Below are 144,179 nucleotides of genomic sequence, written 5' to 3' on the forward strand. Positions count from 1 at the left end.
AGAGTGACATCGTCGAAGTGTTCCTTGTGACTGTGGGCAAAAGCCTATCCAAAAGGAAAGCTTAAGAAAGGAAAATTTTATATCGTCAGCAATGTTTCCCTCAATAAGCGGGAAGATTGTACGTACCTAAGACTGCCTGCAGACAAGGCCAAGGTGATTGTTTTCTACATATGATTACAGCAACTTATGATTGATCATTGCCTTGTCAAAGGCCTTGACTAATGCCTCAAAATAGGCATGTCATCGATAGTTTCTAGCGGAGAAGGGCATTTTGGCAAATAGGAATCAGAGAAAGGGCATCATGGCTTCTTTCGTCTATGCAATACTGCCTCATTTGAGATTTAATAGTTCTATTTGGAAGAAGAAAATGTACCACATTAAGTACCTAAGAAACCTTGTGGGTCGAATTTATTAAATTTTAATGGCAAGATATCAATAATATTAAATGAGGTGTACTTGATGTGATCACAATATGTCAACTATACTGAATGATATGCGCCTTTTTGCATCGACATGCTTTTCAAAATATCAATAATATTCTTACAAATAGCCTTCAATCACATAATCAAATCATTACAGATTTCATTAAAACCTCAGAGATATTTATCATGTTGATATAATTAATAATAAGTCATCTTAAGAATATGAATCTTTTGAAGAATTTTATAGCATTCACACAGTTCCTTGTCTATTTATTTCAGGTTTTTCAAACATCGAAAAGTTTCGATTTACCGAAGGAGAAATTAAAAGAATTTTTCATGGCTACGAAATGCACAATACCAGGTGCCTTGGCTTCCCCGAAAAACAGAAGGCTAACAACTGAAGGAACGGTGGACAAGGTAAACTATCCTCATTGAAAAGGAATCATTGAAGTTTTTAATTACAGACCCTCCAAACACAAGTCTTGACATAAGCTTCAAAAATCAGTAGATCCTAGTGGAGAATGGCATCATGTCAAATAGCATTTTTCGTCTCACAATACTGCGTCCTTGGGAGCAAAGTGTGATGGCGCATCGATGGCAAAACACAAAGGAACGATGGTCAATTTTTGACATCAGTTGGATGTTATTTTCAGAGCATCGTGACACATTGAATGACAAAGTGGTTACCCACCCATTATGGTCAAGCCCCTGCAATCAATCATCAATGAACGAGAAGAATTTGTCATCGGTTACACAACCATTCGCTTTAGAAAGGTCATATGATTTGAGTCCTGAAAATGTTCATAATTATTAGCCGGATTGACAAAGAAGAGCATCGTTACAAAAAATAGGAAATTTGAATACTGTGTGACCTTATTTAGTAAATTTGATGTTTTGTAAGTAATTACTTCTTCATAACATTAAATTGTTTTTTCGATTTCTTAAAAATAGGTGTACGAGCTTAAAGAAGGGGCAACATGAAGAGGAGGGACGTTATTTTGTCAGATATGTCAACAAAAAAGAAGATATGCTGCAAGCTGTGGGGCCAACACGCAGAATCTGTTGCGGGTGTGAGTCAAGGCTCCACTGTTGAAATAACAAATGTAGAGGTCGACATATTCAATGAAAGACACCAATTAAAAACAGCCTCGCTCTCTGCAGTAAAGGTATGCATTATGCTCATATGCAATTGTGCCCAAGCCTTCAACATGAAAGGTTAGCTCTGTGTTTCATACTTCTTCTTCGTATAAATGATTTTCTTTTCTGTAATGAAAAATTGATTCCAACCGGATATATTGGCTGAATTTCATGTACTATCCAACAAAATCTGGTTCTCACCGTCCAAAAAATTGGATACATGCATCCCTAGTAGTTTGTCTTATAATTAGTGACCTTAAAATCTCCTAATTCTCATTTCATATTTTTAAGGAGATTGCATTAATAAAAAGACCAACTCAAAAGATACCTACACCTACCCTTCCCAATAATAATGTAGACACCTTTATTACCTTCTCCAAACACTAGCCCTCTATATAGTCTCACATCATTTTCGCCATTTTCTTACAGATACTAACCAACCAACAGAGAAGATCTGGGGATTTTGAAATTGTAGGGGTGGACTTAGAAGAGTAAGTTATGCTAACAATTTTTTAAGTTCATTAACAGTTAACGTTCTTTACAGTGTCGCTCCATATCATACTTAAGAGGGTATTTGTGACGACCTACTTGTAAACAAATATCTCAAGAAGTGAGACTTGGACAGTCAACAGGTATGAATAATTTATGCCATACTTGGAGGGTGGGTGTCCCATAATGAGTAAATGAATCATACAGATTATATTGCTGATGTGATGGATATTAATGAGGTGTTAGGATAAGCCAAACTCAACATTGCAATTACATGTCGTCCACAAGGTGATTTATTAACACCTATTTTGTTTTTGAAATTGACATGCATATATATGAGGAGGCTGGGCTTAGCCTCATTTTGAAACAGAGCATAGTATGCATGATAACTCAACAAGACAATGATTGATTAATGCCATTCTTGTCAGGTGGGTGGTCCCTTTTCATTGTACTTCTATTATAACGAAGTAAATTGTGGAAACCTTGTAACAAACACTATAGTTCAACAAGAAGGCATGTATTTATTTCATATTTAGTATGAAGGTGGACCAAATTAGGTACAAAATCCTTGTTTTTTTTTATAGTGGAAGACAGTCATATAGGGTCTCCGCCAGTCAAGTAATGAGAATCTGTAAACACAATCCAAAGTAAACCTATAGAGATCTCTTATTTATGATGTGAGTGTACTACATAGACGACACGAAAAATTTTGTTCATGTTATTTTAGAAGTGGACCAAAATTCACAATAAAACTTCAAGGGGAAAATGGTGAATAAAACAACTATGAGAGTAATATGATAACATAACACATTTTTACCTTATTTTTTTTTCATTCTCTTTTTGTCAGAGCCACAAGTTATGTTATAACTGAGTGTGGGAACACGTTTAAGATGTCAAGGTCCATACTGGAGAAATATGACATGCCTCCAGATGACCTACTAAATGTGATGCCAGTTAAGTGTCACTTAACGCTGGAGGGAGAAGATATCATGGAACTGGAACTGAAATAGTGATGTCCTTTTATCTTAAGTTGCACATTTATTTTTGTTACTTTCAGATTTCAATCAACACCATAAGTGTTTTTGATATAAAATATCTTCAAACAAACATGAAATCTATACGATTCACATTTATATTTGTTATCAACTCTCTAATTTTTTTTTATATAACATTTCTATATAAAATTTTTATCTGCACGTTTCATATAATTTTTGTTATTTTCAGATTTTAATCAACTCCATAAAGTTTTTCTTTATATGAAATATATTGAAATATAACATTCAATTTATTTTAAGAGATTAATTAACATTTAAGGACATCTTTGACTTGGCACTTTGTCTGATTTTAGAAAACTTCATTTTTTTGTCATCATTCGATGTCTTGAACGCCACATTTTATTTATTCATTTTTAAGGTTTAATTCACATTTTAAGATATCGTTGCTTTCTAGTCACTTCACCCAACAACAATTTGGCAGTTGGGCAAAATGGTTGTTGGGCGAAGTGACCTTCCATATCATTAATTATAAATTTTGATTCGCCAAATTTTATATCACCTTCTTATCCCTTTTCGTCCTATTAACCAAGGCCATTATCAAGTTTTCATATTTTTTATCATGTTTATGACCACCAATTCCTGTTTTTTTTAAGTAATATAAAACCTGTTTTCTTATTCTCTAATTCATTTCTTTCCTAACTTTTTGTACTTGATAATTGAATTCGCTACTTTTAAATTCATTTCATTCTTTGTCTTGAGTAAATAAACTTCGATAAACCTTGAAAAAGACATTCCTATTATATTTGCGTCTATTAGTAAAATTTCATGGTACGATGTTGATGGTTTGTCACGATGGTACTATGTAAGTTTTACCTTCAGGGTGTTCATAAATTCGAGATCGAAGCTCAACTAGGTGTCTTTTGTGGCCCAGGCCGCGGCCCTATATTCTCAAATTACTTACCGTTTTCAGTGTATGGAAAGTTAAATGAAACTTGGTCACATCGTTCCTCGGATGAAGGTTGTTCAGAAAATTTAGGTCAAATGTCATTTAGGGGGTTATCGGGGTCAATCTTTGTAATATTTTGAAATATCTCTCCGCTCAAAAATTTGTTGGAATCATATTCAAAGTTGAACTGAAGATTGTTAGATTGTGTATGAATAAGGTGATACATAATAATTGTCAAAAGTTAATTACAATTAATCCCTATTGCTTAAAACAATCTGGGCCCTCACCTTTTTCCAAAATCCTTAAATTTGTCTCCCAGACTCTGCAGTGTTGTTTAAATTTGTGGTTTAAGCTCTGCAAAGGCTGTTAGTGGAATTGAAGAAAATTATGAGTTGTTATTAACTGTTGAACTGTAAGCATGAGAGCCCTATGGTCAATCAGCACTTGCCGATTCTTAGTCTTTGAGCCTGAGGTATGTAGGCAGTCAGTCCAAATTTTGGGAAGGAGTACTTGTGCTGTGATGTCTGCTCAGGTAAACGGGGAAAGTTAAAGCAGGTCAGTGGTATTGATGGAGAGAATGGGTAATATAGGATTTAAAGGAGGAAAATAGGAATTATAGCCAGTGGTGTGGCCAGGATTACGTTAACGAAGGGGGAGAGGGGGTATCCCTCATGGGCCCATAAGTTTTGTGGGTCCTACATTTTTAGGCTTGAAAAGGTATGAGCTTCTGTACCATTGGTGCTTTAGTTTTTCTAAATTGCACATCCATATCCACCTATGAAGATATGTTAACAAGAAGGCCCTACACAAAATATACATTTCACGTATCAGAAATACTTTTCAAATAAACACAAAATTAAGCTGATTGATGTCTGGACCTGATACATCATAAACTATATGACCAAAATGTCCAATAGAGACTGACCAAGATGAATATGCCATAAATAAGAACGTTCTGAATTCTATGACATTACTAAACCTTTCTTGGCAACAGGCAATAACGTTAATGGCAAGACTCTCAGGTTAAAGTGTAACCCGCAGACACTATTCGTGGCAAACGTAAGTTCCCTATGTGATTTACCATAACTGATAATTGTATAAACAAGGCAAAGATATGATATTAATAATCGAAATAAGAAATTCCAGTATTGAGATACTGCATCATTCATGCTCTTGTTGGTATTTGTACACGTTTTGATGCGCCACCTGTAACGTACGTCGAGTGTACGTAATAGGTGTCATATACAAATGCACGTAACTGTTGAAACAGTCACTTATGCATACTTTTCAACAAGTCAAAGTCTTCTTTCCATGTCCATCTTTGTATAATAACACGTGATAAAATTTCTGAATATTTTGGTGATCAAACAACATTATATTCTATGGAAGAAGTCAACTACCAACATGCTCTTTAACCAATACTTGTTTTTGGTTCCTTGCTTTAGCAAAAGGAACCTATGCAGTCAGGTGTGTGTGTGTGTGTATGTGTGTGTGTGTGTGTGTCTGTGACACTTGCTTGGGTACGCTCTATCTCAATAAGGGAATGTTGGATTGAGGCCAAACTTGGACCATAGATCCGCCATATGGAGAAGGTGTGCCCTATTGTTTTTGGTGCTCACAAAGGTCACCAAAGGTCAGTTACGGTACAAAAACCGAAAATATTAAAACTGCAATAACTCCCAGTGCCAATGTGCGACAAGGTTGATATTTTGGGACAAGTTGTGAACTGGTTAGGGGAACATTTTCAAACTTAACGCTCATGTGATCCGAGGTCACCAAAGGTCAATTAATGATAAAAAACTAGTATTTTTGCGATAACTTGAGAACAAATTGTCCGTTAGGGTTGGGAGTTGCTTCAATGTTATCCAATTGTCGACCCGCATCTGGGTGACCCTTGACCTCAATTTGACCTCCGGTGACCTTTACGTGTTTTTGGGGATTTTTACAGTTTTGATGCTATTTTCAGATGTCAAAGGTACCTTCTGATCATAAATGTCAATAGGTTGACCCCGTGTGACCTTCGTGTGCGAAGTTATATGGGGTCAAAGTTTTTCGGTCGGAGTTAGGATGGTTGTACAGACTTTTCGTTTTGTTTTTTGGAATCAGGAGATTAAACTACATCTGAAACCAAGGTCAAAAGGTCAAAGGTCACATAAGAAAAAATGTGCTTATTTTGGGAGGAAACGAGCAAAAAAGGAAATGTTTGGTTTTTATGCTAGATTTGGATATCAAAGGTACCTTCCGATCAAAAATGTCAATTGGTTGACACCTGTGTGACCTTCGTGTGCGAAGTTATACGAGGTCAAAGTTAATTTTCAGACATTTAATGCAACAACTCCCAGTGCCAAGGTGTGACATGGTTGATATTTTTGGACAAGTTGCAAATGGTATAAGGAAATATTTTCAAACTTAACGGTCATGTGATCCGAGGTCACCAAAGGTCAATTAATGATAATAAACTAGTATTTTGGGGGCAGAAAATGGGCAAAGAAAAAATGTTTGAATTTGTATAGTTTGCTCTAATTTAGGTCTCATCAATCAAAAATGTCGATAAGGTGACCCAAGGTGACCTTTGTGTGTTAAGTTATATGAGGTCAAAGTTAATTTTCAGACATTTAGTATAATAACTCCCAGTGCCAAGGTGTTACGCAGTTGATATTTTGAGACAAGTAGCAAATGGTGTAGGGGAATATTTTCAAACTTAAGGGTCATGTGATCACATTTTGTGATCACAAAAGTGTTGGCTATAGTGTTGGTTACTTTATGCGTACATGTAGGACCACAATTACTTGGACTATTTGAGCCCAATCTTGCTTGATAATATTATGTGTATTGTCATATACCCCAAGCAAGGAACCACAGTGCCCTTGGGCTCTTGTTCTAATTTTGATACACGTTTTCATGTAACACCATTGAAATACACATACAGTTGTATGGATACATGCATCGCGGATGTCATCACACTAGGCAAATTATAATAACTTTTGAATTGAAAGTAGGTTTATTACGAACTTACACGTGATCATGTTTTTTTGGGTTCACTTCCTACATAGCTCACCCTTTCTTTGTACCAACGTTCGTCTTTCTCTAGAATAGATTTATACTAAAGGTGTTATATCCTAATCATAGCTTAAAGGAATTTGGGTTTTCGTTAATCAGGATATATGAAATTTATTTCAATAAACACCATTGACTCAATAAAGATATGATTTAAGCACAATCGTTAAAATCATTTTAAGTTAATAGGTCACGGGGGGGGGTTAAAGGTAAACAATTGTTGGCAAAAATTACTTATCTAATTCGGAATACAAACATGTAAAACATGTAAATTTTAGATCGTACATTTGTTCAGTTTTCCTTTTTTTGTCAATTCAAATCCATATAACAATACAGAAGCGAAAGGAAGAACATCTGTTAAAGATTTGTTATTTCTTCCAACACCACTTCTCCATGGCTTCCATTCTTTATGCCAAGATCCACGTAACCACTCTAGCGTGAAGGTGTCTGTGTCCCTTTCCAAGACTCTTCCTATATATGGTGTACTGGTAGTGTCTTGTAAGTGCACTGCTGCCAGCTTTCCGGGCGTTAATCCTGAGAGGTCGTCAACCCGTTCTATCACTTTGTTTGTTTTCCCTTGTCCAGCTATCGTTATCTTGAACAAGTAAATAAGTTATAACTGTTTTATTGACATTTGAAAAGAAAAAATTTTGGCTTTTGTAACACTGGGGAGGGCAAAGTTCACTTAAAAAAGGGGGGGGGGCAAACAACATACAATATGGAGACATAATGAATGTAGCATGGCGTCTTAAGCTCTAACAGACGTTTCTTGTGAATAGGATTGGCAGAGCGGGGGGTTCGGAAATGTCAGTGGTACATTTTCCCCTCAAAATGATGACTTTTTTTTGGACTATTTTTGCCCTTCGATCATGTTAAAGTAGGTAGGCGACCCCCCCCCCCCCTAAAAGAAACTTCTTTCTGTGGGTTTAAGAACAAAACAGTGATTGTTGGTTGCCATATGCCGCCATTAGGACGCGCGAGAAAAAAGTAAACAAATACATACTGAATGAGAAAAATAAATGAAAACCAAAATAAATGAAAAAAGATAATGAAATGATTAATAACAAAACCTTTAAGCAACTTCATTGAAGTGGAAATTAAGTTTTCAACCATGCATAGATAATAGAAAACAAATTACATGTGAACATTCAATGCGCGCGAAGCTAATGTGACCAGCAAAAATAAATAAAAGTTTTATGAAAAAAGAAAGAATAAGTCAGACAATTCGAAAATATAGAAGCTTTCGAAAATGAATATATGCTACCCAAATGCTATCCTCCAAACTGAAAGTTTTCCCCAAACAACTTGTTTTCCGAAACGACTTTATTTTAAGAGAAAGACAATGTGCGAAATATATAGAAAGCGTTTTCCTCCAGCAAGCCCCCTTCAGAACGGTGCATACATCCACCCCTGTCCATGTCGATTTTCCATGTAAAATATACCAACATTACGTGTCGTGGTTTACCAATAGGGCTAGTATATTGTGTGATACATATGAGGTGTTTTTTTCCCTTAAAATTATGAAATCCCGAAGAAATGACTGCACAAGGTACAAAATTAGAAAAGGTGTGTCAATGAGTTATATGTAATATTTAGTTAGAATAAATCGCACGTTGCTGTCAGTACATCGTCTGAAAGTAATGATCGAAAGGTGTATAACAAAACACGGAAACGATCGTGAGAAATACGATTATAACGTTGGTTTTGTATTAGAGTGTTTTTTTTTAGTAAGGCGGGTGGGGTGAATCCTTGGACTATTATAACAATTGCAATCTCATATAGTAGTTTGGTTTGCGATGAAGTTGAGATCATTAAGCTGTGATATAAGTATAGTTTTTCAATGTTAAGCTTGGGGTCAGTTATAATTTTCTTCGCTGAAATGAAATGCGTTCAGTCCCATAGCCCTCTTCTCAGCCCTCTTTTTATATTAATCGCAGTATCACATGATGTCTTCCTTTCTTTTTGGTTCCTTGCTTTAGCAAAAGGAACCTATGCAGTCAGGTTGGCGTATGTGTGTGTATGTGTGTGTGTGTGCGTCTGTGACACTTGCTTGGGTATATATGCATACAGGCTAGGCCAGTAGTACCAGCCTAGTATGAGTCGCAATAGGCAATGACATTGATAGCACTGGGATTCCCCTGTGATAGTGGTCCAAGTTATCGGATAAGGATGGGAGGGGGACAAGTGGGTATGATTGAATGATAGGGTAGGATTTGGGCTGAGGGGGTGGGAATGGGTCTGGGCGGGTGGTGAGTGGGGGCGTGTTAGACACCTCGTTGGGTCTCAACTTAGTTCACGAACTGAACAGTCTGTTACGCAATGTTACACATACATCCACGAGGTGAAGGGTACCGTAACATGCTAAAGTCGTGTTCAAGGACTAGACTCAAGCACTCCCCCTCTCCCCACCCCTCCCACCCGCCCCACCGTTACCCCACCTTATTACAAAAATAACAGGTACTCTATTATTCTCTATTAATACCGACAAGTGTTTGATCCCACACATAACATTCCTCCCAGAAATGGTATTTTTTTTATTCGGGATTGGTGGACATGGGTCCGGGCAGCATTCGCTGCACTGGTGGTCCCCGACAATTGACAAGGAAAGCCTGACACACTATATCGCGTATTCATTTTCAATGTTTTCCCACAATTTTCCCTGACGAAATAGTATCATTTACCATGACGTAGGTCGTTCCCCCATTGGTGAGGACCCCCCTCCTTGTTGTGGAAAAATGGTGTATAACAGTCCTTCTGAACTAGCTCGATTGAAGAGCAAATTCATAGTAGGCCAGATAAAAAATGGTAGCTTCCTGTCTCAGCCCGCACACTTTTTTCGGCCACATGAATTTCTTAGCGTCAAATTTACTGCAAATGCCGTGTACGGTTATAATGTGTGTAGGCTAGTCCGCTAGTGTATGTTACAAGTGCCTGTGGCCCAGCTATACCATTATAATCAAGGACAACTGCTGTTGAAGTTGGATTTGTGGTTGGTATTTGGAAATTGATATCAAGTTATTATTTAAATTTCAGAAATGGAGAGGCCAAGGAAGCGACAGCACTGTCAAGGAAGCGGGCTATTATAAGAAGCAGTTGGGAAAGCCTAGGTCTACAAAACTATCGTGGAAGGAGATTTGTTTGATATTGAGGTATGTATGTGCCACACTCGGCTACACCAATTTTTAAGTTTTTATACCGATTGCAGAATGCAACGTCCTTTCTGAAATTAAGGAAAATATAATGGAGAGTCTGTTTCTTGTAATGTAGTGAAGTGTAACCCTATTTATGAGAAACGCCGTAACTTGAAATGGCGCATTCTTCAATTGTACCCATAGATGACATAAACGGGGGAAGGGTGTAGATAGGGGGACCCGTCCTGCCGAAAATTGTAAAATTCTCAGTGGGGAACCCAATCCCCCCCCCCATCCCCTAGAAGTGAAAAATAATTTATGCGAAATTTTGAAGCTCGTCGGATTTGAACGAAACTTGGTTGGTGTGGACTACATTGGGTCCCGAGAAAAGTTGAGGTCTCACCGGAGGTCAAATTTGCATGATTTGTGCAATTTTTTAATTTTCATCCGATTTGAAAGGAACATGGTGGGACTACATTCAGACCAGGCAGAAATGGGCTAGGGGTCATTTTGAGGCCTCTGTTCATCATCTGAGATCAGTTTATTCAAATCTTCAGAATGTCATATTCCAACATGACCTTGTGTTATTAAGCAGTAGCCTCTTTCTTAGCACCATGGCCTGGGAGTCTGACAGTAACGCCCTCTGATCGGGGGATATAGTTTTTGCACAGCAAAGACCTGTCTAGTTAGCAACTGGTGTTTTATTATTTATTTCAGATCTTAGAAGAAACAGACGATCAAGTGTACATCACCTATCTTGGATGGGATAAGCAGTTTGATCATTGGCTGCCAAAGACTGATGTAGTAGAGAAGATCCATAATCAAGACACTATATCACTTGGATCATTGCCAGAGAGGTCAGAGCTATTTACCTCCAGACTCAGACTAGATATTAAGCGGCAGCTTGTAGGGAGGCGTTAAGGAAGATCCAAAGATTGTTATAGTACGGGACATCGAGAGAGACATTTACGACACGCTGTTCAGTAGCAAGAAAGTGTGTTTTGCTAAAAACAGCTATTTCAACACCATTCTCGGGGAGTCCTGGATGGAAAGGATAAATGGGAGGGAAGATTGCTGTTATGTAGTCCCTGGAACTGCCACAGTATGACTACATCACCACAGGCACAGGAGTTTGACATTGCAGGTAGAGAGACACTTCTTGACGCTGGCTATTTCCTAAAATTCCAGTGTGTTAGAGGAGATGCCACTGAAGAAGAGGTCAAGTCAAATAACTGTCCATGGAAAGACTGAGACACTGCAACATAGGCCTAGTTACGCTGTATTGCACATTGGTCCTGTGTATCAGTATCACATCTTGGGTTTTTATTGATGTTCCTACAAAACAGGTGACTGACAGCATATCTGCAAAGAAATCACAATTGTCATGTCAGGAGTTGTGAAAGGCTATATTTGATGAAATTTGCTTCAAGCAAAATGTATCCCTATCGTTTACTGAGCGAATAGAGAGCCAGATACGCATAAAATCATGTACATTGTATATATAGCAAAATAAAGCAAAGATGGAAAGGGGGACATCAAAAAAACACGTTTGGATCTTAGCTGCAAAAGAATGACAAGTGGAACTTTAAGGTGAGGAATAATGAATTTGTGCTTTTTACGTGACCCGCCATGCGGGATACAAAACGTCACGGCCAAACGGCACTACCGAACCATCCCATTCTGACAAACGAAACTAAGGTCTAGCGAGCCAAAAAAACATACGCCCGCCGACCTGCAGACAAAACGCCCAACCCCCCCCCACTCAAACATTCAAAAACGTACAGAAGGACGACCCGCACGCAGCGAAACGAAAAACCCCTCCCCAGCACACCAGCGTCCAAAAAAGGCAGCCCCAGATAAACGGCGAAAATCGCCTTCAATCTGAAGGCGAATGTCAGACTTCACCGCCTCCAGGACTGCCTGCCAACTGGCAAATTTCCCCCTAAAAAAACAAATTACATCTATTCCGCCAAACATGTTTTTTTACAATAGAGCAAACAAAAATGATGCGGTGCAACACAGCTACCGAACAAACTGGAGGGTCTACCCCTTATAAAATAAAGCCCTGCCCTACCGACCATGAACGGTCTCCCTTAACACGGTCGGTCCAGGTCTGGAACCACTCCCATAAGTTTACTACAAAGTAACAATGCCAAAAAACATGAGCAGTACTCTCTAAGCTGTCACAGCCGGTCCTAGGGCACAGTCCATCACCCAATCGCCAATGATATCTTTTTAGGTTGGTCACCAAGGCACCGTGTGCAACTCTCCATGCAAGATCACGGAGCCTGCAACCATTCAGCCTCGAATGCACCGAACGCCATACTTCGGCAGAATGACGTCCCTGGACAAAAGTTGCATTCAAGGCCTTATCCCTCAACGAACTGTGAACGAGGGCCGGCTGTGACAGGTCAATTCAATCAGAGCGGAGCAGATGACACGAACCACCCTGTTTGGAGTACTACTATGCGGTTCTCTGTTGCTAAACAGCGCCGGGACCCATCGACGCAGGTGCAAACCGCCCCAAAAACGTACAAAATATGACCAAGGCAACCCTGGGTCAGTTACCGCTACAAACAACTGCTTAAATAAGAAAAAGCTCAATTTACTTCCCAGATGAACCACCCCTAACTCACCCTTCTCCAGTTTTTGGTACATTACCGCCCTTTTGACAAGCTCTGTACCACCCGACCAAATAAATGAAAATATCGCTCTCTCCAACCGCACCAGCACGCGACGCGGAATTGGATACACCGCGCCCGGGTACCACAAGATGGGCGAAACAAAACGATTAATTACCGTGACTTTCCCTAGGATCGAAAGCCAGCGGGTGCCAAAGGCTTCGAGCCTGCTCTCAAATACCTCAGCCCTCTCGTTCCAGGTGACGTCACAAGGTGCATCGTAGCCGAACCATATACCATTAATGTTGATATTCTGATCCGACCACGACGCACCCAATGGTAAGTCTCTGTATCTCCAGCTACCAAGGCGAAGGCCCTTTGTCTTTTCCGGATTCAACTTCGCCCCGGTAGCTCTCTCAAAGATAGATAAATCCTGCGAGAGGGCACGAAAGGAGCCCAGACTCGAAACAACACATGTCACGTCATCTGCATATTGAACGCATTTCACTTTGGCACCCCCTGGCACAACGAATGGAACAAGTTTCGAGTCCCTTTCCAAAAGACGAGAGAGGGACTCGCTAAACAAAACATAAAGTAATGGAGACAGAGGGCACCCCTGGCGCACCCCCCTCTCTACGTTAAAAACCTCCGAACAAAACCCATTTACGATAACAGAACTGAAACTTTCTTGATACAAAACAGAAATCCATTTACGAAAAACCGGGTGCAACTGAAACGTCTCCAATACATTCATTCAAAAACCGCGATCCACCATGTCAAAAGCCTTCTGCTGGTCCAGAGACACCAATGCACATGGCAGATCACGCTCAATAACAAAGTCGGTCAAGTCGCCGCATCAACCACAAGTTCTGCTGGATGCAATGACCCTTCACTGCACAAGTCTGGAGATCACCAACAAGATGCGGCATAGCCAGTGCAAGGCGGCTGCACAAAGCCTTAGCCAGCAACTTGTAGTCCACATTTAAGAAGGTGATCGGACGCTTGTTATGGGGATCCAAGGGGTCCCCAGACTTTGGCAGCAAAGTAATCATGCCCAGACCTTGACTTTGGTTTAACAGTCCGTTTTGGAGGGCGTCCTGTCCTCGAAGATGGCTCTGATGTCGGGTCCTATTATTGCCCAGAAGGTTCGGTAGAACTCCCTCGGAAGCCCGTCCGAACCCGGGGACTTGCCATTCTTCATCTTCGAAAGCGCCCTCCAAAGCTCAACAGTGGTTATTCCGCCCCCTAAAATATCATTGACATCGTGGGGAACGGTTTTTGAGATTCCCCTCAATAAATCAGCCTGTGCAGACAATTCCACGCGTAAACAAACTCGAATAATACTCTTTATATACGCGGACAATGCCGTGAGGGTCACTGACCACGGTCCCATCGGTAGCGCGCACAGACGGGACGCGTCTGTCACCCGCCGATGAGCCAACGGACTGGTAAAACCTCAGTGAAGGGCGCTCCTCGGCTTCCACCGCTTCGACACGGGCCCTGACGCGGGCACCGTGGTACTTTTCATCGAGATAAGTCTGCAAAGCGATGACTGCCGAAGGGTCGCCAAACTTCACCTCCGCGCACAGCTTGGAGAATTTTTCTCTTCGACGCCGTGCGCGGGTCACGCAATACTGAATTGCGTAGCGTTTGATGCGCAACTTGACATCATCCCACCACTGGGATGTAGAAGCAAAGGCCGGCTTCAATGTTTGCCATCCTTTGTACCTGGGTCTCGAAACCCTGGCGGAACTCTGCCTCGCCAAGAATCCGACAGTTAAGCTTCCATAGGCCCCGCCCGATGGGGAAAATGGAAGGCAAAACAAAACGTGCTACTACAGTGTCATGGTCAGAGAGCGGACAGCTGAGCGTCTCGTAACCCGAAAATGTAAAACTTACGGGCGCATACACTCGATCTATCCTGGAGGCATCTTCTCCGTTAGGCCTCACCCACGTATACACCGTACTACACGGGTGCATATGCCTCCAGACATCGGCTAAAAGGTGTGCCGAAGTGAATCTGTCCAATTCTGTGATCCCAGCGTCAGGACTAGCAGACACAGAAGCCCCGAGTCTGGGACACAGTTAAAGTCTCCGACCATGACACAATGGTGCACTACCAGGAACAAAGGAAGGCAGCGTGTTAAAAAATTCTCGTCTAGCAGAAGGCCGATTGGGAGCATACACATTGCAGAGGGAGATGTTACCCTGTGGATACTTGAAAAGAATGCAAACCAATCGGCCCTCGTGATCCGTCTCCACCCTAGTGGCACAACCCGCCTGACGAGGTGACAGAAGGATGACAGTGCCACAGGATGAAGACGAACCAAACGAAGCATGCAGCCCACCACCCCACTCATAAGCCCATAGAGGGACATCTTCTTCCAAAATATGTGTTTCTTGCAGGCAAACGCAGTCGACCTCCATTGAAATACAATATTGGAAAATGCGACTGCGCTTGCGATGATCCCTCATGCCATTGACGTTCAAAGTGGCAACTGAAAATGTTTGGGCCATGAGAGGGCAATGGGGCAAAACTACGCCGACGACGATTCTGTAAGCTTCAAGCGCGCTCTAGACGACATATCGTCGTCCGAGTCGTCACTTGAGGCCGACCTTTTTAGAGAGGGTTCCCCCATCTCGTCGTACCAGCTCGTCCCAGTGGCACGTTTTGGCTCGACGATCACCGAGCCCCCGGAGTCGCTGTCAGACAGAGCCTCCGGAGACCCGATGACCACCGAGTCCCCGGAGTCGCCGTCGGACAGTCTCCGGATCTGGCGATACCGGCGGCGGACTGGGGACGGAACTGGACGAGTTGATAGGGGAAGCTGGTGGAGACTTTCTCGGTGCGGGCACGGGGTTGGGGTCTGCAACTACGGGGGGAGGGTGAACTAGGTGCATCCGGTTCCCCCTCATTGCGTGGAGTTTCCTCCGAGGCAGTAGGTGCGCCAGAACTTGGCGCCTTGAACTTGAAGCCAGAACTTGGCGCCAAGAACTTGGCGCCAGAACTTGGAACTTGGCGCCCACTCTTTGTCATAAAGACATAAGAGGAGGGACAAGCGCGAAAAACATGCCCCTCCTTCCCACAGAGTGAGCACAACTTCGCTTGGGCAAGCAGAGGTATCATGCCCAAGACGAAGGCAGCGCCCACACTTTTTGTTTGGGCAGCCCTTGGCTTCGTGCCCGGTCTCCCCACACCTGAAGCAGGTACGGGGCTGACCGGGGTAACGCACGTGAGCTTTATGCCCGGCAATAAAAAGGAAGGAGGGAATGTCCTTGAGGTCGATCCGAACCTCTCGGTGCCCGTTCAACACCCCAGGGGCCTGTGCGTAGGAGCACATTTTGATGGCCTTCACAGCCCCAAACCGACCTAAAACAGTTGCGACAAGTTCCTGACGCACCTCTAGTCCTACTTGGATGACAGTTACCCATACGGAACGCTCGTATGGAGTAACTGTCAAACCTTCAACCCCACTCAGCAACGTGACACCCTTCTGCCGGGTCACGTCACTTGTAAAACGTACATCATAAGTATTACGACCCTGGAGAGCTTGCAACGCATCAACCTCTCCAGGCACAACAACACCCTTACTCTTTAAAATACTAAAAACTTGCACCGGTGGAACCGCTTGTTCACCGGTGAAGGTTAACTTAACAATTTTGGAATCACGGCGCGATGCCATGATACCGAAGGTGGCTGGGCCACAGAGGAGTAACAAAACAAACTAAAGATAGGTTGGATAAAATACAATATACGATGACTATATACGATAACGATATACGAACTGGCGCACACCCGCCTGGCGGGAAGGAGGACTTGTTGTCTGGTATAGACAAGGTAAAAATGAGAGTAAAAATGATAGCTTGGGCTCGAATCTCTCCGTTGGTGAGCTCTGGACAGCGGTAGAAGCGATGAAGAAGGGAAAGTCCCCCGGTCCCGACGGCCTCCCGGCAGAGTTCTATAGGACCTTCTGGGAGGTCCTCGGTGGGGACTTGAGAGATGTGTTCGCTACCGCTTTCCAGTTGAATTACATGAGCCAAACACAGCGGGTTGCAAATATTGTTCTCCTCCCAAAGTCGAGAGACCCTTTGGACCCTACAAATAGGCGTCCAATAACGCTGTTAAATGTGGACTACAAAATCCTGGCCAAAGCATTAGGAAATCGCTTATCGGACGTGATGCCGGATATTGTAGGTCCTCTCCAGACTTGTGCTGTGCGAGGCAAGTGTATTCAACATAACCTCTGGTTGATGAGAGACTTTCGTCGAGTTTGTTAAAGCTCGTGATTTGCCATGTGCACTGGTCTCATTGGACCTGGAAAAGGCCTTTGACATGGTAGATCACGACTTCCTGTTCGGATTGAACTTCGTATATATTCGTTGGGTGTCGTTACTATATAAGGACGCCACGAGCATTGTCACTGTTAACGGATTAACTTCTGGTCCCTTCCCGGTTCGAAGAGGAGTCTGTCAGGGTTGTCCCCTCTCCCCGTTGTATGTTCTCTTCAGCGAAACGCTCAATACCTCGCTGGACAGATGCTTTGGATTTCGACCCTTCAACGTACCGGGTGGGGCTAGAGTTAAATGCGTGCAGTATGCCGATGACGTCACTTGTATTGCGTCGGACCTCGCCTCCTTCAAGCCTTTAATGGAAGGTTTTGACCACCTTCCAAGAGGCTACTGGTGCCAGACTGAACAAGTCCAAGAGCAAAGGGCTGCGATTTGGAGGTTGGCGCGGCCAATCCCTCCCGTTCGATGCTACTTGGTCAGATGTAATGATCAAGGTAAATGGCATCTGGCTAGGTTATGGTGCCCCGGAGGCCACCACTTGGGCCGAGAAGGCTGATCAGGTGGAGGCAAGGCTCGACACATTCAGTCACAGGTGGCTCTCCCTCCCTGGGAAGGTTACAGTTGTAAATAGGTTTATTGTTCCTCTCCTTTGGTATCCTGGTACGGTGATCGCCGCACCGGATCATGCCTTGGTGCGACTGGAGAGGATCATTTTTAATTTCATTTGGGGAAAGCGCAAACCAAACCTGGTCAGAAGGACCGTTCTGTATAAGACCCCCAGTGGGCTTGGCTTGGTCCACCTACCATCTAAACTGCGCTTTCTCCTCTTGAAAGGTGTTTTTGTTGCTTTTGAAAATCCTTCGTTTCCCTTTGCTTTTTTTGTTAGGTACTGGGGTGGGTTTCTTTTTCGACACCACTGGCCCGGATCCTTTTCCAATAACCGGCCGAAGGCGACACGCCCTTCTGGGGTCTATACTCAGATTGGTGACTCTCTTCGTAGAATCAAAGAAGAGGGTGGGCCACATGTTCTGCTGAACGTGGCCCCCTCTGTGTTATACCCAACATTGTTTCGTTCAATGCTCGCGCCTGTGTGCCCGTCGGCTTGCCGGACCGCCATCTCTCCGGATGTGTGGCGGTCTGTGTGTTGTAAGTCACTAGATAGCCGTCTCGGGGACTTGCGTGGAGGATTGCACATGGGGTCCTCATCACTAACCATTTTCGCCTAGTCAGGTGGCGATTAGGTGATGGGATTTGTCCCCGTGTGGGCTGTAAAGCCATCGAGACTATGCAACACCTTTTGCTGCAGTGTCCCTTTGTCCGGTTGGTGTGGGATTGGTTTCACGCCTTCGTTATTGGTGTTATTGGTTGCACACAGTGGGCCCATTAGTAGTGATTTTGTTTTGTATGGTTTGTTGCCCCCTGTGTGCCCAACCTGGGTGTTAGGGATCTGCTGTTGTTCTTTGCCGCTGTCATCAGGAGACACATCTGGAACAGCAGATGCCGCCTAGTTTTCGATGGGGACGTCTAGAGGGCAGAGGATGTCCCCCTCGTGCAAAGTGACATCAGGTTGCGCATGAAGGCGGACCATGCACGGCTTCCCGACACTGCCTTTCGTAGACGCTGGCGCAAGCCTGTCGTCTACTATCGGGACGGCGTTCCCCGGATGAAATTTGGAGTGAGTTACTTGGTAGGTGTGGGGGTTGTGTGGTCGTTACATAATATAGGTTGGTTTAATTTTCTCTTTGTGGTTTGTGGGTTTCTCTTTGTGGTTTGGCTTTTTGGGGCCTGTTTGTAGTGTTTTATTTCTTTTGCTTCTGTTGGCCTTTGGGTCCGTGTCCTTTTCGCGTCACGTTAAACGATGCGTTAGTGTGAGATTGATGGGTGTCAGTTGTTGTTTTACAGACTGGGTTTGTTTTTGGGTTTGTCGACCTTTGGTCCGTTTTTCTTAGCACGTAAAAAGCGATCCTTATTGCTTTAGCAATAGGAGATCCTGAGGCTGTGGAACTTGGATCGGTCCCTAGTCTACACTGTCATATTGACAACTTCAGTTAGGGGCTTATCTTTTGTCGTATATAGTAATGGTTTGTCTTTGTTGCACCTTGAAATATGACTTCATTTTTAACATAGCAAGGACAAAGCGGGCAACCGAAACTATTTGCAGCAGAGCACGGTTAAAATACAAGTTTACCATGCTACACAATTAACTTGTAACCTATGTTTCCTACAGACTTTTCGATGGCACAGCAGTAGGCCTATCCAATAAGGAAACCATATTTCCAATTCCACGTTAACTGTCAGGGTCTAGGCCTAAGTGAATAAAAGGCCACGCACGCACAGTAGGCTAGTCCGTAACAATGCATAGCCTAACTTCGGATTTCGCTAAATTTACGAACAACAGGACTAACAAGTAACATTTCATCCTACGCCAAACAACATATTGTGGTGTATAGGCCTAGTTCAGTAGATTTTAGTAACATTAACAATGAATGAGGCCAGGAAATAGGCAGAAGGGGACGCTTGTGCCTAGGATAAGCCTAGGATATAAAGGCGAATGATTCATGCTGGATCTTATCAATAGCAGTTACAAATACTTTGCAAGAGGAACAAATCCACTCCTCCAGCGTTTTCTGTGCGCAGTCCACAAGCCTAGCCTTCAGGATACATGTTGTGTGAAACCATATAGTTTGGCAAGTTTCACGGTTGCACCGAAACAAATGCTGTGTCGCTATTGGTGCCATCTTTGGTCTCAGACAACTTCTCAAACTCTTCCCAATCGAAGAATTCCGTTAAATCTAACGATTGTAGTGTTTTGTTGGCGTCCATTTTGGTATGTAAAGATGAATAGTTCTGTGTCGGTACAGGAGTTTCCATAACAAATCCCTGGCTGTACGTACGCGTGTATATATGAGGCTTTTGTTTACAACTCCCTGGTTACCCGAAGTGGCCTTACCGAGGTGACGAACGTTGCCGAGTTATGCAAACTACCCCTGCAGGCGATGTCCACCTGCTGTGCTGCAGTGACGGGTTTTATTTGTATGGCCTTGTCGGCAACTTCATCAGTTCAAATGGATTTGGAAGAAAGAACTCCATTCCATAACAACTCCCTGGTTAAACAAACCACCTGCGGCTGAAGAAACAAAGTCTACACATTGAAGAGTTAGTATGCCCATGGAGCTAAAAACGAGAAGGAGAAAAAGCTGCTTGAGAACGCTCGTAAAATTCAATTATCCCGCCGCGAATCCTTTACCCAATCTCTGTAGGTTTTATGGTCCCCCCCCCCCCCCCCCGCTGTGAGCAGCTTCTTTGATCTTGCCTCATCATTTCCGCGATGTGTGGCAAATTTGATATAAACGACTGGTTCAGCAAGAATAGCCGTAGCTCGACCTACGTCGTTTGCAGGTCAAATGTTATGCGCAGTAGCGTCACAGAGCTTTGTTTACTACGAACCCGTTGCGCAGTTCTTCATATCGTGTCTATTTTCTTCCTAAAAAAAACCGCATTTTGATTGCTTTTTTCGTGTAAAAGTTAGAGCAATATTAGTCCTTTCCTGACGTGTGAAATTCATCAAAATCTTTGCAGAATATTTTGCCTTTTTTGACATTTTTCCTGATCGCTCCTGACACCATCTTTCGAAGTAATTAACGAAGACGGTCCTATTCTTCAGTGTAGGATAGTCCACAACACTGTCCAGGTTTGTACAATTTTACAAAATAACGCTAAAGTTGATAGGTTCAATCGCTTGTTGCAAAGTTTTATTGGCAACGAAAGTCCATTCACGGGTATGTTGCCATGGATATTTCATACACTTTGAAATGAAATGGAATTATTTTGTTCTCTTTCTGAGGAAAATGAATAAAACTTAAAAGTTAAAAAAGCCTTTTGTAGTCGGCCCTAACGTTAGGCACAGAGCCTAGGCCCCTGCCATACAATTGTAATGGACCTGCAACATGGCCATCTTTAAATATTGAAAATTTATCTGATATATTTGCTAATGATATTAAGAATGAATGTTGTTGTTGAAATGTTTTATTTGCTTTTGTATGAGGGTTGCTCTGGGGGTTCTCTGTCCATGAAAATTTTTTCAATTTTTAGGCCTAGGCCTTAGGCCTTAATGTTTGATTCTGGTTGTCCCAACCCATGAAAATTGCACCTCTTTTTTTTTTTTGGTTGCCAACCCATGAAATGGCTGGCGATTAAATTGTTTGAACACAAAAAGTTATTCACCAATGCTGAAAAGATATGTTTTAGGCCTAGGCCTATAGTTGTTTATTTCTACGGCAATAGTTTAAAACTTCAATCGCCATATGAGACATTAAGTATTAATTCGCTGGTGACCAAACTCAATCAGTTCTATACTTTACATTGCCAACAAAGAATTCTTCGTGGCCAACCATGGAGACCGCAGTTGTCCAGGGTTGCCCAGACTGCATAGTTTGTTTCTCGCAGGGAAAGATCTGCTGTTACATTTTAATAGATGCACTTTTAAATTGGAGTAATATTGGCACTAGGCCTCTACTGTACACAGTTTTGTTACAAAATGGAATTACCAGTTAAAATGGAGTCACTTCTTTTGTTAAAAGCTTTTTGTGGAATCTTCAAGGTACAGAAGAAACATAATTTTTGGTGTCGGCCTATATTTCCATTTTAGCTCCATGATTACATGGAGGGATTTATTATTAAAGAAAAAACTGACCTTTAATCAATAGTTTGTCCTCTATTTCTTTTCAGATATGGCGAGCATTCACATGCAAGCTTTACAAAAATTATGCAGATTATGTGGGAGTGCCAAGGCAATTCCTGGGGACAGGCCACCAAAAAGCAAATTGGACTTTCATATATGGACCTTAAAAGCACTCAGTATTGACTTTAAATATGACATTGAAGGTGTACATCCTGAGTTTATTTGTACCTGTTGCATCTTGAAGCTTCAAAGATGGAAGAAAAAGGACAACAAAAAACAGAAATGTGCATTAAATATTTCTGTTGCCACTTATCAACCCCACAGCAATTTGTGTACTTTATGTCCACCAGATGATCGTAGTACTGCAACGAAAGAAACTGAACTTCAGAATTTGATTTTGGAGAATTGCAAGGATTATAGACTTGTGTCTTGGATGAATGGGGATTCTTGTTTTCTCGCTCAAATAAACACTAATGGCACTGCCATTATGAAACGAGTTTGTGTTGGAAGAGACGGCAGGTGGACATTTCATGTAAAGGAGAAGGTTATAGTGAGGCAAGATATTGTTGATTTAGGTTTTAAGATTCTTGACCTATTATCAACTGAGGAAGATGTCCATAGTTTGTTGAAATGTACTAAGGATATGGATATATGTTTTGGAAATAGTGACATCTTCGGTTCCACAGAATATTCAGAACTCCGAAAAGGTTTTCCTGTGGAAGAATTTTTTTTCATGGATGGGACCAAGGGACAAACCCTTCGGCATAGCAGTTGCAGATTCATTGCACATGTGAACAAAAGATGTGAGTTATGCTCACAATATCGATGCAACTTATTTGCAAAACGTTCCCAAATGCGGGCTCTGAAAAAGACAGATATTTCCCTTTCATCTCATCAGCGCAATGATTTAATGTCAAGTGGAGACAAAGACAAGAAATTCAAATTGATGAAAGAAAGGTGCACCAACTTGACTCAAGAAAACGCCATTCTACGTCAGCAAGTTAATAGCATGTTCGTTAAGGAAGCACTCAGCATTGAGAAAGATGAAGGAGAGGTTTTGAAAGAAATTTTTGTTGGTGAAGAAAACTCATTCAAGACATTGCTAAAGCAAGGAAGCCCACAGGAGCTGCTTTGGCAGCAGCAGAAAGAGAATCTGCAAAATCCACCTAGTCGCTGGCGTTGGCACCCAGACATAATAAAATGGTGTGTTGCCTTACATTCAAAGTCACCAGCTGCATACAACTTAATCAGGCAGAGTGGCTTTTTAACATTACCAAGTCTAGTGACATTGAATAAACATATACATTTCACAAAGGCCAAAGTTGGAATCAACGCAGATATAGTCAAGCGTGTAGCAGAAGAAATCAATGCCCAAACAGGAGACATCAACCAAAATGTTACTTTGATTCTTGACGAGATGAAGATTAAGTCTGGATTAGCCTACTCGTGTTCTTCAGGTAAAATAATAGGGTTTTGTGATACAGGGGAAATCAATAACTTATTAAGTGATTTTGGAAGACGGGTGCAAGGAGAAGATGACACCAAGAGTACACCTCTGGCAACACATGTGTTGGTTGTTATGGTGCGGACAATTTTTTCAAATACCAAAGCCCCAATTGCATACTTTGCTACAGGGGATCTGAAAGGTAATGATTTATATCCCATTGTGTGGGACTGCATAAGGCACTTGGAGTTCTTTGGTATTCATGTTCGGGCAATTGTAGCGGACGGTGCATCACAGAACAAGAAATTCTTCAAGCTTCATGAAAAGCACACAACGGATGCCTTGACTTATTTCACCAACAACCCTTACAGGAGTGGGGAACGGATATATTTCTTCTGTGATGTGCCCCATCTCTTGAAAACAACCAGGAATAATTGGGAGAACTCTGGCTATAATTCACGATCAAGAAATCTTAGGGTATGTACTATATGTACAGTACTCATGGAGCTATAAACGAGAGCTCCATGATCTACTGATTATTTTGAGTTATTCTTTATTTCTTTCATAATTTTCTGTTCTAAAAACTGATTCTTGAAGACATTCAGTGTTAATTGCAATATATTCATTATTGTTTATTTACTGTAGATGTGATGTGCAAATTTGCTGACAATGCGGGAATATCCAAATTTCTTTCCATTGCTTCATAAGCTTGCACTGTGTTTTGGTGTCATTATTCAAACCGGTTTCACGAAACCAACGTTTCAGTTGGATTCATAATTTACTAAATACTGAAAAACCGCAAGTACCAAAAATAATCAAATGTTTACTATGTTAGCCTATGTTGCACCTACATGTCCATAGCACTTTATGTATGATTTTTATTTATTTATCGCTTTTTCTTTCTTTACATTTTGCAGTTCAAAGGAAAAGAAATCCGTTGGACACATTTGCTGTCTCTACAGGAATGGGACCAACAGCTCAATGCGCCGTCACCTGGTCTTCGTTTTGTTCATAAACTGACGTACGAACACTTGAATCTGACACCATCATTGCGAATGCGAGTGTACCTAGCAGCACAGGTATTCTACTTGTACTGATTTCACCTTTAGTATTTATTTTTTTTTTTAAATTCAACATCAGCAGTATTTAATGTTTTTTGTTATATAGCTCTATGTTAACCTAGTCCAGTCTGCTGTTATTGAGAATAAATGATATTTGATTTATTGACTCTGATCAGTAATACAGGGGGATAAAACTGCTGCAAATCTACAGTTTAAAAACTGTGACAGGACCAAAATGATATGTAAGTCTATTCGACACAAATGTATACTACTTTTACTGTCCAGTAAAGATTTGTTAAGATGTTTAGAGCAGGGTTTTAATGTTGACCAGGACTACACAATTTTGTGCCTGCATTTGACACTTTGTTTGCAGTTGTCAAACTGAAAAGTCTATCACCTACAGTATCTAGGGAAAGTACAGCTTAATTAAAGTTTGGTTATGTTCTTTTCTTGCTTCTTGCAGGTTCTCAGTAAAACTGTGGCTAATGCACTTGAGTCCATGGGGAAACCTGAACTTTCATCAACCATACTGTTCATCCGTACAATAAATGACTGGTTTGACTGCCTCAACGTTGCCAACACCAAACAACATTTTCAAGGAAGGAATGCTAATCTTGCACCATACAAATCGGTCGATGATGAGAGGTTCAAGGTATGTCCGGAATTGTCTTCATCAGTAATTTGGAGTAAAAAGTAACAAGTGTTGCTAATTTACCTGTTATATAGCAGTGAGTGCAATACAGACATTGCATGTTGGATAATAAAAGTTCAGATCTACCTACTGTACCCACTGGGCTAATATTGCACAACCTTAATTTTTTATATGCTCGAGATGTCTGGGCTGACTATGTTACAAGTACTTGCTTAAAGCTTATCTAATCTTCAAATGGAAGGATTTGGATTTGGCTGGAGTGCTCATAATGACAATGGAAGTTATTTTCATTTTGATTTTTCTTCTTTTTTTACTAGTGGTTGGAGAATAATTTTTTAGGATTTCTGGATGAATGGTACGCTGAATCACAGAGTGCAGAAGATGTGCCGAAGAAAGACAGATACAAGCTTTTTATCAGCAGAGAAACTTACTCTGGAATGCATATAACAGGTAACATATTGTATTGTCGCTATGGGAACTAATAATACCATAGCAAAATTATCTGGCAAAAAAGTCATTTTGAAAACGAGCATAATAACTAGAGGTATATTGGCAGCTAGGTGGCATTGTTGGTCTAGGAAATGGAGACGACCAAAATATAAAATATCAAATTCCTAAAAAGTAAACAAGTAAATTGGTTGGGAATCAAATTAAAAACCTATCCATGTCTGGAATTCCACTTGCAATCAAATGACCTCCATCAGAGAGGGGTCATTGTATTCAGTAGCATAGCCAGGGGCCATCGCCCCCCCCCCCCCCCCGCAATGAGATTCTTTTCCCCCAGACGGAACGCATGTTACATACAAATTGTACATAAGTATATTGACACTCAACAAATTTGCCCCCCAGCAAACAAATTTTGCCCCCCAAATTTGCAATCCTGGCTATGCCAATGATTGTTTTTGTCACCATTTCAAATATTTTACCTGTGGTATAGTACCCTTACTGAGTGCCTCGAGAGAGACATGGATTGAAACGTGTCTTCCTGGAAGTATGGAGTTTATAAAGAAAGGCATGTTGATTAATACATGTATTTCTTGTAAAGGAAAAAAGAGGGACAGCTTTTTGCATGGAAGAGCCCCTTGGTTCAGAAGAACTTCAGTGAATATGGACTTCCATGTGGATGCTTCATCAGTCATAATTTTGCACTCGTGTTTTTTACCAACGTGTTTATGTCTGCTTTATTTTCTTTCATTTCAGTGAAATCATTTGTCAGTCTAGCAAAGGAGCTCCTACAAAATCCATCTGTGGAGTATGTTTTAAGTGAGAAATTTTCACAGGATCCTTTGGAAGAATATTTTTCGAAGCAAAGAGGTTGTGGAGGAAGGAATGACAATCCATCTGTTCAGCAAGTTGGACACAACATGTTATCTCTGATGGTTGCAGGGAGCAGAGCTGTTAGTTCGCTGAGGAGCAATTGCCGCAAGAGACCAAGAGAAGATGAAGATATATAACTCAAATTAAAAATTAATCACCTTCTATTTAATAATTCGAACAGTTGTTTCAAAAATGTTTAAGGCAAGGTATAACATACAATTTATATGACAATGTGTTGCTCGTCTGTCCATGCACGTTTTTCTTATGAAAATATGGACAACTTTTAATCAAATATATAAAAACTTTGAATGAATTTGTCCCTGTGATGTCACTTTTGACCTTTGACCAGCCATTTGCAGGCCATTCTCTCTGAGTTTCAAACTTGCATAACTTCTTGTAGTAATATGTTATCAGATTTTTGTACCAGTTTGTGTTATAAATTTTTCTCTATCATATACAATGTTTCAAAAATCCATGGTTCCTTTAATATTAGCAAATTTTACCCAAGCTACTTGTCTTGATTTGCCAATGTCTTCCTTAATGCCTTTTCTCCTTTTTTACCTGCTTTCTTGTTGTTACGCTTCCTTACTTCCATATACATTCTCACAAAAGCGTTAACCCTTAATTTTACCCAATACCCGACAAATAGCTTCAGAAGATCCTGTTTTACTTTAACATCCAGTTCTGTTGTTACCAGCTCATCCCAGCGTTTTTGTACTTGATTATGTGTATTTAAGACATTCAAGAGTTCACTCTTAATATTAACATCCTTCAATACCATCAATCTCTTCACATTCAGTACTTTCTTAGTATGGAATTCAAGAGTTTTGAAAAATAAATAAGTCAGGTTATTGACCACAAACAATCCACCCCTATTTTGTTTGTTAATCCATTGTTTGGTGTAGTTATAAAATGAAGTTCCTTCAGCAGAAGCCGACTCGACTGACAGAGATTTTACAAAATCCAGAACGGAATTGTCCAAATTCTTTTGTCTCAACAGTCTGCGCTTTAAAGCAAAAGGGATATAACCTGCAACGTACCGAATAATCTGCTCTTCATGCTGACTTATAGGAAAAACTGTGTCAATGTCATCTTTCATGGGCATATCATATTTCTGCTGCTCTGCAATTATTAATTTCATTAGAAATTCCAATATATGTTGCAACATGAATAGTTGAGCAGAACTTAGGGCTATCGTTAAAAGATTTATTCGCGATAAGAGTTCCTTCCAAACTTTCAGTACTTGGGGATCCAGGCGTAAATTGTGGAACCGATTCCACATTCTCCCACGATCACTGCTGGTTATTGGTCTCTTGTTATCAGGATAAATAACATCCCAGAGCTGCTGTACAATAAATTTGGAGAATTCTTTCAGAGGAACACTGCCATTTTCCAGAAGCTGCTTTGCTAGTGTCTGAAGCTCTACAGACAAGCCAGAGTCCATGCAGTATAGTGAGTCTGTAAAAAAAAATATTTAAGCACTGGAGTATGAACACTACAGACATATCCAGGGCATATTGTACCGTGTACACCTGTGGACACTTTGGAGCCGTTTCTGTGAAAAAGATAAAGAAAATTTTAGAAAGGAAAAATGTTTTTTTGTTCAAGATCATAGATCATAGGGGTACAAGCTTGGGGAGGGGGGGGGGGGGGAGGCTACAGCCTCTGACTTGGAAAAATGAGGTGAGCCAGGCAAAAATGGTTGATATAGTAAGGGAAAACAAATGTCAACATATACGGCATAAATAAAGAGGTCATTGATAAAAAATTTAGTATCATGTCAAGCAAAAAAACGTGCAAAAAGAATATTAAGTTGGGGGAACAGCAAAAAAATATTAAGTCTGGTCAAATATTATAGCCTCCCTAATTTAAATGGATTTGTAGGCCCCATAGTTGGAGTAAACCTGCAAGCAGATTTAGTGGATCAGCAAGAAAAGAGAAGTGAAGTTATATTCTGTAGGCCTGTATTTTGAGTTCTTTTACAAGCTCTTGCCTTCGTTTCATTTGTGTGCTTCCCTTTCTTTGCCATAAGGAAGTGCAATGTGGTATTTCAGTCTTCAATTCAGTTTTTGCAAAATAAGTGAACATTTCTGTAAAAAAGTCACAGGGTGCAAGTATTGAAAGAATGATTGAGGAATATATTGACAGGGTGGGCCATACGAACAAGCCAATCCAGGGGACTGCAATAAGAAGAGATTCAACATTTTACTCAACCAAAAGTAAAAAGCAACAACAGAAGTTTCTTACCTTTTGTTTTGTTTCCTTGGGTTGTTTTCTGTTTCCTATCGTCCTTTCTTGAAGCAGATTGCCCTGGGGTCTGATCTTCACCTGGAACGGAAAGCATAGAAAAATAAAATGTTAACATTCACAAGGTTTGCAATTTGCATAATGTTTAACAAGGCCTGTGCTACAGCTCTTCGTGGGGGCAGTCTATTCTGTCAGGAATAGTTTTTGTAATATGTCGAGGAAAAGGAAAAATGTTGGCCTAAAACATGAAATTGTTTTGTATGGTTTTTTTTCAAACAATGGGTTAGGTTAAAAAGGATTAATGAATGAATAGCTCCATGATCTGCACAAGTATATAAGAAAACTGAAATGCACAACAATGTTGAAACTCAAATGAATTAGTATACTGTAATTTGTAAACAAGGATAAACTGAACAGTGAATGTTATTAATAACAAAACATTAACAGAAAAATAACATGCATCGAGGAAAACTAACTAATTAATTGTTTTTAAGATATGAAGCTATGTTTCCAATGGTTTAATATAAACCAGCAGAAATTTCACAAGAAATCAAATCAAGTTAGTTTGCTTTCGAATTTTGATCTTTTTATATGTATGGAAATGGAACTGTTCAACTTAAAACTTGGAACAAACTTAAACGGCACCATCATTCGTCTCAGTTTTATCAATCATTTTCATTTAACCATTCTGAGCAGATTATAGCTCATGGCTCACAGAACTGAAACAAAACACTTACATGCATCATGTTCGTCGGCGTACATTTGCTCCTGACAATTTTCGCAGAACCACTCTTCGGTGTCTGCATCAGTATCGGTAAGACCCGAACAACCGACATAAAAACAATTCAGTTTCACAACTCATCCCGGCGCAGTTAACTAAATCGTCCAGTAGTTCGTTGCCACAAAAACAAACTTTCCCAATTTCAGTTTCTTCGCTTTCAAAATCAAGTTCTAAATCAACATTTAAGTTTTCGCTTGTAGTACTAGAAGTAGACGCCATTTTTGATTGTCGATACTTATGACGCGTTTTACGTATTTGACCTTCGACCATCGAGCTGTGTGACGAACTTTGTTATTGCAATTACGTAATAGGTGCGGAAAGAGCGGCTCGTGTCGTGTCCTCGAGCATGTTATTTCTAGACAGTATATACTGTCGGAAAGGATGATACTTCAAAGGAGGACTAAGGAGCTTTTTCTCCTTCTCGTTTATAGCTCCATGGTATGCCCCAATAATTGAGGCCGGTATGAAGTCATTGAAAATTGGCTCTTTAGCATTTCAACTGGTTTGCATTGTTTACAGGGGTCATTGTGGCCAGTGTGCAGCTGTGATGCCTACAGCTGTAGATGCTGCAGGGAAATAGAAAAAGTAAGGAATGTGATGGATGAAGAAGGTGCTGCATGTATCACCTTACACCCAGGTTTTGAAGCTGTTTGCCTGAACCCATGGGTGCAACAGACAGCCTACTGCGTGTACCGTCAACAGCATGGTGGCCGTGCACAGGAAAATAGCATCCACGAGTAATTAGAGAATACATTATATTTATATATACCTTTATTCATTGCTCTGACCTGCTGTTGAATGATGTAACAATACAGAGGGTGTGCTTGTATTCATAGTTTAGTTTTGTTGTGAAGGGAATTACATTAAGATATAGATTAGATCAAGAAAATGTGTGCACCATGTTCAAAACCTGCTTCTGATTAGGACATTTTGTGCAAAAACAAAAAACTGGTGCAATGTCCTTGAGGTTAACCCTGATCATGCTGACTGACATAGTAGTCATTTACACTGAGCCACGGAACCAAATGCCACACAAAAAATGTCCACCATGCTTTGGGCATGATCCATTTACATATTTTAGTCAAAATTAGATCAATTAGATTCAATGATCAGTTTGTGTAAATTGCATAGCTAGGCATAAAACTTTAGGGGAGGCAGATTTAGGAGTCAATCGAAATTGTGGAAATCATATGGAGATTTATTTGAAAATTTACGTTCCCAGATGCAGTAGGGAGGATTCGATCAGCTTTTCCATCTGAAAAGTATGAAGGGTTTAAATTACCAAGACTGTGAGAATGTGGACTTTGTATGCCAAGTCAAACTATCATTTCTGCAAAGTTTAATGAAACAGGGTTGAGTCCTGTCTGTTTTGTGGCTGAATTGTGAACATTTTGGAATTCCAGCATACGTTTTTCTGGTTCATGGTATTAACTACAATCTTGGATGAAATTTTCAAGTTTGGGAAGTACATAACAGTAATAAATAATAAAAACTCAAGTGAATCTTTTGTATGTATTCTCTCTTGTAACAAAAGCTGTAACTTCTAGTAGCCTGCCAACAAAATCTGGCTGATTGAAATCTCAAATATACTAGGTTAAAATAGAAGAACAGTTTGAATAAAGTAGCCTAAGCCACTATGCCAATGGGATCTGGAGAGCTTAGGCTTTCATTTTAATAAAAGTGTAATGAAAATCAATCTGAAATTGTTCATTAATCCATGGAATATCAAGGTTACTTGATCATAAATGGGAGCAAAAATTCACATTTTATCCCATACGGGAACAAACAGCAAATTTCTGTCAATCAATTTCGATAAAAACCAAAAATTGGCAACATGTTTGAAACACCAAATATTAAGTCAGCATATTTATGAAGTCTGAGCTCTCTAGAGAGGAATACTTGTCATTGGAACTTTTGTTTAAATATGTTATCATTTAGTTAGTTACAATGCAAACCAGATGTCAGTAAAACTTTAATGTAAGACTTTAGCAACTTCCCTAAAGGCTGGTAGCGACCTATTAATTAACACTGCTCTGCAGCTGTGCCAAAACATCATGTGAACAGACAATTCACAGAGTCGATTGCTCCCCACTACAATGAAACAAAATTAGAAATTGGGAGGCCATCAACCACTTCAGCAAAGCTTTGGAAATCTGCTTCGGTGTTGTTTTATGGCATCCTCAATGTTTGGATGAGCATAGGAGCTTGCAAGTGGTGGTGGCTCTTTTCTGACAGGAACAGGACACTCCTCTCCCAGAGTTCCACTTCTGCAGAAGTTGTGCAAGCAGTCAAAAAGTTCCCATACGTAATCTGTACAATGGTAAAGATATGAAGAATAATATAATAATGGTTCATAAAAACATACCATTTAGATAGGCATTCCAATCACTCCATTTCGGTCAATAGTCATGGCACAATGCACAGTTGTCCGTCAAGATTTGGATGCCCAACTAAGGCGACAGTTGTACACCTCGACTGGTGTGGCCGTGTGGATACATGGGTCAGGTTTTACCTGACAACTTGTGCCTAAACAATTCCAATATATTTTTACTCATTACAACAAAAACCCTACACCGGTTTGTGCACCTAATATTATGGATTATGTAACATCCTGTACCATCCCCTTGTAATCCATTTTTATTCAGTAGCAGATATCCAGCCAAGTGAGGATATAATATACTCTGTTAAATCCAACTACTTCTTTGTGCCTTTATTTCTTGCTCACATACCGCTGTGACAACTCTACCAGATACAGCATGTATACGCTAATTGAAGAAAAGACATGGCCTCACCACACATTCCAGACTGCCCCAGTGTTGGTGTCAAAATTAATAATGATCCTCTTCCCAGAAAGTGATAGCACCAACTGATTTGCCAGACTAATCTACTATCAATCTTGAAAATTACCTTCAAGCGTCATCTTTGTGATGGAGTGTAGTCGGGACTACCTGGAGGTTTTTCGGGTATCCCGATGAGGATGCCACAGCAGCAGACGGACCATCATCGCCACTGTGAGATGGCCCTGGTTGCATTGATGGTGTTCTAGGCTCTGTTGGTCCAGTCAGCAACTTCAATGGTGGTAGGGGGACCAGTGAACACTGGACTTCTACATGTGTTCTTCTACACTGGACTTCTACATTCACTGAAAATTAGAGGAGTAACAAAAACAAACTAAGGACAGGTTTAAACTTAAAACGATATACGATAACTATATAAAATATACGCACACACCCGCCTGGCGGGAAGTATAGCACAGTACAGTAAAGTGAAAATTTCGGTGTTATCAGATGTAGAGCGAGAGCGAAAAATCACGTCTGCACTCCACGAAAACCAACTAATAAAGTTGTGGTTATATGTGTTATAGTGATTGCCTGTGTTGTTGTGGTTATATGTGTTATAGTGATTGCATGTGTTGTTAAATTTAGACACTTTTGTTATCAATTGTTTATTCGAAGTTCAGTCTTTAATGTTAGTCAAGATTATGAACACTGGCTGTGACTTTCAATGTTCTAACATGAAGAAGAGAACAATATAATTTTAGTTTTGAGATGAAAGTTCATTGAATGTGACAGATTAGAATTATCTAAATCACTCATTTTTGGGACAAAACATTACCATCAACTCTGTGATAGTGTTAAGTTCAGTACAGTTAAATTTTTACATGTAAGATAGTCATTGCATTCACAAAATGTTCAATTTGGGAGACAATGTATACATACTGCAGTAAACAATTTCAGAAAGTCTGTACCAGTGGCGTTTCCTGTAATAAATTAAATGTTACAGCCAAATTATCTGCCAACGAGGGATATGCGATTTTCTCCATTACTATTTTGATGACTATAGACTAATAGTATGGAACGCGGAAAGGGTCAACATGAGGCGCCGTCCACTCAGAAATGGTCGTTCGCTGAGAAACCGTCCACTTAGAGATCAAATGGCCGTTGACTTAGAAACCGTCGCGACTGACAAATGGTCGTGGTTCAGAGATCGTTCACTCAGAGATCGTCCAATTGAGTGACAGCCAAACTTGCATATTTATATCGTGAACTTTTCAATCACAGAGTCGAGGTGCATCGACCGTTCGCACTCGTACTCGTTCATTGAATTTTCAATCACAAATTAAAATAGATGAAAACGATGATATACAACTCGAGGAATTTGTGAAAATCGGTTTCAACAACAGAAGAACGGCAGATTTGCTTGATTGCAGTGAATCGACTGATATAAAAGGAGGCGTGCTTCTTTAGGCCTCTTGAAAAAAGATGGATTTTTCGCAATATAAACAACGTTAGTATCATGAGTGTATGAGTACGGTGATGGTATTCCTCAGCTTGCGGCCAATCCCTAATAGTAGACTTGACCCTCATACTCGGTTGTTTTGATCCATTTCATTTAGTATCAGTTCGTACTCAATCTTCGGGAGTTTTTGCATGTTGAGACGACGTACAATTAAGCCCATCAGTATTTGTAATGAATAATTCGTGATTACCAGTTGTAATTCTGCCAAAACAACATTGATTTGTTAGTACGAATTAGAATTTTTCTGTAATAAAATACTTGTATGTTTTAATGAAATGTTACTTGTTAAAATGAGTTATTACTTCATAATGATGAATTATTAATTTGTAACAATTAATGTCGTATTAATAAGTACCACACATGAAGAATTTGAACATGCAATTATGTACAAATTATTATTTCATACGAATGGTAAGTTCTTTAAATGATTATTGATTTGTTAATACAATTTATTTGTTTTAATGATATACTGCATTTGTCATGAAACGTTACTTGGTAACACTGAATTTACTAATTCATATTAAGGGATCATTAAGTGTTTACAATGTTTTGTAAATTTGTAACAGCTAGTGGAATTAATATTGTGTAATGCCTATAGTATTTCATAGTTACAATTTATTAATTCATTATTGTAAATTAAAAATTAAATGTTAACATTTGTAGTTAACAGGGTTAACAGTTATGATCATCTATGGTCGTCATGATACACATCACATTTTTCTATTGCCAAGAATATCATATGTAAATTTTAGGCTCGGTTACTGAAGGCATACATGTTAAGCTCATCACTTTCTTTTATTTGGACAAATGCTGAGCACATGGAAGGTAAAATCTCGGTCAGATTGATTAGACCAATGAAGACAAATCTGGGCCTAGCGACGGATGTTACTACTTTCCAAATAAGTTATTCCTGTTCGTCTATGAGTTGCCTGTTCCCTTTCGAGGTTACGGGAAACTTCTTCGGCATTTTCGACACCCAACGTGTGGATTATTTCTTGAATGTTATTTCTTTTGGATTCTGGAAACTTCCATTGCATGTGGTCTTCGGTGTACCGAGACGAAATTACTCTCCTGAAAAAGGGAGGGCGCCGTAGGGACGACTTGAATGAGGCGGGAACAACAGCGTTCTACTGTAACAGCTCGGTGTACGTTACTGGGCGGGAAGTACAGCCGGTAAATAGTCCGCGCCCACTTAATGCATATGTATATAGCCATTGTACAGGGAGGAACAATTCTAAGTAGGCGCGGCTCAGCATCGACCGGCGATTTGTAAGTGGACGATTTCTGAGTCAACGGCCATTTCTGAATGAACGGTTTCTGTACTTCAACGGCAATTTAAAAATGGGCGGCTGTTGCATTTGAGCAGCGATCTCTGAGTGGACGGTCTCTGAGTGAACGACCATCTCTGAGTGGTCGGCGCCTGACGTTAAACGGCAATTTCTAAGTGGGCGGCTGCTTGAATTTGAGCAGCGATCTCTCAGTGAACGGTTTCTGGGTGAACGACCATTTCTAAGTGGACGGCGCCTCACGTTGACCCTTTCCGCGTTCCATATAATAGAGAGTATACTGTAAAGGAAGAATCGAAATAATATTCCAAAATATTCCTAGTGAGAGAGGTACATTGCTCTTTTATTATGCTCCGTTATTATGTTGTTCGCAGAATTGGTACTCTTTGTTGGCTTGTGTTATGCACCTGTATTAAGGTTTAAGTTACGCGATGACAATGCCACCTGAAGTTAATGTGCTTATTTTTAACGGTTGGATTGTTCATGGTCATCGTTGTTACCTGATATGTCTGACTAAGAAGATATACTCCTACATAAAAATCTGTACTTTGTTCATTGTAGTGAACCGTCCAGAGTAAGTCCCGAGTACGTTTAAAGGAGTATGTGTGAAGTCCATACAGTTGGATATGAAGAGTAAGTAAAACGAGATTCACGTACAATTCGTGTTAGTGTAATGATTGCAGTGGGCGCGTTAACGAGCGCTACAACAAATTAACCTTATGTAGTGTTGCGCCTACATAGAAGTTCACGACTGTACAGTTCTGAATTGAGGATATATCGTCAGTATGGGCGATTCTGAAAGCGATAAGAGTTCAGCAAAAGATGCAATAGATGATGCGGCTACCTTGAAACGAACGTGTAGTGGTTATGTTGGTAGGTTAGGCACACATAATGAAAGTTTTAAGGGACTTTTCTGCAAGTACGAAGCAAGGTTTAATGAATATCTGAGTACACTTGAAGGATCCGACGTACAGGCAGCATCAGACCAGTTCAAATTAAATCAAAACAACTATCAAGAATTCCAGAAAAGGGTGAGTGAGTGGCTTGACGCAGCAGTTAAAAAGGCTGACGACAATGCAGGTGATCAACAGGCTCAACAACCTGACGAGGTCTCTATAAGGAGTAGTTCAGGATCCACACGAAGTTGTGCCAGTGTCACTCCTTCGGTGCGACTGAAGGAAGCAAAGATTAAGAGGGATCTAGCAAGGCTGAACAAACAGCAACTAGAGGAAGCACAGCGAATAAAGCGACAGCAACTTGACCTTGAGATGAAGTTAGACGAGCTACAGATACAGCATGACATTTCCAAGGCTGAAGTCGAAGTCCAGTCTTGGGAGGAAGAGTCTGCAGAGTAGCAGATAGGTAAACTACCTCAAGTAAAGGTACACCCAAATGAAAAGGAGTGCACAGTTGTTAATTTGCCTAGAGATGTTAATGAAGGTGAAAAATGTCAGTCATTGCTACATGCTGTCTCTACTTTGACAAGCATGCCTAAGCCAGAGTTGTTAACATTTAGTGGTGACCCCATCACATATTGTGGGTTTATAAATAATTAGGAGGTCAGCATTGGGTCCACGGGGCTTGATAGTAGAACAAAGCTCACTTATTTGATTCAGTTATGTGAGAGTTAGGACAAAGAATTGACTGTGTCCTACTGGACCCAGCGGAAGGCTACCAGAGGGCCAGAAGTTTGCTACAAGAGCAGTTTTTGTCAGCCTCATGTTATTTGTCATTATCTGCTAGATAAGGTTTTCAAATAAAGCCCAACGATGGTGAGTCTCTTAGAGATCTGGGTAGACTGATGAGAACGTGTGTTATCACTATTAGTCAGATGGGATATAGTGCAAACATAGACAGCACTGACACGTTCGGTGTTCAGTCAAGGTTGCCGATATACCTCCAAACAGAGTGGACAAAACTAGCTCACAGGTTGATCATGTCAGGTGGAGAACCAAGATTTGTAGACATGACAGAGTTTATAGAACAGGCAGCTGTGTCTGCAAATAGTATGTATGGAAGAAGCATTGGGAAAAACTTAACATGTAAAAAACAAAATGCTAAAGTTAAGACCTCTGAAAGAGCTTGGTCGTTTGCAACAAAGGTTGAAGAACCTAAAGGTAAAAGGGAGGCAAAGTGTGTTTTGTGCGATGATCCACATGCTTTAAGCCAGTGTGAAAGGTTCAAGGCAATACCTCAATGGGAGAGGTATACATTTGCACGCCGATGAAGGCTTTGTGATAATTGTTTCAATGGATTCCACATAGCCAGTAATTGTAGGTTACAAGAAGTTGTAAGGTAAGTGGTTGCACCAAACGCCACCACACGTTGCTTCACTTCGAACCACTGCAGGGTCCTGGTACCTCAGTAAATGGGACGTGGGATGGTAGGCCTTCCTCCGCCTCAAACGATGCACCCATGGGAGTTAACCTAACAATGACTACGTCACGTCGGGTATGCCTTAGGGTTACCAGTCACAGTAATTGGTTGTAATGGTCAGGAGGTCACAACATGGGCCATGTTAGATTCTGGTAGTGACACTTGTTTGTGTGAAAAAAAGGCTTGTAGCAAAACTAAATGTGCCTGGGAGAACCGTAGACTTCAGTTTCAGTACAATCGCAGGAAAAACGGGAACAAAGGGCATGGAGTTAGCCAGTAACATTAGGAACATAGACACTGGGGACCCGATTGAAATTCCAAGAGTTTGGACAGTTGATAAGCTCCCTGTAAGCTATGAGAGCATATCGAAGCCTAGTGACGTAAATAAATGGCCTTGTAGTGACCGAGCAGTAACAGAACAAACTAAAACACATTCAAGCAACAAAGAATGACACAAGACAAGTTGACAGCTTGGATGCTGGAGGAGCTCTGGTTTGTATTATTATCCTCTTGTAACATCATCTCCAACATACATAACAAATTAACACTCACATAAACCAACACCCTAGTATAATACAATCCTATTGGTAGGTGGAAGACCACTGACCACTCCCACTAGGTCATTCCATCTCTCACAAACATCTACACCTGTATAACATGTGATATCACACCAGAGTCTGTGCACCTGGGTACTCTCCAATTGACCTGGCTATAACAACTTCCAAACATAACTCAACTTAGTGTAAACAATAGACAGAATACCAACAATGCCATAGATGGCTATCCTCAGTGGACTAGAACAAACAGTGACCAGAATAATGTAATAATTGCCAGCAAGTAGAAAAGACTGGCCAAAGATAGGATAAATAAGCTAGGACCCTACAATCTCCCCCTACGAAAAACTTAAGAAACATATCATTTAACTAACTTCAATTGATCAACATGGGCAATCCTTTTTTCATTTACACTACTATCCTCAATTACAAAAGTTACTGGTGATGTTCTAGCAACAACTCTGTAAGGACCTCTCCACTTAGGAGCTAACTTTGCTGAAAACTTTTTCTGCATATTTGACAATGCATGAGACCTCAGCAGAACCATATCATCAACACTAATGCTGACCTTGTTTCTTTTTTCATCATACTCGACTTTGTTCTGCATCGTCCTATGCAACATGTTCTCTCTTGCAACCGTGAACATGCGTTCCGATTCAACCTTATCAATAACATTTAATTGTTCCCTTTGGTGTATCCATTCCCCAGGACCCCTAATCTTCCGGTTCAAGAAGAGTTCCGCTGGGGAGAACCGTGTGGAATCATGTGTAAAAGAGTTTAGGGTAAACATTAATTTCGCAATATGCTCATCCCACTCTGTATGACTCCCCTTAACAAAAGAACACAGCATCGACATCATGTTTCTGTTGACCCGTTCCACCCAATTGGCTTGAGGATGATATGGTGTTGTAAACACTCGCCTTACTCCCCATAATACGCAAATGTCAGCTACAGACTTTGACACCATCTGTGGTCCATTATCAGAGACGAAAGTGGTACATGCCCCCCAGGTATAAAACAACTGTTGCAAAATTTACGTCAAGACCTTTCCAGTTGCCCTTCTGAGTGACATAGTGATCGTGCAGCACCACTGTCTGCGTAAGCGAAGATTTTCTTGGAATCGATAGTTGCTTCAAAATAGGCACCATCAAGTTTACACATCTGTAAAAACCTCTCTATCTTGGCGATCACGCTTCGCAACTTTGCATAATTCCTCATTACGATATGCATCAGATACTCTTACCAGACTGTTTGGGCAATAATAACTGATATGACCCCATTCATTACAAACATAACACTAAATATTTGAATTATCTTGTGTAGGTCTATTGAATCTAGGGGTATCACTCTGTCTGGGAGGATAATTCAATGTTCCTTGCTGCTGACTGTACATTGGGGATGGTCTACGAGGAGGAATACTAGCCGCAGTCTCTGGCTCCACCTGTTGTCTATTCCTTGAAGTTGCCCTTGCTATGAAAAGATCATCTGCCATCTCTGTGAGTGCTTTCAAGGAGGACCATTTTTGCTCTAATAGTTTCATTCGAAGTGATTGGTCTCGCAATGAATGTTTCAGTTCATTAATAACCAATTTGTCCATAATTTGGGAGAACTCGCAATCGGATAATAAACTATCAGATGCATTGAACCAACGCCTAATATAAAGATTTAGGCGACTACCGAACTGTCTGAAGGTTTCAGTGGAAGTTTTACCAGATATACGGAATTTCTCTCTATAAGAATCTTCAATAAGTCTATATGCAGCAAGGATAGCTGCTTTTAACTGTAGTATAATTCTCTTTCTGAGCTTCACACAGAACATAAAAAGCTTGCTGAGCCTTACCCGTGAGAAAAGGTTCCAACAAAATCGGCCATCTAGTATGTACAATGGACTGACTGGTGCAGAGTCTCTCGAAGGTTGACATATAACACTCTAAATCATCTTCCGCAGAGAGCGAGTGAAATCCCTTCAAGATGTGAGCTTCCTGAACTGGCTGACGAGACTTTCTCGGAAAATTGGAAGTTATATCCACGAAATTTGGCATCCTCTGCAAGGCATCAATTCGCTCTTGTTTGGTCTTTAAAACAGTCAAATCCAAACCATTTTCCTCGCAGAGCTCCTTTATATAATCAGCCAGTAAAAATTGCAGATGTGGATATTGTTCCTTACCAGTGGATGAGGTTTACTGAGCAGCAGATGTCATTTTGTTATACACTAGTCCATATACAGAAACTAAAAAGTTTGAAAATCACTACTAATAACATAGGTAACTGCTGGTAATGGACAGCCAGTTTAAACAGACCTGAAAGAAGGGTGGTGGCTATGGACTTCCACAAGGCTAACAGTGCAAGGAACCCTGCCGACTTCGCCATTGTAGTGACCGAGCAGTAACAGAACAAACTAAAACACATGCAACCAACAAAGAATGACACAAGACAAGTTGACAGCTTGGATACTGGAGGAGCTCTGGTTTGTATTATCCTCTTGTAACATCATCTCCAACATACATGAGAAATTAACACTCACATAAACCAACACCCTATTGGTAGGTGGAAGACCACTGACCACTCGGTCATTCCATCTCTCACAAACATCTACACCTGTATAACATGTGATATCACACCAGAGTGTGTGCACCTGGGTACTCTCCAATTGACCAGGCTATAACAACTTCCAAACATAACTCAACTTACAGTGTAAACAATAGACAGAATACCAACAATGGCATAGATGGCTATCCTCAGTGGACTAGAACAAACAGTGACCAGAATAGTCTAATAAATGCCAGCAAGTAGAAAAGACTGGCCAAAGATAGGATAAATAAGCTAGGACCCTACAGCCTCACCTATGAGATATCCATCTTCCGGTGGCGAGGGCAGAAGAGGTACAGTTATTAATTGGAAGTGACATACCAGAAGCCTTCTGGGTTGAGGAACAAAGAAGGGGGTGGGCTGAAGGAGCCATACGGACTACGGACACCGTTAGGATGGACGATCATAGGCCCTGTGTCTGATTCCAGGGGAAGTGGTCGTACGGCCAGAATCCATCATATCAGCACCAATGACCAGCTTCACCAGCAAGTAAAGAAATTCTGGGAATTGGATCACGGAGTTGGTAAGAACGTTGAAGAGGTGGGAGATTCCAGGGAAGATCGTAAGGCACGGGACATAATGGAGACAACGGCTAAGCTTATTAATGGTCATTTTCAAATTAGCTTGCCGTGGAGGCACTATCCACCAGCACTACCCAATAATTGGGACCTGGCATATTCATGAGTCCATGGTCTGAAGAGGAGATTCATGAAAGCTCAGAAGCTTTATACAAGATAGAAACAATCCAAGATTATCCGGACAAGGGATATGCAAGGGAATAAATAATGACGACGAACCTGAAGATGGTACAATGTGGCATCATCCGGTAGTGCATCCCTTCAAACCTGAGAAGGTCAGGGTAGTTTTCGACTGTGCGGCGAAATATAAAGGAGTTTCACTTAACAGCATGAAGTTGCAGGGTCCAGAACATACCAACAGTCCAATAGGAGTTCTGACGCGATTCAGACAGGAAAGGGTGGCATTTGTAGCTGATGTGGAAGCAATGTTCCAGCAGGTAAGGTTCTGGCGAAGGATGCTAACGCGTTGCGATTTCTGTGGTGGGAAGGCGGTGATTGCGACAGTCAGTTAAGGGAATACCAGATGACTGTCCATTTGTTCGGTGCAACATCTTCACCGAGTTGTGCAGGATTTGCACTTCGAAAGACAGCCGAAGACCACAAGAACGCCTTCGATAAGGATACATCAACAGCCGTCTTAGAAAGTTTCTATGTTGACGACTGTTTGAAGTCTGTGCCAGATGCGGAACAAGCAAGACGACTGTCGGTAAAATCTGGTTTTCAAGTCTATGCATCACGATATCGCAGATTTCCGGAGAGGCTTGGCTACCCATGGCGCAACCGATCTTTTGTAGATAGAATTGGTTATGGAACTCGAAACAGTTTCTTGTTAAGATGAGTTCAATTAGTTTGCGCATGGATATGGAAGATATTTATTTATTCCATATTTAGGAATCATCAGAGGAAGAGTGCGTAGCTGGCAAAATGCCAATGCGATTCAGATTTCAACCCTTTTGAATATTCAGATGATCACAAGTCTGACCATGAAGAATGTTCATCCATTCCATTACTTGCTGGAAAATCCAATGTCTGGCCCGATACAGATCCTTCAGCATATGACACAAGCAAAGTTAAATTTGTCACACAAAGTTCCTGGTTTTCAAGAAAGCATTTGAGACCTATTAGGGAGGAAGACATTGTTCCAGATTCCGGGGGTTCAGGAACCGAATATTGCTCTGAGACAAATCGTTTTGTCTACCCACATTTAGGAAGTAGAGGACATTCCACTTCTTATATACCTGTTCAGAATGCAGATATCACTTCTAATCTGACATCTGACACAGAATCTGATGGCTCTTCCTACATTCCATCTGATGATGAGAAAGACAACAGTTCAAGCATTTCTGATGACGAGCCCATACAAACGAGAGATCTGAGGCAATATATTATTGCAGATACCTCTACAAATGGACAGAGTGATGCAGATTCAAATTGTAGTCATACCACTGATGAGCAGTCCAGCAGTGCCAATGACGAACCCACACCAACCACGGATCATGCAGGAAAGAAGAAACGTTTGAAAGGTAAGAAAGTGAGGTCCCACTCAAGTATTCTAATTAAGAAAAGAAGGATGGAAAAGGAAACTTCAGAGGTTTCATCAACTTCTATGACAGTCTTAACATCAAGAAACAGAAAGCATAAGAGAGTTTGGGATAGACACAATTTCTGCATATACTGTAAAAAGAGTTTTGCTAAATTGCCCAGACATTTTGAACGTAAACGTTGAAATGAAAAAGAAGTGGCCATAGCTCTGAGCAAACAGAAGAATTCGGAGGAGCGCAAAATCCTATGGATGTCTACTAACAAACAAAGGAAATCATGCTCATAACAAACAAGTGCTAAGCCAAGGACATGGTACTTTAATTCCAGCAAAACGACAAACCTATACGACAGAAATCACTGACTATTTACCTTGTCAGCATTGCTTGTGGTATTTCATTCGCTCAGATTTGTGGAAACATCAAAAGTGCTGCCACGCATTGAAGTTAAAAGCCTGAAGCAACTAAAGTCACAGGGAGGATCCAGGGACGAGCAGCTATGCTTCTTCCATTGCCAAAGACTGCAGATCAAGCTTTCCATGAAAAGGTGGTAAGCAAAATGAACAATGATGCTATTGGTCTCGCTGTGAGACAAGACGAACTCATTCTCAAATTTGGGTTACAGCTGTTCATGAAATTCACGGAACTGCATCCAAATCAATACTGCTCGCAGAAAATGAGGGAAGTTGGACGTTTGTTGTTGAAGCTGAAGCAAATCTTTGAGGGATGCCATTTGCTCGCAACATTTTAGTGCTGTTGTGCAGGCTGTTCATGAAACTGCTGGCTTTGGTCCTGTCAAGAAGCAGTTTGCTGTACCATCACTGGCCTTATAGTTAGGTCATACTATGAAGGTTATTGCACCAATTGTGAACGGAGAGTCATTAAGAAATGGAGAGAGAAGTCAGCAGGAGCAAATTGAGGCATTTCAAGATCTGTGCAACCTGGAATGGTGTGGGTAGGTGTCAAGCGAAAGTGGAACAAGCCCCAGCTGCTGCTCCTTGGTGAAGATGTTGTGAAACTGAACTGCCATCTTAAAGAAGTTGCAAAGGAATATTCCGCAAAGCTTGACATTTTGCCTTTTGATAGTGACGCATGGTACACTCTTGCCAAAGTCACATTGTGCCAACTGATCTTGTTCAACAGGAGGAGAAGTTGAGAGGTTGCATGTTGATGCCTTTTCAAACACAACTGTTGAACAAAACGAAGAACTCTTAAAATGTCTCAGTAAGTGGGAAGGAAATTCGTGTAAGAAGCTGAAGAGGCTGGAAACCAGAGGAAAGCGAGGACGCAGAGTCCCCATCTCAATGAATGAAAGCTTGTATGCAAACATGGCAAAGCTCTTTGCTACAAGAAAGGAAGTTGATGTTAGAAAATCGAACATTTACTTCTTTGCCAGGTTGTTTCCATCTCAGCACCCTATTCGTGGGCCAGATTGCATTCGAAAATTGTCAGTACATTGCGGTTTATCCCATCCTGAGAATGTAACATCGACAAGACTGAGGAAACAAATTGCTACTATGTCCCAAATCTTAAACCCGCAGAACAATGAGCTACATATTCTAGCAACCTTCATGGGACATGATATTAATGTCCCTACAAACTTCTACAGGCTTCCAGAACAGACACTCCAACTTGTAAAGGTGTGTAGGATTCCTCTTGCTATGGACAGGGGAAGACAATAGACTTCCAAGGAAAAAGCCTCGATGAGTTCGAGGTTAACCTAGATGGTGTGTAGAGAATGAACACGAAGTAACAATTTGGTGTTACAAATGTTTGATTCAACTAACGATGAGTAAATGTATTATAAATAGATTTGAAAAAATCTGAGAGCTCTGAAGTGATATACTTGACAATTTCCTTTGTTTTCACTTCTATGGTTGTTTCCATATGACTAATATCTACTGTCTGGAATCCTTTTGACTCAGCTAGTCATATAGTAGGCTTTATCATGTCAATTGGTATGTAATCATCCATGTCACATGTCTGTGAAATAAAACCGTATTATTCTGGAGTATTAACTGTTGTACTTCATTTTCAGTTCTATTGACTTGTATTTTTTCTGTCAAATTGCAGATGATGATAATGAAGACGACTCATCAGAAGAGGAAAATTCTGAGGGAAGAAGACAACTTTCAACTTTGGTAAATGAGACGCCATATGAAGATGAGACACATGGAGATAAAAGAGAAGCAAATATGGAGGTGAACCAAGTGAGACAGAAACAAAGCAGAAAAAGAAAGCCAAGTATGAAAGGTATAGTAGTTGATAACTGAAATAACATTGAATCATAATGATAAAGCAAGAACTTAGAAGAATAATAGACTCGTATGCCATGATTCATTCTATATCTTTATGCATATTACGATGATTCAGTGTTTCTACAACCCTCATGTATTTGTTATTTAGAATCTGGCCTTGTAATTGGTTTAAAAGGTGTCATGTGACCCTTCCAAGCCATCTGTTATGTGCCAATAATGGATAGTTTACTTCGTCATGAAGAAGTCATTGGTAACACCATTTTTTAATGGACTTGCAAGTCAGTACTTGTAATGCAAGAACAATGTCAAGTTAGGGTCAAGGCAAAGGTGCTGTTATCCACACTGACGGTCAAAGCAATGTTACGTACTTCTGGCCAAAAGTCAAATGCAATTTAATCCAAGCTAATTTTTTTAACATTAACAAAGAGTGCAGAGATCCAAACACTTGAAATCAGCGTTTCCTTACATGTTTGAGGTCAAATTATAACGAGTTCATTCATTGCAAGCTATGTACTGTACATGTCACTATATGAGCGCCACCGTAGCTGTCAGTCATTTGCAGTTTAGCAGCCTACAACTAGTAAGCACAACAATGAAAGAAGTATAGGTTCAGTTCAGTTCAGTTCTCGTGGAGTGCGGACGTGTTTTCGGCTGCTCTCCACCTTTCGTTGACCACACCTTTATTGTGTTTTTTACGTTGGCCCTTCATTAGTTTACAGTTTGTTTTAGTGTAGTTTGTGTGTTTTGGGTTTCTTTCGTTTTGGTTCGTGTATAGGTGCGTGGCTTTGCCACACCCCTAGCTGTCATGGCGGCTCGCCGTGACAGCAAAATCGTATTGTTGAGTTTTTCGGGGGAGGCTAAGGTCGTCCCCGTACAAGTTTTTTCAGTTTTGCGTTCTGTTGGTTTAAAGGTCCCTGGAGAGGTTGACGCGCTTCAGCGCAAACCTCTCCGGGGTATGAATTGTTTTGATGTACGGTTTACCTCGGAGGCTGCCCGCGTCTGAGGCGTCCATGTGTTGGAGGGAGTTGAGGGACTGAAGGTCACACCGTATGACAGTTCGGTGTGGGTGACAGTCCTCCATCTCCCTCTGGACATGTCAGAACAGGTTGTTGTGCGGACACTGCTGGGTCGTTTTGGGAAAGTGACCGGCTACGAGGAGCCGGAATTCCTTGAATGTATGGGTGTCAAGACCGGGACTAGACGAGTTAGAGTTGAACTCAAGTCTGATATCCCCTCTACCTTGTGGGCTAATGGGCACAGGGCCCACATTGCATACCCGGGCCAGCCTCGCACTTGTTGGAGGTGTGGGCTGGAAGGGCATGAGGCCAGGTTGTGCCCGAACAAGCGGTGTAGCCGCTGTTTACAGGTTGGGCATACCCTGGCCGAGTGTAAAGGGGATATCGTTTGCAACTCGTGTGGGAAAACGGGCCATCTCGCCCGTTTATGCCCAGACCGCTCATACGCCGCGAGAGTGGCCACGGGCGTGGTTGAAGCGGTCCCTGTCCCGGCCTCTGACACCGTACCACATGATGCTCCTGTCATCGCCCCAGTGTCCGACACTAGCGCCCCGATGGAGGCTTTGTTCCCCCTTTCGTGTCCGACCTCTCCCCTGATCGAACTTACCGAGACTGCCAGCCTGCCCACTGAGGCAGAGCAGGACAAAACGGCGGAGATGGTACTAGCGGAGTGGCACGCGGCGCAGGATGCCGCTTGTAGTGGTTCACCGGTAGCTACAACCGCGATCGGTGATACTAGTCGGGCCCCGAGTCAACCGGCCCAAGAGACATTAAGTGGCCCAGATTCTGACTCGCCAATGGAGGACTGCACTACAGCCTTATTAGTTGTGGCTAAGGAGTCCTCCGATTGGTTTGATGAGAAAACAGGCCACTGATCTCATTGACTCGAGTGGCCCTTCCACCCTACCCGCAGCCGCTTCCGCTATACCGGACACGATGGTCGCTAGTGGACCTCCTGTTCCTGACAGGGAGGTCCACTCGATCAAGGTTGACGAGGAGTTAAGAACTCTGCTCCCTCGTAAGAAAAGGGGGAATACTGTTAGGGGCTTGAAAAGACCCGTATTGGGAAAATTTCGCAGGTAATGCGCAAGCCTGTCGTCTGCTGTCGGGACGGCGTACCCCGGATGAATTTTGGAGTTAGTTAGTTGTTATGTGTGGGGTGGGGGGTTTGTGTGGTCCTTACATAATATGGGTTGGGGGTTTTCTGTTTGTGGTTTGGTGTTGGCTTTTTGGGGCTGGTTTGTGGAGCTTTATTGTTTTGGTTCTGTTAGCCTTTGGGTCCGTGTCCTTTTCACGTGACGTTAAACGCTATATTTTATACATTTGTGGGTTAGTGAGAGATTTCTGTTTGTGGGTTTTCAGTTGGGTTTTTGGTGGTTGTTAAACAGACTGGGATTGTTTTTGGTTTTGTTGACCTTTGGTCCGTGTCCGTTTCTTTGCACGTAAAAAGCACAAGAAGTATAGGCATACGGTTGAACACAGGCCATAAAACACCAGTGGTTATGTGCAGACATGACAGCAGTCTGGGGCCTAGCTAGGAGCTCAAAATGCACATCAGTGTACGATTATTTTAAATCAACTCAGTCCACTATCCTTCTGTATTGCAATCAGTATGTAGGGTCGATGTTCTACATAGCAGTTATAATTAAGACCAAAGAGCTATTATGTTTGTAAGCACCCTGTTATAGGGATCATAACATAGTAAGCTAGGAGGAGTATTGCAATGAAACAAACCTACCTAAAAAAAAAAACAGAGAAAATTGCTTTGTTAGAGATCTTCCAGTGCTCCTGCCTCCACATACCATAAAGTGTCAAGAACAAATGGTAGTACTAGAAACCATCAAGAACCGTGATCTTTCATTGACTGACAGCACTGCCTGTTATTGTACTTACTAAAAATTGCTGTTATTTTCAAGTATAGTTTCTAGCAAAATCAATTTAGTTTTTACAATTGCATAAGCTTGCCATTCTGTATGTTCATAAACATAATCTCGACCCTAAATGTGGCAAAATAATGGACTCCACTGTGCCACGGCCATTGTTTTAGCATATTTTGGGTGTAGTCGGTTCAACTTCATTCACTGACCAATAAAAGTCAGTCTAAAACAAATGTCCTTTATTTCATTGGTATGAAAAATTTTGCACAATTACAATGAATAATTATTCGAAATTTATTTTATTTATGCATTAAGGCTTTATATTTAAGTACAGTCAATAATTGTATACATAAGGAAAAAAACATGCCTGCTATGCATGAAAATTAGTGGGCAAATATAGATCTAATTCATGAAAAGTTCATGTTGATACTGTGTTAGAACCAGGGCTATAACAGATTCATGCAAATTTTTTCAAAAACAGCATGTTTTAGACAAAAATGCATTGAAGATTACAAATGTGACCTTCAAAGGTGAAGTTAACTTTAAAATGTCAGTTTGTGTGTCATTCTTATTTGAATAATGCTTGTTTCATTCTATTTTACTTTGAAGGTGTACAAAAGGAAGAGAAGAAGCGAGCATGGACAACATCTGAAAATGAAGCAGTGCTTCGACACTTCCAAAATTATGTCCAACTGCATCGAATTCCAAACAAGTAAGAGTGCACCTCCTGTTTAGCTGCATAAGAAGCACTAGCTCAAAGAGACTGGAAAGGACTAAAATACAAAGTATACAATCTAATACAAAAGGGAAAATTGAAGGGAAGATAGCAACCCATTGATAATTAAAAGAGTTATCCAACCCTCCACATTGAAGTGGAGGGCATCTTCATTTTGGTAGTTGAATTTAACCTGTATACAAGCTAATAAAAAAGCAAAATTGAAGGGAAAATAGCAACCCATTGATAATTAAAAGAGTTAACCAACCCTCCACATTGAAGTGGAAATATTCTTCTTTTTTGTAGTTTACACTGTACTTTTCAGATGAAGGACCAGAAATCTTCATAATTGGTAATATTACTATGTATGCATGTAGGTAATACTTAGACCTGCTCTTGAGTTTTAATCCTTGGGAGCTCATACTCATGTTTTAATGTTTGTTTGATCTTTTTCAAGTTATATGTTTGTTTCATCATATATTGTTCCAGGTGTGTTTTACAAAAGAATACGCTGCTGAAATTATGCTACTTTGCAGTATTTGTCTACATCAAAAGAAAACTGCTTTTTTATTATTTACTTGAAAGTAAATGACAAATGATTAATCAATCAATGGCAGTGAACATAAATACACACTATGCATATTGTTCCTTTCTGCAATTGGCAAGCCAACAAGCAGAATTTAGGTGAAAACTGTGGTTCCTAATGAAATTACCCCACCAATTGTTAATTGCTCAATAGTGCTACAGTAAACCAGCTAGCCACATAATACCACTTGGCCTAAGAAAGAATTGCCTAATGCGATCATGGTTTAATTTGTGAAACAAGTCTATAAGCTACATTGATCAGAAAGTATTAGTGACAGACCAAGATGAAGTGCAGATTTTTCTTAAGACACGTTGAAGGCTTTCTCCATTATTTAAATAGTAGTTGTGACATTAAGCTTTGATTTTAGCCCGAACCCCTTCATGCATTGCGTTTTTTTTTCAGAAAGTTTGACGCTTTTTCACAAAGCACCAAACAGTTCACTCTCAGGAAAGAAACATTGAATACCCAAAGTTCACTGATTCCATAAATTTCCACTTCATCCTGGCTATAATCAGTCATTACTGGTGTCTTAATATTGATCTGAAAAGAGTGCAACAAGGATGAGAGAATTGATTGTTTTATGTTAAGTTCCTGTTTTGTTAAATTTAGTTCTTAATGAAAAAACTCAAACGTGATACTGATCTTTGTGTGTTTTATTTCGTGTCAGAGTCAGTCAACTTCACACTTTTGAAGACAGAAAACATCTAATGGCTGCCAATATTACCCACAGAGGTGTTAAACATGCACATGTAAACATGGGTTCATGTCTTGAGAGCCGATGTAATAAAAAATAACTTGTACTGCCCTATAAAAATTTATCTGGTAAAAGAACCTTAATGTGCACAAGTATACTGCAGAAAGTGATTCATCTTGTACAGGCAAAACTGTGAAGTAATGCTCTTGGGTATATTTTTATTATTTGAAATCATCTGACCCAGTGAGAGGCCTGTTCAGTCTGCTTGTATATGGTACAAAGAATTGCATTTTGAATCTTGTGATAGGAACAATTGTACATGGCATGATTTTGAACAGCAAGTCCTTCAGAAGGTCCTATATATATAGATGAGAGATATTAGAAACCAAACACACCCTCAGGAGCTCCCCTGTTGTATATGAATACCTGCAAGTCAAGTGTCCTCAACTGGTAACCTGAAGCAATATTTTTTATTCTTTCTTTTTGATATGAGCCGACAATTCAAAACACTGAAGTAATGTTATAAGTAGTGGTCCTCTTGAGAATGTTTCGGGCCGGTTTCGAAATTGGTCCTCCCAAAGTTATCCAAACCCGTGTGTGTGCGTGCGTGCGTGTATATGAATATATATGTATATATATGTATATATATATGTGTGTATGTATATATATATATATGTGTGTGTATGTGTACATATATGTGTGTGTGTGTATATTTATATATATATATGTATATGTGGGTGTTCTATTTTCTTACCAACATGTTAACACGAAGACGATGAGCATACCTACACACATACATACACCAGGCAACTGCTTCCTTAACGTTCGAGTAGCAGCTCCCTGCATACATGCACATACCCGTATATGGCAAGCCATGTGGGAAAAACACTTCATAATTGATACGGTATTAATTTGAATATATACGCGTATATATTATTAGCCAATCATATTGCTTAAATATATCCGCGTATTTATTCGAATATATACACGTATTAATTCGAATACATACACGTATTAATTCGAATTTAAATAAAATAAATATGGGGATTAAATCTACAAAAATAGTTTTTTAAATGTGACTGAGAATGGGATAAACCAATTGTCTAACCAGTGTGCTGGTTACTTCTTAAGAAATGCTTTCTATAGATATATAACTGCATAACCAGAAATTAACGATATTACTTACATATTTAAGAAAATTGGTGTAAGTGGAATGCAGAATTTACAAATTCACGTTCGAAAGGTTTTAATGTCTTGAAATATATGAAAGCATCATATGCTAACCAACATTTACCCATGTGTTCCTTACTTTTGTGCGCCCTTATTTCATGAATTGTAAACTAATCTTCAAGACATCTGCATGATGATGATGATAAAAAAACTTACAATTACGTTTCCAGAACCTGTGAACCTCGAATGAACGGTGATAACGGAAACCATTCGCCCAAGATCTTTGACCACCGCTAATAAAGTTATACCAGGCAATAACAAATACCAGGCAATAACAAATGATTTAGTAAACAACATTCCACGAGGAATCTGATTGAAACAGCTTTTGTTATATCGATTAAAAAAGTTCCATACGTTCATTTACCTTCGAAACAATAATAATAATATATATATATACATATAGATATAAATATAATATATATATACCACCTTTAACAAACCTGGCAAATCTGAACCATTTGGTATGTAATTGTCCATTAAAAAATCATAGACGGTAACAAATGCTGATAAAGTAAGCAAGATTCCACGAGGAATCTGATTCAAACAACTTCTGTTATATTCATTAAAAATCCCACTGAGTCCACTTACCTTCGAAATATGGGCGAATTGTGCTCCAGGTGTACAATTCACCATTACAGAGGAACCGGAAGTCGCCCGAACCATAACATCGCCTTTCACAAATGGCCGCAGTTGTGAATCACCGAAGATTACAACATGCTAAAATAAAAAATCAGTGAGATTTTAGATAAAACATAGTGACTATGGTGGAATATAAGACAGTTTTAGTACGTTTAGAGGGAAGTCTAAGGAAAGAACTAACTGTTAAAGTCACAGAAGAGTTGAATACATTGGGACGGAACTTACATTATTGTTCGCGTTGCCCTTTAGGGTAGGGATACCCCACTAAGTTTGAATTTCTGTGCCCAGCGATGGTACTCTGAAGTTGCAACATTTAGTACTACATTGTACAATTCAGATGTTTATGGAAATAATTTACGCGGACTGATATGGACTTAACGCGCGTTAAAATGTTGGACATGTCCATCTTTACTGTTGCCCAGGTAGCAATTAGCAGTTGCAACCGTATTGGAGCATTGCATTGAAGCAACTCCGTGATTTTTTTCTACATAATTATGTATATTGTAGCCTGTGTGTGAAGGAAATGTACCTTTGTGGGAAACATGTTAGAAAAAAAAACCTACCAGGGGTTAAGACGAAGCTGCAAATAAACCAATCTCTTTGAGGTTGAGTTCTAGCCGACACTAATCCAGACTTTCACTGGGAACTAAGTATTCAATGTAATATAATCCGATTTACAGTAATTAGCATATTGGAACACACCTTCGCAGACAGCTACAAGTTTTACTAATTGATGCAATTGTCCAATGAATTCTAGAATGGACTGTAGCACTTCAGATTACAATTGAACGTTTACCGTCTACTTTTCGTGTATTGTGACTACTTTAGCATATGTAGCATTTTTTAGTTCCCTTTTACTTCATTCTGACGTACGAAGAGAAGAAATGGGGTGATAAACAGTATTATGCCTTATTGCAAGCCGTAAATTATTGAAGTAATAGGCCTATACAGTTTGAAATAGCTACGTATTGGCATGAAAAGATGCGAGCACGAAGTTATTTACCTTGTTTATCATTTTTTCTTCGGTTTGTGGATTAATTTAAATTGTCGTGATATAAGTGGAAAAGTTCAGGCTGTAAAAGTTAGCCTGTTTACCTCTCAGAGTCTACCAATTGATAATATCAGAAATACATTTAATCAAAGCAGTTACCTGTATACCTTAAGCATTTTCTTCATTTTCTCAATTGATTTGCCACTATATATTACGATGCAACCCCCCCCCCCCTCCCACCCTCCTCAGCAGTGAAGGTACTTTCAGATAATGGACCACCGGATGTGTTCAATGTTAATGTAAAAGAACAAAGAAGACACATAAACCGAAAAATAAAACATAGGCTATGGGGTGGGTCACGGGTGAGGGAGGGAGTTAATGCATTCTTGTGTTTATGTGTGTACAGAGAAATGCTGGAACATTCATTGTTTAATTCTTTTCTTTGTAGTATTTTAACATCCCTAAAAATTTCCCTAAAATTTCGATCAGGGGACACTTAAATAGATGTTAACTTACGTCACTCTTTGCTGGGATGTTGCGAGCAGTAGGGCTAATAATTTACATTGCATTGATCAATTTAATTGATAACAACATCTTAAACGTTCTCTAATAAAGCACGGCATTGAAGCCGCTCGTTAATTACACATTTGCAATTCTTACCATACTATTATGAAGAAGTATTATTACCAAAAAATAAGCACAGAATTTATGTTCATTTGCATAGGCACTGTGACGGGTAAAGTAAAGCTATTCGCTGGACAACGTAAATACTCGGATGGCGTGTGTCTTGTCTACGAGTTTTATTTAGTCCTCGTAACCAGGGGCAAAAACCGGAATTCGGTCACTTCCCGGCTTTTTACACGTATCGGTACGTCCTTTACGATATATGGCAAGATATCTTGCCACGAATTCATCAGCGGGGAACTGAAGTTGCCCCTACATATACTATATTAGAATAGTGAAGTACTGCGGGCTAACGTCGCCCAACGGACATCGTGTCCAACTGCAACAAGTAACTGCTGTGGTGCACCCAGCACCCTTGCACCAAGTATATTATACCAAACACGAATACCACGCCCTGACCTGCTTCCCCGGCCTATTCATACCAACCCTTTACCTGCATTTTATGCAAATTAATCTAAACAAAGACTTGCACAAATTCCATTGATGCCCGTCGAGCAATCAGTGAATTAAACAAAGCATATACTAGAATGTCGTATGTTACTAATTTGAACTTCGTGAGCAAAACAGACGACAAATGAATATTCTTCAGTAAATTTATCCAGCTGCACGATAGTCGTTACACTTGCGTCAAGCATACTCGTGACAGGCACAAAATATAAAATAAATAGTTAAACACGCGCTTTGGTTTTTGTAGGGGGGGGAGGTGGTAAAAAGTTAATGAAAATATCGAAAAAAGAACTAAGTTTTTCGGACATAATGATGGAATGTACCATCGATTTATCCGCCAAACAATATATGACACCTGTCAAATAACTAATCAGAAAGTTAAATTAAATCTCGGTTTATCTCTTAATAGAGAATTGAAGTTCGCCTCGCTTTTAATGACCAAGTATTATAACGATAAAACTGCCTATTCAATTTAAAGTAATAAGTTCGGCATTAAACGTTTTTAAACATAGAAAAATTATAACCGAATACGATTGACAATTATTATTTAAAAAAAGTAACCAGAGACTTTAAGTAGATGTGCATTACATACAAAATAAAGTTCAGGTGGTTGCATGAGGAACACAGTTTGAAAGTAAACAAAATATGGAAAACGTTTTGGCTTTTTGAAATTAGTGTCACCTAATGATGAATTTACCATCAACATGTCCACCATACATGATATCACGCCCGCCCAAGAACCAAACAGGAATTTTACTATATATAATAACTAAGTTAGGCGATTAAACTGTTAGCTCCCACCAAAAGGGTAAGAAATGTAGGGGATTTGGAATGGGAATTACTGAAATGATTCTCCTTAAAAAAAATCATTTTATGATAAATATTCATTACTCACTTGGTCTCCTCTGCCCTTGAACAGCTGTGTTGAATTCTGCTTTTTATTGATACCAATCGGGTATCTGCGAACCCTGCCTCTTGTTCCTGTTACATGCCTCGTGGCATCCTCAATAGACCGCTGGGTGCACCTTCCTGTCGTCGAACCGATCTTCCAAGTACAATGAAACATCTTCTTAGACGTAAGGTTTACTTACACGTAAGGTTTACTAAGGTTTAATCGATTAAACGAGTATGAAGATGCAAAATTTATCTGGGTCCATATTTCTGTCCCACCAAGTATTTATAGTGCAATCCTTTTCTTGTCTAGTGCAGGTTGTTCCTATCAATAAATGATGCACTTGAAGTATGACAACCAATGAAAGATAAGGAAGGACGTCACTTGTTAAAGATGATGTAATCGCCAAACGAAGACATAGGATTGGTCAAATGACAGACTGATAGCAGACTTTACTTGTTTTACTTGCCAAAATTAATAATTCTAAGAAGAATATCCCCAAAATATTTTGCTTTCAGCCTTCTGCAAGGTGGAACAAGAACATTTATTTCACCTTATTTGTTTGTTTTTTAGGTTTATTATGAAACTCAACTTTTAATTTAACTCAACCCAGTCCCTTATATGTCATATAGTTTAGTGTCCTTTACCTGTTTTCATTGTTTCATATGTACCGTTTTTGGAGATATTGATATTTGAAGTTATTGCATTTTCTACCACAAACATGCAGACTTGATGTAAAGCAGGGGTATTTCGTAGGTGCACACTGATTAAAATATCTAATTTTTTGTCAGCCTGTTGTTTTGACCACGATGGGATAGAGCTGATTGTTTATCTGAAGGTGATGTGAACATATTGACAGTGATGAAGTCACAATATTGATGCATCATATTATATAGTGGGAAATAAGGTGCAAATTTGATAGAAAAACAACATTTATTTGTGAATGTATCAGTCTATGACATTGCACCTGTTTGCTCAAAGTTGACTTTTGGATACTGTATCTCGAAAACGAAATATATCATTTGAATAAAGTTTCACATGAATGCTTACAGAATATAATCCTCTTTCGTACATGAAAATTTAAGTTTCATTTCGACTTTCCTTTTCAGGTCTGAAAATTGAACGCATGACCCCCTCGATGACTTACTTAATGTTCCTGAACATCAATCAATGATAACTTTGATCAACTGCAGGGAGCTAACATTTACAACTGAGGTTTGTGTCTCTCAAGCACACGTTACTTTAACTAAAAACAAATAACAAGATAAGTTGAACTCGTTTCTGCGACTAAAACGGGTTGCTTGATCCTCTGGAAAGAGTTGTCATTATTACATTACTCTTTGGTGTAGGGTTTGACGGACCAAACCTAAATATGCTTTTACTTTGATATGAATGATAAATTAAGAGAAGTTTTTGGTCTCGATGAAATCGTAACCTATGCATTCATGCAGGCGGAGAGTGTGTGTATGTGTGTATGTATGGGTGTGTGCGTGTGTGTGTGTGTGTGACGCCTGGCTTGTAAACACGGTATCTCAAGTAGGGAAGCTTGGACCAATCTAATATTTGGTGTATATGAGTACCACATTGAGTAGATGTGCCCTATTTTTTGTGTTGCCTGTCAAGGTCACCAAAGGTCAGTTAGAGGCCAAAAACCAAAATATTAAAACGAGCAATAACTCCCATTGACAGGATCCGACATGGTTGATATTTTGGGACCAGTTGTGAATGGGGTAAGGGATCATTTAAAAACATAACGGTCATGTGATCCAAGGTCAACAAAGGTCAATCAGGGGACAAAAACTAGTATTTTTGCAATAACTTGAGAACCAAATGTCCGTGAAGGTTGGGAGTTACGCTATTGTAATCAGGGAGTCGACCCGCATGTAGGTGACCTTTGACCTCAGGTTGACCTCCGGTGACCTTTATCAGTTTTGTGGGTTATTTGAATTTTTGTGGCCATAATCGGATCTCAAAGGTACCTTCCGATCAAAATGGTCCATAGTTCACCCCTGTGCGACCTTCGTGTGCGAAGTTATCAGAGGTCAATGTTTTTTAATAAGTACAGTTAGGATGGTCGCACAGACTTGTCATGTTGCTTTTTGGAATCAGCGTGTCAAACTACATCTGACCGCGAGGTGAAAAGGTCAAAGGTCAAATCTTAAAAAAATATGCTAATTTTAGGAGATACGGGGCAAAACAAAACAGAACAAAGATAAGTTTAAAAATTTGTTGACATATCATACAGCTTTTTGTGCTGAATATAGGAAACCAACTCCCGCTTCAATCGGACACCCAGTTCTCAAACTATGAGGTGCCAAAGGTTGGTTTTGATACATTTCTAGCAATAACATTATGTGTGTACATTGTAGGTCAAACAAATTTTAGGACAGAGTGCACCTCATCAAGAGGAACATTTTTGATAAAAACCATAAGGTCATCCAAGGTCATTCAAGGTTGATTATGTGCAAAAAACTGCCAGCTTATGCTAATTTTTGCAACAACTTCTAGTCACGAAGTCTGACATGGCTGGTATATTACGACAAGTTGTGAATGGAGAAGGGACACATTTTCCAAAATAACCGTGATGTGATCCAAGGTCACCAAAGGTCATTTATGGGTCAAAATGTGTTTTTTCCCTCAATAACTTGTGAAACTACCACTGACAGGGTCCGACATGGTTGATATTTTGAGACTAGTTGTGAATGGGGTAAAGGATCATTTCAAAACATAACGGTAATATGATCCAAGGTCAACAAAGGTCAATTAGGGGTCAAAAAGTAGAATTTTTGCAATAACGTGAGAACCAAATGTCCATCAAGGATGGGATTTTAGGACAGAGTGCACATCATGAAGGAATATTTTTTGATAAAAACCATTAGGCCATTCAAGGTCATTGAAGGTTGAGTATGTGCCAAAAAATCCCAACTTATGCTAATTTTTGCAACAACTTCTAGTCACGAAGTCTGACATGGCTGGTTTATATATTAGGACGAGTTGTGGATGGAGTAGGGACACATTTTCAAAAATAACCTTGATGTGATCCAAGGTCACAAAGGTCATTTATGGGTCAAAATCTGAACACAGTGCTCTCATCAGTGTTGCCAGCGTTAGCGTTTTTACACTAGATGTACCTTTTTTTTGTGTCTTTTCTGGGGTTCTAGCGTACGCTTCTTCTAATTTTGGTACTTCCAGCGTTTCTGCCTCAAAGTAGTTTAATTTACCAAAACTAGACCATTTTTCAGATTTTGTACACGAAATTCTTACTTGGAGACCCATACAAATTTATTTGAGTATTTTTGCCCAATCTTCGGAATTTCCTACCGAAACTTTCCATATTTTTTCAATTTTTTTTGGTCACACTATCACTTAAATCAACTATTCAAAATCTATTTTGTCATCGGTGACCATTCATCCTACGAATCTGTGCTAATTTGACTCGAAACAATACGAAAGTTATGGAAACTAGCATTTAGCGGTTTCTGGGTTTTATTATGCAAATGTAGCGTTTTTTTCGTCAACTGTCGCTGGTAACGGCTGAGTGCTATCAGTTGATCTTTGTCGATAACTGAATACAACGTTGTATATACAAGCATTGCGCCGGTTGGCAGTTGGCTTTCGTGGAGTGCGGACGTGTTTTTCGCTCTCGCTCTTCATCTGTTACAGCTGTTATTGTACTGTGCTGTGCTATACTTCCCGCCAGGTGGGTGTGATAGCTTGTGTTCGTGTGTTTTCCCCAGTTCGTATATCGTTTGTTGTTTCACTATCCTGTCTTTAGTTTGTTTGTTTTTTGTTACTCCCCTGTGGCCTAGCCACCTTCGGTATCATGGCATCGCGCCGTGATTCTCGGATTGTTAAGTTGTCCTTCACCCGGTGAACAAGCGGTTCCACCGGTGCAAGTTTTTAGTATTTTGAAGAGCAAGGGTGTTGTTGTGCCTGGAGAGGTTGATGCTTTGCAAGCTCTCCAGGGTCGTAATACGTACGATTTACGTTTTACCAGTGACGTGGCCCGTCAGAAAGGTGTCACGTTGCTGAGTAACGTCGAGGGGATGACAGTTACTCCATACGAGCGATCCGTATGGGTAACTATCATCCACGTAGGACTAGAGGTGCGGCAGGAACTTGTAACGGTTTTGGGTCGGTTCGGGGCTGTCAAGGCTGCCAAAATGTGCTCCTATGCAAGCCCCTGGGGTGTTGAACGGGCACCGACAGGTTCGGATCGACCTGAAACAGGACATTCCCTCCTTCCTGTTTATAGCAGGGCATAAAGCCCACGTGCGGTATCCCGGTCAGCCCCGTACCTGCTTCAGGTGTGGGGAGACCGGGCACGAAGCCAAGGGCTGGCCAAACAAGAAATGTGGGCGCTGCCTTCGTCTTGGGCATGATAGCACCGCTTGCCCAAACGAGGTTGTGTGCTCACTATGTGGGAAGGGGGGGACATGTCTTTCGAGCTTGTCCCTCCTCTTATGTCTCTAGGACTAAGAGTGGGGGTAAGTCAAATTCCGACGCACCTACTACTTCACGAGAGGAGGGGGAATCTGGTGGGATTTTACCCTCCCCCGCACCTGGTTTACCCTCCCCAGTCGTTGCAGACCCCAACCCCGTGCCCGCACCGAGAAAGTCTCCACCAGCTTCCCCCATCAACTCGTCCAGTTCCGTCCCCAGTCCGCCGCCGGTATCGCCAGATCCGGAGGCTTTGTCTGACGGAGAATCGGTGGTCATCGATTCTCCGTAGGCTCTGTCTGACAGCGACTCCGGTGAATCGGTGATCGGCGAGCCGAAACGTGCCACTGGGACGAGCTGGTACGACGAAATGGGGGAACCCTCTCTTAAAAGGTCGGCCTCAAGTGACGACTCGGACGACGATATGTCGTCTAGGGCGCGCTTGAAGCTTACGGAATCGTCGTCTTCGTAGTTTTGCCCCACTGCCCTCTCATGGCCCATACACTTTCAGTTGCCACTTTGAACGTGAATGGCATGAGGGATCATCGCAAGCGCAGTCGCATTTTCCAATATTGTAAATCAATGGAGGTCGACTGCGTTTGCCTGCAAGAAACACATATTTTCGAAGAAGATGTCCCTCTATGGGCTTATGAGTGGGGTGGTGAGCTGCATGCTTCGTTTGGTTCGTCTTCATCCTGTGGCACTGTCATCCTTCTGTCACCTCGTCAGGCGGGTTGTGCCACTAGGGTGGAGACGGATCACGAGGGCCGATTGGTTTGCATTCTTTTCAAGTATCCACAGGGTAACATCGCCATTTGCAATGTGTATGCTCCCAATCGGCCTTCTGCTAGACGAGATTTTTTTAACACGCTGCCTTCCTTTGTTCCTGGTAGTGCGCCGTGTGTCATGGTCGGAGACTTTAACTGTGTCCCAGACTCTGGTCTTGACAGACTCGGAACTTCTGTGTCTGCTAGTCCTGACGCTGGAATCACAGAGCTGGACAGATTTACTTCGGCACACCTTTTGGCCGATGTATGGAGGCATATGCACCCGTGTAGTACGGGGTATACGTGGGTGAGGCCTAACGGAGAAGATGCCTCCAGGATAGATCGGGTGTATGCGCCCATGAGTTTTAAATTTTCGGGTTGCGAGACGCTCAGCTGTCCGCTCTCTGACCATGACACTGTAGTAGCACGTTTTGTTTTGCCTTCCGTTTTCCCGATCGGGCGGGGCCTATGGAAGCTTAACTGTCGGATTCTTGGCGAGGCAGAGTTCCGCCAAGGTTTCGAGACCAGGTACAAAGGATGGCAAACATTGAAGCCGGCCTTTGCCTCTACATCCCAGTGGTGGGATGATGTCAAGTTGCGCATCAAACGCTACGCAATTCAGTATTGCGTGACCCGCGCACGGCGTCGAAGAGAAAGATTCTCGAAGCTGTGCGCGGAGGTCAGGTTTGGCGACTCTTCGGCTGTCATCGCTTTGCAGACATATCTAGATGAAACGTACCACGGTGCCCGCGTCAGGGCCCGTGTCGAAGCGGTGGAAGCAGAGGAGCGCCCATCACTGAGGTTTTATCAGTCCGTAAGCTCATCGGCGGGTGACCGACGCGTCCCATCTGTGCGCGCTACTGATGGGACCGTGGTTAGTGACCCTCACGACATTGTCCGCGTATATAAAGATTATTATTCGAGTTTGTTTACGCGTGGCAATGTCGACTTGTCGGCACAGGCCGATTTGTTGCGGGGAATGTTAAAAACCGTTCCCCACGATGTAAATGATATTTTGGGGGGCGGAATAACCACTGTTGAGCTTTGGAAGGCGCTTTCGAAGATGAAGAATGGCAAGTCCCCGGGTTTGGACGGGCTTCCGAGGGAGTTCTACCGGGCCTTCTGGGCAATGATAGGACCCGATATCAGAGCCGTCTTCGAAGACGCCTTCCAAAACGGACTGTTAAACCAAAGTCAACGTCTGGGCATGATTACTTTGCTGCCCAAGTCTGGGGACCCCTTGAATCCTCACAACAAGCGTCCGATCACCTTGTTAAATGTGGACTACAAGTTGCTGGCCAAGGCTTTGTGCAACCGCCTTGCACTGGCTATGCCGCATCTTGTGGGTGACCTCCAGACTTGTGCAGTGAAGGGTCATTGCATCCAGCAGAACTTGTGGTTGATGCGCGACTTGACCGAATTTGTTATTGAGCGTGATCTGCCATGTGCATTGGTGTCTCTTGACCAGCAGAAGGCCTTTGACATGGTGGATCGCGGTTTTTTAATGAAGGTTTTGGAGACGTTTAAGATGCATCCAAATTTTCGTAAATGGATTTCTGTTTTGTATCAGGAAAGTGTCAGTTCTGTAATCGTAAATGGGTTTTGTTCGGAGGTTTTTGACGTAGAGAGGGGGGTGCGCCAAGGGTGCCCTCTGTCTCCATTACTTTGTTTTGTTTAGCGAGTCGCTCTCTCGTCTTTTGGAAAGGGACTCCAGACTTGCCCCATTCGTTGTGCCAGGGGGTGCCAAAGTGAAATGTATTCAATATGCTGATGACGTCACGTGTGTAGTTTCGAGTCTGGGCTCTTTTCATGCCCTCTCGCAGGATTTATCTATCTTTCAGAGAGCTACCGGGGCGAAGTTGAATCCGGGAAAGACAAAGGGCCTTCGTCTTGGTAGCTGGAGATACAGAGATTTACCATTCGGCGTGGTCGGATCAGAATATCAAAATTAATGGTATATGGTTCGGCTACGATGCACCTTGTGATGTCACCTGGAACGAGAGGGCTGAGGTATTTCAGAGCAGGCTCGAAACTTTTGGCACCCGCTGGCTTTCGATCTTGGGGAAAGTCACCGTTATTAATCGTTTTGTTTCGCCAATCTTGTGGTACCCGGGCGCGGTGTACCCAATTCCGCGTCGCGTCCTGGTGCGGTTGGAGAGAGCGATATTTTCATTCATTTGGTCGGGTGGTACAGAGCTTGTCAAGAGGGCGGTATTGTACCAAAAACTGGAGAAGGGGGGGACTAGGGGTGGTTCATCTGGGAAGTAAAATAACCTCTTTGTTACTTAAACAATTGTTTGTAGCGGTGACTGACCCAGGGTTGCCTTGTTCATATTTTGTACGTTTTTGGGGCGGATTGCACCTGCGTCGATGGGTCCCGGCGCTGTTTAGCAACAGAGAACCGCATAGTAGTACTCCAAACAGGGTGGTGCGTGTCATTTGCTCCGCTCTGATTGAGTTGCCCCCTGTTGACCTGTCACAGCCGGCCCTCGTTCACAGTTCGTTGCGGGATAGGGCCTTGAATGCAATTTTTGTACAGGGACGTCATTCTGCCGAAGTATGGCGTTCGGTGCATTCGAGGCTGAATGGTTGCAGGCTCCGTGATCTTGCATGGAGAATTGCACACGGTGCCTTGGTGACCAACCTTAAAGGGTATCATTGGCGATTGGGTGATGGACTGTGCCCAAGGATCGGTCACAGCTTAGAGAGTACCGCTCATGTTTTTTGGCATTGTTGCTTTGTATTAAACTTATGGGAGTGGTTCCAGACCTGGACCGACCGTGTTACGGGAGACCGTTCATGGTCGGTAGGACAGGGCTTTATATTATATGGGGTAGACCCTCCAGTTTGTTCGATTGCTGTATTGCATCGCATTATTTTTGTTTGCTCTATTGTGAAGAAACATGTTTGGCGGAATAGATGCGATGTGGTTTTTAGGGGGAAGGTTGCCAGTTGGCAGGCAGTCCTAGAGGCGGTGAAGTCGGACATTCGCCTTCAGATTGAAGGCGATTTTCGCCGTTTATCTGGGGCTGCCTTTTTTGGACGCTGGTGTGGTGGGGAAGGATTTTTCGTTTCGCTGCGTGCGGGTCGTCCTTTTGTAGCTTTTTGAATGTTTCTGCCGGGGGGGGGGGTGTTGGGCGTTTTTGTCGCTGCAGGTCGGCGGGCGTATTTTTTGGCTCGCTTGACCTGAGTTTCGTTTTTCAGAATCGGATGGTTCGGTAGTGCCGTTTGGCCGTGACGTTTTGTATTCCGCATGGCGGATCACGTAAAAAGCACCTTGGAATTCATGAAGTCACTTGGTCACGTACGCTTGACTATTTGCAATATTGACTCTTGGGCTAAGTGGGTTTGCTTCCGATCCACTTCCGTTGACTTGTAAAGTAGTCTGTGAATCTATTAGCTTCTTGTTTCTGACATCTACCAAAATAGAAAAGTTAGCAAGAAAATCTGCCCCAATGATTGGAGTCCTTATGTCGGCTAATATGAACACCCAGGAAAACATACGACGTAATCCAAGATCTAGTGTCATGGATCTTTCACCATGAGTTGTAATTACAGTGTTGTTAGCTGCGTGTGTGTGTGTTTTCTTTTTGTCGTCTAGTGTTGCTGGGAAAACACTTACTTCCGCCCCAGTATCAACTAGGTACCTGGTCCCAATACGCCTGTCTTTTACATAAAATTTACGACCTAAAAGTCCAACAGACGTCCCTGTCGCCGCTAGGCGCTGGTGTTGTCTTTTGGCGCCTGGTTTGCTTTCCATTTGCAAGGATCTTGGCATTCTTTGCCTCCTTCCCGAATCGCCAGTGGTAATAACACAGACTCCCCTGTTGGTCGAATCGTCGCCTTGAGGATGACCTTTGGCGGTTGCCGGTGTTGAAAACTGATCTATTTGGGGACCTGCTTCTACTTGCCCGCCCATCTGACAATTCTTTGACTTGCGCACTCAAGGTAGATACCATTACCCGGAGTTCTTCAATCACACTGGAGGCAGTTGCGCTTGCCTGGGATTGTACGGGTGATATGGTTGGTGTTTGGTTAACCTCTAAAATTCTATCTGCGATAACCGCAAGCTGCCCAATGTCCAGAGAATCACTGGTCGCCAGTATGGTTTGTGCAGAAATTGGGAGTCGTTGTAAGAATAGGGTTTTCAGTATGCTTTCCTCCAACTTCCTGTCTCCCAACAATTGTTGCTTGCGCCGCAACAGTTGACTGGGCTTGCGGTCTCCCAATTCCTCTGCGTTAATAAGCTGGTGGAGGCGTTTTTGCTCTGAAGTGGATATACGCGATATTAGCTCTGCCTTGATTTTGTCATATTGGTCTGTTGTTGGTGGTTTAAGTAGGAGGTCACGGACTTCCTCTGCTACCTCGGGCTGTAGGGCGGCTACCACGTAGGCATATTTTGTCGTTTGAGCGGTGATACCCTTAGTTTGAAATTGGGCCTCTATCAGAGCAAACCAGATGGCCGGGTCGTTTGGCCAAAAGGGGGGGGGGGTAGTTTGATGGAGACTGCTGACATGGTGGCTGTATGTTGTTTGGGGTGCTCAGTAACTTTCTTTTGTTCGTCGTCTCCTTCCGACATTCTTGTTGTATCGTTTTGACAATAAGATACTAAATGGTGTTTATTATTTCTAAATCTCTACAGAAATGTTCATGCATGAGGTTAAACCACTTTGGTTTGCACCGAGAAGTACCGTGCAGGCCGTCATACAGATCTTTGAAATTGTTTACCCTGGCTTTATATTTCTTCCCTGTGGGGGTATTAGTACGTTTGGTTGCTTTGCGTATCGAGACGTGCCAGGCTAAGGTTGTGAATTTTCTTCCAACTTGCTCCTCATTATTTAATTCATATATAGAATCATTGATCCTGTCGATCTTGTCGTTGAAATTGGTCTGAATGTCCTTCACTTCGCTCTGACTGTGTGCGACGACCCCACGATTTTGTTGGAACTTTTGGATGCTCGCGGGGGGTATAGTGGTAAAGATTACTATGGCTTGGGGTGGACTTCTGTGACTTTACTGCGGAAAAACTCTAAAGATAGATATTAATTCCTCCGAGGTGATAGTGGATGGATAAATAATTTTCGGCTTGGTCCTTGACTGGGCTTAATTCTACGAGGTCATTTATCCCTGCAGCCACTCGGACTACTGGGTAACAGTGATTGCTGCAGTGTCTTACTTGTTCCAAAGTGGGTTGAAGCAGATCATTCACCTTAGCACCCCTCGTTATAATGTATTTAATTCTATGATTGTAATGTTGTGGCTTAGAATATTTTTGAAATGAATGTGCTCTTGAGTCAGCAACAAAAATTAATTTGCAAAGTGTAGACATCAGTGATATATTTTACAGTGAAATTTTATGTTCCATTCTCAGTTGTTCGAACCTAAGAATCACGTCGGGGTGACCAATTTGTTCAGGCGGTATAAAATACTATAATAAAAGTTCTTACCTATTCCTTATGTTGGAAGTCTGGAATCTGCTTCACCGGCACGTAAGTCGTATTCACGACAGGAGTGAGGGCGACAGACAGAATTACACTACTGGTGAAACGTAATTCCTTTATATATATATATGCTGGAATTCGAACTGGATGTATAATAATAAAAAACGTTCATAGGCTTGTGGCATCCAACATAAAGGTGAATAGTGATGAACTGGATGATTCTATCCTCAACACAAATAAATATCGCGGTCCGCGGAGAAATGGAATGACGTATAGGCAAGCAGCCTAATGCTGATCGGTAACGCGATTTAATTGGTAGGCTACTTAGCCGAACTTCGTAAAGATGTGGAATTTCTCTTCACAAATAAACGATAAAATGTAGAATATATCACTGGTGAATACTATATATAATGTTCCTTGCTAAAAGCAAAGGAACCTATGTATTCAGGTTGGCGTGTGTGTGCGTGTGTGTGTGCGTTTACATTTCTAGCTGACCGAGGACTTGGACCTGATAACACACCCGTCAACCGAGGACCAAAATGACAAGCGAGGACTAAAATGCGGGTCCTCGGAAGAATATACGTGCAACCGCAACAAAGCTTCCCCCCTGTTATCTTGACGAAGTTTTAGCAAAGTCCACGTTTGGATCGTAAATTACGAATCTGTGTTACTGCCTACACACAGTTTCAATGACCAGTAAGTCACACACCTATCGATAATTTAATAGCGCCCCCAATTTGAACATTACGTGAAAAAAGTTTTCGCGCGCTCAGAGTCCTCGCTAATTGGTAAGTTTATGACGGAACGCTACGCAATCTACGTACGTAAGCACACACGTTGAATTCTTCAAAGAAAACGTCACTCAATTAATCACGTCGGTAAGGATCATTCCTGTTTTACATTTCTTTCGTTCATTTCCAACTTAGATTTGGTCAGGTAATAGTTTTGTTTTAGGGTATATCAAAAGTTTGACTTGGCTTTGTATGTGAAATTGTGAATATGGTTTTTCGTGACAGGTGAGGACTCAAAGTAGCAGGTAGCGTTAGATAGGTCAGACCTCAATACAGTAGCCTAACGTTTAGCGATATTATTAATACTATAATATCTTAAGCCTTTGTAACACAAACTAACTGTTTAGGTATATACCTATGCTAGCCTAGGCCTAGTTTAGTTAATATATACCACGCCTAGTAATAATCCGACTTCACAACGTTAGGTCCTCGCTTGTGTAGCCAAAAGTTAACATTGTTCGGCTCGGCTCACGTAACTTTTAAATGTGACGCATTCTGTAAAGTAGCAGTTGGCCTAGCCCTAATAGCCCAATAATTAACCTACAGTAGGCCTACTTGTACTACAGTACTAGCCTAAAATGGCACAAGGATATCTCTACATGGAGTGTCCCGATGTTTTTGATGTAGTTTTATCAATTTGTGATAAATATCACTTGTACTACAATTGTATTACTGTTGATGGTGGTATTGGCAATTTCGAATTCAGGCCAATTTGGATACTATTCTTTAACTCTGAGGAGAGCTTTAGATTAATTATAAGAATCATAGTGGACTTATGTTTGCTACCCTATGTCAGCTACCAATGGGTGGATGATTTAATTTTGGAAATTTTATACCATGGCCTTGATTGGATATCATAATTTTGTGTGTTGACATGGCTACACATGATCAATTAAATTTTAATCAACCTTTGTAGCGAGACATTTGGCTTGTGGCCATGGCGAGAAGGAGGCTCAAGGTAAGGATTGAAATGGAACTTGTGTTTCAGTGCAGTTATGTTAACTTTGTTAAACCTTTAGCCTGAGCTGTTTAACCATTTTCATTGTTGATCATTTTTTCAAAGATGCCCCCCCCCCCCCAGGAGGCTCCCAGAATATTTAGATAACGATTAATTGATAAATCTTAAGGATTATTACCATAATGCCAATTAACAACCGAATATATTGTTTGGAATATTTCTTACTAGATTTATTATTGATTTCTGTATAGATCTAGGCCACAGCAGTAACATGGAGCTCTAGTTTAGAGAGGCTCTAGACAAAGTTTTCCAGAAATCATGATTTATGAAGAAGGTGACCTCTCCATGTAATAGACCCCTCCTTGCTGTAGGTGCCCCAAAAAATTATGACTCTCCCCAAGACAATATGGCTTAAGTTGCAATCCATGTGATTTTAAATTATAGGTTCTTGTGATTTCTTCATTTAAGGAGCTCTGCCACTGTCATCTCAAGTAGTATCCCAGGAAAGAGGGTTACATAGCATTTTTCAAAGAGGTGGCTTAAAATAAGACTGCAATTTGTATTTTGTACTGCAAGAAAAAGCGATGAAAAGCAATGGGAAGGGAACCCCTCCCTAACCCCATCCCCAGGCTGCTGAATCCTCCCTGCTTTCTAATATTGCCATCTGTTTCTAGCAGTGCATGCAATTACTTTCTTCAGTACCCATGTACTGTATGTCATGTGTTCAATTAAAAAAATTCTTCCTAACTCATCTTACTTGCAATTTTTAGACAGTGTTTGAGTTGTGTTGGAAATTATAACCAATGTTTATAACATATTTTCAGCAGTTGAAAAGTTTAATGCACCATTAAACTTTCCATATTGTATTTAATTAATAATTATCATACTGACACCCTCTTCTCTCATTGATTTCCTCCTTACCTGCTGGACAACCACAACTACCTTCTCTTGTTTTGTTATTTTTATTTCTTGGGGCCAGTGGCACGGCACCAGCCATGGCAATTCTGGGAGGCAACAAGGGGGTCAAGCTATATATTTAATGGGGGAGTGCTAAAAATATAACACTGATATGGGGAAGGGGTCTAATGTGCGGAGTTTGCCATTAGCCTAGCTCCTTATATTTTTCGATAAGTAGAAGATCTGATAGGAGGAGGGAGGAAATTGCCATCCCCTCCCCCATAGCACTGCCACTGCTTGAGGCAGACTTTTTAAAAATGACTATTTCACATATGTCACCAGTTACACATGGGTGTTTAGAATATTGTTTTGATGATGTTAAAATTTTATCTTAACTAAATACTGTTTATTTTTTACTCAAATTGGCAAGATGATGGGCGTTACAATGCATTTTTATACGTTTCAATTACTCAAACAAAAATGACAATAAAAGGTTTATTGACCAAAGCTAGTTTTGAATCCCTTTCCTGGGCACAACCTGAACTGGTAAACAAGTCTTTGAGAATTAAGATTATTTCAAGCTGAATTAGAAGAAGTAGAACAAGAAGTACAAGAAATAAGAACTAGAAGTAGAATTAGTAGAACATTTCCCGCAACTGGTAGTAAAGAATATAAAAGATGCTACCTTTTACATCCTTCACAGAATACTTCTGAATTCACAACTCATGATGAAGACTTTGAAGTACTATTCATTAACTCCTACATAGGTAAGAACCACTTACATTGATGAATTTAATACATCTTACTTGTGGATGTGGGGGGGGGGTCATCGAAAGTTGTGCGTTACATACAGCACAGTTGGAGATAAAAGTTTATTATTGATGTAAATTGATTTACGTTTATGTCAACAATTCAGTTTGGTATATTGGTAATAGCTTTTCACTTGGTAAAGCATTTGATATGACTGCTGAAAATTGATCACTCAGGTGTTGACCATCATGTTTAGCATTGAAATAGTTTTGGCTAGAAACCTATCGTAGATGACCATGGAAAACAAAGCAGCTAGGAAAATCTTTATTTCCTAATACACAGGGAAAGGTCTGTTTGCCAAAAAAGACTTTGAAGGAGGCACATTACTGTTAGAATACTGTGGAAAGCTGCTAAGTGACAATGATGCAGCACATCTGGAATCTGAAAGTCCTAACAGGAGTGATTACTTGTTTTCCTTTCAACACAAAGGAAAGTTTTTGTGGTATGTTGTCTTCTCTCTGTACAGTAACAGTCATCCCCCTCCCCATTCAACAGAAAATGCATCATGATTATTGTATTGCTTTCATCAAGCCTGATGATATGTTTGAATATAGGCACAAACTTGCCAATAACGGTCCAAGAAAACCTATCATCGTTGTCATTAGTTATAGTCTAGTCTCACAATGGTGTACTTATGTTCCAAAATTGTGGCTGTTTTACAATTTATGAGTAACTTTAGAAATAAGCCCAAAACAGGGAGAATCACTACTGTTTTGATAAACAAATGCATGTCCCAGAAGGTTGGGAATTATATTTGATATTTCTTATATATATATATCTTATTTAAATAATTAGCTTTAAACCTTGAATCCTCCATTCATCTTCCTGTTGTTAATTTGAGATTTGGAATGTTTAGTAGAGTATATTGAATGATATATCATCTTTCAATTAGATGTTTTAGACATGGAAGAGTTAACCGTGGAAAGCTTGTATGTGATATGACAGTTATAGTCGCTACTTTAGAAGGATAGTCCAGGGCAAACTTTCTTCTGAACTATCTTTTAAGTCATGTAAATGCATCATATTGCAACACCTAACTTTGAATTTGTATTTACTTTCTAGGTTAAGCAAAGAAGGTTCTGATTCTGCACTTTGTACATTTTATATTTCCTTCTTTCCAAAGCATTGATGCATACTTCACAACCTCAAAAGCACGATACATAAATGATGCTAAAGAAACTCAAGCAAATACCTTTGTCAAGAAGGTGGAGGTGCATGGCGTTCCCCGTTTATTTATATATTCAAAGAAAACAATTGAAAAGGGGACTGAGATTCGATATGACTATGGAAATCCACACGCAGAATGGAGACAAGTAAGTTAAAAAATAAATTACTGCTGATAATTCTCAGTTCTCTTGAAATGAATTTTACATATTAAACAGGCACAAGCATATTATTATTATGATGATATTTTAACCCTTGATGCACAGTTTAAACAACAACAGAGACCAGAACAACTTGTGAATAAGTAACTAGGCTGTTATAATTATTTGATTGTTTCAGGGAGGTACTTTATGTAAGCCAACCTCAAACTGAGGTCAATAGACACCTGAAATGAAGTGAATAGGATTAGTGAGTGTCTGTTCACTTCAGTTTGAGGTTGGCTTACATGAAGTATCAACAGCTTTTCAACATGTCCAAGTCTCTCATATGTTTTGTAATCTACAATAGATTCACTTTCACTATAAAACTTGCCTTAATTTAGATTGTAAGCAGTAGTTAAGGGTCTGGTTTAATGTAACATCATGTTTGTCCAGATGCTATGTAGTCTGCTCTCACCGCTGCTCACAGAAGCTTGTCGTAGGTGGTTTACTTTTCATTTTTGTAACATTGTTACACAATTGCTGTGTCAGAAAGGTCTTCAGACAATTTTGTAGACACATCTGTCATTAAAGTAGTCAGTTCCATGTTATAAGGTGGCATATAGAACTTACTCATAACTTCAGGGAGCTTCATTAAGGAAGCTCATTGTTTCATGTAATATTGATTGGTGTAGTGTTGCATATCAAAATTCACAATGGTTCAGTGATTTAAACCTCAAAGCTTGAATGTGTAGTTTGATAGACCATTTTCAATATATGTTTTCAGATTGAATAAACTGTTATTTCTGGTTATTATGGATGTCATATTCTTTCAATTGCAGGACAAATGCTGTGACCTAACTACTGGAGGAGGTGATCCCCTCTTAGATGAAAACGCAGATGGTGAAAGTGACATTGATGAAACCACAAATGAAGGAGAGGTAATTCAGTAATGTTGTAAAGATCTTATGGAAACTAAATAATGTTAAATATGCATATCTCATTACATATTTGAATTAAACAGCACAAGAGTTCCAATTAAACAACATCTATTGCTTGTTTCATGTAATTTTTATTTGTATAGTGTTAGATATTAATATTCACTATGGTTCAGTGACTTAAACCTCAAAGCTTGAATGTGTAGTTTGATAAATTCCTATAAGACTATCAATGGGAGGACCTTACAGTATGTTTATTGTGCAAGTAGAAACATTTATCTACTGTCTGTTGCATTTGTTATGACATATTGATGTACAAAAATCAGACACTCTGGCTATTGATTTCCTTGTATCACCATTAACAATATAAGGAAGCTTGTTGTACATTTGTTTCCTTTTACATTGGTAGTTGTGTCAGATAGGTCCTCAAATGAACCAATTCCTTTGATTTTTGTAAACACACAGCTCTGTCTTTTAAATAGTAACTCTCCTCTTGTTAGGTGGCATTGAACTAAACTAAATGTTCTCACTCAGAGAGCTTCATTAGTAAGAATGAGGGCATTCTGTGGATATTATGGATGTCATATTCTTTCAATTGCAGGACAAATGCTGTGACTCAACTTCTGGAAGAAGTGATCCCCTATTTGATGAAAACGCAGATGATGAAAGTGACATTGATGAAACCACAAATGAAGGAGAGGTAAATCAGTAATGTTGTAACAATCTTATGGAAAGTAAATAATATTTAAGATGCATATCTCATTATATCTTCAGTAAACAGTGCAAGAGTTCCAATATGTTATACACCACTTGTGTTGCTTGTGTAGTGTTAGATATTAATATTCACTATGGTTCAGTGATTTAAACTCCAAAGCTTGAATGTGTAGTTTGATAAATTCCTATAAGACTATCAATGGGAGGACCTTACAGTATCTTTATTGTGCAAGTAGAAACATTGCTTTACTGTCTGTTACATTTGTTATGACATATTGATGTACAAATATCAGACACTCTGGCTATTGATTTCCTTGTATCACCATTAACAATATAAGGAAGCTTGTTGTACATTTGTGTCCTTTTACATTGGTAGTTGTGTCAGATAGGTCCTCAAAAGAAGTGATTACTTTGATTTTTGTTAACACACAGCTCTGTTTTTAAAATAAAAACTCTCATCTTGTTAGGTGGCATTGAACTAAACTAAATGTTCTTACTCAGAGAGCTTCATTAAGTAAGAATGAGGGCATTTTGTTTCCCAAATGCACCATTTTGTGGTAATATTGTAAGATTGGCTGAGTGAACTGCCATTACTGGTTATTATGAATGTCATATTTCTTCAGTTGCAGGGCAAATGCTGTGACATAACTTCTGGGGGAGGTGTCATCCCTTTAGATGAAAGTGAAAATGATGAAAGTGACAATGATGAAATCGCTGTGGGAGGAAAGGTATATAATATTTTAAAAATCAAGTAGAAAGTGAATAACAATAACATTTTTAGATGAAGAAACTGTCATTAATCATAACAACCTGTCAGTTATCCATTGACTCTCATTAGATAATATCAATCACAGCATTAGGATATGAGTGATGAAGTAAATTTATATTTTAAATTAGTTGGTGTGTTTCATTGTTTTGATTCACATAAATGACTACTTCATTGGCTACTTATTAAAGGTTGTAGATTAGTTTACATTTTTCTTTTTTGAACCACTCCTTACTTTTATTAAGATCTGAACTATGTCATTGTATCATTAATAAAACTCTCATGCACGTTGTTTGCTTCCATTTACAGGGAATCTTTTCAACACTTGTGCCATACTCAGATAGTGACAGTGATTGCTCATACATCATTCCCATGCCAACTTCACAACAGAGACGACTTGGAAGTAGTCTTTGGGGAGAAACATCAACTGAATCCTCCAAATCACCAAACAGAAAGGATTCTGCAGTGTGGAGAACCACCGCTACTGTGTCAATTCGCATGATCACATAGAACAAGACAGTAGCAGCGATGCTGGTAACTGGTCACCAGAGAGTGATGTTGAAGCTGAGGATGCCAGGGGGTCTAAGCCAGGAAAAAGATGTGAAAAGGAAAATGTTGCACCTGCTTCTTCCAGCATAAAGGTCATGAAAACACACAACAAAGGGAAAAGGAAATGGGACAAACACCAGTACTGTGTGTACTGTATGAAAACCTATGCAAAACTCCCAAGACACCTTGAACAAGTTCATTTGAAGGAAAAACAAGTTGCTGAAGCTCTGAGTTACGATAAAGGGTCATGTAAGCGTAAAGAACTCTTAACCCTGTTAAGAAACAAGGGGAACCATAGCCATAATGTTGAAGTTTGGCAGTCTGGCAGTGGCTGTTTGATTCCTGCAAGACGGACACCTTTTGACCAGTCACATGATGAGTTCCTTCCCTGTAACCTCTGCTTTGGTTACTTCTCCAGAGATAACCTATGGAAGCATAAGAAGAATTGTTTCATGGCATCTGAGTCAACCATGAAAGACAAGAGACACCAGTCAACATCTGCTCTGCTCCTACCATTTTCACAGGAAGTATCACAGAGTTTTAAAGACACAGTTTTTGCATCTATGACTTACGATAGCATATCGTTTGCTGCTAGACATGATCACATTATTGTTCAGTATGGGGAACGAATGTTTGCCAAACTTGGTCATGAAAGACATCAAGTGGGTTACATTAGTCAGAAAATGCGTGAACTTGCAAGACTACTGCTGAAAATCAAGGAAACAAAACCTGATGTGAAGTCCTTATATGACTGTATTAGTCCAAAACAGTTTGATACGGTATTAGAAGCTGTTCGAAACCTGGCAGGATTAGACCCCCAAACTGGGAAGTATAAGACACCATCGTTAGCTCTTAAGTTGGGTCATTCACTTTAGACATGTGCTTTGATTGTAAAGGCTGAGTGCATGAAATCAGAAGATCCAGTTAAAGAGGATCAGGCAGATAAATTTTCAAAGCTGGCAGTTATTGAGTGGGCCCATAAAGTGGGAACAGGTGCCAGGACAACACTGGAAGAACGCAAGTGGAACAACGCAAGTGGAACGCAATGGCCAAACATGCTACCACTATCAGAGGACATCAGACAACTACACGCTAAATTGTCTGAGGTAATAGAAGAGAAACAGAAGCTGTTGGCCTTGTCTGATGATGTAACAGCATGGTATGCATTAGCTGAAGCAACTCTGAGCAAGCTAATTCTCTTCAATCGACGCAGAAGTGGTGAAGTGCAAAGAATAAAGCTGGCTGACTTTCAACGCAGATGTCATGATCAAGGAAATGATGATGTAATGGACTCTCTATCATCTTGGGAGAAGACATTGTGTAACAAGCTTGAACGCATTGAGATCAGGGGAAAACGAGGGAGAAAAGTGCCTGTCCTTCTCACAAAGGAAATGGTACAGGTGATGGAACTGTTGGCTGCTAAGAGAACCCTCATTGGAGTCAGCCAGACGAATGATTATTTCTTTGCCCGCCCAAACTTCTCTTCTATGGAACCATTGAGGGGAGCTGATTGCATACGGAAGTATGCACTGAAGTCAGGTGCAAAGCATCCGTCTAACCTCACATCAACAAAATTAAGAAAACAAATTGCCACTGTTTTCTCAGATCTTATGTTTGAAGGACCATGAATTAGATGTCCTGGCGGGATTCTTAGGGCATGACAAACGTGTGCATCGAGAATATTATAGACTGCCCGAAAATACTCTACAAATGGCTAAAGTGGCACGACTGCTTCTATTAATGGAGAAGGGTGCTGTGGGGGAGTTCAAAGACAAGAAGTTAGATGAAATTGAGGTTCCTCTTGATGGTGAGTGAAGATCCTATTCTACAATCCCAATATAAAGTTTGTTATCTCCCTCTTGATGCATTATGTCAGCTGTGTCAAGAATGTCATGTTATTGAATTAATGATAAAGTACCTGGTCCACAGTAGAGTGTTTTGAGTAGCATCATACTATTGCTTGCTCTTAATGAATCTCTAATTATTATTCTGCTTAGATCCAAGCTATACTGATGAATCAGAGGGAGAATCTGAGTTACCATATGATGAAGAAGATTTGGAAACTGAAGACAAGGAAGGACAAAATGAAATTCACGAAAGTGAAGAAGAGAGTGACAGCCTTGCATCAACTAAAAAGAAAGGTCAGTTAAGTAGAGCAATGTGGCTTTATATATATTTATATATATATATATCAGCGTCCATAGCCTAGTGGTTAGGGTGTCAGCATACAGAGCGGAAGGCCCGTGGTTCGAATCCCGGTGGAGGCTGAAAGTTTTTTCACTGTTCTTGATTTTCCAACTCTCTATATATATATATGTATATATATATGTATATATATATATGTATATGTATATATATATATATATATATATATATATATATATATATATATGTATATATATGTATATGTATATATATATATATATATATATATATGGCGGAGTGTAAAGCCTAGTGGTTAATGCCGGCGTCTCCCAGTCATGAGATCCCCGGTTCGATTCCCCGCCGACAGCAATGTGTGTCGTCTGGCAAGGGTGTTGTTCAATAACAACTTCCTGACATGGACGTTAAATGGATGTGTGCCGAGAGATTGGCTTCGGTCAGCTTGCGAGTCTACAAGCCTCCATGGCTTCTTTCGCGAGTTCCTGCTTGCGGGAAGATCACATATACATACATGCGTACGTACGTACGTATGTATGTATATATGTATGTATATATGTATGTATATATGTATGTATATATGTATGTATGTATGTATGTATGTATGTATGTATACATGTATGTATATATGTATGTATATATGTATGTATATATATATATGTATGTATGTATATATGTATGTATATATGTATGTATGTATGTATGTATGTATATATGTATGTATGTATGTATGTATATATATGTATATATGTATGTATGTATGTATGTATGTATGTATGTATGTATATATGTATGTATGTATGTATATATGTATGTATATATATATATGTATGTATGTATATATGTATGTATATATATATGTATATAAATATATATATATAAATATATATATCATATACCAAATCATACATAGGGCTATCGAGTGGCCCCTTTAAGCAAAGGTACAGTAACCACAGTAAGTCCTTACGTCATGAGCGTTACGAGAAAGAAACATATATGGGACCTGAAACATATATGGGACCCTTCGTTATTTAGTGGAACGTACTCAAGCATTCCAATACACGCATGCGTAGATCCTGTCAATGTAACCTTTGTATTGATGAGAAGCTCTGTATCCTCCTATCTAAAATCCCGCATTTACTCAATAAGAGATCTGAATTCATCTCCAAGTGTCGCCACAATAGGCTCAAACCAATGAACCGTGCATGTAAGAAATACGGTTCGTGTTCCCCATAGAATATACCCGCGCAGCGAGTATTTGTTCAGTTGTCTGACGATCGCCGCCCTAAGGGCGTGAAACTCCGAGTTACAGCTGTACTTACCAAGGCATATACTTATATGTTTACGCCCTATCTGCATAGAGCACTCTTCTTGCAGTCCTGATTCTTTCTTGTTTATATAAATATATATATATATATATATATTATTAGACAAAACCAGAGAAATAAGATATGACTCATAATTGACAAATAAGGAGTAAGTTTGAAAAAATATATTGGAATATATACTGGAAGAGCATAAAGTATAAAGTTTACAACATCATTCAGCAGAAAAAGAAGTAAAATCGTGTAAGCTGAAGTGGCCATTTTACAAGTTTAAACCTTTTTGTACCTGACAAAATCATCTCAGAGAGTCAACTTTTGCCACTTACAATAATGCCAACGTTTTTGCCTCTACGTTTACCTTGACAGTTTGCCTTCAGCATGTCTTCAGATACAACAGTATTTGCTATTTGAAACTTTTTTTTTGTTGCTATTTTGTTTTGTGTTTTAAACAAAGAGTTTTGGTGTTTACAGATTTCTGTTTTTAGCTGTTTTTGTTCATTGAGTACATGGAATGTCTTGATGAAAAGCCTAGTAAAGACAATCAAATTTTAAATGGATTAATTTTACCAAACCCTCCAACAATTTGCGGGAGGGGGGGAGGTGGGATTTTATTGGATTTGCATAATAAGTATGTAACAAGCCTCCAATCTTGACCAATTAAGACATTTCTAAGTAACTCAATTACTATATATGTTTAACCAAAACTGCTAACATCTTGCAAAATTTAGTGAAGTTACAGTTACACTATACAACAGGTATCATTGCCATTTTGTTTTGTCTGAGCAATAGTCTAATAATCATGGTAGAGACTTTTCAACACTATTTATTAAGACTGAGATGAATAATGCTGATACTAAAAGTAAAAAGATCTGTCGAGTACACTTTACTTACATGGTTGACCAGAGATTAATGTACAGTATAGTGTAGATTGGGTCTCAGCTAGGCCTACACATTTGGTACCAATCAGGAGCAATGCAAAATGGCAGGTGGATGTTGCATGTTGCCAGGTTAAATTTTTAGACACCCTTACCAAGCTGTAAGCTTGTTTTTTAGTTATTGTTTTGACAGAGAAGGGATTGTATTTAATGCTGTAGAAGTCAGTAGACCTAGTTTTTAGACACCCTTAGACCAAGCTGTAAGCTTGTTTTTTAGTTATTGCTTTGACAGAGAAGGGATTGTATTTAATGCTGTAGAAGTCAGTAGACCTAGTAATAAGTCTACATTTTATCTCATATTGTTGAAGGTAGTCTTGTAGAGAACAGTATGCCATGGAGTTTACACAACAAACACTCCCCCAATTTACCAAAAATAAGTTCAGGGACATTGTTTTAGAAAGCTAGTTGACAGCATTGGATCTGATACGTTTACAATATGAATTCAGTTCTACAATACATCCGTAGTGCAAACAGTTAGCATCAGCCCAGTGAGGCTTCAGTGTCACACATGTGACCACTTATTAGAGGCAATTAATTAATTGTTGGAATAAGTATTTGACTAGATATTTTGCAGAAGAACAGTCTTTACCAAGAAAAGTTGCATGTCCTGTATGGACATTAGGTCTGATGCACTAATTACTTTTAATGAAAACTTTTGTGATAATTTGGTCATATGTGTGACATCATAATTATGCTAATTAGCATCCAGTATTAATGAAGAATTAGAACAGAAATCTTTTCCTCAGGAAACAAAACTTTACTGAACTAAGTAAAAACATGATCCATGTGAAAGTGAACTACTGAAAATTATTTCTAGATATAGTTAAAGCAAAAACAATGTAATCTATATAGAAACTGTGTAGTTGGGTTCTGATAAAAACTTAATAGATTTACTGTCAGTTCATATGCCAGAGAATGGCCCTATTTCATTATGTTTTAATCAACAGGAGAGGTTTGATGTCCATGGGTTTCTGATTTAACTGCTTTGTTTAAGTATGAGACTTGACTGACAACTCCTAGTCTGATGCAACTCTTACCAATTGCTGTGAGGATCATTCATAGCTGCATAAATGATATGAAGTACAGAATACTCATTGTTTCTAGAACACATTCTCTCTCACTGCATGATCTGTAAAAGTTACTCTTGGTTACTGCAGCAGGCATCATTAAACTTGTCCAAGAAAGACAGAACTTTTAAATGTGTAATCTTTTCTTTGTCCATCTATGTGAAGTATTTTTAATCTTTAGAGTGTTCATAGCACAATCTGAGATGTTTTCCTAAAAGCTTCTAACATATTTCAATGCCCCATTGCAAAATTTCAATGTCCACCCCACCTTGCCAGAACTGACTCCCTCACCACCCATTCCATACCCAACATACTTGTGGTGAATTGAAAAGGTATTGATGTTGAATTCCCTAGATAAACAAGAAATAAATGAATTGTCCGAGCACGGTTTTGAAAAAACATTTCACTGAAAGCCCTTTCCTTGTCACATACGATAGTCCGTATGAGATACTTGCGAGCCCTCGGAATTCATTTAATAGAAGTTTATGAGTCCTTAGTAGTTTTAAATACACTTTGTGAAGGAGTCCTCAGAAGACTTTAAATACTTGGCTCATCCAAGTCCTCGGAAGTCTTTAAATACTTGCCCCATGCAAGTCCTCAGAAGGCTTTAAATACCTGTAGTGTGCTAGTCCTCAGTTATATAGGAAATATCACATGCTCATAGAAATGAAAATGCAAACATTGCTATAGCTGGTATGTTAGAGTATGGTGGAATTATGCTCAGTAACGACTTTAAAAGTTGCTAGTGTATACCTAAGTAGGAGTCCTCACAAGCAGGTAAGGAGTCCGAGTCCTCACTAGTACCATAATGCGCGTATGCGTGTGTGTGTGTGTGTGTGACGCTTTAGCTTGTATGCACGATAACTCAACAAGGGATTGACTGATCATGATCAAACTTGGTGGGTGGGTGGCCCATAGTGAGCAGATGAACCCTATTGTTTTTGGTGCCCACAAAGGTCACCAAAGGTCCCAAAACCCAAAATACTAAAACTGCAATAACTCCCAGTGCCAATGTGCGATATTTTGGGACAAGTTGTGAACTGGTTAGGGGAACATTTTGAAACTTAACGGTCATGTGATCTGAGGTCACCAAAGGTCAATTAATGTTAAAAAACTAGTATTTTTGCGATAACTTGAGAACGAATTGTCCGTTAGGGTTGGGAGTTGCTTCAGTGTAATCCAATTGTCGACCCACATCTGGGTGACATTTGACCTCTGGTGACCTTTTCATGTTTTGGGAATTTTTACAGTTTCGATGCTATTTTCAGATGTCAAAGGTACCTTCCGATCCTAATTATCGATAGGTTGACCCCTGTGTGACCTTTGTGTACTAACTTACATGGGGTCAAAGTTTTCGGTCGGAGTTAGGATGGCTGTACAGACTTGTCGTGTTGATTTTTGGAATCAGCAGATCAAACTACATTTGAAACCAAGGTCAAAGGTCACATTAGAAAAAATGTGCTTAGTTTGGGAGAAAACGGGCGAAAAAGAAAATGTTTGGTTTTGATGGTAGATTTGGATATCAAAGGTACCTTCCGATCAAAAATGTCAATGGGTTGACACCCGGGTGACCTTTGTGTGTAAAGTTATACAAGGTCAAAGTTAATTTTCAGACATTTAATGCAATAACTCCCAGTGCCAAGGTGTAACAAGGTTGATATTTTGGGACAAGTTGCAAATGGTATAGAGGAATATTTTCAAACTTAACGGTCATGTGATCCGAGGTCATCAAAGGTGAATTAATGTTAAAAAACTAGTATTTTGGCTGAGAAAATGGGCCAAGAAATTTTTTTTCGAATTTTTACAGTTTTGATGCTATATTCACGTCTCACCAATCAAAAATGTCAATAGGTGTACCCCAGGTGACCTTTGTGTGTGAAGTTATATGAGGTCAAAGTAAATTTTCAGACATTTAGTGCAATAATTCCCAGTTCCAAGGTGTGACACGGTTGATATTTTGGGACAAGTTGCAAATGATATAGGGGAATATTTTCAAACTTAACGGTCATGTGATCCGAGGTCACCGAAGGTCAATTAATGATAAAAAACTAGTATTTTTGTGATAACTTGAGAACAAACTGTCCGTTAAGGTTGGGAGTTGCTTCAATGTAATCCAGTTGTCGACCCGCATCTGGGTGACCCTCGACCTCAATTTGACCTCTGGTGACCTTTTCGTGTTTTGGGGATTTTTACAGTTTCGATGCTATTTTCAGATGTCAAAGGTACCTTCTGATCATAAATGTCAATAGATTGACCCCCGTGTAACCTTCGTGTGCGAAGTTATACGAGGTCAAAGTTAAACTTGGTATGATGATATTGGTAGATAGTCTCCACACACTAATGTGTGTTGCAATTGATATCATACATGTTTATAAGGGGGGGGGGGGCTAGCATTATTTCGTTATGAAAAGTTTGTATGCACAATAACTCAACAAGGGAATGACCAATCATTACCATACTTGGTGAGTGGGTGGCCCATAGTAAGTAGATTAACCCTGTTGATTTTGGTGCTCATATCATGAATATTAATGAGGTCATGGGGTCAAACGTTAAATACTCCAAATTGCAATTACTTGGCTACTATTACTAGTCGGAATTTTGTCAAACTTGGTATGATGATAATGGTAGATAGTCTTCACACACTAATGTGTGGTGCAATTGATATCAGGGCTTGGCATTACTTTGGCAAGAAAAGTTTGTGAGCATAAATTACTGTTGTTGTATTAGGGCTTTCTTAGAAATTTCCCTATCAATGGAACTAATGAACAGCAGCAGCAGTAAGTCCTAATCAAAATTCCGTAATGATTGGTTAATAATGGAGCACGTAAGTACGCTTTGAAATACACTATTTTCTTCAGCGAAAAACGTGTTGTTTGTGTTTTTGTAACCAAGCGTCCTGGAAAAAAAAGGTGGCGCTATCCAGGAACCCAGAAATGCTGTTGACTGTACAGTGTAACAAAGCCTCCGAGGAATCCAACAACTTGAACAAAGATGGTACCGTTTTGGCATGACCATTTAGCCTTTTATCTGTAAATAATGGCAATGTATGACGGAGTAGCAAGCTACACCGTGGAATGTTGGTCGAATTGACGGGTATTCTGCAATTTAGGCTAGTCCTTCTTATCCTTAACAGGCTGGCTCTAGCCTAAGTTCTAACGCTATATCACCATACTATTTGCACTAGTTTAAGAACAATATTTAATAAATCGTAAATTTGCTTCACTCAGTGTAACTGTTAGGCCTAGGATAGATCTTTTTAGCTAGGTTAATGAAGGGTAAATGTAACTTAGCCTAGGATAGGCCTGCACTTCTATAACTTAACGGTCTAGACTAACGTTAGACATCCTTCTTCTCTGCGGTCATAAAGAAAATTAAATTAGCCAAAGCGGTTACAAATATTACCCTAATATACTTCACTCAGCATTTTTCTTGCAAAGAAGATCACGAACAAATCTCGCGCTCGATGTCATATACGAACCGCACCCAAACACATATCACTGGCGGGCATGCGTCTGGGCGCGCCGGCTTGCGTAACTTTGCGCATGCGATTTAGTGTGTCGAGAGTAAATACTTTTTACATTCATTTTGAAACAAGATTTTTATAATCAAAACTCGGGAACTAAGCCCTAATTTGACGAATAAATCTTTTTAGGTTAATGGAGACAATTTTAAAACCAACAATGCAAGACAGATATGCATTGTGTTTATCAGTGAAATCATAACAAAAAACGGGGAAGTTAAGTTAATGTTCTTTTTACGACGCATGATATATCGCTTTTACAATACCCTGTATTGTATACATAAAAAACATACAGGGAAAAGAAAGATCCTAGCCCGAACAAGAATGTGTCGAAGAGGGGTCTTTTAACTATTATCCAGTACTATTCCGTTGTTCAGAAAGTGCCGCCCTGATCCAAACGGAGGGTCGGAATTGTCCGGCTAAAGTAACTGTCCATCTTATGTTGCGTTTTTACACACGTAATGTCTATCACACACACACATACGTGCATGGCTATATTTTGAGGACTTAAACAAAGCACCTCCTCCGAGGACCACTACTTAGCAGTCTTTGTACATGACATACCTGTAGAACGCTGTCCATTACGTATGCCCGAGACTGAAGACCCATTGCAAAGCTTGAAATATTACAGGAAAAGTCGTTGGATTTTTACTATTTTTTCGAGGACAGTCAAACACTTCTCTACTTCTGAAGTCATTCCGAGGTCTTGCTGTTGCTACCAGGAAAAATTGTACTACAGAGGACATGACCTTCCAATATCCTTTGGTCCAATTGTAGTCTGGGCAACTCTGTTATCGTACCTTGAATTTCAACGGCGGTGCTCGTGTTCAACTAGAACAACTGTATTTGTATACAAACACTTGTCATTGTAGTGCGTGTTGAAAGTCAAACTCAGTTAGTTGTTCATATTCAACTGAGGGGTTTTGGTTACTGCAACCCTTTTGAAGTTATTTTAGCCACGAAGAAGCAGATTCGGCGTTTTGTTCTTAAACGTAGACCAAAGCTAGGCTATATTGCGCAATGTTTATAAACAGTTCTCTTGCCAGCATGTGCCTGCAATATAAACGAAGAAATGATGAATAAAACCATCATAACTAAGCTGTCATTCACGAATCACGTATATTTTGGACGTGACAGAGGATACACAGAGTATTGGTCAAATTTAACATCTTAATGTTACCCTCGCCTAGTTAGCGAAAATTTAAGAGCATACGGAACATCCGAAGGCCTAAAGGACGATTAATCTAACGAATACACGTAGGTCTATATTCTATCATTGCAATTGTCACTACCTCCGGTCTATTTAAAACTGCTTGGTCGACTTCCTGGCCCTGGTTTATCATCATCCTAAACACGTAATATATGCCATACACGGCCATATAGTATCTAAGAATGCCATGCCACAATAATAATAATAACTTTACAAGCGACTATGTTGCGAAAGCTCAAGTAGTAGTTTAGTTTAGTAGAAAAAAGGATCAGGAGGGACACTTAAGTCCCCATCAAGGACCCTATAGAGAGAGGGTAAAAAAATTAAGACACACACACTCAGACCCGATTACAATGCTTAAAGTGCTTGTCCAAAGCATTCTTAACCCATTGACACTACTTGCAAGTACAACTTTCTCAGGCAAAGCATTCCACTCATTCACAACCCTATTAGAAAAAAGTTATGCCGAATATTAATCCTACTATGCGACTTTTGGATTTTGAAGACAATGACCTCTAGTACAACTACTGTTAGCAAACATGAAAAAGTCGGTAAAGGATAAATTGTCGAAACCATACACGATCTTGAAAACCTGGATCAAGTCCCCACGTAACCTCGTAAGCTCCAGTGTGGTGAGATTCAGTAGTTGTAACCGCCTGTAATAAGGAACCTTCCTTAAGGAAGTAATCATCCTAGTAGCCCTCCTCTGGACCTTTTCAAGTACTTCCTTATCCAAGTAACTATATCTTATAGTCAGATAACGCCGAGTCGTTGCGGAGAAATACGATTAACATTTTTGCAGGATGTTGTGAACTGCGTTCAAATGTTACCTGTCTTGTTCAATTCGAGAATAACGAACCAAAGTAGAGAATTTTACATGTTTTGAAGAAGCTACGCGATGACATATATGTTATTTACGTGTGCAGAATTAACTGTTCACCACCACAATTCATTGCAAATCCAAGTCGGGATTTTTCCTGCATAGCCAACCTGTGAATTTGAGAATGCTATGAAGAGTGTATGTTCAGCTGGCATTCATCAGCCAGCCATGAACATGATGGAGAGGACTAGTAACCCCAATTTTGTAGTGCGCATGCGTACTACAATAATAAGTACAGGGAAGTGTGGGAGGGGGGTTAACATGGTCAATGAACTAGTACCTTCAGGTTATTAAGTGACGCGCAAAGTGGGCTGCATTAAGCATGGATCAAGAATTTCACACATAGGCCTTTTGGGAGCCAAACATATCGTTTAAGGAGCGTAGTGAACTGCCCTGGTACGACAATTCTTGCTCACTTTGCAGTGAATTTTTTCCTTCCATAGTGATACAATAATATCCCCAAAAAATCATTGCACTACTTTTAGAGAAAAACTGTATCCTCAGAAAAGTTGCATGATACTTAACATATAATGGAATGTTAATTGAGTTCTGGAATGACATTTGTTGAATACAGAGAAAAGAATGAAGAAAAGAAAGTAAAAAATTGTGACATACACACATTTTATTGTTTCTGCACAGCAGCCAATAAAGAACAAAACTAAAACGAACCAATAAACAGAAAACTATGGATAAGAACCTTGATGTGTGACCAAATATTCTCTTTGTGCTCGTCACTCTGAGATCAGTGACTTTCACTATTCCACTACCATAGCAAATACAGCTACATTAACTAACAACAATAACTGGACTATTTTTTCCTTAAATTAAATTTTAGGCCTCTGTCTACTTCAAAGCAAGTATATTTCAACAGCAAAATGCACTTGGTAATTATGAACACTAGAAGAAAAAAATAAAAATCCAAAAATTAATAAAATAAATAAATTAAATTTAAAATTACCAAAAATTATGAACACTAGGAGGCGAAAACATGACCATTCAGAGCACAATGCTAAGGGCAGAACCCACAAATCTGTATGATATACAGAACTACCAGGCTTTTAATTGTTTAAATGTCATGGTCGTCTGATGGCAGGTAGTATAACTATCGAAGAATTTGACAAAATATGACAAAGTACTGACAAAATGTGAGCATGCATGAAGGTGAAATGTAGTCTGTGCGTTTAATTTGAAATTCAACTGCATATGTTGATTACAATTGTTTTTGCGACTGATTTTCTCTGCTAGAGATTTTTTCCTGAGTTTTTCGGGGGAATTGCCCATCACCCCCATGAATTTTCAGTACTGGTACATAACTAGGATCACAAGTTTTACTAAGGTAGACTTCGTGTAAGTAAGTTGGACCGACGTTTCAATCCTAGCAGGATCTTCTTCATTGTGTCATTTAGCCTCTGAAGATCCTGCTAGGATGAAAACTTCTGGCTGACTTACTTTTACACATTTTCTTACACAGGCTCAAGTTTTAGTGGATAAGCAGTTTGCTAACGGTTTTTTTTTAATTTTTAATTTTAAGTTACACTTTGGCCCATAACAAATCACTGGTGGTGGCGCAACATTCTGCCTATATTTAGCTCTGTGGTGACAAATCTGAAAAGGTATCACTGTGCTCGAGGACCGGCTGTGACAGCTTAGAGAGTACTGCCCATGTTTTTTGGCATTGCTCCTTTCTTTTAAACTTGTGGGAGTGGTTTCAGACCTGGACCGACCGTTTAACGGGAGACCGTTCCTGGTCGGCAGGACAGGGCTTTGTTTTATCGTTGTGGCTATTCGCAAGAACGTAATCGTTCGAATACAATTGACTATTGTGCTTTTTACGTGCAAAGAAACGGACACGGACCAAATGTCAACAAAACCAAAAACAATCCCAAAACAATCCCAAAACAAACCAAAAACAATCCCAGTCTGTTTAACAACCACCAAAAACCCAACTGAAAACCCACAAACAGAAATCTGTCACTAACCCACAAATGTATAAAATATAGCGTTTAACGTGACGTGAAAAGGACACGGACCCAAAGGCTAACAGAACCAAAACAAAGCTCCACAAACCAGCCCCAAAAAGCCAACACCAAACCACAAACAGAAAACCCCCAACCCATATTATGTAAGGACCACACAAACCCCCCACCCCACACATAAGAACTAACTAACTCCAAAATTCATCCGGGGTACGCCGTTCCGATAGCAGACGACAGACTTACGCATTACCTGCGAAATTTTCCCAATACGGGTCTTTTCAAGCCCCTAACAGTATTCCCCCTTTTCTTACGAGGGAGCAGAGTTCTTAACTCCTCGTCAACCTTGATCGAGTGGACCTCCCTGTCAGGAACAGGAGGTCCACTAGCGACCATCGTGTCCGGTATAGCGGAAGCGGCTGCGGGTAGGGTGGAAGGGCCACTCGAGTCAATGAGATCAGTGGCCTGTTTTTGTCTCATCAAACCAATCGGAGGACTCCTTAACCACAACTAATAAGGCTGTAGTGCAGTCCTCCATTGGCGAGTCAGAATCTGGGCCACTTAATGTGTCTTGGCCCGGTTGACTCGGGGCCCGACTAGTATCACCGATAGCGGGCGTAGCTACCGGTGAACCAGTACAAGCGGCATCCTGCGCCGCGTGCCACTCCGCTAGTACCATCTCCGCCGTTTTGTCCTGCTCTGCCTCAGTGGGCAGGCTGGCAGTCTCGGCAAGTTCGATCAGGGGAGAGGTCGGACACGAAAGGGGGAACAAAGCCTCCATCGGGGCGCTAGTGTCGGACACTGGGGCGATGACAGGAGCATCATGTGGTACGGTGTCAGAGGCCGGGACAGGGACCGCTTCAACCACGCCCGTGGCCACTCTCGCGGCGTATGAGCGGTCTGGGCATAAACGGGCGAGATGGCCCGTTTTCCCACACGAGTTGCAAACGATATCCCCTTTACACTCGGCCAGGGTATGCCCAACCTGTAAACAGCGGCTACACCGCTTGTTCGGGCACAACCTGGCCTCATGCCCTTCCAGCCCACACCTCCAACAAGTGCGAGGCTGGCCCGGGTATGCAATGTGGGCCCTGTGCCCATTAGCCCACAAGGTAGAGGGGATATCGGACTTCAGTTCGATTGTAACTCGTCTAGTCCCGGTCTTGACACCCATACATTCAAGGAATTCCGGCTCCTCGTAGCCGGTCACTTTCCCAAAACGCCCCAGTGTCCGCACAACAACCTGTTCAGACATGTCCAGAGGGAGATGGAGGACTGTCACCCACACCGAACTGTCATACGGTGTGACCTTCAGTCCCTCGACTCCCTCCAACACATGGACGCCTCGGACGCGGGCAGCCTCCGAGGTAAACCGTACATCAAAACAATTCATACCCCGGAGAGGTTTACGCTGAAGCGCGTCAACCTCTCCAGGGACCTTTAAACCCAACAGAACGCAAAACTGAAAAAAACTTGTACGGGGACGACCTTAGCCTCCCCCGAAAAACTCAACAATACGATTTTGCTGTCACGGCGAGCCGCCATGACAGCTAGTGGTGTGGCGAAGCCACGCACCTATACACAAACCAAAACGAAACAGACCCAAAACACACAAACTACACTAAAACAAACTGTAAACTAATGAAGGGCCAACGTAAAAACACAATAAAGGTGTGGTGAACGAAAGGTGGAGAGCAGCCGAAAACACGTCCGCACTCCACGAGAACTGAACTGAATAATTGACTATTTGCACACATGTAACTTGACCAATCAGCGCTCGTGGTCGATGTAACCAATGAACTGTCCTGATATGTGCTGGCCGGGAGGGGTGAACAGGACATCGATGGAAAATAACACAGCAGTGCATGACAATCGAACAGGAATTTTATAACTATGGGTATTTCCAGGGTTATGTTCAAAAGGATATCTGCGGATACTTTTTCTTTTTTTGTAATAAAGGATTCCAAAACCATTGAAGCAGCAAACAAGCGACTACATGAATTAAATTCATCATATTCCTTATGCATTTTAAGAAAGATAGCACGAAATCTTTCTGAAATATTCCAACAAAATCCGAATTTTCCCATAATTTACCACATCTCTGCTTTCTCTCATATTTTACAGATTTGGCTATTGATTGTGAAAAAGAAAAGCATTTTTCAACAATCAGCAAATTTTCATCGCACATGTGTAACTACTGTATAGGGATACAGTGATACCGACTACACGAAACATTAAAGGCAGCCTAAGGGAAATAAATGCCCTTTTAATAAGCTTTATCAAACAGTCCTACATCACAGTTAAACTCAGTTTCCGATTGTCCAAGGAAGTCAAGTTACAACAACATCGAATATTCTTCTACCACCCTTTGCTGCCATGTTTCTAGATGTTTCACAAAGCAACTTCATATTGAATGCACAGAAGTAAGTTATCAACCATTATATTTATGAAACTTCATTCGTTCCAATGAATTGCAAGTCGCCGATTCGAATTCCAATCCTGTTAAATCACACTATTTGAACACTTTTATTACTGTGATGTATGCTTGTTATCATACGAGTTGAAGTACAAGAAAGATAAAATGTCTGAACATATGCAAAAAGAACACAGCATTAGGTCATCATGTAAGAACGGTCTAAATTTTGAACAGATCATATTTACAGTAATTACTGTATTAAGTAAGAAATATATTAGGAGTTAAGTTCCATACTAGTATACCTGCGGCGCTGGGTTAGTGCAACCTCGGAGAGAAAATGAAGTTGATTTCCGTGGTTTTTGGTTCCTTGCTTTAGCAAAAGGAACCTATGCAGTCAGGTTGGCGTATGTGTGTGTGTATGTGTGTGTGTGTGATAGAGCGTACCCAAGCAAGTGTCAATCTCAATAAGGGAATGTTGGATTCAGGCCAAACTTGGACTATAGATCCGCCATATGGAGAAGGTGTGCCCTATTGTTTTTGGTGCCCACAAAGGTCACCATAGGTCAGTTATGGTCCAAAAACCGAAAATATTAAAACTGCAATAACTCCCAGTGCCAATGTGCGACAAGATTGATATTTTGGGACAAGTTGTGAACTGGTTAGGGGAGCATTTTCAAACTAAACGGTCATGTGATCCGAGGTCACCAAAGGTCAATTAATGATAAAAAACTAGTATTTTTTGCAATAACTTGAGAACGAAATGTCTGTTAAGGGTTGGGAGTTGTCTCAATGTAATCCAATTGTCGACCCGCATCTGGGTGACCCTTGACCTCAATTTGACCTCTGGTGACCTTTTCGTGTTTTGGGGATTTTTACAGTTTCGATGCTATTTTCAGATGTCAAAGGTACCTTCTGATCATAAATGTCAATAGGTTGACCCCGTGTGACCTTTATGTGCGAAGTTATATGGGGTCAAAGTTTTTCGGTCGGAGTTAGGATGGTTGTACAGACTTTTCGTTTTGTTTTTTGGAATCAGGAGATTAAACTACATCTGAAACCAAGGTGAAAAGGTCAAAGGTCACATTAGAAAAAATGTGCTTATTTTGGGAGGAAACGATCAAAAAAGAAAATGTTTGGTTTTGATGCTAGATTTGGATATCAAAGGTACCTTCCGATCAAAAATGTCAATTGGTTGACACCCGTGTGACCTTCGTGTGCGAAGTTATACAAGGTCAAAGTTCATTTTCAGACATTTAATGCAACAACTCCCAGTTCCAAGGTGTGGCATGATTGATATTTTTGGAGAAGTTGCAAATTGTATAGCGGAATATTTTCAAACTTAACGGTCATGTGATCCGAGGTCACCAAAAGGTCAATTAATGTCAAAAAACTAGTATTTTGGGGGTAGAAAATGGGCAAAGAAAAGAATGTTTGATTTTGTATAGTTTGATGCTCTAATTTAGGTCTCATCAATCAAAAATGTCAATAAGTTGACCCAAGGTGACCTTTGTATGTTAAGTTATATGAGGTCAAAGTTAATTTTCAGACATTTAGTGTAATAACTCCCAGTGCCAAGGTGTTACACAGTTGATATTTTGAGACAAGTTGCAAATGGTATAAGGGAATATTTTCAAACTGAACGGTCATGTCATCCGAGGTCACCAAAGGTCAATTAATGATAAAAAACTAGTATTTTTGCGATAACTTGAGAACAAATTGTCCGTTAGGGTTGGGAGTTGCTTCAATGTAATCCAATTGACGACCCGCATCTGGGTGACCCTTGACCTCAATTTGACCTCTGGTGACCTTTTTAGTGTTTTAGGGATTTTTACAGTTTTGATGCTTTTTTCAGATGTCAAAGGTACCTTCTGATCATAAATGTCAATGGGTTGACCCCCGTGTGACCTTCGTGTGCGAAGTTATATGAGGTCAAAATTAATTTTCAGACATTTAATGCAATAACTCCCAGTTCCAAGTTGTGACAAGGTTGATTTTTTTGGACAAGTTGCAAATGGTATAGGGGAATATTTTCAAACTTCATGTCATGTGATCCAAGGTCACCAAAGGTCAGCTAATGTTAAAAAAGTAGTATTATGGGGGGAAAAATGGGCAAAGAAAAAATGTTTGAATTTTTACAGTCATGCTCTATTTAGGTCTGACCGATCAAAAATGTCAATTGGTTGACCTCCGGGTGACCTTTGTGTGTGAAATTACATACAAGTTCAAAGTTAATTTTTTGACATTTAATGCAATTAAATCTCAATGCCAAGGTGTGACATGGTTGATATTTTGGGACAAGTTGTGAATGGGGTGGTGGAACATTTTGAAACTTAAAGGTCATGTCATCTGAGGTCACTATTGTTATCATATCTGTTGACACGCTTGTAGGTCTCTTATATTTCTTACATTTGCGACGCCATATTTAGATATCAAAAGTGCCTTTTCCAAAAAATCCGATCACATTTTGTGATCACAAAAGTGTTGGCTATAGTGTTGGTTACTTTATGGGATCATGTAGGACCACAATTACTTGGACTATTTCAGCCCAATCTGCTTGATAATATTATGTGTATTGTCATATACCCCAAGCAAGGAACCACAGTGCCCTTGGGCTCTTGTTGTATTATGTTATAGACTTTAAATTTGATACTGGTCCAATCTCTATTTTTCAGAAGTGGATACTCCTGAAACATCTGACATTGCAACTTTCCAGGGACTTTCATTAGTCTGATATCTGTTTTTAAATATTCCTTAACTCTGGCTGATTCATCTTCACAAAAATTTCTTCCACCTGTTAAGAGTAAAAAACATTAATCAATCCTTCTTTAAGTGCCGATTTTGTTCTCGTTTCCCCCCCTATCAGTCCCCTCAGACACACCCCTTGACTTACAAAATGACTTTTAGTAAAAACAAAAGCTGAAATTTCTTGATATGGTTTGGTTTTAGGGTGTGAAAACTCACGCACAAAGAAACGTTTCATGCCTGTAACCTGACCTAGTTTCGAATGAGGTGTAACAGAAGTGTTAGACATGCACTACCATAGATCCCAACAAATTACACACACAGCTTGTTACTGTCGGTAATTAGACACTATAGTGTATTTAGTGTTATATAAATTGTAGGTGGCCAATCTTTAATCATAATGTATGCTGCCAACTGTATAAGTGTTTGTATCTTCTTTCATTCATATGAAGAATAAAATATTACATAATTTTTGGATATAATTAATTCATAGCAAAGGGCAAAAACTCCTTGTGAACAAACAAATTATGAATGGTTCCAAAGTAGTGTTCTATTAAAAAAGCACACCAAATTTTTTTTTTCGGAAATAGATAATTCAATACAAAAGAAAAACATAAGTTGTCTTTCCGCCTTTTCTTTTCGGACAATCAAAAATTATTTTCCTAATCCAATTTTCAAAAAGAAGGTTGTCTGACGGACTACTCACAGTTTTGGTTTTCAAATATAAGGCCTGAAGTTAATTATGAGTGTAAGGTCTATACAGGTAATTTGAACACACATACTGTCGACAAATATTTCTGATAAGTATGATGCAAATTGCCAAGATGGGTCTTAAAGTACTCAATTTGTGACCTACAGAGACACCGTTAGTAGGAGTATCGCACGTGAAATAAAAACGATGAAAAAACGCTGAAAATATTAACCATGTGAAAGAACACAATTCTCTTACCCTAAATCCAACGTTTTGTTTAAAAAGAACCGACCGATATGATTTTATAACGATTTATGTGACCCTAAATCCCCTGGGAATTTGCAAATCCCCGTACGCTTCACTGCGCGTTGACATACTGAAATATGACACTATATTTGTAAACACATCAATCACGGACACACGACACCATTATGAATATTCATATATATCGCGTGTCTTGCGGTTGAGTGCACTTGCGCATTGGCTGTCTATTTCAATGAAGATAGCTTAAACACACATTTCGGAAATGGCCATCTTCTGTGGATGAAGGGAGTAAAGTTTGAACATGCGCAGTTTGAGCATAATATTTTACACAACGTTAATTTAATGGGGATAATACATCCGTCAAGAAACAAGCATCTTTACTATAACTACCACAAAATAATTAGACATTTTGGCAAAGCTCTCAATGAAAATAATAACGTCGTACAAGGCAATCTTGTCCTACAGGAAGAGCTGTTTGACTATTGTCGTAACCTTGCCTAGTTGTATATGCAGTTTGCCTTCACACACAAAGTCTATGGATTTTTTTTCCACATGCAAAAGTATTTCAATTGAGCTATATTGGTATTTTTGAACGTAAGGCACAGTACTGTTAAGCCGTGCCGCGGTAGTGTATGGGGTTCACAGTTTTTTCCTCTGTAGATCTTGTTGAAATACACCTTACGGTCTTTCCCGATTGTATTAAAGTATAAACATTATTTCTATATGGGGTGTTTACCTCAAACTATTTGGGGAAGGTTTTGAGTGGAGGGTTGAACTTCTAGGGGGGGGGGGGGTGATGGACAGTTACTAGAAATGAAGTTATCTACAATAATTTTTCATGACAGGGTGGGTGACCCTTTATTTTCACAGGATTTTGATGGGCTCAGAGTGGATGAGGTTGGGTGACAGGTGTGGGGCAGGTAGTCACAGTGGGGAATGAAGATGGATGGTCATGTGTTCTTTTCCTTGCTTGTCATATATGACTTCACATATGCTCTTGTAAAGGGAATCTGCATTCCTCAGAAAATATACTATCATACCAGGCTGGTCAGCAGAAATCAAAATGTTCTTAATCCTTTCATGGTCATTCAAACAAAAGAACTCATTTTACTATAGTAAGGTATGTTCTTAATCCTTTCATGGTCATTCAAACAAAAGAACTCATTTTACTATAGTAAGGTATGGTATGAATGCTGGTTATCTTTACATGTGTCGAGGACAATATGTGCAACAATAAAAATTGTATGACAATTTCATTAGAATTTCCAATTTATTATAAACATCACTTCTTACATTTTACAACTTAATGCTTGCTAGATATATAATACAAAATAGTCCTGTGAGCATGATTCTTTGTCATTTTATATAGGTGTTCCAGGACGGCTGGGTGCATTCCAGTGACGAGGACAGCACTATCTATGATGCACAATAGCCTAGATGTACTCACAACTCTACATAAAGCTTGTGACTGTGACACTGCTGTAGAATTAATTGCCCAACTGACTATGAGATACGTTAACAAACTAACGTCACACATTGCTCGAATAATAAATCTACCCTAATTTACTGTTATGACAACGGAGCAAGCAACAAACTATCGATAAAAACTTCCTCTTGAAATTGCCGTGAATACCATCAAAACTTTGTCTGCTTCAAAGTATCAAAACAAACTGTTTCTCCATCTCAAGTTTTCTGACATGAAGATTTGATGGATTTATGACTTGGAAAAAACAATGTACAGAAAGATTGCAATTGGAAGTGATGGGTGGCCTCCTCCTCCCCTAATAGCCACCCCAGTTCCTCTCCATTTTAGTATTTTCTTTTTAATTCTTTGTATATTTGATGGCAATCATTGCAGGTTCAAAAGAAAGCTAATCATACTTCTTATAACCTTATACACTATGACTGTGACACTGCTGTTGAATTATATTACCCGTCATGCCCAACCTACTAAAGGCTGTGTTAATAATCTAACATATTAGTAACACATAGCACTGTTAATAAATTTACCTTAAGTCACTGTAATGACAACGGAGCAAGCAACAAACTATCGATAAAAACTTCCCTTTTGAAATTGCTGTGACTACCATCAAAACTGTCTGCTTCCAAGTATCAAAACAAACTGTTTGTTCATCTCAAGTTTTCTGACATGAAGATTTGATGGATTTATGACTTGGAAAAAAACAATGCACAGGAAGATTACAATTGGAAGTGATGGGTGGCCTCCTCCTCCCCTAATAGCCACCCCAGTTCCTCTCCATTTTGGTATTTTCTTTTTAATTCCTTGTATTTTTGATGGCAATCATCGCAGGTTCAAAAGAAAGCTAAACTACTTCTTATAACCTATATCCTTAGAAATAAAACGTAGAACTTTATACAATTTTTATAATCTTATAAAACTTGTGATACTGCAGGCTCCTCATTTATAGGTACCCCAATGAAAAGAAAATGTGATAGATATTAATTTTGTTTTTTTTGGGGGGGGGGGGTTATAGAAAAATACCAAACAAGCTGTTAATTCATAATGATGCTTCATTCTAACAATGCTCTGAAAAGCTGCCTGAACACCAGTACAATCTCTGAATGGCTATTACTAAAATGAAGGCCTAATATTTTTTTAAATGCACTATAAGGCAAACAAACTTAGCCTGGCCCTTGCTCGGAAAAGCTGCCTGAACACCAGTGCAATGCTTACCTGGCTATTACTACGAGGCCTAATAGAAACAATTAAATAAAAATACACTGTAAGGCATTCAAAACAAACTTAGCCTGGCCCTTGCTCGGAAAAGCTGCCTGAACACTAATACAATGACTACCTTAGAGTTATAACTGCCGAATAAAAACTAAAGGCCTTATTCTATATAGTTTTAGGATATCAGATAAGTATGCTTTGAAAGAAGTGAGCAGTCTATATTAAAGATGGAATCAGGAATTAGACATGCATTTACCTTGAAATTCAGGAAGAGAATGGCACATGCAGATTACATGTAAAATGGAATTTGCAATATCATTTTTTGTATTACAAGACACAGAACCCAATTCAGTGAACTTCATATTTTCTGTAGCAATTTGGTTCTCATAAGTTACTGAAAATTGTATGAAAACATCTTTTGCATTTGAGTAGCATTTTGCCCATATTCAATAGCACTTTTCTATGTGATACTGGATCAATTATTGCTTGAATGGGCTGCAGGATAAATTTAAATAGGAGTCGTTATAAATGAAATGTCACAAAAATGAGTCCATCTTTAATACAGATATGACATGAATGGATGTATGAGATGACATGGTAGGAAAAGACTGCATTGTGGTGGTTGTGCTGGCAATATGGATGGCTTCTGACGGAGGTAGAGGAAATTTGAAAGAATTTAGCCCAAACTTCTGATAATATCAATGGCTGCACCTCGAAGGTTCCTATAATATCGTTTTGTGCCTAAGTCATTCAAATGGACACCATCAAATCTAATAACATCAGGGTTGGAAGCAATCCCTTTTCGGCCACCTTGGCTCCATGAAAATATTCTGTCGTCACTACAACAGATAGCCTCGAATGAGGAGTTCAATTCTTCTACCCTATCATTGTAGTCCGGGACACATTTTGGAATAATTTGCCTATGGATAGTTTGCATTACACAAACCATTTTCACATTGTAGTGACGCATTAAAAACCGACAAAATTAAAAAATTCTTTGAGCCAGTACTTTTGGGACGATGGCCGGATCACACAAATCATTGGATCCTATGTCTAAAATGATGGCATCCGGATGCAGCCCCTCACCACTTTTTTAGCTGCCCCCCACATCCTTGGCAGTTTCAGACCACCTACACCATGGATATTGATTTTTGTATCCCCTTGTAAACCCAATTTTTCTTTGAATCCCAATTTTTTGGCTGAAACTGCCTCCCCTAGCCTCCTTACAAAGAGTGTCCCCATATCTGGATGGTTGTTGGTGCCAAGAGAAAAAACAAGGTGACTATATGAAACGAACTTCATGCTTCAGGTAGTCTTGAAGCAACGCACATTCAAACACTTCATCTTCACCCTCATCCTCAGGGTCCTCGCTCACATAAGTAATTTCGAACAAGGTATCATTGCCTTCATCCTTAGAAAAACTAACAATGACACCTTCACACCAGACCTCTTCGTCATCTACCAACCACAAATGCAAAATTTTCTTATTTAAAATCTCACCTGGGAAAAGTATAAGAACCTGTAAATCTCCAGCCTGAATGTCCTCCTCAATCTCCTTCGCTTTGTATGAGTACACTCGAGGGAACCCATCGTATCGAACGAAGTACTTGGCACCTTTCGCGCCCACAACTGTACCTTTGTACCAGTCCACTTTCCCCTCTTCCTCGGTGTGGTGTTCAATCCGTTTGCCAACAAGCTCCTCAGGCAATTTGATGTTACTGCCTGAAGTCAATCGCGCTTTCTTTGCTGGTGGGGGTTGTAATCTGCTTTTGAAGGCTTCCACAGCATCAACCGGAGCCAAACCAATAGCCCTGTTTTGAAAACTGGTTGATGCTGCTTCTAATTCTTCGTTGTCACAGACAATTACCCCAAGCAGAGAGATCTTCAACTGCTCAACTGTTTTTGGCTTTCCGCCAGCTGACACGTTTAGAACACCACCTTCGTTCCGGGCACCAAGTACAAACCTTCGATACTTCAGCTGTGTCTGCAGATACTTAGACTTACCTTTTACCGATTTCAGTTCGCTGAGTCTCTGGTCAAGCTCGCTCGCGGACTCCGCTAAACCACCAACAGACTTGATTTCCTTTCCCAGGAGAAGCTTTCTGGCACGATCTTGGTCTGCCTTCTTCAAGATTGCTGCCTTCTTACCAAGCTCTTTCTGTTCTCTTGCAGCTTTGATGGTGGCTAGTCGGTCCGCGTATGCTTTCTTTTGTTGGGCCTTGGACTTCTGTGCTAGCTTCAAGAACAATGAACGTTGCGAATCTTCCAGGGAAGCAGACCATTCTGATGTTTTGTTCCTCTTGTACATGATCATGTCTTCCAGCGCTATGCACGAGGCACTTGGTTTTTCCCTCATGAGGCGATCTAGCATACCAAAGTCGCGTTCCACTGTAGTGTTTGTTGTTGGCACACTCTGCATTTCTCTGTGCTGGTCAGCAGACACCCTGGAATACTTGCCACCTTTCAAATGGTCAGATAGCATTCTCTCACTGAGCATTTTGAAAGATGAACAGAGCATTTTCAGCAGCTGTTTGACCATTCCGTCGAGCTCACAGGGCTTCATCAGGCTGTCGTACACAGAGTTCTTCTTCAGAGGAACATCAGAGTAGAGGATGTCGCTGCCAGTTAGTAAGTCTGTGGAGTCTTTGCTCCATTTCGCGAGGCACTCAAGAAGCCTGTCGTAACGTTCGTTCATCGCTAGCACGTGCTTTTCTTTCTCCATTGCCCGCCAGAGTGGTCCAGTGATGACTTTGTCGATAATACCCAAAGATTTGACACCAGCTATGTACTGCGGAACTTCAAGATCCGCAGCAACAGCCAGCATCAATTTGTTCTCTGACTTGTGCCTATTGAAGAAAACCAAGAGATGCTTATACAAGTGATACACACCAGCTCCATTGTGAAATAGGATATTAAACCTATTTCCTTTAAAAGGGGCTAATGGGACGTCATTGACACCAAACTCTGCAGATAGAAAGGCCCTAAACTGTGCTGCTTTGCCACTCTTCTCACAACCACGGTCCTGAACGCCTTTGCACACAGTGCGAACAAGCCGTTCAGTCCCACCTTCATCCTTCCCCGCAAAGCCGGTCACAGCTAGGGCACCTACTTTCTCCTCACCAAAAATCATCTGCTCCCAAGCCTTCATTGTTGACGATGCTTGTTCAGCAAGACCAACAACAAAGTGCATGCCACAGAAAAACTCATTGAGTTCTTTGGCTTTCCCTCTCTGTGTCAATGACAAACTGTCCCAGTCACCCCTTACGGCTGGCAGAAACTTCCCTCTGAAATCAGCAAGAAGTTCATTGAACTTTTTCTGGACGGAGTGTCTATCACTCATGACATTCTTGATTTTTGTCAAGAAACAACCCAAGTCGAGCTTTACCTTGTCCTGCCCACCAAGATCGACTAGATCTTGTACAATCTCTTCCAATACTCTTCCAATAAAGTTGTGACAGCTGTACCATCAGCTGTCTCTCGCACTCCAAGAGTGAATACCTTACCTTCACCAAAACTGACATCGTAGGACCCATAATGATGGCCAAACTTAGTCGAGCCATCACTGTGTAGAGTGAGATTGTCATCTTCCAGAACTGCATCGCAGAACTGAAGTTGGGCCATGGCCCTTGCCTCAAAAACCATTTCCTTGGCAAAGGTGGCCTTAGGCAATCTCTCTACATCAAGGCCTACAATGCCCTTCAGCACTGTGCGCACAATGTCTTCACAATTATTGCTTCCAACATTCAGGCACATCAAGTGCTGGTAAACACTCCTAATACTATCCCTGTACTTACCTTTCACTATAGTACTTACCTTGCCGCATTCTTTGTCGAGGATATCGTCTAAACGCTCCTGTAGCTGCTCCATCTGTTCTTCTCTGTAGTTGAGTCGTTCACTCACATCCTCGAACTTTTGTTGGCTGGTAGAGGCGGCGGCTTTTTTCTTGTAATACCTTACCTGTTTCTTGGCTCGCTGCAATTGGTAACTCTTTTCCACGATGGTGCTGGTGTGCTTCTTGCTCTGTTGTTTCAACTCCACGTCCTTGCCTTTCAGCTGCTGCTTCAGTCGTACTATCTTCTCTGTCTTCCGTTGTTCCCGTCTCGCGATGTTGTTAGAGCTTCCTTTGTCCAGTTGAGTCCTCCGTGTCTGGCTATCCTTTGCGATACGACGTTCGATGGCGACATCCCTTTCCAGCTGCTTCACTCTTTCCTGTAGTAGCTCACGCTCAGCAAGAACCTCTTCCAGTACACTACTCTGCGATGAGGTTTTCTCTTTCAGGTCTTCAAAGTCCCTCTGAAGCTGCATGTGATGTTGTTGCAGTCTTGTGAGCTGTTCTACGACAGTGGGAGTGAATTCGACGGTGGGAGTAAATTCGACGATGGGAGCAGATTCGACGGTGGGAGCTGATTCGCTATCCGGCTTAAAGATAAGACTTTAGAGACACTTGGCGCAAGAAATTACACAACTTACCTTTGCTTTTCAGCTTTGACAAAGCACGTCTTGTTTTTACAACTTGCAACACTTTGGAATGAACAGATCTTTCTTTACAATTTAAAACACTTGAATCAAAAAAATTGCTTACAACTTTAATGAAAGATCTTACTTGATTAGCACATTTACACATTCCTACCATATTCCACAATTCAAACACTACACCATTTGAAAGTCGAGTGCTAGGCAGTCTGACATTTAACACTGAGTCAGACTCAGAGCTAGGCCTAGGCCCTTCCTCAGCGTGATCTGACAGAGCTGCTTTCACACTCTCAAAAGATATACCTACCTCTTCACAAAAACCTACGTTTGCCATCGTTCGGTTATAAATTACTTACCCTTTCCGAACAATGTCACTGGTAGCTCTTGAAATGTAGTTTGCGATGAATTTTCTTCGAAATTGTTTTGCGTGAGTACAGTTACTTCCGAACGTAGCATTTAGCAGTAAACAATGTGTATACGTAATTAGCGTGCAATTCCAACACACTACCGCGTACCTAGCAACAGCACATAAAATTGCGCGAAATTTCCGGCTGGTCGCGAGGGTAGCCATTTTCGTATATCTATCAGGTAGCTGCTGTGAGTCATAGCCAATCTGCTACAAGCCAGACTTAGAGGCGGGGCTTAATCATCAAAAACGGACCTTTCTACTAAAAGTAGGGGCGGCAGCTCAGTGTTGTTTTAAGAAAGAAAATCATTTAAGTATCAAATAAAGCAATAAAATAGCATATATGGCTAGTTAAATTGTTATTATTACCCTTCTATAAGCAACAAATGAAAGTTTCATATGTTTAAAAAATATATATAACATAGGACCCTATTTTGGCCAATACCACTTTTGAAAGACAATTCCATTCTCTTTCAAATGACGTATAGATGTTGGGGGTGGGATTTAGTCTTTGCCTGCCGCCGATTGAACGAAGAAAAAATGGCAACCCGGAAGTTGTGACCAAAATTCATATCGCTGTATACAACTCTACAAGCTGGTCACAGTGTGGGGCAAATATTCATTCACGAATTTCCCAAAGATTTCGAGGCCGTTTGCAAAGATACTTTTATTTGACGTTGGGTAAATGTGTTCTTATGATTTTAAAACCAAAAATATAACATTTAATGGTAAGTTCGACAAATAATGATTTTTTTTAAAAACTAATTCCCAGCGGGCGCTGGGCGGTACAGTTACGCGAATCCGGAAAAAATACGCTTGTGCGTGCGGCAGCGCTACCGTTAGATAATTTTTTGTCAGCTTTGCAGAGATTCAGTATGTCGACAAGATCACTTTGATGAATAAGAAAGTTTATGAAAGTTTTCTTTATGACTAGTAACATTTAGCATTTACAGTAAGAGGAAATCAATACATCCATTAAGTCTTTATTGGATAATGCATGCTCCTCCCATTTTTTATCCAGCTGCATATGACAACTGAAATGAGTTGTCATTCCAGATTTGTACTCAGGTGCCAATGACTCAAACTTATCTCTGATTTAATTGCATGGTCTGGTTTGGACTGAAACTTGTACTGGACTTGGACTAGCTAGAATCAGACTTGAATTCTGATCTACTGGACTCTACTACAACACTGACAGTACATAATGAGCATTATTTAGGTGCATAAATAACAAGATTATTATTATTTTTTTTGGGGGGGGGGGGGCTTTGCAATATGCACTTATAAAAGACTAACTCTCATGGCTGAGAAACTTGGGTATTCCCATTCCTTTCCCAGAACAAAAAAAGAAGATTCAGTTGATAGCCAACATGGATCTTACCTTGCTGTTTGCTTTCACTACAATACGTTTTAGTGATCACTTACAACACCGATACATGACTCCTCACACACTTCTTGAATTGGAAAGTTATGTATAGTGTACTGAGGTTCCTTCATATACAATTTACAAATGTTGTACTTTTGGTCTAGTCTACACACACTAACTCTCAACTGGCACATAGTGGTACTGTGCTTTATACGTGACCCGTCATACGGGATACAGAACGTCACGGCCAAACGGCACTACCAAACCATCCCATTCTTACAAACCAAACTCCCAGCCACCCACTGAAACATTCCAAAAAACACAAAAGGACGACCAGCACGCAGCGAAACAAAACAGCCTTTCCCAGCACACCACCGTCCAAAAAAGGCAGCCCCAGATAAACGGCGAATGTCAGACTTCACCGCCTCCTGGACTGCCTGCCAACTGGCAGATTTCGCCCTAAAAACATCACATCTATTCCTCGAAATATTTTTTTTTTACAACAGAACAAACAAAAATAATACGCTGCAACACAGCAACAGAGGATCTAATCCATATAAAACAAAGCCCTGTCCTACCGACCAAGAACGGTCTCCCGTTAAACGGTCGGTCCAGGACTGAAACGACTCCCACAAGTTCAAAAGGTTGGAATGCCAAAAAACATGGGCAGTACTTTCTAAGCTGTCACAGCCGGTCCTCGGGCACAGTCCATCACCCACTCGCCAGTGATACCTTTTCAGATTGGTCACCAAGGCACCGTGTGCAATTCTCCACGCAAGATCACGGAGCCTGCAACCATTCAGCCTTGAATGCACCGAACGCCATACTTCGACAGGATGACGTCCCTGTACAAAAATTGCATTCAAGGCCCTATCCCGCAAGGAACTGAGAACATCAGCATATTGAATGCATTTCACTTTGGCACCCCCTGGCACAACGAATGGGGCAAGTCTGGAGTCCCTTTTACGAAAATTTTCTGCAAATTGATAAGTTGTCGAGATGGTAATGTGACAAAATTCAGAAAATTGACGTTTTCACGAGATAACGGATCTCGTCAATGCATCAATTTTCTGCAAATTGACGAGTTGCACACTTACTGCTAGCGACTGTTTATAATATAGCGGAGTTGAACAAAATGTCGGTCACCGATTGTGTGGAAGTTCTAGTTATTTATGGAAAACATGGCCGGAAGCATCTCTACCCAGGGGGGAAAAGTACTAGAATATAATGCGAAAAGTGAGGGAGGTGTAAGTACGGAAGACGTAACATTCTATAAGTACAGCCTTATTTCGTTAATCGTGTAGTCGTTATCCTAGAAGTTCTGTGTTCGTCAGTTGAACAAGGAAGCAGGCTACAGTACAGGCCTAGGCTAGGCCTAGCGCGAGAAGTCCTTGAATTGTAGAAGTAAAGTAGACCCGGCTATGGTTATGTTAAAGCACGACGTAGATATGCTACATTGAAACTAGTAGTAGCTGTATCCATTCTATTTAACCTAGTAGTAGTAGGTCTTAAGTTAATCCATCATGAAATCGCTCGTGTTTTGAAGATGTTCCTCATTATTATATACTATTGTTTCTATTAGGACCAGAATTTTTAATATCCCTGGGAGGTAAATTGTGCTTCGTCAAATTTGGATGAGCCTACAGTAGCTGCCTGTGTGTACTTATTATATATAGGCGAAGCCTTCATTGAGTGGAAGCCTATAATAATCCTTTCATATAAAACTCTTATAACTTAGACCTCAAGGTAAGTGGAAGATTTTGCAATTTGAACCACATTCAGTCGAAGAACCCTTTTGTGGATATACTGTAAACAATATCTCAAGAAGGAAAGCTGTGAGAGATCATATGATATGTATGCAGGTGTATCACACTGAATAAAAAAGGCTATACTGTAGGTCTTAGTGTCTATTGGTCAGCAACTTTCATTGTGAAGTTATTGTTTGTCACATCTCAATAAGTCTTGCTGTATTACTTGCTAAGCATCTCCTGCCTATAGGATACAGAATATGAAATATATGTAAGATTCATCTTGTTACATTGTCAAAACCACAATGCAATATTTGATTCGGGTCTATTTTAACTCAATTTTAGCTTTCTTCGTATGCATTATATTTCAAACACTTGTCTTTTACTTCTATATTATTGCAACTTTATAGTGATATAGAAGTAGAAGAGCCCATCTTTCTCAAATATTTTGACACCGACTGGGAGCAGTGGGTGGATCTCACTTCAACCTTTGCTCTAGAGAGGAAGCTGAAAATTTAAGTACGTGAGTATACACACTTATATTAATTTCTGAAATCAAAAGAACTATTTTTTTTTCAAAATCAATCAATTAATCTTAATAATATTGCTGTAAAAAAGTTTCCAATTAACTACTGCATCTGGTACAGTACAGACAAAGTATCATGATGTAAATATATTATGTTGCAGTAATATGTCAGTGTTAGATATGACCTGAAAATGTGCCATCCGCATTATGACATGTCACATATTGAACCTATAAGCAGCTATATACAGTGTTTTTGTCACCACACTTCACCTGTAAATACAGATGATCAGTCCTTACCTTGTGCTATGATCTCAAGATACAGTAACAGTCTCATTCGAGTCATAATTTGCTCAAGTCATACTTTCAAACTAATGTATGCTAACGAAGTCAGCTCACTGTATGCAATTCTAGAAATCTTTCGTCGAGGTATATCATTATATGAAACCAAAATTATTAGTAGTTACTGCTAAAAGCCATACATTTATAGTATTGATTTTGCCTTTTGAATTTTATTTTCTAACATATATTACAAAAGTAATTAAATGAACTGTTAGTACTGACCTGCATTGTATGTTATATAATATCTTGTAACGTAGATCTTAGGCAATACATTCAGTACATACAATTTTCAATTTCTTTATGGTCTATATATTGCACAGTACAAGAGGATGACCAGCCCGGAACTTCAGACAAGGACTCTCCAGGTTAAGTTTCCCTTTTTCCTTCTTCAATTCAAGAACAAAATATGTAACTTCTTTACTTGTGATGTTTGAACAGCTGTTTCCAAATTAACTAGACAACCATCTTTGTGTGTTTTCGTCTTAGGAACCACTTCAGGTCCTAATTTTAATACAGATTCCCTAGCAGGGTTATGTGTATGTGTGTGTTATTCCAATGGAAACAAAATATTATGTTGCAATACTTCAATGTGTAAATTTAGAATGATTGAGAGGCCCTTTACTACAAAATGTGTTCTTCATATAAGACCATGCATTCATTGTGACATCATGATTGGCACAGCATAACCATGCATAAATTTGCAGTAATTCGCCTTAAATACTTGCACTGTATAAGCGTTTGTCTTACTTCGCCTGCCTGCTGTTCATTGTTGAATTGCATTTAATAACCGATAGAAGCGAAGAAGTCCATCACCTATAGAGTACACAAACAACCTCTGATGACGAATCGAGCTGCAAAACATACTGTGCTTTTTACGTGCAAAGAAACGGACACGGACCAAAGGTCAACAAAACCAAAAACAATCCGTCTGTTTAACAAGCACCAAAAACCCAACTGAAAACCCACAAACAGAAATCTCTCACTAACCCACAAATGTATAAAATATAGCGTTTAACGTGACCGTGAAAAGGACACGGACCCAAAGGCCAACAGAACCAAAACAATAAAGCTCCACAAACCAGCCCCAAAAAGCCAACCCCAAACCCATATTATGTAAGGACCACACAAACCCCCCACCCCACACATAACAACTAACTAACTCCAAAACTCATCCGGGGTACGCCGTCCCGATAGCAGACGACAGGCTTGCGCATTACCTGCGAAATTTTCCCAATACGGGTCTTTTCAAGCCCCTAACAGTATTCCCCCTTTTCTTACGAGGGAGCAGAGTTCTTAACTCCTCGTCAACCTTGGTCGAGTGGACCTCCGTCAGGAACAGGAGGTCCACTAGCGACCATCGTGTCCGGTATAGCGGAAGCGGCTGCGGGTAGGGTGGAAGGGCCACTCGAGTCAATGAGATCAGTGGCCTGTTTTGTCTCATCAAACCAATCGGAGGACTCCTTAGCCACAACTAATAAGGCTGTAGTGCAGTCCTCCATTGGCGAGTCAGAATCTGGGCCACTTAATGTCTCTTGGGCCGGTTGACTCGGGGCCCGACTAGTATCACCGATAGCGGGCGTAGCTACCGGTGAACCAGTACAAGCGGCATCCTGCGCCGCGTGCCACTCCGCTAGTACCATCTCCGCCGTTTTGTCCTGCTCTGCCTCAGTGGGCAGGCTGGCAGTCTCGGCAAGTTCGATCAGGGGAGAGGTCGGACACGAAAGGGGGAACAAAGCCTCCATCGGGGCGCTAGTGTCGGACACTGGGGCGATGACAGGAGCATCATGTGGTACGGTGTCAGAGGCCGGGACAGGGACCGCTTCAACCACGCCCGTAGCCACTCTCGCGGCGTATGAGCGGTCTGGGCATAAACGGGCGAGATGGCCCGTTTTCCCACACGAGTTGCAAACGATATCCCCTTTACACTCGGCCAGGGTATGCCCAACCTGTAAACAGCGGCTACACCGCTTGTTCGGGCACAACCTGGCCTCATGCCCTTCCAGCCCACACCTCCAACAAGTGCGAGGCTGGCCCGGGTATGCAACGTGGGCCCTGTGCCCATTAGCCCACAAGGTAGAGGGGATATCGGACTTGAGTTCAACTCTAACTCGTCTAGTCCCGGTCTTGACACCCATACATTCAAGGAATTCCGGCTCCTCGTAGCCGGTCACTTTCCCGAAACGCCCCAGTGTCCGCACAACAACCTGTTCAGACATGTCCAGAGGGAGATGGAGGACTGTCACCCACACCGAACTGTCATACGGTGTGACCTTCAGTCCCTCAACTCCCTCCAACACATGGACGCCTCGGACGCGGGCAGCCTCCGAGGTAAACCGTACATCAAAACAATTCATACCCCAGAGAGGTTTACGCTGAAGCGCGTCAACCTCTCCAGGGACCTTTAAACCAACAGAACGCAAAACTGAAAAAACTTGTACGGGGACGACCTTAGCCTCCCCCGAAAAACTCAACAATACGATTTTGCTGTCACGGCGAGCCGCCATGACAGCTAGGGGTGTGGCAAAGCCACGCACCTATACACAAACCAAAACGAAACAAACTCAAAACACACAAACTACACTAAAACAAACTGTAAACTAATGAAGGGCCAACGTAAAAACACAATAAAGCTGTGGTCAACGAAAGGTGGAGAGCAGCCGAAAACACGTCCGCACTCCACGAGAACTGAACTGAACCTCTGTAAAACATACTGTACAGTAGCTGTAATTATTGCCTGCTACAAAGAGGACTGACCAATGGACCTGGTTTCAGTTACATGTTTCATGGTGAAGAGACCATGTTAAAACATAATGCAAGGGCATAACATGGTCTTCAAACCATAAAGTTGTTTTGTTATTAATCTTTTTGTATAGTTTCCATCCACTTTGCATCTTGAGATAAATTTGATATGATGGTCATAACCATCATTATGCATATCTTGGTATGTCTTTAATTTCATCGGATACTTAATATTCTTACTTCTTCTAGGATCAGGTGCAAAACAAAAACTGGTAGAGGTTATGTAAAATTTGAAGGGTGCACTAAAAAAAAACAGACAATCTGTGAATTGTACATGATGATTGAGTCAATCTTTTTAATTTTGCTTAAACTTTTGCCCATAGAACAAGCAATGGCAAGTAAACCTGTATGTTGTAGTCCGTTTGCCATAATTGAGATGGCTTACATTGCTTAGTATTTATGCATCCCTTAAATGTTTATTGTTCAGTCCCTGTTAGTACTAATAGACATGGCTAGATAACCACTTGCTTATTCCTCTGAAGTGCTTTGCTATTTGAAATGCCTCTTTGAAGAGGATTTGCTTGGAACTGTATACTGCAGTGTGAATGTAGCATTGATCATGTAGGCAGATATGATCAATGATGTATAGCTAAAGACCAAAATATGAGAATTAGCTTCACTTTCAAGCATGTTGTTTCTTCAAATGTTTTCTTCAGAAGCTTCGTCTGTCTATCATCATGACTTATTAAAGCAACATTGACATAAGAAAGAGGAATATTGTTAATCTGTTTGAACATGTGGTTAAAAATGCTGACAGGGCAAAAATTAAGCTATTTATATAAGTGGGCTACATTCTAAGGCTCTCTGGAATTAATCCCTGCAGGTATCACATTTAATCTTCCTACAGTAATATAAAAAGGTAAAAATAACCTGCCAAGATGACATTCAAGAAAACTGCATTTGAAAAGTTCTTTTCACTTCGATCAGTCATATAAAAAGGATGAACTTCCCCTTTTGAGTCATTTAACTTCCAAGTTCCTTCATGTGCGCAAGTATTTATATCTGATTGAATCCTTGCAATTTTGTTTCTTTTAGGGGCAGGACCAAGAAAGGAAGAAAAAACCAACTGTCAAAGTACAACTTGGCTGGCATAATTTCAAGTTCCAAAACAAAGCATATTCACAAGTCGAACGGAGGTGGCGGAGTTATTATGTTGTGGGTGCCAAGACTAACAACTTACCAGGCATTACAAGAAATTGCAATTAAATTTTTTTCCTGCTGGCAAAAGCGGCCACCTTGGCTACAGAGATTCATAGGATTTTTATCTAGGCAACAGCCGCTGCGAATCTTATGATGTCCCCTCATTCTCTGTGGAGGGTATTTTCCAAGAAGGAGGTAGCAGAGCGAGGATTTATCTTTATTCAAGGCTAAAGGTGAGACTTATCGCAAATGGGCTCAATTGGATCAAACTATAACATCTTCCATAACAGGAACAGTCATTAATAATTCACTCATAGCTAATTTCAGTTCATTTACAAAGTAAATGAAAAACAATGGCCTTCATGTTTCCTTCACTGCCCACAGGCTGCAGTATTTCATTTCTTATGTTTTATACTTACAAACACTATATCAGACCCGCCTAAATGGATTTACTTGGGTTATATTCTCTTTGTCTTTACAATTGTCTTTCAAGTTCTTAAAATACAGGCTCTTTGCTATTCATTCACTATAAAATGTGTTGACACTACTAGTGTGTGAGACTTAGGATAAATTTAAATTGTACATATGTATATCCTGAGGATAAGGTATTTATTGCCAGTGATGCGGTAGAGTGGATTTCTTGACAGTTAGGCTATATTGCTGTCATTTAGAATTAGGGATTAGTTACATGTAAGCTTTATCAAGCCATAAAAAACAATTGTTGTCAGCGTTAATCCGTGACATTCCTCTAGTTTGCTTTTAAGTCACCTTTGCCGGGTACAAAATTGAACAATTTCAAATATAAATATCTCAACAATGGCATGTAGTAATTCAATACAAAGTTTATAAGCTTGCTTAAGCATCTACGCCATCTTTAACATATGAAAGATATATTGAACTCTGGAGCTTTTTATTAAGAGTACATATTTCTATTAACTAAAGTACAAGAATTTGACGTGCATAGGGCTCCAGAGTATTTGAAATCCCTCTACCTTTAAAACAAAGCAAGTGTTGCACATTTTATCATTTTTTTAATGCCTATAAATTAGTTACCAGTGTCATGATTTTTATTTTGATGTAAAGATAAACCTACATGTGTTTTATGTATGTACGGTGTATGTATTAGTTAATGTGTGTGTTTTTAATGCTAAGCATACTACGACAATATCTCACAATGAGTAACTTTGGTAGGCCCCATACCGTGGATGACCCATATTGGGTGGATGAACAAGATTCTTTATAATTGATGTAAAATGTCATCTGAGGGTCACTGTAAGACTAAAACTGAAAACCTTGTAATACATTATCTCCAGACAGCAAACATGAATATTTTAGATATGTCATGTGTAGATGGGTCTTATTGAGAAGATGAACCCTGTATGTTTTTGTGTAGGTCAAAGGTCACCTCAGGTTAAATTATGAACACTTTGTAAAGAAGATATCTTAAAATAGGAAACAAGGATGATTTCGATATGTGGTATATAGCTGTGCCATATTAAATAGATGAACTGTTGTGTTTTTGGTGGAGGTCAAAGTCATATCGGGAGAGGAAAATCTGAACACAGTATTAAAACAATATCTCAAGATAGAAAGCATTGATACTATTTATATCTCATGTTTTGATGGATGTCACCTGAGAAATCTCTGAAAACTGAAAACCACATGATTGTGATATTTAGCTAGAAAGCATGGACACAATTAGTTCATTCAGTACTTATTACAGGTGTGTGGATGCATTATGTTGAACGTAAAGGGGTAAAGGCTATTGTTTTGATTTGGCGACGGTCTGTAAAGACACAATACAATATGACCTATTTTTGTCTTGTCTTTTGTACACGTTTAGGAGCCATTTCTGATGAACATAAAGTCAAAGTCTTTCCATAAGAAGTCATTGAAAACTCCTTGAAATACAGTTTTAGATTTTGGTAGAAGTTACTGGTTGTACATGTAGCTATACCTTTTCTTTTGTTGTCTTTTTCTTATAAAGACCATGAGGGCAGTGGACGAGTCTGAGACATCCAGTCATGATGATCCAGATTTGATAAACCCATTTGCAGAGACTGCAGGGACATTTCCAAGCTCTATGGGTATGCAGCAGGTTTCCGAAACTGTAGAACATTCTTCAACATTGCCACAACATTTGTTACCTACAACCAAAGAAACCAGTCAGCCCTCTACTTCTGCCTCATCTAATAGTATTCCATTACCAGACAACATTGACTTCAGTCTGCAACTCCAATCACCTGGAACACCAAATGTAAGTTACTTTAGTCATTTGATTTATCGTTTGACAGGATATCAACAGTTGACTCCAGTTTTCTTGACATTGACTCACTTTGCGTACAGGATAAATGTAGTAACTATATACCACCTATGTCAGGAATTAAGTCCAAGTTAGAAGAGAACAGTTAAAACTCTGCATAGCAACAATTGGCTGATAAAAGTCAATTTGAAGTTAATGTAATCACCTGAAATTGTAGATATAAGTTATAATAATGTATTGAGGTTATTTGTCATACATTGATTGACAAAGAAAAACACAAAATATCATGTCATATGAATTGTCTATTTGCAGGTGACATTCAAACCATGTGGAATATGTGCAGACAGAGAAAGGGATGCTTTCTTCATACCATGTGGGCACTCTTTGTGTACACCTTGTGCTTTATCCTTACAGGATGGCAATGATGGATGTCCACATTGTTAATGTTCAGTTGACAAAGTAGGAAAGCTTTTTGATTAGATGAAACCTCTATTCTGAAGGTTCAATCACAAGTTGGGTATTACTTTCCTTGCCATTACAAGCTATACTTTACTGAACATCACCCTTTAAAGTCGAAAACAAAAGTTTTTCATGTAGCTAGAAAGATAACCTTTAGGATTGCATGGAGACATTAACGTTATGATTATATTGTGATCACTGTTTCTTAAGTTTTGTGCTTGTTTTGGTTTCTTCAGCTATGTTAAAAAGCTTCTGCATTCAGTGTATATGTTCTGTTCATGTCTAATAATTTTTAAATATAAAAAAAATGTGAGAGAAAGTAAGGGGACAAATAAATGAACTTATTCACTCTGTCTGATGGGTTTGCCTTTTGAGCATGTGTGGTGGTAATGTGTTAAATTCATTGTACCTTTGGAAATGATATATCAAGTGAAATCAAGCACATTCTTCAGTAGAGTATCTCATATGACTTTTCAAGTACCCTAGGGGCAATATGAAAAGTTTACACAGGACATATGTATGAGACTTTACTGTATAATCCCCCGCCCCTTCCTATGCGGCTTCACCAACGTGGGGACCTGGCTACGGCTAGGGCTTAACAGGTGGATACACTTTGGAATGTAAGATAATCCCTCATTTTAATTACAGATTGGACTGAATCTGTGTTGACATGCTGATGTTTTTATATGATCTGGTGTTGTACTGTTGATGGTTAAAAATGAACCAACAAAAGGAGAAACATAATCTTCCCTTAGATAAGCCATTGTGTTAGAACGAGGAAGAATGTGTACGGAAATTCTTTCTTGTTATGAGATGAATTCCCAGCTGTAGATTTGGCATGCTGCCCTATGTTAAAGGAAGGGTGATTTTATGGGTTGTGGGAATATTCTCTTCCAGACATATTTTTGTTACTTTTGTAACTAAAGATGATATATATCATTTGAAAATTAAGAGATTGTATTATTTAATTGATCAGTTTTCCTTGTACCCGTTGAATGATTGTAAAGGTGTTAAACAGGATATATGATGATGTAACACAATATTTACTTTGAGGTTACCCAATTTGCAAGTTGATGAACTCCATTATAAAACTTTACATTTGTTAATACTTTGCCTGCTCTCGTATTACCCTCTTTGACAGTTGCATTAGTTGTTGGACTTCACTTTAAACCTCATATCAGATAGTATGATAATACTATATTCACGTTCAGTCTGCTCTTAAGCAGTTTATCAGTTGCTGAACTTTGCTTTGAACTTGTCTTGAACTCTGTCTTGAAATTTTACCTGGAGGAAGAATATTTAAAGATACTTTACTAGTTTTAGAAAGTTTCAGTAAATATTGATATGATTATACAGTGATCATTTGTATAAATTTAAATTTCTGTTATGAGAAATTATGATATGAAATTAGTAACTATCGGTACTATCAAGGAACTATAACACAAATCTGATTGGAAATAGATTTTGATATTTTACAAGCTTTCAGTTTTGTTGTCTTTTCTAATAGTCTGAAGCCATAAGTGGGGATTCAACTGTTAAGAGTGGCACACAGGGAGCTGTCTGTACGGAACTAATATTTATTTAGTCAGCACAGGCAAAAGTGTGAGATAATTGTAAACCATGATATCCTATCGATCATACTATACACCTCGTACTTGTAAATAAAATATATACGAACTGATTATTCGCAGGGCAGCCCGGCGAATAACGTACACAGACACACCTTATTCGCAGGGTTGTGACGATTTTTAAAATAGGTTTCATTAGGTTTTGCTATTGATACCAGCCAGTTTAGGGGCCTTCAAAAAGCCAACCCTGTTGGGCCAAAATACTCTTAGCCACTTCATAAGCTAATTTTTGGAACCCCAGCAGTTCAATTTTATTTGCTTATTTTAAGGAAACTTATCTTGGGATTACCCAAAAGCCGACATTGCCTGAAAGCCAATATGGTCAAGGTTGTGACACTCCCCCCCCCCCTGGTTCAGTCTTAAGGCAATCCCAAAGGCAAATAAATTCCTAAAATATAGGGGCTCCCAATTAAGACTCTGAAGAAGATAGCTGGTGCCCAAAAGCATATTCGAATAGCCCCAAAAGTTACTGAGCCCGTTAACCCAGTCTAAGGCTGCCCTATATATGAATAAGGTGTATGTGTCTGGCTATTCGCAAGCTAGTCTTGCAAGTAAGATGCTTGTGTCTGGCTGTTCGCAGGGCAGCCCTGCAAATAGGGTGTCTGTGTCCGGCTGTTCGCAGCGCTGCCCATGGAATAAGATACTTGTGTCCGGTTATTCGCAGGGCTGCCCTGTGAATACCGTGTATGTGTGTGGCTATTCGCAGGGCTGCCCTGCGAATAAGCCCCACCAAAAATATAAGGTCAGCATATATCAATATGTGAATTTATCTAGTTAAAAATGTGTGCAAATAATGTGCATTTCCTAGCAATGCATAATATTAAATGCATCTATGCCGATTAAGCCAATGTCCGTAATCAAGGGCGGCGGAACCGGGGCACAGGGGGCACGTGCCCTCCCCCCACTTTTCCTCAGGTTAAAAATGTGCCCTTATTCTACATAAAAATTTAGGTGTCTCAAGTTAGCAAGAAGCCAGGCAACCAGAATGAACACCCATATATATATATATATATACTACAGCCCTATTTTCCTTTTTTTTATCGGCAAACTAAATTTCATTACGGATGCGGTCCGCGTATTTTTTTTCCCAGGACGAACGTGGGCATCGGCCAATCAAATCCCAGTGTAAATGACTACTATGTCATTTAGCATGATAAGGGTTAACCTCAGTGACATTACACGAGTTTTTCTTTTTGGACAAAATGTCCTAATCAGAAGCAGGTTTTGAACATGAAACACAAATGTTCTTGATCTGATCCATATCTTAATGTAATTCCTTTCACAACGAAACAAAACTTACCTATGAATACAAGCACACCCGCTGTATTGTTACATTTCAGCAGGTCAGAGCAATGAATAAAGGTATACAACAAAACTAATGTATTCTCTGCTTACTCATGGATGCTGTTTTCCTGTGCATGTCCACCATACTGTTGACGGCACACGTAGTAGGCTGTCTGTAGCACCCATGGGTTCAGGCACACATCTTCAAAACCCTCGCTGTGTGTGCTTTTTACGTGCTAAGAAACGGACACGGACCAAAGGTCAACAAAACCAAAAACAAACCCAGTCTGTAAAGCAACAACTGAAACCCATCAATCTCTCACTAACGCAGCGTTTAACGTGACGCGAAAAGGGCACGGACCCAAAGGCCAACGGAAGCAAAACAAATAAAACACTACAAACAGGCCCCAAAAAGCCAACCCCAAACCACAAAGAGAAAAATTAAACCAACCTATAATATGTAACGACCACACAGCCCCCACACCTACCAACTAACTCACTCCAAATTTCATCCGGGGAACGCCGTCCCGATAGTAGACGACGGGCTTGCGCCAGCGTCTACGAAAGGCAGTGTCGGGAAGCCGTACATGGTCCGCCTCCATGCGCAACCTGATGTCACTCTGCACGAGGGGGACAACATCCTCTGCCCTCCAGACGTCCCCGTCGAAAACTAGGCGGCATCTGCTGTTCCAGATGTGTCTCCTGATGACAGCGGCAAACAACAACAGCAGATCCCTAACCCAGGTTGGGCACACAGGGGGCAACAAACCATACAAAACAAAATCACTACTAATGGCCCACTGTGTGCAACCAATAACACCAATAACGAAGGCGTGAAACCAATCCCACACAAACCGGACAAAGGGACAAAAGGTGTTGCATAGTCTCGATGGCTTTACAGCCCACACGGGGACAAATCCCATCACCTAATCGCCACCTGACTAGGCGAAAATGGTTAGTGATGAGGACCCCCATGTGCAATCCTCCACGCCAAGTCCCTGAGACGGCTATCTAGTGACTTGCAACACACAGACCGCCACACATCTGGAGAGATGGCGGTCCGGCAAGCCGACGGGCACACAGGCGCGAGCATTGAACGAAACAATGGTGGGTATAACACAGAGTATAGACCCCAGAAGGGCGTGTCGCCTTTGGCCGGTTATTGGAAAAGGATCCGGGCCAGTGGTGTCGAAAAAGAAACCCACCCCAGTACCTAACAAAAAAAGCAAAGGGAAACGAAGGATTTTCAAAAGCAACAAAAACACCTTTCAAGAGGAGAAAGCGCAGTTTAGATGGTAGGTGGACCAAACCAAGCCCACCGCTCAAGGGGGTCTTATACAGAACGGTCCTTTTGACAAGGTTTGGTTTGCGCTTTCCCCAAATGAAATGAAAAATGATCCTCTCCAGTCGCACCAAGGCATGATCCGGTGCGGCGATCACCGTACCAGGATACCAAAGGAGAGGAACAATAAACCTATTTACAACTGTAACCTTCCCAGGGAGGGAGAGCCACCTGTGACTGAATGTGTCGAGCCTTGCCTCCACCTGATCAGCCTTCTCGGCCCAAGTGGTGGCCTCCGGGGCACCATAACCTAGCCAGATGCCATTTACCTTGATCATGACATCTGACCAAGTAGCATCGAACGGGAGGGATTGGCCGCGCCAACCTCCCAATCGCAGCCCTTTGGTCTTGGACTTGTTCAGTCTGGCACCAGTAGCTTCTTGGAAGGTGGTCAAAACCTTCGATAAAGGCTTGAAGGAGGCGAGGTCCGACACAATACAAGTGACGTCATCGGCATACTGCACGCATTTAACTCTAGCCCCACCCGGTACGTTGAAGGGTCGAAATCCAAAGCATCTGTCCAGCGAGGTACTGAGCGTTCGCTGAAGAGAACATACAACAACGGGGAGAGGGGACAACCCTGACGGACTCCTCTTCGAACCGGGAAGGGACCAGAAGTTAATCCGTTAACAGTGACAATGCTCGTGACGTCCTTGTATAGTAACGAGACCCAACGAATATATACGGAGTTCAATCCGAAGGACTCTAAGGTTCTGAACAGGAAGTCGTGATCTACCATGTCAAAGGCCTTTTCCTGGTCCAGTGAGACCAGTGCACATGGCAAATCACGAACTTTAACAAACTCGATGAAGTCTCTCATCAACCAGAGGTTATGTTGAATACACTTGCCTCGCACAGCACAAGTCTGGAGAGGACCTACAATATCCGGCATGACGTCCGATAAGCGATTTCCTAATGCTTTGGCCAGGATTTTGTAGTCCACATTTAACAGCGTTATTGGACGCCTATTTCTAGGGTCCAAAGGGTCTCCTGACTTTGGGAGGAGAACAATATTTCCAACCCGCTGTGTTTGGCTCATGTAATTCAACTGAAAAGCGGTAGCGAACACATCTCTCAAGTCCCCACCGAGGACCTCCCAGAAGGTCCTATAGAACTCTGCCGGGAGGCCATCGGGACCGGGGGACTTTCCCTTCTTCATCGCTGCTACCGCTGTCCAGAGCTCACCAACGGAGAGATTCGAGCCCAAGTTATCATTTTTACTCTCAGGGGGGGCCTTGTCTATACCAGACAACAAGTCCTCCTGGAGATCCTCGCTAACAGCAGCCCTGGAGTACAGGTTCGAAAAGAACGACCCAAATACCCCTAGGACTGCCTGCGGGCTCTCCACGACGACCCCACCAGGATGACACACTGCCCTTATTCTGCGGTCAACCACAGACTTGGTGTCGTCCCGGTAAAAACGAATAGTGGGCTTCTCGTCCGCCTCAACAAACTGGATTCTGGCACGCACTCGGGCTCCGTGCAGTTTCTCATCGAGAAACACTCCAAGTGCATGCAGATCAGACGATGAACCATCCCTTGCTCTATTGCACAAGGAATGGAACTTGAATCTCCGTTGGTGAGCTCTCTCAACACAATAACTGATTGCGAACTGCTTGATGAGGGACTTGACCTCGTCCCACCAGACTAACGCATTGGGAAAAGCAGGCTTGAGGGACTGCCATCCTCTGTACTTCTCGACAAATTGCTCCTTGAAGTTTCTCTCTTTAACAATTTCCGTGTTCAGCCGCCAAAGTCCCTTCTCCACATGAAAGGACTCCGGCAGCTGCAAGCACAAAACAGCGTCATGATCAGATAAAGGACATGAAATAATCGAGCACCGACATCGAGGAAACTTGCGCGGGGCATAAAACCTGTCGAGTCTGGATGAAACTGTTCCATCTGGTTTATGCCACGTACAAGTAACCACCTGGGGATTTTGGGACCTCCAAACATCCACAAGATCTCGGTGCTTGACAAACAAGCCTAGCTCAATCATGCCGGTGGTACAATTGGGGGACTCTTTCCTCGAACGTCTATCTAACGCAGAGTGAGGGACACAGTTAAAGTCCCCCCCAAGGATACAATTTGCCTTACCCGGTACAAAGGATGGCAACACCGTGAAGAAATTTTTCCTACATGCTGGCCGGTTGGGGGCATACACATTGCAAACCACCAACTCACCCCGCGTGAGCCTTAAGTGTATGCACACCACCCGACCTTCATGGTCTTTCTCCACTTTGACACAATGACACAGTTTTGGGGACACCAAAATGACAGTCCCGCAAGATGCCCCTGATCCAAAGGAGGCATAAAGGCCTCCTCCCCAATCCAAGGACCAAAGATGAACATCACTCTCACAAGATATGTGGGTCTCTTGCAAAAGGACCACATCCACTTGGAGCAACTTGCAGAACTGTAAAATCCGTCGCCTTTTTGGGGTACCCCTCATCCCATTCACATTAAGGGTGACGAGGGATAAGGTGTCTGGTGTCATAACCTGCGATGTTTTCCCAATACGGCTCTTTTCAGGCCCTTAGCGGTGTTTCACCTTTTCCTACGACCTAGCAGACTTCTTAGCTCCTCGTCACAAGAGACAGGAGGTCCACTAGCGACCATCGTGTCCGGTATAGTAGAAGCGACTGCGGGCAGGGTGGAAGGGCCGCTCGAGTCAGTGAGATCAGTGGCGTGTTTTGTCTCATCAAACCAATCGGAGGACTCCTTAGCCACAACTACTAAGGCGGAAGCACAGTCCTCCATTGGCGAGTCCGAATCTGAGCCACTTAATGTCTCTTGGGCCGGTTGACTCGAGGGCCGACTAGTGTCACCGATAGCGGGCGTAGCTACCGGTGAACCAGTACAAGCGGCATCCTGCTCCGCATGCCACTCCCGGTAATACCATCTCCGCCGTTTTGTCCTGCTCCGCCTTAGTGGGCAGGCTGGCAGTCTCGGCCGGAGCGGCAACTTCCTCCAGGGACGAGGTGGAACACGAAGGGGAGTTGAAAACCTCCACCGGGACGCTAGTGTCGGACACTGGTGCGATGAGAGGAGCATCAGGTGATACGGTTTGAAAGGCCGGGACGGGGACCGCTTCAACCACGCCCGTAGCCACTCTCGCGGCGTATGAGCGGTCTGGGCATAAACGAGCGAGATGGCCCGTTTTCCCACACGAGTTACATACGATATCCCCTTTACACTCGGCCAGGGTATGCCCAACCTGTAAACAGCGGCTACACCGCTTGTTCGGGCACAACCTGGCCTCATGCCCTTCCAGCCCACACCTCCAACAAGTGGGAGGCTGGCCCTGGTATGCAATGTGGGCCCTGTGCCCATTAGCCCACGAGGTAGAAGGGATATCGGACTTGAGTTGGACTCTGACTCGTCTAGTCCCGGTCTTGACACCCTTACATTGAAGGAATTTCAGCTCCTCGTAGCCAGTCACTTTCCCAAAACGCCCCAGTGTCCGCACAACAACCTGTTCAGACATGTCCAGAGGGAGATGGAGGACTGTCACCCACACCGAACTGTCATACGGTGTGACCTTCAGTCCCTCCACTCCCTCCAACACCTGGAAGCTTCAGACGCGGCCAGCCTCCGAGGTCAACCGTACATGAAAAAAATTCATACCCCGGAGAGCGTTACGCTGAAGCGCGTCAACCTCTCCAGGGACCTTTAAACCAACACTGAAAAACTTGTCCGGGGACGAAAAACTCAACAATACGATTACAGCTAGGGGTGAAGCAAAGCCACGCACCTATACAAAAACCGAAACAAACCCAAAACCGAAAATACACTAAACAAACGGCAAACTAATGTAAGGCCAACGTAAAAACACAAAAACTGTCTGATGAACGAAAAGTGGAGGGCAGCCGAAAACACGTCCGCATCCACGAAAGCCAACTGCCAACACTGCATTTGCTTACCTTCATTTTGCTTCGCAAGCTCCTCATATCCTCTCTCAGTTCCTCCATATCGACCTACTGGCAATGATGGGTGCAGGTCCATTTACTGGGTGGCACAGTGGTTGATCGTGGGCCTGGGGTATGGTCTGGGGTAACAGCTTTGACACACATGACACTCAGTGAAACAGAACAGTCATCTGCCATTACACATGCATTTTAGGAGAAACTGCAGATAATGCAGAAACAATGAGACATGCTGTATATATTTTCTATGATAAGCATGGAGTTGGTCAAAATATTCAACAACTAGTTGTCGCAGGGGATGCTAAAACATATGAGTACATGCATAATGCAAAACGGATGTATGGTGATGATTTAGATTGGTTGTTACCATACCTTGGGGAGTGGCATCTTCTACAGAACATACATTAATGAAATTGTAATTGTTGGATGTTAGGCCACCCTTCAAGTTTAGATCTAAATGCATCGGCGATTGATAAATTATTACCATATATATCGTCAACAAGTTTTTGTACCTCTATATAGGTGGAATCAGTAGGGCCCAAGAAATAGACCTCCAATGCATCCTTAGGTGGACCACAAAGGTACCGTTAAAGATATTTTTGAAGTATATTTTCTCAAAAGGGGTATGCCCTTATTCTCTAACAATAAATCAATAGCACACATCCAGCCAGGATACTGTAACGGGTCACCACTAAATATTACAGGTTCTGGAAGTCTACTTAGAGATACTTGATACAACAAATCATTAGTGAAATTACCTACGTTGGCACGGGTTGCCGTAGGCTGATCATTGTTTCCACCTGTTATGGGAACATTAGATTTAGTGACGCCTTGTCTTAGTACGGGTTGCTCTAAATTTGCCTCATATGGTAGGTGCTTCCTATCCTGTGGGTAATTTACATCACCCAGGGTTTCGACATAATTTCGAGTATATTTAAGACTATCATCTGGGAAATCCATGTGCACTGAACCCTGTTCTCCAATTGCATCGAATTTTACCTTAGCTATGGCTAATTCTGACCTTTGCAATTCAGCTTTATGTTTTGCCCTTCACTCTAATTGCTGGACCTGAAATTTTGCCTTCTTTGTTTTAGTTTGGCATCGTGGGCTGCAATTGTTGTTACAATTTCATCTTTCGTAGAAGAATGACATTTTGCCGACACTGATGATTTTGAACTTGAGTCTTGGCTAGTTACAGAATGAATATACTCAGAAACCCTCTTTATTAGATTACAGTGTTCTAATTCTATTGCCTCAAAAATCGAATATTTAGAACCCATTTGATCAACGGTCGAAAGCCAATTATCAACTTCGATGTACACATTAGACAAATCTGCCATACTTTCTAATAGAACATCACGTTCGGCCTTAACATCTACAAAATTGATCCTTTCAAAGTAGGCATTCTGTCTTTAACACATGTTTACGCCACTTAGAGATTATGCCTCTAAATGTTTGCTCCTTTCGACCCAACTGATACTGAAAACCTTTCTCATTCAAAATCTTACACGAGTATTAAACCCAGACGTTTGGTCTCCAGAAACCGTGCCCTCATTATCGGCAGAGTCCATCATAATACTGAATTGTTAAAGGTTCAACTCAAAGTGCTTTTTACGTGATCCGCCATGCGGGATACAAATCGTCACGGCCAAACGGCACTACCGAACCATCCCATTCTAAAAAAGGAAACTCATGTCAAGCGAGCCAAAAAAACAACATACGCCCGCCGACCTGCAGCGACCCGCCCGCCGACCTGCAACGCCCAACACCCCCCCCCCCACTGAAACATTAAAAAAAAATACAAAAGGACGACCAGCACTCAGCGAAACGAAGAACATCTCCCCAGCACACCACCGTCCAAAAAAGGCAGCCCCAGATTAACGGCGAAAATCGCCTTCAATTTGAAGGCGAATGTCAGACTTCACCGCCTCCAGGACTGCCTGCCAACTGGCAACCTTCCCCCTAAAAACCAAATTACATCTATTCCGCCAAAGATGTTTTTTTACAATAGAGCAAACAAAAATAATGCGATGCAATACAGCTACCGAACAAACTGGAGGGTCTACCCCATATAATATAAAGCCCTGTCTTACCGACCATGAACGGTCTCCCGTTACACGGTCGGTCCAGGTCTGGAACCACTCCCATAAGTTTAAAACAAAGCAACAATGCCAAAAAACATGAGCGGTACTCTCTAAGGTGTCACAGCCGGGCACAGTCCATCACCCAATCGCCAATGATACCTTTTTAGGTTGGTCACCAAGGCACCGTGTGCAATTCTCCATGCAAGATCACGGAGCCTGCAACCATTCAGCCTCGAATGCACCGAACGCCATACTTCGGCAGAATGACGTCCCTGTACAAAAATTGCATTCAAGGCCCTATCCCGCAACGAACTGTGAACGAGGGCCGGCTGTGACAGGTCAACAGGGGGCAACTCAATCAGAGCGGAGCAAATGACACGCACCACCCTGTTTGGAGTACTACTATGCGGTTCTGTTGCTAAACAGCGCCGGGACCCATCGACGCAGGTGCAATCCGCCCCAAAAACGTACAAAATATGAACAAGGCAACCCTGGGTCAGTCACCGCTACAAACAATTGCTTAAATAACAAAGAGGTTAATTTACTTCCCAGATGAACCACCCCTAGTACCTCTTTCTCCAGTTTACAATACCGCCCTCTTGACCAGCTCTGTGCTACCCGACCAAATGAATGAATATATCGCTCTCTCCAACCGAACCAGGACGAGACGCGGAATTGGGAACACCGCGCCCGGGTACCACATGATGGGCGAAACAAAACCTTTAATAACGGTGACTTTCCCCAAGATCGAAAGCCAGCGGGTGCCAAAAGTTTCGAGCCTACTCTCAAATACCTCAGCCCTCTCGTTCCAGGTGACATCACAAAGGTGCATCGTATCCGAACCGTATACCATTAATTTTGATATTCTGATCCGACCACGACGCAGCGAATGGTAAGTCTCTGTATCTCCAGCTACCAAGGCGAAGGCCCTTTGTCTTTTCCGGATTCAACTTCGCCCCGGTAGCTCTCTCAAAGATAGAGAAATCCTGCGAGAGGGCACGAAAGGAGCCCGGACTCGAAACAACACACGTGACGTCATCGTTATATTTAATGCATTTCACTTTGGCACCCCCTGGCACAACGAATGGGGCAAGTGTGGAGTCCCTTTCCAAAAGACGAGAGAGCGGCTCGCTAAACAAAACAAAGTAATGGAGACAGAGGGCACCCCTGACGCACCCCCCTCTCTACGTCAAAAACCTCCGAACAAAACCCATTTACGATTACAGAACTGAAACTTTCCTGATACAAAACAGAAATCCATTTACGAAAATTTGGATGCATCTTAAACGTCTCCAATACGTTCATTAAAATCTCCACCCACAAGATGTGGCATAGCCAGTGCAAGGCGGTTGCACAAAGCCTTAGCCAGCAACTTGTAGTCCAGATTTAAGAAGGTGATCGGACGCTTGTTATGGGGATCCAAGGGGTCCCCAGACTTGGGCAGCAAAGTAATCATGCCCAGCCGTTGACTTTGGTTTAACAGTCCGTTTTGGAAGGCGTCTTCGAAGACGGCTCTGATGTCGGGGCCTTATTATTGCCCAGAAGGCCCGGTAGAATTCCTTCGGAAGCCCGTCCGAACCCGGGGACTTGCCATTCTCCATCTTCGGAAGCGCCTTGCAAAGCTCAACAGTGGTTATTCCGCCCCCAAAATTTCATTGACATCGTGGGGAACAGTTTTTAACATTCACCTCAACAAATCGGCCTGTGCCGACAAGTCGACATTGCCACGCGTAAAGAAACCCGAATAGTAATCTTTATATACGCGGACAATGCTGTGAGGGTCACTAACCACGGTCCCATCAGTAGCGCGCGCAGATGGGACGCGTCTGTCACCCGCCGATGAGCTTACGGACTGGTAAAACCTCAGTGATGGGCGCTCCTCGGCTTCCACCGCTTCGACATCTAGATAAGTCTGCAAAGCGATGACAGCCGAAGGGTCGCCAAACCTGACCTCCGCGCAAAGCTTCGAGAATGTTTTTCTTCGACGCCGTGCGCGGGTCACGCAATACTGAATTGCGTAGCGTTTGATGCGCAACTTGACATCATCCCACCACTGGGATGTAGAGGCAAAGGCCGGCTTCAATGTTTGCCATCCTTTGTACCTGGTCTCGAAACCTTGGCGGAACTTTGCCTCGCCAAGAATCCGACAGTTAAGCTTCCACAGGCCCCGCCCGATCGGGAAAACAAAACGTGCTACTACAGTGTCATGGTCAGAGAGCGGACAGCCTGAGCGTCTCGCAAACCGAAAATTTAAAACTCACGGGCGCATACGCCCGATCTATCCTGGAGGCATCTTCCGGAGTCGCTGTCAGACAGCCTCCGAAGAATCGATGACCACCGTGTCTCCGTCAGACAAAGCCTCCGGAACTGGCGATACCGGCGGCGAACTGGGGACGGAACTAGACGGGTTGATGGGGGAAGCTGGTGGAGACTTTCTCGGTGCCGGTGTGGCAGTAATGAGTGTCCGGGCGTCCGTAAGACACTTATTACTAGGAAATAGTGTCTCATTTGCGTGAATAGTGTCTCAGGGACACTTTCCCTTGCTTTCTACGCCACCGTGGAAAGTGTCCGGGTTCTCTTTAAAGAGCTTTAACGTGGTTCTGTTGAGTGACAAACATTTCTGGCCCTATCTACGTTCCCTTATTACTTAAATGGAGGTAATTTACTAGCGAAGACCAGGTTGACGATGTTATATATCGGTCAGCATGCACCCTCAAAACTCGGTTAAAGCATAACTAATACTTCGAGTGTCGACTGTTGTGGGAAGAGGCGGCAAAATGTTATTATTATCATGGAGACTACACTCCAGAGGGACGCTGTCCGCTCTATTTCGATCGTCGACTGTCATAAGGCTGCATGATGAATGTTAAACCCATCTTCCGAACTAATTAGTAATGTCTGTCTGACTCTGCTGCTTATCAATCGTTATTACCATTAGGGTAGTTGTTTGGAAGGTCGGAATTTCTAAACGTTGGAGAAAGATCAACCATGTAGGTCGAAGGTAAATGTATTTTAACCGATACGCGGCGGCGATAGTCCCCCGCTATTTGGAGCATGGAGGTCAAATACGGGGTCAGAGTAAATATATTTTATTCAGTACGCGGGAAATGTGGCAATGTCCCGCGCTCTACATTCTAGGTGTGAAAAAGTTTTGATTTCACGCATGCGTATTTGCATTCTACTGTAAAAAGTATCTATAAGTCGAATGTACGTCTTGCATGTAACGCGCAGGCCCAACATTTATTAGAAGTTGCATATTTGCACGCACAGTTGTACCATTCGGTTGAGCACCAAGAATTGAGACCGTTAACGTACTTACAAGATGACTTCTCCTGGGCTGGATACCGATGAAGAGTACATTATCATTGCTAAATATCTTTCGTCAGGACTGTACCCTGAAAAATCTACTCTAAATCTAAAAAGGTCGATACGGAGAAGGTCGAAGAGCTTTAAACTAACTGGAGATGCAGACCTAGTTTACGTCGGCCCACATGGCAACGAAGTTCCTAGGGCCGTGATTACGGGTGAAGTGGCCAAAACCCACAAAATTCAAAGCTTACACGAAGGATTTGGCGGTAAGTGTATTATTTGTTTATTTGTGTAAAACTTATAGGAATTATTTCCACTGAAAATTAATTCAATAGATATGCATATAAAGTGCTTAGGCCCCCTGGGACCTTGCAGATTATAGTTATATTTCATTATTTGTAATCACCTAGAAGTAGAACTGAAAAGTCTAAAGTTAGGTTAGTGTTAGAGAAAAACGTGATGCATAATTAGGAGGCAAGACACTATAGAACCATAGCCTACGACTTCGAAAGTAAACCCAGCTATTTCCGACGGGCAAATAGGCTTTATTCAAATTTAAGCCACACCGATTGGCATTTGACAATCTCTGAAATAAAGCCTACTTGATATAATTTAGGTTACTGTGGTAACTTCCACATCTTCCAGATCAACTGTCAGTTACATATATCAGCTGTGTAGTATGTATCCATGCCACCATATGAGTATACAAGCTTTTAATTTCAATAATGATTATGTGTTTGAAATTATTTGGTTACAAAAAAAAAAAAATCTTCATGTCAGAACTTTTCAGATTTGACAATACTAGAAAAGATGACATGGGATTAGTCCCCTTACTAGTTAAAAAACAAGGGGGAAAGGGGGGTCCCTGCCTTGTCTATTTTGGGGATCAATAAATTAAGGAGTGATACTTTAATTTCTCTTTCTTTTGAGAGATTTTCACATATGTTTTAATATGTTGGGGCCGGGATGCGCTCAGACACTGCAGCAGGTCGCATATATGCTATAGGTAATCAGTTGGCCACCTGCCCATCACTTCATTGTCATTAGGTTAGCTGTGTTGGCTACGAATGTACGGTTCGATGGGCCTTGTGCTGGTAATATTTTCATTATATGCAAACATGTACATGGTATGAATATTCACTAAACATTCTTGCACAGTAATTAAGGTGGGTGGCGATATGCAAAACAATGTTGCAATTAAGTTAGTGCAGGTTAAACAATTAAAGTTTATATCATTTATGTTAAAATTGCAATGCATTATCACATAAATGTAGACACTGCTTGGTGATATATGGTAGTATTGCTAGAATAGTGACCTAGAAACTAAAATAGGCCTATACTGTAATCTCTTTGACAAATTTGAGGGTGGGTGAATACATTTGTATTCAGTAGGATAGCTGGGTGTTGAGAGAAACTATTGAAAAAAGAGGAAATAAAAATGCACAACAATTTGCTTTAGTTTGATCCCAAATGTTGTCATGAACTTATTAGACCAATTGATAGGAGTATTTCGGTGTAATATTAGACCCAAATTTGAAAGGAAGGGATCCGAGGAGGTGGCTAAATCATTAGCAATATCAGGTTTCATTTCAATTTCTGTAAGAAAGCTTGTAGGAAACGAGTGGTGATTTCACCCATCATTTCATTCACGTACCATATACATATCAACTGTATAGGGAGTATGTGTGGAGATTGCCAGTAGCAGAATGAAAGATGTACCTCATTCATTTGACTTCAATGTTATAATTTACTGAGCATAAATTAAAGATGATCATGATGGTGGCACATTCAGTAGACTTTAATGACTGGAGTTATCGGGAATTTTGCCATAATTTTTGATTGTTGCAAAGAACATGTTTTGGAAATTTTTGTAGCTGCGTATAATTAAATCAACAGGGAAACATGTACAGAGGACTTCATCATTATCTGTTATGAATTTCAAAATAAAAAGAAACCTGAATTGTGATATGAAGCAAGAGTTCAGTAGGTGAATTGTTGTTATAAACGAAGTATCCGATAAAATTTCCTAGGCAGTAAGTACATTCATATGCAGTACATAAGTGAAGTACGAACAAAGCCATTGCCTTTTGTCCAAAAGTCATCCCCAATGAACCCATCTGCTTATTTAAACAACATCCATTTGAGTAAAATATGTTACTTTTTTCATGAACAAGAAGACTTCCCTTTCTATACTGTTGCTTCTATGCTGTAAGTCTACAGTGTTAGTTTCTGTCATCAATATAAAAAAAAATACTTTGAAGTTCCATTCAAAGATTAATTTGTAACATTTCAAATGCTTATAATAAATACCGTTGTGCCAATTGTGTGCTTCCTATATCAGTTAGGTGTAACCCTGTCATCTCAATGACAGATCCCATGGCAATTTTCTGACTATCAATCACTCATCCAGGTACTTATAGATCTGTTCCCCATCCCACAATCAGAGGTGATGAAAATGGTTACCAGGCCTTTTATAGTCTCCTCACAACTACTATCAGCTAGATCACTGCATGTGACTTGCATCTCACTTCAGAGATTTCCCATTGGACTTCCGTAACAGTTGGGTTTGAAGAAGTCAGTAATAGGTGTGGTAATGAACAAACAAATTGGTATCAGAGTCTCAGTGTTAGTTACAATAAAAACAATTGAATGTTTAGCAATTTTCTGAACAGTTATGTTATGAAATGCACAGTTTTAATACTCTTATGTCACCCAATTTTGCATTTTTGACCACCCCCCCACACGTAACCTAGCATTAACTATATGGAAAAAGCTCTTTTGCTTCACCACTGCTCTGTAACAATGTTTCCTTTTAAGAGTAAGTTGGTAGTTGAATCAAGAAAAAGCTTGTTACCTATATGCTAGTGTACCTTAATCATATCCAAGTTTTATCATTGTAATCATGTAAATGTATTTTGTTATTTTTAATTGGACTGTCAATTCATGTTCAGTTCACGATAATTTATTCATAGGTGGTCACTTTGGACGTGACAAAACACTAGAAAAGGTGACAAGCAGATACTACTGGCGTGGGATTGCGAATGATGTATTAGAATATGTGAAGCAATGTGAGGCATGCCAAAAGAGTAATAACACCTTCGACAAAAAGGTGGCCAAACTTCATCCAATACCAGTGACCAGTGTATGGCACCAAGTAAGTCCAATGCCAATTGACTTTGCTGTTGCATCTCTTTATTCGGGCTTCTTTCTTCCATATTTCACTAAGCTGGTGACTTGTATGGATGCACTGTCTGGAATTGAATTCAAGAATTTTCAGGCTTAGTCTGTCCGATATTTATTTCTTAATTGAAGCAGATAAAGTATTACTTTGAGTATATTCTTTCACACTAAAAATCCCATATGGGGGTCACAATATTTTTGGGAGGGCTCGTGCCCCCCCCCCTCCCCAAGGACACCCCTGGTGACCCACTGGATTCCAGCACATATCATTAATAACATAGGGCTTCCTTGATGGTTGCCAGTTATTTCAGTCCAAGAAGGTCTTTGTGGTTAAAAGTTCAAGAATGTAACCCCCTCCTTTTTTTTGGCCTTCTGAGTCACTACTTAGACTGCTTTTGTTGTCATTTATCAAGATAACACAGTCTCCTGTGTGTGTTTTGGGAGTATAAATTGTTTCAGCACTCCATGATAGTTGGGTGGATGGCAGACAAAATTAAAAAAGGTCAAGGAATGGCCTCAACTTCCCACCTGGACAGCTTATGAGGATAAATCAAAAGTGTCAATATAGTGCAACATAAGTACAGGGTCATGAGGCCTACCTTAATTGTTGCCAATGGCTTACATCAAATGACACATTTGACACTTTAATGACCAATATACACTTCATGGTGATGAATTCAAACAACTATAACTATATGTTGAATTCTGAAGAACTTGTTGTTTCTTGAATTGGTCACATGGCTGTTGTGGTGCTAACATGATAAGCGAGTAGGTATCATGTTGCTAATAAACAGCCACCAAGCTTTGTGCTGAAAAGGACATGTGAGTGAGTAGTAATACTTTTAAATCAAGAAAAGCCTAAATCATGCAATTTAAATTACAATTTCAAAAGTTTCACTGTCCAGTATCCAAGTGTTTGCAAAATTTGATACAGCTTTCTGTTCTGTACGAGAATTGTTAATGGTGTGTACATTATTAGCAGTGTAAGAATTGTCGAGAACAAACTTAAAGACTATATCTATAACCATGAACAATCTACATATCTCAACTATCTATTTCTATAACCATGAACAATCTATATATCACAACTTTCTATTTCTATAATATACCTCTTTAACTATACTTTGTAAATATTATTGCTATGGAGATGGAATTCTTGGGCGTGAGCCAGTGAAAGTCCGAAAGTTGGTGCTTATGTAGGTCAGGCAGGATGAAGGAGAGATAAGGGGAGATGGGGGTCAAGAGGGGTTAGGGATGTGTGTGTGTGTGTTTCTACAGTGTATGCTATATGTACAGACTACTTTATGATATTGTGTGAGAGGAAGGGAGTTCACTTTGACTTGGAATATTGGCCTTGTGTTGTTGTGCTGGTTGTTGGGAAATGAAGGGTGTGGCTGAGAGTGAAGTGACTGCAAACTGATAAAGACCTGAGAGATTGAGTGAAGGAGTTTGGGACTGGAGTAGTGAAGGAATAAAAGTCACAGAACATTATAAATATTCTCTATTCTTATCTTTGAAATTCCACGCTTCCGCATGAAACTTTGCAGCTTTGTCGGGACTAAACTAACATCGATCCTCTACCCGACAAGAATACCCGCTTAAGCACATTCAGTCATCGAGTAGTCTTTCGTTAAATTTCAATGAGTATATATCAGCATGATTGGAAATCCTTAATAGCAGTATTTTGTCTACAAAACTCAGACATAAATCACTTGAACATCAATTGGTATGATTGTGTATGGTTCTGAATGCTATTTCACTTCTTTTTAAGGTCGGTGTGGATATGATTGGACCCCTTCCAGAGACCATTAGTGGAAATAAGTATGTAATAACACTGTGTGATTATTTCTCAAAATGGCCAGAGGCCGTTGCCGTAAGGAACAAAACAGCCAAAACCGTCGCAAACTTTCTGTTTGAAACCATGGCCAGGTAAATATCCATCTACTTTTGTTTCTACTTTACATAGCATACTTATAAAATTAGTTATGTAGACCTGCATTTGCACTCTGTTGCGCCTGTGACCCAGAAAGCGGCCAAATGGTTACAGGAATTTCTTGAGTTGTTTTTTAAGTTAATGTCAAGAAAATGTTAGTGGGATGACAGTCAGTGCATCTAAAACAACATGTTATGACAGTGTTTAACTTACTTTTATTTAAATCGGTGCTAAAATAATCTCCTGAATAGACCACGCAGCCACTATGAAGATGCCAGTAGTTCACTACATTGCTCGTAATCAGTACTTTAACAATATATTGAAATGTTTCCATTTATTTAGATTTGGATGCATGAAAATTGTAATATCAGACCAGGGAGGAGAATTTGTGAATGCGGTGAACAAGTCCCTGTTTGACATGACAGGGGTGGACCACAGGGTTTCCTCCAGCTACCACCCACAGACCAATGGGCTGGATGAAAGGTTCAATCAAACTTTGCAAAGGGCACTCATCAAAGTTGTCAACAATAACCAAGATGACTGGGATGAAATGCTGTCCTCAATACTTATGGATTACAGAACAGCCAAACATGCTTCAACGGGTCTTTCACCATTTGTTGTGATGTTTGGAAGGTTTGTAATAATTCAAACCTACCATTGCAGAATAGAGATTTACATTTGCTAAGGCCATATACACAGAAAAGGCAATAAGGGACAAGAGAGTTTGGACAAATCCTGCATAGCTACACCAATCCTCTATAAGATAAAATCTAATTTGACACATCCCAGGTCCTGGGAAAAACCGCTAAATAGAGGACCATCAATAACCCTTTTTAAGTTACAATACCTAAACAAATAATATTAACCCTGTATATGGTACACTCTTCAGCAGGTAAAAAAGAACATTCATTAAACTGTTAATGCATGCCCATTAATTTAAAAGATACATGCAATTAATGCCACTGACATGGCTTTGTTTTTCATATACTTAGTATATATATCATGATTGGATGGTATGCAATTTGGACCTATAGCAGCACAAAATATACTTCTGTTTTATATTTGTGCTGGTTCGAGTATGTGATGTGAATCAAATTTATGGTTCCATGGTCTATAATAGTGAAAATAAAATATTTGAAACTTTATATATTATTCAGTCAAGAAAGTGTTGTGAATAATCGATTGCTAATTTATCTCAATATATCCAGAGAGCCATTGTTACCAGTCGACATTGAAGAATCAATGGTCCACCCAGAATCTCCTACCGACTGCAGCGATGCACAGCAGGAGAGGGTTTATCAATCCATGGCACAGTCGCGGGAAAAAATCAAAGGTGTTGTGAAAGGAAATATCAGCAAAGCCCAAGAACGACAAAAAAAGAATTTTGATAAGAGGCACCAATCAGAAAAGGTAATTACATAGTACTATGTTGTGCATTAAAATCTGCACTGTAGTTAAATGAATGGCAACATATGCATTGTATTATGATGTTTACATATATCTGCTGGATTTTGTTTTATTCAGAACTTCAAAGTTGGTTCTAGTGTTCTTGTCCGGAATGCTAGGAAGGATGTCCGTAGAGGAGGAAAACTAGAAAACTCTTGGCTTGGGCCGTACATAGTGAAGGATGTGAACGAGAAAGGGCTGTTTACACTAATAAACAGTTCCACAGGCCTTCCTTTGAAGAAGAAATTTAATTCCATTTTACTGAAAGAATTTCACAAAGTAAGATTTCTTTGCAGTCTTTTTTTTTGAGGGTGGGGAGGGGGGATTGGCATGATTCCTCCAGAATTTCCTTAAAAATAATCAGCAACTTAATGACTTAGTAATTTGCTGGCTTATGTGAGGGTAACAGGCTGTAGCTGTCTTTACACAATAAATCAATTTCCACATAATGCATAGTTGATTTTCCATATTTTGAAAAGAATAATATTAAGAAAATGTCCCTTAACATATTACAAAATTCAAAAGGGAATTGTGATATAATATCATTGTGGAAATGTTGCTGGACCATTTCAAAGTTGTTGTTATGGCAGAGATGATATACTGCTTAAATATTCATGGTGGTGGCAGCAACCCAATGAGATTCCTGGCTTGCAGCTGACATCAGGAACTTGGCCAAAGTTGGTTGAGTTGATAATCAAACACACTGTCTAGACTGAGTTTACAGGAAGACCAGCCATCAAATTACCATTTCCCCAAAGAGTGGTGTAGCTGGGAATTAACCACATTGCACTTTGCATGTGTGGTTGGAGTATTAATTTTATACATAAAAACACTTCATGAAGTCACATTTATTCTTTCATCAACATTGATTCTATCATCACATTAATCCTCATAGATGCATTTCCATAATAGGGACTGATATCGACCGTCTTAGATTTCCTTGAGTTTTGAAAAAAATGTGGATAAATATTATACATACAGTATATTGGATAGACAAAATAGGTACAGAACATATGTGTTAAAGGTCTTGCCACAAAGGCCAGTGTCGTCAGCTCAGCATTATACAAGTATGGAATTAATAGTTGTGTTACATGGCCTGCAGATCTCAGGACGTAACAGATACAGGGATATTGTGACGACGGCCAGTTTCTTAGGACAAAATCATCACACTTCATTAACTTTGCTATATGGTGCCATGTTTTACAGATAAAAACGTCCTAATTAAGGAAAGTGTAAGTATACTTGAGTTTTCAAATTTGCTTGCAATGATATAGAATCAATAACTTCTATGCATGGAATATTTTCAATATATATCACCCAGATGGTATATTTGCAGTGGTTGGATAAGTTGGTACATGGCTCTGAAAATTATTACAGTATACTGTATACCAGCTATACTTGTAATACTGTACCCATGCTATTGGTATACATCTGCCTTTATTGTTCTTTGCAAATAACCATCCAATATATGAAAACCAATTTAATACTGTATAGCTAATCATATCGATTCTCTTAAATAATTTTAATTAATCGTTAACCCAATTAATAATTCAATTAATTGACTGATCACTCAATCAATCCATAATTACACTCCAGCATTTAAAGAAGTATAATTTAGTTCAGTACTGTTCCACCACATGAACCTTTACTTTCTCATTTCAGTTACATCTACTAATGAGTAACATGACTTACACCCGTAGGATAACATTCATGTAATAAATTACATGGTAGTCCACATCAGTTACTATAGATGTTAAATACACAAATGACAGTTTTGTCATGAAGTTTGCAAATTCACTGAAAAATTGTAACATTATGATTGCATTTATGATTTCAACCTCATAACTAATCTTGCTTTGATCCAGCATGGAAAAGACTTACCTCAATTGCTTCTTGCAAGGTATGTCGATATCGAGTGATGGACAACCTCAAAATAACTCTCTCATGAACTCATCTGATCAACATTATCTTGAATTTGGTATGACCTCTATGTAGTAACATGTTCCTTAATTAACAAAAGTAGTAACATGTTCCTCAACAAAAAAAACAAACAAATTTGTATTAAATATCAAATAAATATCTCTGGGCTTATTGAGATCATTCCCATTTTTTTTATTGCAAGAAAGAATTCAGTAATGAAAGGAATATATATATATATATATATATATATATATATATGATAGACGGCATTAATTCCAGGTGAAGAGTGCTCAATATACCTGGGTATAGAGCTGGTTATAGATATAAATAATGTACGCATAATTCTTCGAAGAAGCATGAAACTCAAGTAATAGCGCAAACTTTGTACGAGTGTGCATTATTTATATCTCTATATATATATATCTCTATATATATATCTCTATATATATCTCTATATATATATATCTCTATATATATATATATCTCTATATATATATATATATGTCTATATATATATATATATATAGAGAGATATATATATATAGATATATATATATATATGTATATACAGTATGACCTGTGCTGTCAAAGGTTGTTGAATGTCATCCTTGATAATTTTAATTATTCTATTTCAGAAACCTGAAGCCAGTATCATCAGTACAAACACACCAAATGAGGTAAGCAGCCCAAGTTTGAATATGATAAAATTATGCAGTAGAAGAAATTTGACTTAAGGGTAGTCTGTATAGGCCAAAAATTATAGCATGCTTTTCTGAAGATTTCAAAAAGTATTTTCTTGGACATCCTTGTGTCCAGACTGGTTTCTGACATTCTAAATGAACACACAAGATAACTGAATATTTCAGTGAGGAAATGCCTCCAGGGTGGTTGACAGTTGACAAATATTTAAAAAATGTGACCGTATTTGAACTTTTGGCATATTTGGGGCCAAACAAACCTCTGCCCCCCTGCACATTTCTCCACCCCAACCTCTGTTCTATATTTCTCTTTCACAATATATGTTACCTTCTTACAGGGAGAAACATGATCAAGGTCAATACAGCCCCACAGTTATTGCATATATATCCAACTTGAGACAAGTTTCTTGCAAGGAATACAGATTTTTTCTATTTCAAATTGAGTTTTCTGTTTAATTATTTTTTGGATATTGATCCATGTTATTGTGATTTCCTTGATCGTGGAAAATCACTGGCCATGCTTGACAAGTCACATTAAATATTGTTAAATGTTTTTTTTATTTCAGGAACAAAGCAATCTTGTTACTGTAAAGGTAAGTAACCTAAGACAACCCATGCGGCTTTAGAAATAAATTCATTAAGGCAGGGATTGCAAGCTACGAACTTGCAAGACTTCATGTGACTTGATCCACCGCTCCCCACCTGGATATGTTGACAAATATTGGTAGTTGGCTTTCGTGGAGTGCAGACGTGTTTTTCGCTCTCGTTCTCGCTCTACATCTGATAATTTTTTTTCACTGTACTGTACTGTGCTATATTTCCCGCCAGGCGGGTGTGCGCCAGTTCGTATATCGTATATCGTTATCGTATATAGTCATCGTATATTGTATTTTATCCAACCTATCTTTAGTTTGTTTTGTTACTCCTCTGTGGCCCAGCCACCTTCGGTATCATGGCATCGCGCCGTGATTCCAAAATTGTTAAGTTAACCTTCACCGGTGAACAAGCGGTTCCACCGGTGCAAGTTTTTAGTATTTTAAAGAGTAAGGGTGTTGTTGTGCCTGGAGAGGTTGATGCGTTGCAAGCTCTCCAGGGTCGTAATACTTATGATGTACGTTTTACAAGTGACGTGACCCGGCAGAAGGGTGTCACGTTGCTGAGTGGGGTTGAAGGTTTGACAGTTACTCCATACGAGCGTTCCGTATGGGTAACTGTCATCCACGTAGGACTAGAGGTGCGTCAGGAACTTGTCGCAACTGTTTTAGGTCGGTTTGGGGCTGTGAAGGCCATCAAAATGTGCTCCTACGCACAGGCCCCTGGGGTGTTGAACGGGCACCGACAGGTTCGGATCGACCTCAAGCAGGACATTCCCTCCTTCCTTTTTACTGCCGGGCATAAAGCTCACGTGCGTTACCCCGGTCAGCCCCGTACCTGCTTCAGGTGTGGGGAGACCGGGCACGAAGCCAAGGGCTGCCCAAACAAAAAGTGTGGGCGCTGCCTTCGTCTTGGGCATGATACCTCTGCTTGCCCAAGCGAAGTTGTGTGCTCACTCTGTGGGAAGGAGGGGCATGTTTTTCGCGCTTGTCCCTCCTCTTATGTCTTTATGACAAAGAGTGGGGGTCAATCAAAGGCGCCAAGTTCTGGCGCACCTACTGCCTCGGAGGAAGCTCCACGCAAAGAGGGGGAACCGGCTGCACCTAGTTCACCCTCCCCCGTAGTTGCAGACCCCAACCCCGTGCCCGCACCGGGAAAGTCTCCACCAGCTTCCCCTATCAGCTCGTCCAGTTCCGTCCCCAGTCCGCCGCCGGTATCGCCAGATCCGGAGACTCTGTCCGACGGCGACTCCGGGGACTCGATGGTCATCGGGTCTCCGGAGGCTCTGTCTGACAGCGACTCCGGGGGCTCGGTGATCGTCGAGCCAAAACGTGCCACTGGGACGAGCTGGTACGACGAGATGGGGGAACCCTCTCTAAAAAGGTCGGCCTCAAGTGACGACTCGGACGACGATATGTCGTCTAGAGCGCGCTTGAAGCTTACAGAATCGTCGTCGGCGTAGTTTTGCCCCATTGCCCTCTCATGGCCCATACATTTTCAGTTGCCACTTTGAACGTGAATGGCATGAGGGATCACCGCAAGCGCAGTCGCATTTTCCAATATTGTATTTCAATGGAGGTCGACTGCGTTTGCCTGCAAGAAACACATATTTTGGAACAAGATGTCCCTCTATGGGCTTATGAGTGGGGTGGTGGGCTGCATGCTTCGTTTGGTTCGTCTTCATCCTGTGGCACTGTCATCCTTTTGTCACCTCGTCAGGCGGGTTGTGCCACTAGGGTGGAGACGGATCACGAGGGCCGATTGGTTTGCATTCTTTTCAAGTATCCACAGGGTAACATCTCCCTCTGCAATGTGTATGCTCCCAATCGGCCTTCTGCTAGACGAGAATTTTTTAACACGCTGCCTTCCTTTGTTCCTGGTAGTGCACCATGTGTCATGGTCGGAGACTTTAACTGTGTCCCAGACTCGGGTCTTGACAGACTCGGGTCTTGACAGACTCGGGGCTTCTGTGTCTGCTAGTCCTGACGCTGGGATCACAGAATTGGACAGATTCACTTCGGCACACCTTTTAGCCGATGTGTGGAGGCATATGCACCCGTGTAGTACGGTGTATACGTGGGTGAGGCCTAACGGAGAAGATGCCTCCAGGATAGATCGAGTGTATGCGCCCGTAAGTTTTACATTTTCGGGTTGCGAGACGCTCAGCTGTCCGCTCTCTGACCATGACACTGTGGTAGCACGTTTTGTTTTGCCTTCCATTTTCCCCATCGGGCGGGGCCTATGGAAGCTTAACTGTCGGATTCTTGGCGAGGCAGAGTTCCGCCAGGGTTTCGAGACCAGGTACAAAGGATGGCAAACATTGAAGCCGGCCTTTGCTTCTACATCCCAATGGTGGGATGATGTCAAGTTGCGCATCAAACGCTACGCAATTCAGTATTGCGTGACCCGCGCACGGCGTCGAAGAGAAATATTCTCGAAGCTGTGCGCGGAGGTGAAGTTTGGCGACCCTTCGGCTGTCATCGCTTTGCAGACTTATCTCGATGAAAAGTACCACGGTGCCCGCGTCAGGGCCCGTGTCGAAGCGGTGGAAGCCGAGGAGCGCCCTTCACTGAGGTTTTACCAGTCCGTTAGCTCATCGGCAGGTGACAGACGCGTCCCGTCTGTGCGCGCTACTGATGGGACCGTGGTAAGTGACCCTCACGGCATTGTCCGCGTATATAAAGAGTATTATTCGAGTTTGTTTACGCGTGGCAATGTCGACTTGTCGGCACAGGCTGATTTATTGAGGGGAATCTCAAAAACCGTTCCCCACGATGTCAATGATATTTGGGGGGGGGGGCGGAATAACCACTGTTGAGCTTTGGAAGGCGCTTTCGAAGATGAAGAATGGCAAGTCCCCGGGTTCGGACGGGCTTCCGAAGGAGTTCTACCGAACCTTCTGGGCAATAATAGGACCCGACATCAGAGCCGTCTTCGAGGACGCCTTCCAAAACGGACTGTTAAACCAAAGTCAACGTATGGGCATGATTACTTTGCTGCCCAAGTCTGGGGACCCCTTGGATCCCCGTAACAAGCGTCCGATCACCTTGTTAAATGTGGACTACAAGTTGCTGGCTAAGGCTTTGTGCAACCGCCTTGCACTGGCTATGCCGCATCTTGTGGGTGATCTCCAGACTTGTGCAGTGAAGGGTCATTGCATTGCAACTTGTGGTTGATGCGCGACTTGACCGACTTTGTTATTGAGCGTGATCTGCCATGTGCATTGGTGTCTCTGGACCAGCAGAAGGCCTTTGACATGGTGGATCGCGGTTTTTTAATGAATGTATTGGAGACGTTTCAGTTGCACCCAAATTTTCGTAACTGGATTTCTGTTTTGTATGAAGAAAGTTTCAGTTCTGTTATCGTAAATGGGTTTTGTTCGGAGGTTTTTAACGTAGAGAGGGGGGTGCGCCAGGGGTGCCCTCTGTCTCCATTACTTTATGTTTTGTTTAGCGAGTCCCTCTCTCGTCTTTTGGAAAGGGACTCCAGACTTGTTCCATTCGTTGTGCCAGGGGGTGCCAAAGTGAAATGCGCTCAATATGCAGATGACGTGACATGTGTTGTTTCGAGTCTGGGCTCCTTTCGCGCACTCTCGCAGGATTTATCTATTTTTGAGAGAGCTACCGGGCCGAAGTTGAATCCAGAAAAGACAAAGGGCCTTCGTCTTGGTAGCTGGAGATACAGAGACCATTCGGTGCGTCGTGGTCGGATCAGAATATCAAAATTAATGGTATATGGTTCGGCTACGATGCACCTGGTGATGTCACCTGGAGCGAGAGGGCTGAGGTATTTGAGAGCAGGCTCGAAACCTTTGGCACCCGCTGGCTTTCGATCCTTGGGAAAGTCACCGTAGTTAATCGTTTTGTTTCGCCCATCTTGTGGTACCCGGGCGCGGTGTATCCAATTCCGCGTCGCGTCCTGGTGCGGTTGGAGAGCGATATTTTCATTTATTTGGTCGGGTGGTACAGAGCTTGTCAAAAGGGCGGTAATGTAGCAAACACTGGAGAAGGGTGGGTTAGGGGTGGTTCATCTGGGAAGTAAGTTAACTTAGTTTGTTATTTAAGCAGTTGTTTGTAGCGGTAACTGACCCAGGGTTGCCTTGTTCATATTTTGGGGCGGTTTGCACCTGCGTCGATGGGTCCCGGCGCTGTTTAGCAACAGAGAACCGCATAGTAGTACTCCAAACAGGGTGGTGCGTGTCATTTGCTCCGCTCTGATTGAGTTGCCCCCTGTTGACCTGTCACAGCCGGCCCTCGTTCACAGTTCGTTGCGGGATAGGGCCTTGAATGCATTTTTTGTACAGGGACGTCATCCTGTCGAAGTATGGCGTTCGGTGCATTCAAGGCTGAATGGTTGCAGGCTCCGTGACCTTGCATGGAGAATTGCACACGGTGCCTTGGTGACCAATCTGAAAAGGTATCACTGGCGATTGGGTGATGGACTGTGCCCGAGGACCGGCTGTGACAGCTTAGAGAGTACTGCTCATGTTTTTTGGCATTGCCCCTTTGTTTTGAACTTGTGGGAGTGGTTTCAGTCCTGGACCGACCGTTTAACGGGAGACCGTTCCTGGTCGGTAGGACAGGGTTTTGTTTTGTATGGATTAGATCCTCCAGTTTGTTCCGTTGCTGTGTTGCAGCGTATTATTTATGTTTGTTCTGTTGTAAGAAAACTTATTTGGAGGAATAGATGTGATGTTGTTTTTAGGGGGAAATTTGCCAGTTGGCAGGCAGTCCTGGAGGCGGTGAAGTCTGACATTCGCCTTCAGGTTGAAGGCGATTTTCGCCGTTTATCTAGGGCTGCCTTTTTTGGACGGTGGTGTGCTGGGGAAGGGTGTTTTGTTTCGCTGCGTGCTGGTCGTCCTTTTGTAGTTTTTTAATATTTCAGTGGGGGGCGTTTACAGTGCCAGGACCATATCCTTGACAAAATCGTACGCCTCGCGAAATCAAGGGAAAATTCCAACCGGTTTTGGACACAATTGCAAGGGGCATTTTGTGGTGTTCCAACCCCATCCCAAAGGTTGGCACCCATGGCAGTATATCATAATTTTCACTTGAACAATGAAGGTTTTAAGTTTTATTATCCCCCAAATAAACTAGATTTCCAGCATGGGCACTCTCTTTGTCAAGTTCATGATACCTCTACTCCTTTCTCCCAGTAGCATATTCCAACAAATGGTTATTAAGATGTCTTTATCATTTTACTTGATGAGAGTAACTTTTCAGCTTACAGAAGCTAGTGACAGACTTCCAAGACAGTGCTTTGAAGCATCAAGCAGTCATTAAGAAAAAAAATAGATACAAATGAAGGCTGCAACCCAAATCTTTTCCACATATATTGATGAGCCACCCCATGTCAAATGTAGATTTCCTACAAATCTAAATTTTCCTTCTTTTTTTAGCTTCTTCCAAACCTGGGTAATACATGTTACATGGCTGCTGCACTTCAGATCTTTGAAGGAAGCGGCATCATTCAACACTACGATGGACATAGCTCTGAATTAATGGAAGTAATCAAAGCTCTCTTCCATGCAACTTCAACCTCAACTTCATGGGACCCCTGTCTTGCAAGGTTGAAGCAGATTCTTCCAGAGTTTGATTCAACTGCCCAGGAGGATGCATTAGAATTCCTTGGTGCACTTTACACATCATCATGCACTTCCTGTAACCAAAGCCAGTGCAAACTTTTAGATGAGTAAGAGATATGGATCGTTGTGTAAAAAACATATCTAGGTGAAGTCAAAGCCACACAATTAAAACACAAATAATTGAACTTTTCAATGTTTTATTAAAAGTTCTGCTATGTTGGCCCCAAATATGCACATTTTAAAATATGGTCACCTTTAGTCAAATTTATATGTACTGTTTTTATTACAATCTTTGAGGAAATTTACCTCACTGTGACATTCAGTCATCTTTGAATGTTCGTTAAGAACTATTTCGACTAAAGGCCCAATGAAAGTAACTTGTTGTAAACTTTTAGCAATTATAGCATACTATAATTTGGCGGCCTATACAGATTACCTTTAACATTGAAACTGATTTGGAATTTGCTTAGTTTAAAGGGAACTAGTCAGATTTGAAAGTGGTATTATGGCACCAGTTACATCTGACTGATAAACTTGCATCAATACAATGAGGATGAACTTTTCATAAAACTGGGTTTAGATGATAGTCTGTATCTGATTTATAAGTTTGTTGCTCTTAATAGTAGTTCTGATAATTTGAAGTAAGAGCTAAATGAAAGTTGTTCATTTATAGCTGAAAATCCAGAGGGTAAAGAAGCAAATGGAAATTGCAATAGAAATGCTACATTGTTGTAATTAGTAACTTATTTTTTTTCCTTTCCAGGTACTTCTTCTTACATACAACAAATGAGATGAAGTGTACTTCCTGCAATGAGACTTGGCACAGTGAGGCAAACTCCTATCCAGTAATTCCAATTTATCCTAGTAACAAGAGCTATATGTCTCGTTTGAGTATGCAGGGGCACCTTGAGATGTTTCTAGATTGCCAAGATCTTGAAGGTCTTTGTGATTCCTGGTGAGTTCCTGCAAAAACTCCCTGTTCTTGTCATAATGTTTTTATTCCATTTTGTTTTGTGTAATGTAAAATTGTTCAATTTGTAACACAATGCATGTTTGTGAAGTAACAATATGTGTGTTTTTGTGTGTAATGCTAATAGCCTGTCATTAAGATAACTCAATAAAGTGACAAATGAACAGGAGTCAAATTCTGAAACTATTAGTGATATAAGCTAATGGCCAAAAATCATACATTGGTAATTTTCAGATTTAGAATCCAGCTTGAGTTGTAATGATCCCATTGGGCAGTTCTAACTACTGTATACAGGGATCTTCTCATATTGATTGTAGATATTAGGTGTTATGTCTTTCCAAATTTATTGTAAATTCCTGCTATGCATGAATATAAGTCATATATTGCGGTTGACCCAGCTTGTATATAAGGTCTATGAAAGTCTGACAAGATCGTTACAAACTGTATTCATTTTGAAAAGTAAATCTAATAAAACAAATATCAGAACCAGTGAGAATTTATATTTTTACTGCTGAATAGTCTAATTTATAAAGGTAATTGACTTTTAGTAGACTTCAAATGTCTGAAGTAATTTTACTTACACACACTGCATGACACGTTAAGACATACCAAACAAGTATCTAGCTGATAGGATCAGGCATGTAGCCAGGAATTTGCCAAGGGAGGGGTGAAACTGTAGATTCGGCATTGCAAACTATCTAAGCGTAGCGCCACCATGATTGGCGCGAAGTGTACAGGAAAATTTTGGCTGTAGATGCCTCCCAGATTGCCGGAAATGTCACTTCCCATGCCTTGTTAGTTGTATCTTAGCATTTTCTTTTTTGAAAATACTAGCGATATCATAAAAACCTTTAAAAAGTTTTTTCAAAATATGCTCAAGGGGGTGGTGGCTACCCCCTTTGCCCCCCCCCCTTGGCTATGCAGTTGGATAGGATGTCATGAGACACAAATCACTAAAATTGTCCCCTAGGCTTTCAGTGGTTGGCATAAATAAAGGATATTTTCTGATGATGAATTTTTTTATTTCAATTTCCATTTCACTTTTGTCAGACTAACAACAAATTTTCAACTTTCATAATAAAATTCCTTAAGTTGCAAAATAGGTCTAGTTCCATGCTGAAAATTTTTATGCATTGTTTGTTTTAGAAGTTGTGCTCTTAACTCTACTCCAGTCCAAATTTGAAACAAGTATTTTATTTTATTCTTTCCAGTGGCAGTTCAGATGGCCTTCTTGTGTCTCCAACCATAACATCTACCCCGGAAGTGATCAGCATTGGCATATCTCGCTGGGGTGGGGATAAGTTGAAGAAAAACTTCCAAACCATTGATATTGAAGCAGAAGTTAGACTGTCTGGGGTCTTGTATGAGCTTTATGGTGTTTTGGTTAGTAACTAAAGTATAATTGTCACAAAGTGAAGCTATATTAACCATGTGTTCCCCTATGCTGAGGATCCACTGTTCAGCTAAAATTTTAACAGCAGTAAAAGTATAAACACCAAAGGGCAATCAAAATTTACAATTGGGTAATGCAAGATTCTGCTTTTGAAAAGGGTATATAGAGAATTGCAATAAAATCCATTTAATTTCAAAAAAGAATATTGGGAACAGTCCCCCATGCCCCCACCAGTCTGTGGCGCTCCACTCCAAACTAATAATGAAAGTCACTGCAATAAGTTATAAGGAAGGACATATATAATTTCCAGCTCTGTGTGATGCAGTGTTTGCTTTAGAAACACCACACCCCTCACCAGGGATTCCGAACTTAGAAAACCTAATGAAATTGCCACTTTGAAAATGCATTGTATAAAGTTAAATACTTTTCTAATAAAGAAATAGAAAATTTAATGATAATCATGAAATGTTTGCAATGGATCATTTAAAAAAAAAAATTCTAGTTAATTATAGAATCAAGAAATGTATACTTTAGTAAGCACCATATATCTTCCTGGAGAACCACAAGCCATAGTTACTGGGATTCTCCCTTCTTCCCTTGAGATGACTAACATATAGGCAAATTCAATGCACTTAATCAAATAATGCACATACTAAATAGTATGGCAGATGTGGATACAGGTTTTTCCAAATAGGCTTAACATGTACAGAGGAGAATTCCAACCACAACAAAGCTTAAATATGGAGCAAACATATGTTCTCATGAAAATATGTTAATATGTTAAATTGATGCATCACAAAGGGAGAGATATGGTGAAGTCTGTGTGTGTGTGTGGGGGGGGGATGAACCTCTGACTACCCATGGAACTCCCCCTGTTTATGAATCATACTTGTCTACATAATTTTGTTTGTATAATCCACCCCTCCCCCCCATCATACTCCAGCCCCCAACAGTGGTGATTTCTTAAACAAGCTTATATGGCCTAGGCTTTGGAAACACTGAGAAGATTCTCAACGTTTTCTATTTAGGCTAACACCAAACAAAAGCTTACCACGCTTGTTTAGGAATTTGTTTGACAATTGAAGGATGCACCAGAAAAAACATATATTTAAAAAGCATTACTCTTTTTCGTATAGATTCACGAAGGGACATCGTCAACCAGTGGACACTACTCTTGCGCTAAAAGAGTGAAAGACAACAGCTGGGTCCACATGAATGATGGCACATGCACAGTAATTGCCAAATCAGCAATAGACAGTAGCAATGTATGTGGTGCGTTTTATAAAAAGGGTAAGTTCTGTTGCTATTCTTCTCCCGACAAAATAATTTAAATGGTTAAATTATGATACAAATACATTGGACACAGAGAGTCAAAATTCATTAAAAAGTTAACAAAGTGACAAGTACTGAGAATCCAGTGTGTTCCTTATCAGGTGTTTCAAATGCTGCTTTTATTCTGAACCTCTTTTGATTTGTACTATTATTCCACCCTTGGAAATTGTGGCAAATTGCAACCATTGGTAAAAATGAGCTTGGACTTATTAAAATGCTAAAAAATAAAATGCAGTCTGTATATGTAGCCCTAAATTAAAGCATGCTATAATATTTTCCTGGAGATATTTACTCTCCAACTTTTTCTCAGACATTCCAAATGAACACACAAGAGGACAGGATGCCACAGCGAGTTAAAGTTCCTTTAGGGTGGTACTAATGGGTTAAGAATTTTTACCAAATAGGTGACCATATTTTGCAAATCTGGAATATTTGGGGTGAAATGAGCATAAATATAACTGTAGTTTGTTATTTCCTCCTGTAATATTGACTATATATGTATGCCTTCACTATTTGGCAATGGGCCGGTAGTTGTGTCCTTAATCAGATATGACCTTGACATGTGCATGTGGGTATGTTAGTTTGTGTGTGCATTTGACTGTATGTGTGTGAGTGACTTTGGCTTGCAAACAATAAGTTAAAGGTGCTTGAACTTTAACCTCAACGTAGGTAGACTTTTGTGAGAAGATGCTCCCTGTGACTTGTTTTTATAGAGGACAAAGGTCATTTGAGTTCAACAAAGGGCAAAAGTCTGAAAACTTCAAAAACACAAAATCTCAAGATGTACCTTCGCCTGATCTTCAAACTTATTAGATAGCCCTTTGTGAGTTGATGATTGCTACATTTACTATTGAGGTTAAAATCTGAAAACTTTGTAAACATATCATCTTTAGCCTTATATGTGTTATGTACATATAAATCAATGCTAAGACCCTTACACGTCTAGCCATAGCAATAATGGTGAAATATCTTGTATTAAAGAGTTGCTCATAATGACACAGAATTCATTAACTTTCTTATTGTTTATGTGTTGCCTCCAAAGTAGCAGATAATGAGTGCATGGAAGATGAAGAGGAGGGTGTACAACTCCATACTAGAAATGTTAAGCTGGTTCACTATGTAAGTATAACACTTCACACAACCTTATGCTGGGAACCTTCTTGTCATATAAAGTACACTGGAGATACATATGTCTGTTATTGATGTATTACATTCATCCTCAAAGAAATCATCCACCATCCTTTCTAACAGATAAGTATGGGTGTGAAAA

The 144,179-nt window shown here is 40.8% G+C and overlaps 10 protein-coding genes and 1 long non-coding RNA gene across 13 annotated transcripts in view; 6 read left to right on the forward strand and 5 right to left on the reverse strand.

Moving 5' to 3' along the window:
- The window catches only part of LOC139985108 (uncharacterized), a 5,044-nt gene extending 1,870 nt beyond the window's left edge, over positions 1 to 3,174 (forward strand). Inside the window, exons 1-5 of one of the 3 annotated variants that reach the window (XR_011799289.1) lie at positions 1 to 153; positions 702 to 839; positions 1,374 to 1,637; positions 1,989 to 2,050; positions 2,896 to 3,174. The exon at positions 1 to 153 is cut by the window's left edge and continues 1,870 nt beyond it. Coding sequence is in view for 2 of the 3 variants with exons in the window: in XM_071999307.1 (XP_071855408.1) it covers positions 1,400 to 1,588; positions 1,989 to 2,050; positions 2,896 to 3,058 (414 nt within the window). In the remaining variant the exon portion in view is untranslated. Of the gene's footprint in view, positions 154 to 701; positions 1,638 to 1,988; positions 2,051 to 2,895 lie in introns of all 3 variants that reach the window. The other 2 variants (XM_071999307.1, XM_071999308.1) reach the window with 2 other exon arrangements.
- A 17,093-nt stretch (positions 3,175 to 20,267) lies between these two features.
- On the forward strand, positions 20,268 to 26,391 carry LOC139984849 (uncharacterized). The gene is made up of 6 exons (XM_071998949.1): positions 20,268 to 20,779; positions 21,817 to 23,690; positions 24,131 to 24,292; positions 24,738 to 24,926; positions 25,244 to 25,376; positions 26,127 to 26,391. Exons 2-6 carry the CDS (start codon positions 21,819 to 21,821, stop codon positions 26,378 to 26,380), a joined length of 2,610 nt encoding a protein of 869 aa, XP_071855050.1. The 5' UTR covers positions 20,268 to 20,779; positions 21,817 to 21,818; the 3' UTR covers positions 26,381 to 26,391.
- A 360-nt stretch (positions 26,392 to 26,751) lies between these two features.
- LOC139984850 (uncharacterized) lies at positions 26,752 to 29,708 on the reverse strand. The gene is made up of 3 exons (XM_071998950.1): positions 29,228 to 29,708; positions 28,491 to 28,571; positions 26,752 to 27,798 (listed from the first exon to the last, which is right to left on the reverse strand). The coding sequence occupies exon 3, from the start codon at positions 27,685 to 27,687 to the stop codon at positions 26,752 to 26,754; it is 936 nt and encodes a 311-aa protein (XP_071855051.1). The 5' UTR covers positions 27,688 to 27,798; positions 28,491 to 28,571; positions 29,228 to 29,708.
- An 11,768-nt stretch (positions 29,709 to 41,476) lies between these two features.
- Positions 41,477 to 48,389, forward strand: LOC139954711 (uncharacterized). Its single transcript, XM_071954631.1, has 4 exons — positions 41,477 to 41,659; positions 42,062 to 42,476; positions 44,565 to 44,744; positions 48,252 to 48,389. The coding sequence occupies exons 1-4, from the start codon at positions 41,477 to 41,479 to the stop codon at positions 48,356 to 48,358; spliced, it is 885 nt and encodes a 294-aa protein (XP_071810732.1). The 3' UTR covers positions 48,359 to 48,389.
- A 932-nt stretch (positions 48,390 to 49,321) lies between these two features.
- On the reverse strand, positions 49,322 to 54,929 carry LOC139954624 (uncharacterized). Its single transcript, XM_071954523.1, has 3 exons — positions 54,524 to 54,929; positions 51,456 to 51,584; positions 49,322 to 49,483 (listed from the first exon to the last, which is right to left on the reverse strand). The coding sequence occupies exons 1-3, from the start codon at positions 54,692 to 54,694 to the stop codon at positions 49,322 to 49,324; spliced, it is 462 nt and encodes a 153-aa protein (XP_071810624.1). The 5' UTR covers positions 54,695 to 54,929.
- Positions 54,930 to 63,407: 8,478 nt separating this feature from the next.
- Positions 63,408 to 67,914, reverse strand: LOC139954712 (uncharacterized). The gene is made up of 2 exons (XM_071954632.1): positions 67,839 to 67,914; positions 63,408 to 64,168 (listed from the first exon to the last, which is right to left on the reverse strand). The coding sequence occupies exons 1-2, from the start codon at positions 67,912 to 67,914 to the stop codon at positions 63,408 to 63,410; spliced, it is 837 nt and encodes a 278-aa protein (XP_071810733.1).
- On the forward strand, positions 67,913 to 72,861 carry LOC139954713 (uncharacterized). Its single transcript, XM_071954633.1, has 8 exons — positions 67,913 to 67,928; positions 68,378 to 68,581; positions 68,907 to 69,066; positions 69,748 to 69,937; positions 70,768 to 70,866; positions 71,465 to 71,563; positions 72,207 to 72,305; positions 72,653 to 72,861. The coding sequence occupies exons 1-8, from the start codon at positions 67,913 to 67,915 to the stop codon at positions 72,851 to 72,853; spliced, it is 1,068 nt and encodes a 355-aa protein (XP_071810734.1). The 3' UTR covers positions 72,854 to 72,861.
- Positions 72,862 to 73,757: 896 nt separating this feature from the next.
- On the forward strand, positions 73,758 to 75,053 carry LOC139984556 (uncharacterized). Its single transcript, XM_071998493.1, has 2 exons — positions 73,758 to 74,699; positions 74,890 to 75,053. The coding sequence occupies exon 1, from the start codon at positions 73,798 to 73,800 to the stop codon at positions 74,518 to 74,520; it is 723 nt and encodes a 240-aa protein (XP_071854594.1). The 5' UTR covers positions 73,758 to 73,797; the 3' UTR covers positions 74,521 to 74,699; positions 74,890 to 75,053.
- A 20,993-nt stretch (positions 75,054 to 96,046) lies between these two features.
- LOC139954784 (uncharacterized) lies at positions 96,047 to 98,201 on the reverse strand. Its single transcript, XM_071954716.1, has one exon. It carries the CDS (start codon positions 98,105 to 98,107, stop codon positions 96,050 to 96,052), a length of 2,058 nt encoding a protein of 685 aa, XP_071810817.1. The 5' UTR covers positions 98,108 to 98,201; the 3' UTR covers positions 96,047 to 96,049.
- Positions 98,176 to 99,946, reverse strand: LOC139954785 (uncharacterized). The gene has a single exon (XM_071954717.1). The coding sequence runs from the start codon at positions 99,070 to 99,072 to the stop codon at positions 98,176 to 98,178; it is 897 nt and encodes a 298-aa protein (XP_071810818.1). The 5' UTR covers positions 99,073 to 99,946.
- A 2,115-nt stretch (positions 99,947 to 102,061) lies between these two features.
- On the forward strand, positions 102,062 to 112,367 carry LOC139984907 (uncharacterized). The gene is made up of 5 exons (XR_011799227.1): positions 102,062 to 103,279; positions 103,946 to 103,990; positions 107,460 to 107,797; positions 109,552 to 109,821; positions 110,140 to 112,367. It is a non-coding gene; the product is annotated as an uncharacterized lncRNA (long non-coding RNA).
- Positions 112,368 to 144,179: the final 31,812 nt, after the last annotated feature.

Source organism: Apostichopus japonicus, chromosome 17 (genome assembly GCF_037975245.1).
Source record: "Apostichopus japonicus isolate 1M-3 chromosome 17, ASM3797524v1, whole genome shotgun sequence".
In the NCBI taxonomy this organism is placed as follows: domain Eukaryota; kingdom Metazoa; phylum Echinodermata; class Holothuroidea; order Aspidochirotida; family Stichopodidae; genus Apostichopus; species Apostichopus japonicus.

Coding starts and splice junctions, on each gene's coding strand:
- LOC139984850 (XM_071998950.1), bottom strand. CDS start 27,687: ATGGACTCTGGCTTGTCTGTAGAGCTTCAGACACTAGCAAAGCAGCTT.
- LOC139954785 (XM_071954717.1), bottom strand. CDS start 99,072: ATGCAGCTTCAGAGGGACTTTGAAGACCTGAAAGAGAAAACCTCATCG.
- LOC139984849 (XM_071998949.1), top strand. CDS start 21,819: ATGGCGAGCATTCACATGCAAGCTTTACAAAAATTATGCAGATTATGT. Junction 23,691..24,130: donor CACGATCAAGAAATCTTAGG/GTATGTACTATA, acceptor TACATTTTGCAG/TTCAAAGGAAAAGAAATCCG. Junction 24,927..25,243: donor TCGATGATGAGAGGTTCAAG/GTATGTCCGGAA, acceptor TTTTTTTACTAG/TGGTTGGAGAATAATTTTTT.
- LOC139954712 (XM_071954632.1), bottom strand. CDS start 67,914: ATGGCTGGTGCCGTGCCACTGGCCCCAAGAAATAAAAATAACAAAACA. Junction 64,169..67,838: donor TAGTTGTGGTTGTCCAGCAG/GTAAGGAGGAAA, acceptor TTGCTCTGATAG/AGGCCCAATTTCAAACTAAG.
- LOC139954711 (XM_071954631.1), top strand. CDS start 41,477: ATGACTGTCCATTTGTTCGGTGCAACATCTTCACCGAGTTGTGCAGGA. Junction 41,660..42,061: donor AACAAGCAAGACGACTGTCG/GTAAAATCTGGT, acceptor TTTTCAAGAAAG/CATTTGAGACCTATTAGGGA. Junction 42,477..44,564: donor AAAGAAGAAACGTTTGAAAG/GTAAGAAAGTGA, acceptor GTCAAATTGCAG/ATGATGATAATGAAGACGAC.
- LOC139954713 (XM_071954633.1), top strand. Junction 69,938..70,767: donor CACACGCAGAATGGAGACAA/GTAAGTTAAAAA, acceptor TTTCAATTGCAG/GACAAATGCTGTGACCTAAC. Junction 71,564..72,206: donor AAACCACAAATGAAGGAGAG/GTAAATCAGTAA, acceptor CTTCAGTTGCAG/GGCAAATGCTGTGACATAAC.
- LOC139984556 (XM_071998493.1), top strand. CDS start 73,798: ATGAAATCAGAAGATCCAGTTAAAGAGGATCAGGCAGATAAATTTTCA.
- LOC139954624 (XM_071954523.1), bottom strand. CDS start 54,694: ATGTTTCATTGTACTTGGAAGATCGGTTCGACGACAGGAAGGTGCACC. Junction 51,585..54,523: donor TCAAGGGCAGAGGAGACCAA/GTGAGTAATGAA, acceptor TTTTTATTTTAG/CATGTTGTAATCTTCGGTGA. Junction 49,484..51,455: donor AATTCGCCCATATTTCGAAG/GTAAGTGGACTC, acceptor CACTCTTTTCAG/ATCAATATTAAGACACCAGT.
- LOC139954784 (XM_071954716.1), bottom strand. CDS start 98,107: ATGAGTGATAGACACTCCGTCCAGAAAAAGTTCAATGAACTTCTTGCT.